Here is a 144,179-nt window from a genome sequence, read left to right as displayed (position 1 = left end):
TGTTTTATATTCTAGTTTCTTCAAAATAGCCACCCTTTGCTCTGATTACTGCTTTGCACACTCTTGGCATTCTCTCCATGAGCTTCAAGAGGTAGTCACCTGAAATGGTTTCCACTTCACAGGTGTGCCTTATCAGGGTTAATTAGTGGAATTTCTTGCTTTATCAATGGGGTTGGGACCATCAGTTGTGTTGTGCAGAAGTCACGTTAATACACAGCCGACAGCCCTATTGGACAACTGTTAAAATTCATATTATGGCAAGAACCAATCAGCTAACTAAAGAAAAACCAGTGGCCATCATTACTTTAAGAAATGAAGGTCAGTCAGTCCGGAAAAAATTGCAAAAACTTTAAATGTGTCCCCAAGTGGAGTCGCAAAAACCATCAAGCGCTACAACGAAACTGGCACACATGAGGACCGACCCAGGAAAGGAAGACCAAGAGTCACCTCTGCTTCTGAGGATAAGTTCATCCGAGTCACCAGCCTCAGAAATCGCAAGTTAACAGCAGCTCAGATCAGAGACCAGATGAATGCCACACAGAGTTCTAGCAGCAGACCCATCTCTAGAACAACTGTTAAGAGGAGACTGCGCGAATCAGGCCTTCATGGTCAAATAGCTGCTAGGAAACCACTGCTAAGGAGAGGCAACAAGCAGAAGAGATTTGTTTGGGCCAAGAAACACAAGGAATGGACATTAGACCAGTGGAAATCTGTGCTTTGGTCTGATGAGTCCAAATTTGAGATCTTTGGTTCCAACCGCCGTGTCTTTGTGAGACGCAGAAAAGGTGAACGGATGGATTCCACATGCCTGGTTCCCACTGTGAAGCATGGAGGAGGAGGTGTGATGGTGTGGGGGTGTTTTGCTGGTGACACTGTTGGGGATTTATTCAAAATTGAAGGCACACTGAACCAGCATGGCTACCACAGCATCCTGCAGCGACATGCCATCCCATCCGGTTTGCGTTTAGTTGGACGATCATTTATTTTTCAACAGGACAATGACCCCAAACACACCTCCAGGCTGTGTAAGGGCTATTTGACCAAGAAGGAGAGTGATGGAGTGCTGCGGCAGATGACCTGGCTTCCACAGTCACCAGACCTGAACCCAATCGAGATGGTTTGGGGTGAGCTGGACCGCAGAGTGAAGGCAAAGGGGCCAACAAATGCTAAACACCTCTGGGAACTCCTTCAAGACTGTTGGAAAACCATTTCAGGTGACTACCTCTTGAAGCTCATCGAGAGAATGCCAAGAGTGTGCAAAGCAGTAATCAGAGCAAAGGGTGGCTATTTTGAAGAAACTAGAATATAAAACATGTTTTCAGTTATTTCACCTTTTTTTGTTAAGTACATAACTCCACATGTGTTCATTCATAGTTTTGATGCCTTCAGTTAGAATCTACAATGTAAATAGTCATGAAAATAAAGAAAACGCATTGAATGAGAAGGTGTGTCCAAACTTTTGGCCTGTACTGTATATATGTGTTGTGTGGGATATAACAATATGTCAATATGTGTGCTACGGCTGCCTCTAAGGGTGGAGTCATTCCAGTAAAAGAAAAGGGCAAAATGCATTGAAGTTAAAATAATAGCCTGTGGCAACCTGCCCAACTTGTGTTAAAGAAAGATCATTACTGTAACAAATAGTCTCTATGATTTAACTCTAGCCTGATTTTTTTTTTACACTACTCTGTAATGACATTTGTGTCAATAATGCGACTGATGGAGAACTTTGATTTGCTCTTCTTTAATCACAGCTTCTGAGCAAGCCCCTTTCATCTCTTTATCTTTATTTCTTCTGTCTGGGCTCCTGTTAATGTCCTGGCTGCAGCAGACCCATTGATGCACCAGGCAGTGACTGATTGCCTTCCTGTATTTTCAAAACCTATATCTATTAATATGTGTGCCAAATTTGCTGGATGTGGAAAATCCATCAGTTGTACTGCACAGAAGCGTGCACAACATTTGGTTACAGATTTTTTAAAATAGATTTTTCTTGCAACTACAATCAAAGCACAAAATCACAATTTGTCTCCCTGCCATGCCCAACGCCGTTGCGTGGCGTTCCAATCGCTGCATTGTTGAACTGACAAATTTCTAGTGCTATTCTTTTTATGTCATTTTGAGTTTTTAATGGCATAATTACTCTAGTCTTGAGGCTTTAGGGAGGGCACAAATGTTTGTTTCCTGACAGTCGTCAAAGTGTTTTTATTCAAAAGTATAAAATGCCTCCATGCACTTTATCCTTAACAGGTCTTTTGATGGTCGTGTAAAGAGTGTAAGTGCACATCAGTCAGCTTTCCAGATATAAACAAAATTCAAACAGCTTATTTTCACCTCGAAGATGTAAAGAAAAATCTGTATGCCGTATTGATCCTGCTGTGCCCAGTGGGCTTGATGAATTAGTCTTCACCATCTCCACAGCGAGAGCTCTCACCTCTCTGTAGCATCTGGGGATTCATACAGTGTCTGTGGGGTTTCAGCATTATCAGTATGCAGCACACATGCCCGCAGGTCTGCAAATAACTCTGTGACATGCCCCCCACCCACCAACCCCTCCCCTTTGTTGATCTATACTTTATTGCTATAGTTATGAGTAATACACAGCCTCCAACACAGTCGTTCCAATCAACCAGGGCTTGTGCAAATTTTTTCCCCACTGGCCATAAAATTTGATGAATAATTTGAATAGGTGCTGATGCAGATGGAGCTGGTGGTCAAGTGGGTTTATCTGATTAGTTTTTAAATATACTGTGCTGAAGTTACATGCTTGCAGACACCGCACTTGAATCTCTTGAACAAAAGGATCAGCTCTTGTTCACCTGCAGCGGCCCAAATGTCAGCTTGTGAGATTGAAAAAATCAACATGTCAAACAGAATGTCATTTACGATAACATCTCCTTCTTTAAAGAAGTACATACTGTGTCAGTGCAAATGGTCACAAGCAGATTGACCTGCAGCCAACCTTAAACATAATCCTCTGTGGACGTCAATGATTTCACCATGGAGATACGGTCAAGCTCTAAGCCTGTAGAGACGTGGGAATCAATATATATATGTATATATACTTCTTTTTTACCAGAGAGGAATGCTTTATGCCTGAGAATTGACAGCCTTTGTTCTATTAGACATTATTCCACCTCAAAATGTGACTCAGGCCAAATTTTAGAAGTGTGAGGCGTAGCAGATGCAGGAGCCGGCAGGAACAAAGGAGTTCTTCTGTGATATCCAGTCCACCAGATATAATATGATTATAGCATGGTCCTGTGGATCAAAAATCCATCAGGTCTGGTTTTGTTTTATCATTCTGAGTGAAGGTCCGTTGTTCAGCTTTGTCATTCAAGTATTCTTGTGTTGTTCTCTGTGCTGAAATAAGAAGGAAAGTGCAACATCCATCTCTGAAGTTTCCTCATCCGGTATATTTATCCCAGTGTGACAGTATGTGTTTGATTTGATTTATAGCACATGAAAACATGCCAGTATAATCCTTCTAACAAGTAAGTAACATGCATAACAAACAAGCATAAATTAGCAGTGCCAAAAAAGTCCAAAAAGTCATGTTAAAGGTCTAATGTGTAAGATATAGTGGCATCTAGTGGCAAGCTTTCAGATTGCAGCCAACTGAAACTTCTCCTGTGTGTCAAGCGTAAAGGAGAACTACGACGACTGACATATCAACACAAATGGCCCTGTCTTGAGCCAGTGTTTGGTTTGTCCCCTCTGGGCTACTTTAGAGACAACATGGTAAACCATGTGGAAGAGGAGCCACTCTGTATGTAGTTATAAACAGCTCATTCTAACATAACGAAAACACAACAATTCTTAGTTTCAAGCTGTAGCGACTAGTGATCACAAGCGTAGTGCTAGCTTTACCTTCAGCATCAGCGCGTGATGTAAAGTCTGCATTGTTGTTGTATGCTACAGTGGGAAGCTAGCCATTGGTGTCAAGAGGAGGAATATTGCTGATGATATTTATTTCCCTGTCAAAGTTTTTCCAAGGGTTGCATTCTTGAAATAGTTAAGACTGACGCTGCAAACCCTACTGGTCAGTTATGTATATATATATACAGCAGTAATATGTGTAACAAAGTGAAATGTTAATTTTTAACGCTTAGGCCTCCATAGTTAATATGTAGATCATCTGATACTCAGTTTCTGTACGCTTACGTTCACCTTTGAGGGCGCCCCACCTATAAAGGGTGTCTCCTGCCTTGCTTCTTCCCTTTTGCTGTTGTACTCTGTGGGAGAAGTAAGCGACATTGCTCTCATAGCAATTTCTGTGTTTTAGCACTGCTAAGCTACGTCTATAAATTAATTTTATGCTAGCATAATCTTGTGTCACTTAATTTGTGTAGGGGCTCGAGTTTGTATGGTTGTGTTTGACGGAGGATTTTGTTTTTGCCACTTCCTGTCAGCTGTCAGGAATACCAGTAACAGCTAAACACTGTACCTTTAAGAGCGCTATTTGATATGGTTGAAAGCTCCAGAACAAGCAAATGAGTGGACCTTGAGTGGAGTATTTTTGTTTTTTTGTTCGCTGCCGTTTCCAAGGGTAAGCTCACTTTTTTCCTTTTTTTTTGCAGGTACCTACATCATGGAAAGTTTTAACATTTCCATTTCCATGGCAACTGAACAAACTCTACTGGTGTTGAGAAAGCTCCATAGCATGTGAGTAAGTGGACCTTGAGAGGAGATTGTTTTGTTATGTAATGTTAAGATTCATTTTATGCTCCTTATAAAATAATGGCACCATTGCCTAAAACTTACAGCAGAACCCCTGAGTCATGTTTAACAGACAAGACTTGTGTTTTCAGTGGTATAGCGAATATATTTTGTGTATCAATAGTTCATATATATCATACTGTTCTAAGTCAATACCTGTTTTTAATAATTTACATTGGTTGTAATAAAAAGTATAAGTGTGCCTCCAAACTTTAAAGGTTCCTCTCCCTGCTCCTGGCACTGCAGTAAAAGCTCTTTGGCACTGACTCAGCCACTTAATATGCATGTATTTCCACCTGCTGGTCAAGTGGTAACACTGCACATCTTCCTTGTCCCTTTCATTCTCCAACTTGTGATACAAATCTAAATTACTGCTGCAAAATAGAGATTTAGGCAGATAGAAGACATGCATGTAAAAAAATTTAGCATATTTATATAATAGATTGCAGTCAGTGGAGCCTATCACTGGCAGCCTCTGGGGTTTATAGCTGTTATCAAAACAGGCTGAGACAGGCCTGCGTTGATTTGTGCCTCTGTTCTCAGGTGCATATAATTTGTCCGGTGCATCTCTATTTGTGATCCATGCTGCAAATTTCCTCTTAAATAGGGCGACAGTATGCAAGCTGTTCTTGTGGTGCATTTTACATTAAGCCTGTCATCCTGCTCTGATGTTCAGCTATTGGGAATAAAAAAATAGGTGGTGCCTCCCCCTCTTGTGGTTTGATGCAATATTACATTGGTTTGAAGTTGCAGCTCTTAACTGTGCCAGGTCATTAGAGCTTTTGATAACCATATTGGGGCTGAAACTGAGATTGAGCTGCACGTCGCAATCTGCAATTCATGAGAGAAAATGTAAGTGCACAGACAGCACCGCGTGTTTCATTCCCGGGCGAAATATCATAGACAGTCATTTCCGTGAGTGTAATGTGGAGTTATGTGACTGTCTGTGACCATGAAGACAATGTTTGAGAGGAAAGAGAAAGAAATCAATGTCAGGATTGAAGTGGTTGCCTTATTTCCTTTGGAGTGCAGTGTATTGCTGATTGAGCGTTCAGACCCATTCAGAACCAAGATTGCCTCTCCTCTTTATAGGCAGCTCCAGCTTGGATTGACTCTCAGTCTCATGATGCTGGTAAAAATAGCTTTATTCTCAACAGGCTAGATTTAATTTAGCAAGCCCGTGTCTTTGCAGTGATAGCTGATGGAAATAAGTGTATTCATAACATGGGGAGTGGACGGATCAGATTTTTATTATTTTTCATGAAAGAACCCTGCATTTTTCAACCTTGGTGATCACCATGGCAGAAAACAACACAACAGCTAACGTAGGGTTTTTTTGCATTGTGTGCATTTGTGTGCATGTGAACAATTCCCTCTACCTTCATATGTCATTGTGCATGTGTTTCTCCTTTGACAGTGAAGACAAGTGTTCAGCGTACCGAATGTTTCTCCATGCGTTCCAAATTTTCTTCTTTAATCTCCTCCGAGGAAGCTCCTGGGCTTGGCTGCAAAGCATGGGTGGCTCTGTGAGTTATGGCATTCAAGCTCTTCAGGAGGGTTTAGGAGAAAGAAAGGATTTCACCCAATACTGAAAACTTATCACAGTGCAGAGCAAGAGCAGTCCTCCCAGATACTTACCAGATATGAAAAAGCTACAATATAGGACAGACAGTATCGCGCACAAGGGAGCGCTGGTCCCTCGGGGTGACAGTAAAAAAGCCACAGGAAAGTGTGCTTTCTCTGGCAATGAAATGGTGAGCAAGGAGGCCTGGATTCATTCGTCTTCACCCTCCTAAGGGCACTGAATTCATGTCTATCTTTCTTTTTCTCTTCCTCCTCCTGTGTGTTTATGTGATCGTGCGTGCTGCACTATTGTGTGTGTGTGTTTGTGTGTGTATAGGGTGAGTGTGCCGGGGCATCATTGGGTTGAAGCTATGTGGAATGGAATTTATCAAAGTCAGTGATGCATTGTGATGAAAGCTTTGTGAGGGAATTTCAACCATGACTATAGCCAGGGTCCATGCAAAGTGGTTAGCTTTCTCTTGCTTTTTAATGAAAATTCTCCCCAGCTATTTTGGTTCACAGGGTCTCAATATAGCTTTAACCTTTGCTGTTTATACTGTCAGCTGAATTGGCCGCTGCCATCCGTTGGGCGGGCTGCGAGAATTATAATCATCCAAAAGTTGTTTAGCATGCTGAGAATCTGACCAGGCACCTATCTATCTGCTGTGTCCCTCGAGACAGATTCTCCATATTCAATTTGTATTTGTTCCATCCAGTTTCCATTTGGAAACTGATTGACTCAGAGCCTCCCCATCCACCATAATCACCAAATAATTTACCTTGTTGTTATCAAGAGGCAGATAATGGAAAAGAAAATAAATCCCAATCTCGACTTTGTTAGGCCAGAACATTACAATCAAATGCTTGAGTTGTTTGTTAGGGAGCAAGAAAGGGAAAAAGGGAAGAAAATATTCTCGGTGTGATACTTATTCGTGTGATTGCTTTTGTGGTTTCTTACCTGTGCTCTGTGACTTTGTGCCCAAATGGCTTCCCATACCTAAGGCCAGTCATTTATTTACAATAACCCAGCACATTACTGTAAATGGCCCGGCTGAGACCAGCTATGATGTCCTCTGCTCCTCGCAGAATGAACACAGCCCATTGCCTATGCATTTACAACCTCCAGGTAGAGCACATGATATACAATTGACACCAACCCACTACCACTGTAAATGGACCACGGTAAACACGTTCATGATTGCAGCACAATAGCCCTGCGTCGGGGCATGATGGATGATTGATGACAGATTTGCTCTAACAGTTTTTATGCTGCAGGTGTGACATTGTTTGGAGGCAGACAGCAGCTCGAATTAAAAAAAATAAAAAAGTATGCATTAGTACTGCACTATTAGCATCCATGTGTCAGTTAACATCATTTAGATCCATTTTTAAGGCAATGTTGGATCTGCCGCTGACACTCTGCGGTGCCTTGTGTACGCTGATGTGGAATTTCATTTTCAACTGTGAAAAAGTCTCAACAGTATATAATTATGTTCAAATAATAAAATCCACGCCGTCACTGCAGATACAATATGATTAGGTGTAATATAACCGCAGTTTCATCAGGTGCGCAGGTGAGCGTGCGGAGACAGAAAAATAGCGTGCCGAGAAATCCTCCTTTCTTCAACACACGCGCACACACACACACACACACACACACACACACACACACACACACACACAAATCAGAACAGCAGCATTTTCTTGCCACATTCTTAGGTTTAATATAGCACATTCATGCCAGGTTCCAGACAGATTTCACAAGACATCATTGACTGCTGTCTAAAAACCCCAGTGATATATTTTCACGTTTATATAAGACTTGCATAACATTTAAAAAAATAATAAAATATTCCACATCATTACTCTTTTATTCGAGTAGAAAATGCCAATCACTTACCAATTACCAAACAGATTGCTGCAATCCATTAGCAGAAATACTTGTTCTAACACCATTAGCTTACAAGCACTGACAATAGCACTGCTTTCTCCCACTCACGCCCCTGGCTATCGTATCTGTATTTGAACTCTGGTCCTCTGCTTCTCAACATTCCTGACCACTCTGCCATTGACAACTTTGCATTTCAGTGCAGTGTAGGGAGGAAGGTCAGAGGAAGAACATACTGTAAGCCTATCAATGAGCAAACCAGTGTCAAAGATATTTCTTTAGCTCCTTATGCACATCTGTCTTATAGTTAGGATGGATTTGGTCCAATTTTTGCAACAAATGTTCAAAGTGCAAAATGCAAAAAAAGAATCTGAAATGCAAAGACATAAACTGAACAGTTAACAGAGCTTAGACACAGCACGGATTCACAATTCTGAACAGTAGGCATATCTTAAGGTGGAATAACATTTTATGCTGTTAAGAGTATATATATATATATAATGTTTTCCAAGGCTTATTACAAGCCTGAATGCTTATTACCTCAGCTTACTCAATCAGTACAACATGTATTTTTAATCACGCCTTGTTCCCCACAACACTGGCCAACTTAATAGCACTGCAACATAATTAATACATGATGAGTTTGTAGACACACACAGAGAGAATGTGCACTTAGCCTCATGCTTTACCCTCAGTCACACTAAAAGACATGTATAAATTTTAATCAACAGAAAAACACAGAACTGGAAAACAGAGAAGGCAAAATCAATTCCAATCAGCAGGAACCTGACCTAATGCTAACTATGAGGTACTGAGTCACTTGCGGTAACTGTGTAAAGCCGAGGTTGAACACATTAAGGGGAAAATAAATAACATTTTCAGCCCGGCTCTAAGGAGATCTGCAGAGTTTGCTTCCCCAGTCTCAGCAGACACACCATTCTAATGCAAGGGAGTATCGTTCAAGCCACTTGGTGGCATTGATTGATAGCTATGACCCTGCATGGCAGTGATGAATCAACAAGATCAGATAAACAGGATGATGTCAATCATAGTAATATGTCAAATGCTAACTGCACCAAAACGTTTTTGGACTGCGAGAGTGAAGTAAAGCATCTTGAGGAAAACCAACACAGATATTGGGAGAAAATGCAAACTTTCCCTCTTGCTGAAAGATGTTAGTGTTAACAACTAAGAGACTATACAGGGAATCTTGCTAGTCTTAAAATAAGTATGCAAATTGTCAGTTTTGATATGACTGACAGCACATTGACACACATCTGTAGTTTGAATTTAGTGTGTCTCGAAGATGAGAGGTGGCAAAAAAAATCTGTTCTGTATAATGTTTAGATAAAGTTGAGAGTCATCGGCATAGCAGTGTAAAAAAAGCCGAAAAATACAAATGAGTGGTGAAACTGAGAGGATACACCCTTTTTCAACTAAATTTAGCCTAAACAAGAGTATACTCACTAAAAATAGGCGATAGACTTCTTTCCCATCGCCATTAGACGAGTAAGCCTTTCTGTTCCAAACCTGGTACGTTTAAACAATGTTAGAGCACTTCTTGGACGGAGACAGATGGAGTTTGTGGCTGAGATAATAAAGAATTGCAGAAGTCAGTGTGTCCTGCCAAGTGTCATGTTTCCATCACTGCCAGTAGGAGCTGGATTAGATAAATACAGTGACTGCTGTGGTCATTTGTCCCAGGAATGAATGAAGACTGTAGACTTTTCCACTAAAAACTGATGATAGTTTTTTTTCAAACAGCAAGAAAGGGGCTAAAGAAAACAGAAGTTAGCCCTGAACTGAGGTTTGCTGGGCTTTGAGATAACACATTTTTAGAATTAAAGTGGAAACAGACAACTTTTTAACCTTCCCCCCAGTGTTTCCGAGTGGTCTTACTGTTGGCGCCACTGTTGCAAAAACAACCAAATCGCTTTCTGTTGTCCTCAGAGCTTAGCAACTACTACAATTTTCACAGACACTTAAGGTGCTCCAGTGTCTACCATTTCCAATAGGCTACTGGGTAATGGTGGACTGCAAAGAACATACAGTGATGCTCTTTGGTAACTGGGGATAGCTACCGATAGCGACTAGGGAAAACAAAGGGGCTATCCTCTTCCTGTTTTGGTTGGGCAGTGATCGACACACTTCCTTTGTGTTGTAAACCGAGCCTTCATTTTTGCTGGAGATCGTACTCAATGGCAAACAGAATTGCAATGTGAAAGCGAGGTTTAAAGGAAACCAGTCTAAAAGCTGATGGTGTCATTATACTAGAGCCACTACATTGTGAAATCAACATTTACCTCTTAATGATAATTTAAAGCTAAAAAACTTGTCTATTTCCAATTTAAAACCTGCACTGCCTTCCTATTTCTTTACTTTCACTCTTCAACATTTCAACATTGTGTGCCGGTCCCTGTGGGGCTATTCAGATGAACCTGTCAGCCATGCATTAAAAGCAACACTTAGATGTTTAGTTGTCATAATATGGATACCTTTCCTTGCTGTGGCATAGAATTAGCCCTACAGTCCACAGCTTGCTTTTAGTTACAGTGACCAAAGATTTTAAATAACATGTTAGAAATGAAGATTAAGCAAGTGCTCAGTTTAGGTCAATTCAAGTTTTATGGTATGCCAAAAAGTTTAAAGAGTGCGGAAGGACAAAAATGCTGTAATAATTAAATAACAGTGAAATCTGTCAAGAGTATTAACTGTCCTTCTACTTTTTTCATAAAGAGATTAGGAAGTGGCTCATCTTTCTGTATAGAAAGGCATCTGCTGATGAGTGAAGGGCACTTATTATGAAAAATGTGTTGACTCAATCTATACGTAATCATAACACACACACACACACACACACACACACTGGCGTCGTCATTGAAGCTGGTAATCTTTTTAAACAATAAGTGAGGAAGTGTCAGTATTTGTACTTGTACTCCATATGTACTTCATAGCACACAACCTTCTAATTAAATTGAAGCGACTCATGCTACTATGCCATAAATCTTTTTAAACTCAAGTCATGCTGTTTGTGTCCAGTAGGGGGCGAAAAACCTGTGACAGGGAGGCAGTCACTACCACAGCCTATTACGGCAAGTAGTAATGTCTAATATATTAGCAAACAGCACATTAGGCAGACATAGGGCAACATTAGCTGTCATTTGGAGATATTTTCCTTGATAACTGATGCATTTGAGATCAATATTCACTCTCTTTTAGCTCTCTCTCTTGGAGGCCATCAACTCCTGAGAGGAAATATCTGGGTTTTTAGCTGCTAGGTGTTCATTTTTTTCCTCACCAGCCAGTAGCTAATCTCTCTCTTTGTTTGATGAGAATGGCTCCCACTCAACCCTACAGTAAACGTGTGGGCTGCCTGCAAAACCAAAATAATGAGCAAAAACAGCCCAAAAGATCTGTAGAGCTGAGGAGCTGAGTTTTTATTCTCTATAACTTTGGCACACATGAGCAGCATCTTTCATATCACACATATTTTTGTTTAAAGTAAATATCAGGAGCATTGATGATGTGTTTAGAAGAAATAACTTCATTCTACATGATTTAGAATACCATGTATACCACAACTTTTCCACAAATCTGAACAATCATCATAGTTTTCTGTGAGTTTCACGAATAACAGCAATCCCATACATAACGTCAAACTCACTTCCTCGTTTCTGGTTGTGAAGATGCATGTGCAACACAAGTCTCGTTTTAATCATAAATTACTGCTACAGGTCGTACAAGGCAATTCCCTGATGAGAAAGGTGTTTCAAACACTTTTCAGCTGCAAAACACACGCATGGACAACAGATAAGACAATGACAGAGGCTGTAGCATCCAGATCTATTGCATGTGCTAACAGAATAAAGGTGAGTTAGATGAAATATGCAGGGGTAGTGGTAGTGTCAGTGTGGTATAAATCACAAACTCAGAAGAGTGCGGTTTTATCCTCACTGGAAGTTGCCTTTGATTTTTAATGAGTTATACAAAAAACATGGGCAACTAGTTTTGCTATTTTCACTTGCTCCTGCAATTTCGATGCAAAAATATGCCTAAAAACATCACAACATGCATCGCCGGTTTTCAGAAAAGCTGCTATGAAATCAGGCATTTTAGGCCGCATCAACCCCCCAAAAAAAGCTGCCGAAATCCTGGAGGGACAGACGTATGCATTATTCCAGCCCAATTTATGATTTTGCAACTTAGTGGCTCTGTAACTTTAATATTACTGATTTGCAATTATGTTCTACAAATGCAACTGAATTCAAGGCAGCATTTGAAGAGTTTGTGTTCACAGTGAGAATAGATAGCTTTCTAATCAATTCTCTGTTGGCTTAGACGAGCGTTACGTGGCAGGGGAGGCAGACCTAGACATCTGTTGGGATAAATTTTTCATAAGGAAGCTCTCCTTGTGGGCATACCCTCTCCAATAGTGTATGAAACATTTACCACAATCAGTGAAATGAAGCTGAGCAATCAGCAAGAAATGAGTCGAAGGTGCAGACTGTGGTCGCGCATGTGAGAAAGGGGCCAACCAAAGCTCTTTGACATGCACGCAATGGGGGACCTGATGCTGCAACACCCGGGCCGGCCTCAGATTCTTTACATATTCCTGTGCTTTGATCACTGCCTCTCCTTAACTAGGATCATCCCTTACTTTGCGTTCTCCTTTTATTCAGCCCCTTCAAACCCATTTCCCCCACTCCAATTCTGGAAAAACACAGCTGGGTCATTCTTCTCCTTCCACTTGTTATTCTCATCTTTTCATGCTTCATGCTTAATGGTTTCATTATACTTAAGAGTGGACACATTTTTGGATAAGTTGCATTATATTTGTCACAGTATTTTTTCAGGCTTGTCTCCTGTCACTAGATAACCTTGGTATGTTAAATGGAGCTACAATAGTTCTTTCCCCAATGAAATTGCAATGTGACAGTTTCTTTTATTATCACTTTGTCTTGTCTTTGTCGGTCTTCAAAGAAATGTCAGTGCTACAGTCAACCGTAGTTTAACCCTGGGATTAGTTTTCGCTGCCATGTACTTTATCCTACTGTGGATGTTCTGCCACGGAGTGGATGTCAGCTCTGTCACACAAAATGTAAACTGACAGGGTGTGATCTTTTTTTTCTGGACATTAATCTTTGTCTTTCAGTTTAGGTCGTTTGTACACATCCAAGTGTAATTAAAGGACTTTACAATAAAAGGTCACTAAATGAAATGTCATTTTGCAACACCCCTAATTACCAGACAAATTATTACAGTTTATCAGTGTTAGGACCTTGGCATTTAACCTATGCTAGACATCTGAATTATGTTCAGATTTGCACACTGAGCTAAATATTAGTAGATGTGACATTAATGCAGATGGTGTCTTTCAACATTTGACTTTTTGTGTTTTGTATAACAAATATGGTCTTACAGATAATACAATACTGGTTTTGCTTTGCTATATTTTCAACTGTTGACAAGTGTTTGTATTTGCTGTATTCATTTTCCTCTTCATCTTAGACCATGGAGTGAACATTAAATTACAAGTTGTGAACACAACACTGACATGTTTTTTAAGTTGTTGTTGTAAACCTGGAGTCCTGTTTCTGGCAAGCTGATGAATGTAAGTCTAATTTTCACTCTCTTTTAGCTCTGGGTTTGGTCCCTACCAGCTACTGAGGGAAATGTCTGGCTCTTGAGCTGCTAAACAATAATAATAATTATGATAATGCTTTTTATTTTTATAGCGCTTTTTAAGATACTCAAAGGCACTTTACATGGTAACAAAAACGATTCATGTGTTTACCAGGTGGTTGCTAACTGTCTGTCTGCAGGTTGATCCTGAGCCAAGACGCTTAACAGGAGAAGTCATGGCATCCTATCATTTCATATCATTGGGGTGCAACACACGCACAGTAAAGTCTGGTCTGCACTTGCTGAAAGGCTCAATAGCTGGATCACGTTCACAGAATATGGGGATGATTGATTCGTTTCACTATGGCGTCTGCAGTCGTGGGTGGGTCGAAGTATTTTTCATGTGGAAAATAAAATATGGGTGAGAATTACAATTCTGCAATTACTGAATAGATCTTTAATAAAGAACCATAAACAAATGTTTACTGTTTGAAAATGTTCTATTGTGTATCAGCTGCCAACTATTCAAGCACATACCTAAAAAGTTCTGTCAGGGCACCGAAAGAGCACCTGAGAGGACACTTATTTCTAGCGCCGTCAGCTGTAACCTTCCACTATCACAGCTCCAACTACGTTGTGTATGTGTGAAGCCCGGTCTCACACCGAACTCATCGAAATCCGGCACTTGGGCTGGTTTAACAGCGTTCGGCTGCGTCAGGGGTAAACACGGTGGGACAAGGACAAAAGTTAAGGCAACAAAAATCCATGTGAGGCAGGTGGGAGGGTGGTGGATGAGTCCAACAAGCACGGACTTTCACCCAAGAGAGTAACGTTCGCCTCCCATAAGATTCTAAAGCAAAACCCTGTTCTTTTTTCCTAAGCCTAACCACCAGTTTTTGTTGCCTAAATCTAACCATGTGTGTTTGTTGTTGATGGAAAAAAAAAAATCAATTCGCAGTGTTGTTTATTTTGAAAGAGACTGTACGTTAACGGTAAAGTCCCTATGAAAACGGAAGTATATCTTGACATGGTGTCCCAGAAGGTCAACTACCAACGCACCCAGGGTACCTTGTGCATTGTATGTGGACATGGAAAGTCCATGACCAAAATGTCAATATGTGACGAGGTCGGAGTGAGAATGTGTTGATGTGTCATACCACATAGATCCCATTGCCATTGGGTAAGAGACTGTGTCCCAGTCTTCATTTAATAGCCTTGATTCTGAGCAGAAAGTATACAGCCAGTTTAAGAGCTTTGTGTTGAAAAAAAGCTGCTGCGACTGTAAGCAACGTCATGAGAGCAGTGACAGTGAACCGAAACAGTAAAGCAGCAGGCCGAACAGCTAAACAATGAGCTGAAAGTCATTATAAAACTCTATAAAGCTGAGAGGAGCTGCACATTCAGGTGATAATTCCCTGCAGATTCATCACTATGAACAACCCCTCTCACAATGAAGCATTGTTTTCACATTTCATTTGATACATTGTTAGCATTAAAAATATCAATTATTTAAAGTGTCTCTGTAAATTACTGACGCCACCGTGACTCCATAGCTGTGTGCTGTGTACAGTTTGCCGTAGAGCTGAGTCAATTAGTCGACAAATCTGCAACTTTGATAACAAATTAATCATTAAAGTTTAAGTAAATTCACAGAATCCAGCTTCTCAATTTTTGCTCTTTTGTTTTTTTGGTCTCTTTTTCTTTGTCTTCTGTGATAGTAAACTGAATAGCTTTAGGATTTGCTTTTTGCTGCCTATACCAAATGTTTAATTAAGATAGTAGTACAAGTACATTAATTAACAATGAAAATAAGTGTTGAATGAACAAACTCCTATTCACTTGCATGCTTGGATGAGGCAATCTGGTGTTCAACATTAGTGAATTAAAATTGTCCAGTCGAAGAAATCTGCCCATTGATTTTATGACAGAATTTATCTCCTCATATGAAATATCATGAAATTTTGATAATAGACGCATGGGATTCCCTGTTATTGGCAACATTGACGTGTCAAAATAGAAATCCATAAACCTCCCTTGACAGTGCATTAAAGTGGACACATCCCCATGATTGATTAGACATCCAGCTGACAGATACCCAGCGATTGTTTACTGTGGTGGACCCTGGCAACGACTGGGCGTTTATTGCTGTCTGGTCCAGCAGTATTTCAACATTGCATCTCACTCCTCAGAGCCATCAGCAAGCAGGTTCACAGCAACCACACACTCCCAAGTAAGCAGTGTTGGTTTGTTAGCAAACTGCAGCACAGACCTGCTGTGTTTATGTGTGCCGCTGCTTCTCCAAACTGATGTTTTCACTTGCAGGTATATTGAATTTACAGGGAGAGTAAGGAATATCAATCTGGATAATTTATGGGTAATTATGCATCTCGCTGTGACGATGACTGAATTCCCTTCAGGTTTGTAAGTACACTTGGAGAAATAAAAACTGCTGTTTACCATGTTGGTATTGGAAAATGTTAGGCGTGTTAAACATTCAATGGATAATCACTTCAGTTGCATTTGTACTTTGTGTATTTTTTATTTCGTACAAGATTTTTGCATATGAGTGGCTCAGCTCTTCTTCAATCTCCTATTCATTATTCAAAACACAGCTATCTTTGCAAGAAAAGAATCTTGAATTTTAAAGCCCTGAATGTGGGGAGAGATGCCTTTTGCTGCTCTCAGGTGCTGCTAAAAACTTCTACAGCTCATTATCCATTCAAATCACAGTAGCACATCAGGTGAGAGTGACTGACAACAGCTCAAGATGGGAGCCACGAATATACGATGATACTGTTGACATCCTCCCCACCAGGAGTCCTTACATTGGAAAGAATCAATGTCAGACCGACAGAGCATCGCTTTCCCTTGCTGCATTTTCTGTGATGTGTGAGAATTTTATGCTTTCAATGACCCATGCTTTGCACTGTATCAAAAACAAGGCTCGGCCGAGTACACAGAAAGAGCAACATTACTTCCCCCCTTTTTCCGCTGTTTTGTCGACTGAAAAAACAAACAAAAAATGGATGTGGTTCTGTGAAGGTGATTGCATTTGTTATGTCTGGAAAATTCTGTACATTGTGTGAGGTATATTTTCTAACAAAGCCAGTAAACAAACTCATGTTTAGGGGCATCAGTTCTGCTTGAGATGGAGAAAAGAAGAAAAAAAATACTGCATTTCAACAAGACATCATCAGCTGTGTGGAGAGTGGGAGGATGTGCTCATTGAATTACTACACTTCTGCTGCTGCATTCAATAAAGAGTGACTCAAGCCTAGAGCGTGGTAGTTGGTTTGATACGTTTTTATTAAAGTAAATATGGCGTAAATGGGGCTGTGGGTGAGCTGGTACTTTCATACAGTCTCATCTATTCATTTCCTTTGAATCACATGGACCCAAACAGGTCCTGATGATGTCATGGTTCTCTGCATCATTAATATTGAAAGGTCATTTCCCCCTCTTGGAAGTCGTGTCTATCACTTGCTGAGTTCAATTTCCAATTTGCCACAAGACTGCCTGGGTCATTCCTACTATTTATCTGGGAAAAGACTACCTAGTAGTGTTGTAAAATTCCTCTGGAAATTAGCTGACGACTTCTTTTATTGTTTCCTGTGGAGCCTTTGATATGGACAGGCAGCACCATGTACCATTTAGTGTTCTCCTACTATAGTCTGACTCAAGTCACATTATTTTCAGTGAGGTAGAATATATTCAAAAACTGATCAAAAAGATTCTGATGCTCAAAATACTGACAATGTCACACACATGATAAACATAGACTTAAATGTCTAATGTGTAAGAGTTAGTGACATCTAGGGGTGAGGTTGCAGATTGCAAACAATGAGTGTTTATAAAGATGGACGTCTCCACTATCTCCCACTGTAAAAAACAATGAAGCGAAAATACATCCCAGATATTCACTGGTGACGTAATTTGGAGCCAGAGTTTGCACAGTAGCAATCTCTAAGGTATCAAGTTCCTGCCCGTACAACTGTTGGACCAATTACGAGGAACGTCATTGATCAGGAGCACATTGATTGACACATTGCTAGCCTTTATACAGTGTCGAATAACTAATTAAAACCAAACTTATGACAGACAAAGGAACACTTGAACATACATTAGTTTGATAAGAACAACCTGAAATGACTGAAACCAAAAAATATTTGTGAATAAATTTCGGAAAAATACATGACGTATACTTTGATTTTTTTTAGTTTGGCCCATGTTGAAGGCTGAAGACCTGTACTGCAGCCAGTCACCAGGGGGTGATTGAGATGTTTTGGCTTCACTTTTGAGGAGCTGTCATGCCGTCCATCTTTATTATACAGTATGTGATTGACATCACACCACCACACCAACTCAAATTTCTAGAGCCAGTAGTTTGTCTCTTCTGGGTTACTGCAGAGCAACATGGCAGACTCATTGGAAGAGTACGTAGATATAAACAACTCATTTTAAGGTAACAAAAACACCACAATTCTTATTTTCAGGTGATTACTAATGATTACTAAATTTACTAAATTTTAATTAAGTATATTAGTAAGCAAGAGCTATAATTTATGATGTGTGAATTAAACCAACTCAACTGCAACATGAAAAAATCATAAAATATGCTTTGCATAATCCATGCACTGCTATGTGCACGTGTCAGCGGCCAGGCAGCAAGGCAAAAGTCAGGTTCATTTATGGGACTGGAGTGTTGAGCTCCATTGAAACAATGCATTCTTTTCTTGGGCCGCTGTTTCTCAGAAGACACAAACTAATCAGTTGAGTATAGTGTGAGCAGTCGCCCAATGTCAGCTGGTAAAGGCTCCAGCACACTCGCAAGATAAGCGGTTACAGAAAGGACAGCACGATGGTACAGTGGTTAGCATTGTTGCCTCGCAGCAAGAAGGCTCCTAGTTTGAACCCGGGGTGTGGTTTGCATGTTCTCCCCATGTGAGCATGGGTTTTCCCCAGCTACTCCGGCTTTTTTGCGCAGTCCAATCTAAATTGGCTGTAGGTGTGATTGGTTGTTTGTCTCCATGTGTCAGCACTGGCAACATGTCTAGGGTGTACCCCGCCTCTTGCCCAATGACAGCTGGTATAGGGTGAGACCCATGACCCTTAACAGGATAGGTAAAATGAATGAATGAGTATAATTGTGGTTTGAATCCACCAACCGTCTGGGATCAAGAGTTAATATTACTCACTTTTTGTGAGTAATCAGTTGTTTAATGTGTTGAAAAATGTTAGGTATTCTTCTATCTTTACCTAATAAGTTTTAGTGTCTCATAGCTGTAAAATTTAGGTACTCAAGACATGAGATAAAATCTAAATCTACTTAATTGTTACCTCATATTTATTGTGTGGATTCTATAGGTTTGTTTTAACTGTGCAATAGATACACCGAAATCCTACACGCTGGACCCAAAGGAAGAAACATGCTTTGATTCAACGTATAAAAAAACCCCTCCATATATGCTGTAAAATGTTATTTTCAGGCTGCAGTAGTATTTGAATCATGAACACAGATTTGTTACAAGTCTCGAGATCAACAACTCACTGATTTTTTTTTCCCCCAAATCCAAAACTATCTCCAAAATTATATTTTCTTCTTTAGGCTGGTTTGTAGTGCTGTAATTAGGAACCTAAGGCTACAGTGGTTCTTTTATAGGCATAATTAGTTTTGAAACCTCAAAGAAGTCTTACTTTCTAAATCCTTCTATGCATTTTATTTTATTCTATTTCCATACCAATTATTTCACTTAAAGATGTGTCCTTGGTATAGGATATATAATGATATAATATTTTCTTTAACAAATAAAAGCCCAGCCGTGACATTTATATCTACATGTGTAGATTCTGTGTATAGAAATTGCACTTAGCTATCAAAAATTACAGATTTTTTTTAAAGCCTATGTGGCACTCAGGTGTCCTCGGAGCTCCTTGTTTAAAAAATGAAAGCCATACAGTAATGCACCATCTGATGTTACATATGCTTTCTTCAGGTCTTCAATATGAGTAATTTTGTGGCCTTGTGCATGTTTAGTGCTTGCAACAACAAAGCGTACACTGTATACTGTATATCTAAAGCATGCAGCCATTTGGTTTAAAAGCTTTTGATGGTGTCTGAACCTGTAACTCATTACAGCTTTGAAATGCATTATGTTTCATTTTGTGGCTTCCTCCACATTCTTCACCTTCCTTTTAGCTTGAATCCCATTTGGAAAGCACCAAATTAGGGCAGTCGCTCCCTGGAGAAGATTGGAATAAAACAAGGTTTCTGGAATAGTGTGTGCACTGTGAGTGACGAGTGTGTTTTCAGCCAGTGGTTTGCTGGTAATTGTGTTTTCAGTCAGTAATCATTGATTGTGTAAAAATGATTATGAACATGCTATTGTCTCCCCATCTGTGAAACATATCCAGGAACAAAGGTAATGTGATCACAAAAAAAAGCTGCAGGGAGAGCAGTAAAAGCAAATCACTTGTTTTAATACTGTCAACAGTTTCCCAGAGAAGTCAACATCACCTCCTCAAGTGGAGCTCTTGCTCTGCAACAAACACTTGTTTGACTTTGAGGGCCCCTCTCAGACTAAATACAAAGCTTCAGATGGGCACTTAAGATCTAAGTTTCAAAGGTAAAAGCAGACCATCTGAGGGAAATGGTTTGCTATCGAATGTGTCTCAGTGGTCCCACAACAAGCACAGAAGCATGTCATTCCTTCACTTCCTGCCCCTTCTAAAGCTGAGGAGAGGCACTACACCAGAGCAGAAGGCAACAGCCCAGTACCACACTCTAAACCAGCAGGTGGAGCTCAACAGACTGGTGATGACGGGTTAGTAGCAGTTGAGTCATGAGAGCTGCGACCTTCTCAATGCTCCAATCAGATAGCAAGGCTGCCTTCTGAGACCATGACATCACTGTCCCAACATCTACCTCTAGACATGTCTGATACGTCCTCCTGTGGGACTTTTTGTTAATTCAATGCGATAATGTATGTTTCTTTTCACCTCTGCCAGAAAGTCACAGTGAACGACTGCCATTGAGGATAATCATTAGCGCTACTGTTGACTCTCCTCTCCACCCCTTGGGCATTGCAGTGGGAGAGTGACGCCTACATTGCACCACACTCATTGCTAATCACGGAGGTACAAGGTCTTACTCGGGGAAGGGAGAGCCTGCAGATGACATCATGCAGCTCCATGGACAGCTGTCAGGATGAGTCAGGTGAATGTGGGCAGACTGAAAGTCGCTGTGTTCGTTATGTCAGGAAACAAAATCCTCCGTCGGTGAGGGAGCTTCCGATTCAGTCAATGTCAAAGTATGAGTAGCTGCACTGACAGGAAGCTATGATGTACAGTAATTTCCATGTCTGCAAAACAATAGATAACACAATTATGAAGAAGCTCACCTGTGGCTGCAATCACGAGTGTTTCTCTTATCAGCATGGAGCAGTGCCAGGACTGCCATTTGATAAGACATTGTCTCTCCTGAATAGAAATGTAAAACTAATCTATGGTATTGCTAAGCACAGAGCTCAGAAAAAAACATTAATAACATAAAACATATTCTTTCTATATTCTGGAGCATAATATCGTCATTACAAATATAAAAATTCCTTTTCTACTTTTTCAATCCACCATCGTGCCACAGTAGTGCTACAGATTTGCATGTGCTCAATTATACATTCAGTGTGTGACAAACATGTGCACTTCCTCTTAATGAGAAGGAATTATTTATAGCATGCTGTGCTCTTATCATTTGTCGGGCCCAACAGGTACAAAAAGATTGAAGTTCAAGGACACCCCAAACTTGTCCTCCCAGCAAGCTGTTACTTGGACAAACATTCATCATTCAAGCACGCAACTGCACCACATCTAATCCCTCTGCACAACCGAGTATTAATTGGATAAACAAATCTTTGCCACACTATGTAAGTGGCAGGTCCTCCTGTGTCTGACTGAAATTAATATCACACACAAGATAGTTCACTGATATATCTCAGTTTGCAGGAATTTATTATGCCTATTTAATGCATGACCCTTCAGTTTCGGCATGGTCAAAACTCTATGGAGAAAACAATTACTTGGCAAATTATTATTGCGCACACACAAAAAAAAAATATTCAGGAGTGTCTTTCCAGAAGATAATTATATTCTGAGGCCTTTATTAAGAGCTTTGTGAGTACATTTGTAAGCTCATTCTCTTCAGGACTGTAATTCATGCTGCACTGGTGGAGCTTCTTAATTAACACCTACTCCAGCCAACAAATAGAAGCGTGTTAGTTGTACTTGCCTGCAGAACAAAACACCATTGTTGTTTGTAATGTTCTTTGTGGCCACCTCCTTGAATTGCAGATGACTGTCTCCTCTTTTTCTTTGTATTTTTCCCTACATATATAAGTGGAGTTATCAGTTTGCATTGCTTTGGTATATTTGATTATATATTTTCTTTTGTAAATACACTTATCTCAAGCCAATGAGGTTTACCGAGCACACACACACACACACACACACACACACACTAATGGAAAGGTGCTAAAAGGATGCAGGCTGAAAAAACTTAATTACTAAATTACCAACTGGCAGACTCCTTCCAGTTACTCTATACAACCATGAGGTAAAATCTATTAGCATGCTACCACAGTTTAAAGGGACAGGGTATCCAATGTGTGTGTGTGTGTGTGTGTGTGTGTGTGTGTGTGTGTGTGTAAGGTGGAAAAGTGAGGCGGGAGGGGTGGCACCTGGTCTCTTTAGATAATCTATTTATGGCTTTCACACTTCATTAGGCCTGAACCAAAATACTTGGCTCTTGAATATGTTTATCAAATATCTCAATGTTATCAGTCACAGCTGCAACAAACCATAAAAGTGTGACATCTGCATACTGATCATAGCTTATATAGTTTTTCTTGACCTTGAAATTGTAAAATGTGTGCCATCTGCATGCCATCTCGGGCGATCTGAATAAAAGTCGCATCCGGAATGTCAGTGCTGCAGTAGATGGGTGTTTATTATATATTAATAAAATATGAGAAAACCAAGGTACAACCTGCTCATTGTGTGTGTGCACCTGATGCTGTGTCAGGTGACATGACACCGTCTTCCTCTGGGGTCTTCAGCTGAATTTGTTTATCCAACATGTGAACCCAGTGACTTTAAAAACAAATCTTTAAATTAATGATAGGCATGGGGTGTGTGCAGTAGTATATTATTTCAGAGAAGCTGCTCTGATTTTTTTTTTTTTTGACAAACCAAAAGAGAGCAAACAAAGGGAACACACAATATGACAGCAATAAAAACAGACTATGCACTACTAAATAGTTTTAAATCTGACACATCTGACACCTTAAAAGACGTGGCTTTGACTTTGAATAGACAAACAAGAAAATAAGGTGACAGGTCTACCATTTACAAAATATGTCACCTATTCTGCCAAATAAGTGTACGTGGAGGAAAAACACTTTGAGGATTACTGTTGCATTTGATTTGAGAAGATTTAGTAATAGACAAAAAGTAATATTCTCCCCAAGTGGATAGACAACATATCACTTGAGAATGAAACCCTGCACCTAAATCATTTTTATTGTAGTGAACAAAAAAATAGTGTGCTATGGGGGTTAGAGCATATTATGAATGATCCCATTATTCCAAGGGTGGAATAATGGGATCAGTTTTTGATTAATTTGGGTCGCGGGTTTTGACATGCTACAGCTGGACAGTATTAGAAAACTGAAGAGAAGTGACAAAGGCGCAATTAAATTCCCTACAACAGAGAAGAATTAAAATCCCTAACCATGAAATGATTTACAAGACGGAAATATGGTACTTTGTGTGTTGCCTTGTTAAAATTACCTAAGAAGAGTCCTGGATCAAACACCAGTTTCCTCTGTCATGAATAAGTAGCTAGAAACCATGTTAATTGCTGCCATTAGGAATTAAATGAGCTAGCCAACTCACTAGGGACCAGAAGTGTAGAAAAAAATATTTCAAAACTTTTATGTTAAATTTGCATGGACATATTCCAAAAATAACCTGATCACAAGGGGTGTCGTAGTGGGGAGAAGAGAGGGACTGATTACCTAGGACACCAATGGGAGGAGGAGCCTCAAAAAGGCTGGAATGAAAAGTTTTTTTTTTTTTTTTAATGTCTAAGTAATTAGTGCCATAACTACATTAAAATCGGTTGAATAATAAGTCAAAAGACTGAACTTTGTATAAATTAGTGGAAGCTGTCTGAGGCCCTGATCACACAGAAAGTGTTTTAGCAGCTGGAGGCAGCTTTTTGTAATTGTTTTAATGAGAATGAAGCTTTTTGCTTGCCGTTTTTTTCGTTGCAACAAGCCTTGTGTTTCTGCATTCTAGGCGCCTGGTGTTTGTGCCGGAGAACTCTGAAGTCCTTGAGTTGAAAAAATTTCAACTCAGAGCAGAAAAGAGGCCCATGTAATCTCTTTTTTTCATCATGTTTTTTTCCCATTGTCCAATCAAATGATTTGAGAGGTGGGCCTTCTGTGGTGGTCACAACAACAAATTTACAGTTGAGAAACAATGGAGGAGAAACTACCCAGCAAGCAATAGTCATGATTTAAACGTATTGGCCGACTTAATTTTGAAATTGATATAATGTAATTTTCGCCATTGCAGATGGCGTGCAGTATGATATTCAATCACGTATGGAGAGTCAACAGTAATTAAAATATGTTTATCTCCATTTTTTGGACATGGTCTCTACATAGCTGTATAATTGATGACGTCTACACTTTGGCTATGGTTAGACGTCTACCAAATTTTCACTGACAGCCCAAATTCAGCCGTGATTTAGCCTAGACCTCAGGTCTTCATGTAGACGGCTATTAGACGTTTTTTAAAACCAAAAAATGCTTGCTGGGTAGGGGTAGCAGTTGCAGGATACCCAGAGCTATACAGCCTGACGATAGACAGCAGGTTGTCAAACTGTCCCTGAGTCATCCTAAAATATGCCTGGAAACGGCAATCATCAAGGCGAAGCTCCTGGACCTGTGGTACTCCCCTCGATCCACCCTCTTTTTTAGGGTGTCTGTTTCCCTATGCCCAACAAAGTATTTGCTGACAGCCTCTAGAGCCAGTACCCTCTGCATATGAAAAGCAAACAAACAAACAAACAAACAAACAAAAACAGATTTATTACATGGGAAGGTAAGTATAAGGGGATGTGATGGGGTCATAGGCGGAAATCCCGAGGGGGACAGCTTCTTTGAAAAAACGGGGAATTGTCTGCCCCCAGTATATCATTTGAGGAAACTATACAATTTTAAACTATATAATGATAAAAAAGGGCGGTACGGTGGTGTGGTGGTTAGCACTGTTGCCTCACAGCAAGAGGGTTCCCGGTTCGATCCCGGGTGTGGGAGCCCTTCTGTACGGAGTTTGCATGTTCTCCCCATGTCAGCGTGGGTTCTCTCCGGGCACTCCGGCTTCCTCCCACAGTCCAAAGACATACAGATTGGGGACTAGGTTAATTGGTGACTCTAAATTGTCCGTAGGTGTGAATGTGAGCGTGAATGGTTGTCTGTCTCTATGTGTCAGCCCTGCGATAGTCTGGCGACCTGTCCAGGGTGTACCCTGCCTCTCGCCCGATGTCAGCTGGGATAGGCTCCAGCCCCCCCCCCGCGACCCTCAAGAGGATGAAGCGGTTAGAAGATGAATGAATGAATGAATAATGATAAAAAACTGAAAGCACTTATGCCAACTATATACGCACCAGGATGCATTTAGAACTATAAAAACATTGCATCCTTCCCCCACATCTGCCTCACAATGGTTTGATCCATGAGCGCCAATAAGTAACTACTTTGCAAAAGTTCACTTAAAACAAGAGACATGTCGGACACCTTTATTTACTTCTACTGTTCAACAGAATAAAACATGTTACCAGTTGTAACCAGACAGCGTTTTGTTCACTTCATTCCCTTGCAGTTGAATCTTCAGTGTGAATGTAGCAGTCATACAAACAGCATATTTAAGTTGTCCTACATTCAGAACCATAATTACTCAACTTGTTTTGAGAGAAGCCACACAAAAAATACACGTTTTGTGTAAATTATTTTTGTTTGATTTAGTGGGGTTGTTCACTGAAGGATTTATTCTGCCTATAAACTTGCATTTATTTAGAGATTTATATTCTTGTGAAGCATTGTAGCAGAGATAAAATGAGTGACACTTATTTAATGACCACATAAACAATGATGACAAGATAAATTCAAGCTGAAACTATCTTTATTGTGATTTTCAGTCTTTGTTATAAGAAAAAAGACACCCATATTTGATGTACATTGCCATTTACTCGTCATTCTTGGTAATGCAGGTTGAACATATTAAAAACCTTGATATATGGGCTACAGTATTGATAAGGGATGCTGTTCTAAACATTAACCATGCTGGTTCCATTTATATGTGTTACAACAGTAAATTTGACTGCAACTTTGTTGGTCCCCCCCAAATATTTCTGGTTATTGTCCCCCCCAACAATGAAATGTAATTTCCGCCCTTGGATGTGGTAGTTGCCTTGCAACAATAAAAAGACGCAGCAAGCATTTTTTTACTAGTGGGATTTCATTTTTTATTTCTTTTTAAAAGGCAGTGCGGTGCACCTCACGTTTTGCACCCTGCAAAATGCTTGCTGTGTGATTGCGGCCTGAGGCCCTTCTCACTCCTTAAGGGCGAAAAGGATTCACTAGGATTTGTCTCTAACTGCAGCTAGAGCTGACTGAATGACTGCTTACATGCTGCTGGAGCACCAACATACACTGTTGTGTCTTTCCCCAAGAAAGGGAAATTGGACAAAGAAAAAAGGACAAAGAAAGAAAGCATACTGACTTTGGGGAAAAAAAAGGTGCGTGGGTGAGACATGGATCAAGAGAAAAAGAGGAAGCAGCCCATGAAGACTCCTGATGCATAGACTTTGGTGCTACGCCCCTGCTGATCATAAAAAAGCTGCTACAATTTTATATTCAGGTCCCTCATTATCTCACCCCAGGGCCCGTCATTCCCAGTGACTACTTTATTCTTCAGACTGAGAAGGTGAAACTTGTGTCCCACAGCCTGGCCTGGGAGAAGCTGCACTAGATTTATGGAAGCAGTAATTAATCCATATATGGACACATACAGTCAGTGCCACGCCCAAAACACCTCCTTGTTTTGCGGACTTGCTGTGTCCTGTGGTTGCCCTGCCCCGCTGCCAGGAAGTTCAGGAACTCGGTCACCGCCCCAGCCCCCCTCTGCCTCATCCATTGTTGGGCAATAGTCTGCGACATCGAAACAATCTTAACCGAAACTTCTCAGGTAACTAAACCGCTAAAGATCATTTGAAGCCGCTCTTGTGCTTAGTTTTCGATAGCTTTCGAGGGGAAGTACATTGTGAGGTCAGGAGTACAACTATTCTGAGTCAGCGAGGGGAGGAAAAGGGAGGAAAACTTTTGAGGCAAAGGAACTCCGTAATTCCCATTCCTCCATTTTGAACTTTTAAACTCCGGTTTTTCTGGTGGATTGTTTTCGGTAAGTTTAGAGCGTTTCCTAACTACTGTATTTATTACGTGGAGTAGTTAATTGTACTGACAGTAAAAGTTTCACGGTAAGTTTGGCACTGTTAAAGTAGCCTGATGGAGCTAACGCTTAACGTTTGTTGTGTCGGTTAGCATTAGCATTAGCAAGGTGCAGTGTTTGGCACACTGTACGTTAGCAGGTAACGTTAACTCACCGCCAGTTAAGCTAAACTGGCTCAAGTGTTGACATGACCGGTTTATGAGACAACGCTGCTTGAAAATAGGTTAATTTTGCTAATACCGGTTCTATAGCCGGCATAGTCGCTTCATTTAATTGTTATAGTGTCAATTGTCGTTACTTTGGCCTGGTGAAACCAACGTTAATTTAGGTAAAGTTAGCTAACACACAACAGGTGCAACCTAAGCTACTTAATGCCGGTATTAGCGCCTAGTTAACGATAGGTGTCCGACCCACCCTTTTGCTCTTCTACTAGTAATTAGTGTTAGTTTAAACGTGTTGTTACTGTATTGAGGACGTTTATAGTTACGACAAGGTAATTCACATTGTCACAACATACCATCTTGGCGGTGTTTCTTAGGCTAAATAGTCAAACTGTAACTTGAGGTGAGTTAAGGCTTTACTCCATCTAAATCACAGGCGGGTACCCCCTGTGGGATCTAGCTTTGTAGTTAGTTTTGTTTGCATCTGATCAGATTTTGAGATATCTCTGAGAGTTGTGCCACACCCATACAGAGGGGGGTGAGGTCATTTTCACATGCCCTGCCTCAGTTACTTGGAATAATACATAAAACAGTATTAAATACAACTGTTTCTCAGGTAGAGGTTTAAATAGACATGGTCCACACCTCAGCAAAGGACAGCAAAACTATCTGCATGTTCAGATGCTTCTAGGGAAATTAAAAAAATGTGATAAAGTGACCCTCTTGATTCATATTGGATGAAAAACTTGCAGTGGCTGAAGTTATTGTAGATTAAAGCCTCTGTGAGTAGTTGGGAAATATTTTTGTCCTTGATAGAATGAGTAACAACTGTGTTAGGCAATATGCATCCATCCACACTGCCTGGATTTTTTTTTGATTAAAAGTTAAAACTGGCTGTAGATCATAACAAATATACCACCCATCCAAATGCAAACATTAGTTAGGATTTTTAAGGTAAAATCGAAAGCACACCCACCCAGTAAATAACGGTTCAATATAACATAGTCATCATTCAGACGCTTTCCGGTGTTTTTAATATTTTGGCCTCATTGTTGAAATAGTAGGCTAATGGCTATGAATGGTATTCTTCTCATAATGCAGCTGACCAACTTTTCAGTTGAGGTCCCTCAGCCCTCAGGGCTTGCTGATTATCCGTGCCCCTTTATGTTAGATAGCTAATCAATGGAGTTGCAGTCGCTGCCTGAAAAGAGAAATCGAAAGTGGGCCACAGTGTTACTGTGCTCTGTCTTTGGCAGTCATTCTGCGAGGGATGGAGCATTGCTGGCTCAAAGAAAGACCTTAATATTTTGATTATTGTACAAACTTTTAGAGACTAGACCAACAATCTTAAAGGAAGCTTCATTTAGCAAGAAAACTTTTTTTTCTTAGCAAACTAAAAGTTGTCCTTTTATAATATACAGTCAAAGACATCTCAGATCGATATAGATATTCAGTGTCTTCAAAGACAATAATGTTCATGTTTGTTGCAGTCTATATTGTGTTTGATCATTGGATCTAAAGAGTGAAATTCTTCTGTTTTTTCTGTCCGTTTTTATCCCCAGAATTCCAGACACCATGACAAACATCAACACAGCTAACATCAACTTTAAATGGGACCCAAAGAGTCTAGAAATCCGTACTCTTGCAGTCGAGAGGCTGCTGGAGCCCCTGGTCACCCAGGTAATGTAAACACAGTGTACATTCTTATTAATAATAATAGGGCAGGGTCAGATAGCTTATAAGTAGAATGGGCTCAGGGTTTTGGTTAGAAAAATACTTTAAATACAATCATTTAAATATTATGCTAAGGCAGAGTTAATATTAATTGAATAGAAAAGGAGCTCCTCACAGCTTTACTTTTGCAAGTGATGTACTATGTTTATTCATTCATTTTCGCTTGCAGTACCTATTTAAGATTGTCATATTTTATGTCAACACATTATTGCATTATTACTTAAAAATGTTGTAGGTTGATGGCTATTGGAAGACAAGTAATTACTAGCGTTTGCTGTCAAGATAATACAGCATTACTTAAGATTTTTATGTCAGAAATGCTGCTGGCATATCTTTAGTCTGCCAAATGCATCTGAGATCCCAAAGCTGCAGTGTCTGTCGTTCAACCATTTTATAACCCCGCCATAGGTCACCACTTTGGTAAACTCCAGCAACAAAGGCCCGTCTAACAAGAAGAAAGGACGCTCCAAGAAGGCTCATGTTTTGGCAGCATCTGTGGAGACTGCCACCCAGAACTTCCTGGAGAAAGGAGAAAAGATTGCAAAGGAAAGTCAGTTCCTTAAGGATGAGCTGACTGCTGCTGTGGAAGATGTCCGCAAGCAAGGTATATTGAAAATACATATTGCAACAGTGTGTGGTTTCCAGCTTGTACAGAGTGCTTCTTAAGATAGGAGGGATGATAAATAAATCATAAGCTATGTACATATCATCTGCCCCAGTGGAAGACCTTGAAATAAGAATATGCTTCGAGCCTGATAGATTTCCTTTTGCTATGGGGTATTCAGAGAAGCCAGTTAATAGAGAGCATGCAGACAGTTCACATTCGCATCAGGCTGTACACTGTCATTACCTCGTCTTCTACCAGGATCCAATTTAACTGTGTTTCCCCTCTGTCCTGCGTTTGTTCTTGTTGCCCAGGTTAAGGTTGCTCAGGCAGTATTGGGACTTGAGCATCACAAACCTTGTTCTTTGTAGTAGCTGTGTAATATTTCCCCTCTTGTTTTGTGTTCTTCTGTAACGAAAAGGGAGCAATAGCTCAACAAAGACCATGTTCAGACCATTAGAGAGAAATAAGACCATTATGGTGAATACTGATTTATCATATGTGTTGCTTTCTATGTGCCTTATTGAGCGATCTAACATCATCTACCGCTGATGCAGCATTGGAGACTGTATATAGAACTAAATTAAAATTTAGATTGCAAGTCCATGTCAGCCAAAGCAATATGATTGTGTAATTCTTTTAAACAAATCTGTTGTTTAATCAAGGATTCCTAAGGATTGAAAAAAGGTGGTTTTTGTTATGTGTTTAACAGTCCAGTTAAGACCAAAGATTTGCATCGAGACGAGTTGAAACTTGCAACTACTTGCAATGCGCCGTTCTTCAGTCTTCTGAAAACCTGCCAGTTTGCACCAATGCAACTAGACAAGACTGCATCGTCTCCCTTGCAACAACTTTCTGAACCTTGGATCTGATTATGATCTGTAACGTCTTAAAATATGAATGAGAATAGTGAAAGTGAGATACTTGCTACAGTTGCATTTTTTTGTAGTGATGAAATGGCAAAAAAACATTTACAGAACAACCTATACTTTGGATGGACCGGTTTTATAATAAATTTGCAACCACAATTTAAATAACATGTATTTTCATCAGTCATTGTGAATGTGTGTATGACATGGGCACATAAAGTGAGCAGCAGCAATGAGCCAGCATCCAAGACCAACATACTGTGAGGACAGAGACCAACATATGTGTGTCCAGCCGCGGTGATCTAAATAAGTTGGACTTGGGCTCAGTGGGGTTGGAAGGCTGTTTTCAGAGAACGCCACAGCAAGTTAACATGTTGTCGGCAGTGAGTTTTATACTGACTTGGCCAGAACACTTTGCTACAGGTTGATTAGCTGTTGAAACAGGTGAGGTGCCTTGAGGTTCTAAAACCAGTCGCCGGCGACTTGGCAGGCTGAGTCGCAGGTGAACACATGAGCTGTTTACGCGACTGCAGCTTTTCTCTGTAATGCTCTAAAACGGTTTCGTTCTTGTAGAGAATTGTTGATCTGAACTGAGCTTAATAGTTTCTTTTGGATGTCGTGTACTGTATATGATGTTCAACATCAAAAAGATCAGTTGTGATTTACATCTGTAATAGGAACATTTTCCTTATGTCCAACCATATTATGCAGCCTTACCCTGTATCACTCAGCCCTGCAGTATAATTATACTATAATCATCATATTATTATATGAACTTGCCATCAAGTTTTTTTGTTTGAGCGGTATCTGACCTTTGAGAGACACTTGTCAGGAGCAGAAGCATATAGTCAGCTTGATTAACTTCTGTCATCCCAAACGAGTGGCAAAAATGCGCCCTTCCTGGATCTTTGTGTCAGCCTGTAAGACTTAGTAGTTTGTAGTTTCTGCAAGCTATTAGTTATTTGTCCTGATGATGACAAACTCAAAAGTGAATCATTATACACTATGGGGTTTGTCTCATCCATTTAGATTATTGAATGAACGTGATGGTGGTGGAGATTTGTCTGGCATTCTGTGTGTAACATTATCTGCTGGTTTGCTCAGTGGAGTACCAGTTCATTGTGTGACAGAATGAACAACTTGCGCATCTCACGACCAGAATCTACCATCAAATCATCAGCCAATTACCCAATTAAATAACCATTTGGCCTGCGATAGCGGATTCCATCATTTAACAACCTGGAAGTCTCATTTATTCCTCTCTGCTTTAGATATCTGACTGTCTTTTGACACACTAGCAGACCACTGAGACCAGGGAGCTATGACTTAAGGGTGGCTGTTATCACCTTGTGAAGCGACATCTGTGTCACTGTGTCTTTTCTCCCCAGATGCCCAGCGAGTTAGATGTCCCCCGCTCCAGCTATGCTCTGAGTAGTTGGGAGGTAGATGACATGTAGCTAGATAGCCTGCGCAGTGCTCAGTGCCCAGGAATGTTACTGTAGTTGTGGTAAGCTGTCACTGGGCTGGAATTCACAGACTGTTGTTAGCTGGTGCCTAGGCCTGGCTGTCAGCTATGCCATGCTGCTCAGCGAAGCGTGCCTAGACTGATAATACGGCTATTGAGTAGAGTAACACCCCCCACCCCCTGGATTCAGAGAGCATTTTCCTCCCAGCTGTGGCTTACCAGCTGTTTAAAATGGGAGAAAAAGTATCTGACATGATCATTAAGAATGACTGCGTTTACAATGCATGTTCAAGTGGCAAGTGGACCAAGTTTTTCTACTTGGATAATTTGAAATTAGTGGATGTTTTTCCTCAGTTAACATATTTTCTGAATATTTTAAATCCTACTTTAATCACCATATACATCACTAAAACTAGTTGACATTTCTAAACCCCTTTTAAAAGACTTTTTCTTTACGCAGCTCTCTCTGTCTGCTCTTGTCCTTGTTCTCCCTATCTTGCCCTTCCCTCCCTGTCTGTGTCTTTGTTGTCCTGCTGTTTGGCAGGCTTATTGTGTGATATACATTTTAATCATTTCATCATGCACTTGGTGGGCCGCAGGTAAGCGGTAGATGGATGGAAGTTTATTAAAGGAGCACTGATCACTATCTGCCCCCTGAAAATGGCCTTATTGATTTTGCTCACAGTGGGGAATAACAGCCTGAGGGTGCGGACTGTGTTTGAGGTCCGTGTTGTCGAACATTTTGGCAAACTGCTCTAGGTCTTTGTTAGAGTAAAATGATCAGAATCAGTGTAAGATCTCTGCTCTACGGGTTTGATAGTGTGACTTTTTTTCGAGTTCAAATCTTCACTGAATTTGTAAATGAATTGCAAAATGCCCATTTAAAACTGCAGTTTCTTTACTGGAAGAGTGACGGAACAAATGGCTGATTAGTTAATCAACAAAAAGTAAATGACAGTTCTTTATAATTAATTCGTCACTGAAGTAATTTTCTAGTAAAAGTACAAAACAACACTTGAATCTTAAGAATTTGGTGGTTTACTCTCTTTCATATCACTGAAATTGAAACACCATTAGCACTTTTGACTATATTTCGGATCTCATGGGGGAAGTTGCTTGATTGATTAGAAGATTGGCAAAAAAATAATCCACAACTATTTTAATTGGTGATGAAATGGTTCAGTAATTTTTCAGACAAACTCACCAGACATTTCCAGGTTCAGGCTTCAAATGTGAGGATTTAAGATGTTTGTTCTTTACCTACAGTAATAATATCTTTTGGATTTTGGACTGTGATTGAATATATCAAGATATGTGACATAAGGAATAAGGCAAGTGGTTTATTTGAAGGAACCGCATTTTAAAATGTGATGGACAATGTAATTGTCATCATTTTAAAATCTGAAATACTTCAGACATTTTTCCAAATTGTTGTGTACTGGATAGGGTTTTTTTTTTTTTACATCCAATGTGTGATGATGACAGTTGCTGCTAATGGGGAACTGCTGAAGGCACAGTCACCTCTGCCTCACCCATTTTACAGCTGTGTTTTTCAGTTTGTCTGACACACTAGACATGTTCAAACGTAACTTAATGTAGCTGTCTGCACTGGCTCCGTAACAAAGTGTCTGTTTAAGCTTCATGTAGGGCTGGACAGTATATCAGTATCATATTGATATTGTGATATGAGGCTGGATATCATCTGAGATTTTGGATATTGTTATATTTTGATGTCATTTTCTGGTTTTAAAGGCTGCATTACAGTAAACTAATGTTATTTTCTGAACTTATCAGACTGCTTTAGCTGTTCTATTATTTGCCTTTACTCACTTAATTATTATATCCAGATCACTGATTATTATTATTTTTTAAATGTCACTGTGTAAATATTTTGTGAAAGCACCAATAGTCAACTGTACAGTTTTCTGTCAATATCTACATTGAGGTATTTGGTCAAAAATATCATGACATTTAATTTTCTCCATATTGCCCATACTCTCTACTATGGAGAGTATATTCTCTTTATACATGCACAGGTAAATACATTGATTTTTGTACTGCTCTGTGCACAGTGTCAGAACTCACCTGAGCATGCTGCACAGCAGTATTTTGGCTGAACAGATCCACCGTAGACAGCAGCAGAGATCAATCTTTGTTTGCTTATTTGTTCTTTCTTGTGTGAGCATTTCAGTTCAGGTGTCTACAAAATACTTAATATGCATTGATGTGCTGACAAGCTCAAATAGATATTTGAAGCATACATTCCAGGGGTACGATAAGGGAGATTGTTATACTGTGCCATCAGTGAGGATTCAGGATGGCACCATGAAAAGTTTCCTATCAAATGTTTTTAAATCATTGCTGAAAATTGTATTTTACTAGGTAACTGCTAAGCATTCCAAAAGCTGACGAGTTATTCGTTTTCATAACACTGTGATGTCCTGAGCTTTCAAATCTTGTCATCCATAGATGATAGGAACTGCAACACTGCAATTACACATGTTTTTCTCTGGTTGGTATGACTGCTTGAACACATCCAAACCTCTGATTGTTGAGTAAGTGGCTTTAGAGTTTCAGTAGGTAATTGATGAAATGTGCAGTCATTGAACTAAAAGGGCTAGTGGGCATACATGATGCTGGTGTTAGCGGAGGTTGGTTGATGTGTGTACTAGCACAGCAAGCAACATTTATCAGGGTTTCTCACAGGTTGTCAGTTTACTTACCCCAAGGAGGGGGGCTGCTGATGGCTTGTTATTGATGTTTGATTTACTGAGTAGATTATATTTTTTTCTGACACTGAAGTCTCTCAGTCCAGTCAAGCCTGTAACATTGGGACTTGTTAGCTTGCACTTATACTGATCAGGGGGTTGCAATTTATACAGTCTCAGCTACTGATTCAGGGTGACTTGAAGGGGCACATATTTGATGTGTTGTCAAACAATAAATCTTGATTGTAATTGAAGGCTTTATTACCAGTAACCATCTTAATGTAACGTAGTGCTAATAATTCATACAGAAGGAGTTAAAAACTATTATCATATTTCTTAACCATTAAGAATTATTATTCATTATGTTAATATGTCCACTGTTGGATGCACAAAATAAGTCATGATATTCTTACTTGACAAACAATGCTTACATTAAAGTCCATAGTACTACTACAGTGGTTGCAAGTTGATTATTCAACATAACATTTTTTTGTTAAGTTCAGTCTTTTTTTTCTTTTTGAGAGTTTGATACGAAGATTTATACCACTCTGCACATTTGGCATAAAGGTTAGAAGCAGGGGGAAATGGCTAGCTTGGCTAAATCCGGATGTTCCCATGAAAGTTACAGGACTGCTTCAGCTGTGAAGCGACCATTTGTAAATCAGTGACTCACTGCATGTTACCTTGAATTTGTGAAGTAAACCTTGTTTTTCTCCCATGCCTCCACAGTGAACGAAAAATCCAAAAAATGTGAACATTCATCATGCACCGGAGGCCATAGGGGGCTGTGTTAAACAACAGCAAAACCTCTGTTTACAAACTCTCACACAACTCGTGGTATAATTCAAGTCTCATTTATACAGTAGTATGCTCAGTAGTTCCCAAACGTGCATTTTTGTGAAAACATCATTTACATTATTAAAAGAATGTTTTGATACAGTTTTACTGCCGTTAAAGGCAGCCTCTAATTACCTCAGTTGCATGAAGAATGCAAATGTACAAACTTGGTTGCAATACTATTATTTAAATACAGTGGTTAATTGACAAATCCCAATTTCCAAAGCAAATGCTGATGCTTAGATAGACTTCACATTGTTTGCGAGTTAGCATCAATGCAAGTCGACAGATCGATTTGAACATGGACAAACAAAGGTAGATGTGCTTTAGAATCTGCAAATTATGTCTGCTCAAGTTGACCATGTTTCTTCAGTGCAAATATCTTATTCTAAATTCCATGACTCAATGAATGTTAAGACACGGGGGCAGAAGGGAGATGGTCCAGAGGAAAATAACAAGCTGAAGTACCTGATAAATTTAGAAATCAGTCTTTCTGAGCTTTCACACATACAGTTGCCTTTGTTCTCACAGCAAACATCAGCTGTGGGAATTGTCCATTGACTGCTTGTGGCCCAGAACACACAGAAAACATTCCAGAGGTCAAAGCCAAGAAGTCACTTAACGTTGTATCTAAATACAGCTTCCTCGTTATCTTGGAGTGACAGAGTACAGTGACACTTTGACATCGAATGAGAAAACACTCTACAACACTCAGCTTAGTCTGCATCGTTCACATAGCCAGTTTATAAGATTGAGTTTATATTGCCATCCATTTTTCAGTGTTGCCTCTTTGGTTTATGAGATATTGTGCTGCAATATTTTGTTGCATCCGTACTTATAACATATAGTTCCTTTGAAAGCACCCATAATTGTCTAAACTGTCTACCCTGTTTAGTTCCGTGGTGGCTGGAGTCAATCCCAGCACACATTTGGTAAAAGGGGAAGTACACCCTCTATCATAACACAACTTTGTAAGCAGTGTTGTCAAAAGAGTAGAGCTGCTCTACACACGATTGTCATAGAAACAGTATTAAGCTAGATGGTAACAACTGATGAGAATGAATGAACCTTGAATTCGTTTTCAGTTGTCTTACTTTTTCCAGTGCCCACCTCATCGCTGTAAGAAAATGATTCATGTTACAGCTTGTCATCTTTTTTTGCTCAGGTCTCTAAAGAGCTGTACCAAATCATAGGAGAGTGGACAAGATAAGTACTTGTCTCTTTTTGGCTTTGGATCTCCAATACAGACATAGCTGTTATAAGGCATTTTTTGGAGTTTGAGTTTGGCTGTGTCTTCACAGAAAAAAAACTACTTACGGATTTACTGTCTTGTTCATAATGTGAGCTTACAAAGTCTATTTGTGTGCCCAGTCAACTGTGCAGGCCCATCCAATGTAGGACAAAGCACGGTGCTGGACAAACCAGACAGTGAGCCTTTTGTCGTGGCTTTGACCTCTTTTTTTTCCAGAGGGCTGTGTGTGCATGTCTGTGTGCAAGCACAAATCATTACTGGACATTGAAGAGAGGTGTGTGTCTTTGTAGTTCTGTGTGACACTTGCTGACCCTAAGCAGACAGGGGAAATGCGTCAGTCCGTTGCTTCCCTCCCGCACACTCCTCTTTGTTTCAAATGAAGGCTTCTGACGCACTTAACTTGTAGCCTGGAACAGGGTGACTACTCTCAGATGTCTGCTGTCAGTCCCTGTAGACAACTACTACTACGACTACTACTACTACTACTACTACTACCAGCACGAGCAATAAAAGTGTTCTATATGTAAAGACTTTTGTTTGATTTAATGGATAACAAAGAAAAGAAGCTCACTGTATTGAAAAACACTTTCTTTGTCACTTTGTTGAACATTAATATATGTATTTCTTTATCACAACTTGTTGGGGAGGCACATGCCCACATAATTAAAATATTAACAGCTTCATAGTAGGTAAAGCTGGGTGATATGCCTATAAATAATATGCAATATTTTTAGGCTACATAGCCATACATGATATATATTGAGATATTTTAAAATCTCTAAACTACTATAGAATACCAAAACACTAAACTACCAAATAAACCCCAGTTACAGTGAAGTTAAAAAAGTAGCTGCTGTTATATCATAAAACTAAAGCACTGTTAGAATAAGTTAAATGAAATACTGTAAAAGGGTTAAAGAGTACTGTTATAATAAAGTTAAATTAAGTATTGAATGAATTTGTGGTGTTGTTAAAATGGAATAAATCAGAGCAGAACAACTGATGCTTTTATTCTGAAGCAGCTGAATTGACTTTGCAAATGTTGATTTTTTTTTTGTTTGCTGTGAACTTGAAGCTTCTGGTATAGTTGTTGTTCGCAGTTGGTGGAAAGTTGCTGCTGTTAATATGATGATTTATTCATTCTGAGCAGGAAGCAAACTCAGAGGTCTCAGGTTTATATATTGATTGTATTGGTAAGTTGCACTGGTGCTCCATGGTTGCAACTAAATAGAAGAAGTTGCGGTCAGGAGTCCTGCAAATACAAAAACACATACCTCACCTTCTCACACTATTGCCCAGAAGAGAGAGGTCTGGATGGGCTAGAAGACTGCGTGTGACATATTATGTTTGTTAGTCTTTTTTTGTGTGTGTGTGTCTGTGGGAGAGAGAGAGCCAAGGGAAGCTAGATGTTCTCGGTATAGTCATTTTATACATCCTATATGGAATAAGCTGCATTACATGGAGTATAACCAATAAATTGCCAGTCCCTAATAGTAGGATATTTGTTCTTCAATTATCGCAAAGGTGGTAACACTACTTTTTACAGCCAACCATGGATTAAGTTCACATTTTAGCACTCTGAAAGCTAGTTCACAGTGCGGTTTCAAACTGTTTTTGAACCAGTTTTCATTAGAAGTTTGAGTGAAAACCTCGGAGTCACAGCAGATGTTTTGTTTTGTCGCTCATCCTCAGGAGAGTCAATGCGTCAGGCTTCTGGAGAATTTGCAGAAGACCCCTGCTCATCTGTGAAGAGGGGCAATATGGTTCGTGCTGCAAGAGCCCTCCTGTCAGCAGTCACACATCTGTTGGTGCTGGCAGACATGTCTGATGTCTACAAACTTCTGCTGCAGCTTAAACTGGTGAGATAGAGTCTTTCGCACATTATACATTCATTTTAGAGAATAAAATTTCTTCACTTGATAACCAGTGCTGAACGTTAACACGAGCTGTCTGATAATGTCTAGAAAGGTCTCTGGTAATGTATTTTTGGGTATAGCCTGATTTGTAAGATGATTGTAAGAATCTTTAACCAAATGGGTCAGATTTTTGGACTAGCTCTTCCATGTCACAATGTCATCAGCAGTCATCCCAAATTTTAATGCTTGTTTGGACAGAAGAAGTAGGTTGTATTAGTCTGAATTAATGTTATTGAATTTCTTTTAAATGTATAAAAAAATGGTCTTCTGTTGGTCTGTTTCAAATGAGTTCACTTAAAATTTATATTTTTTCAGCTGGTTTTACTCATCTTGAACCCTAAAATGACAAGCCAGAGCAAATTAAAATCATAGCTTGATTGCTTGGCTTGATTTGAGTGCATGTTTTTTAGCCTTAGCTCACACCTGGACATTATAAAACTGTGTAAATGTTTTGCTTTTGAGTTATATTTTGTAAGTTATAGGTTGATATTGTCCAAACTAATGATTCAGTATGTTTCAATTTGCTGACATACAGTAAAGAACTGTGTTTTCTCCCAACTTTTTCCACCTACCCTGCTCAGGTGGAGGAAAATCTTGTGAAAGTGCGTAACGCAGGAACAGAGCAGGACCTTGGGATCCAATATAAGGCCTTGAAACCTGAGGTCGACAAGCTGAACATCATGGCGGCCAAGAGACAGCAGGTAATGTACAGTAAGCAAAAAAAGAGAGACAAGGTCAGATCGTGGGAGCAGAGGAGTCCAGTAGATTTAATTGGGTTGGGAGGTTATTGGATACCTGAATGGGTGTTAGTGGTCATGGCACTTAAAACAAAACATGCTCTCCAACCCACAGAGCAAACAGTAAGTAAAACAATGACAGAGAGTAAGCCAGGAGAGTGCCTCACGCTTTTGCTGGACGATTAGATGCAGTAAGCATGAACAATCTTCTTATTACCAATTGCAGTGAAGTGGGCCGGGAGTGCAAGAAAGGAGCATAAAGGCTTGACTCTAAATGTGACAAAACCCATTTCCTTGTGATGAGAAATGGCACATCGTTTATCTCCACTATGCTATAAGTGGCAGTCAACAGTAAAGTACATTTCATGATGCATTTTCCAGATGAAACTGCTTCATAAGATTCTTGGTGCAGATCCAGGAGATGCACACACCTGCTAATTACTGGAAATGAAGAGAGCTTCGTGAAAGGAGCTTTTATATCGAAATACTTGTACTTATCACCATTATTTGTCAAGATTATCATCAAGTTAACAGCAAAGGATGCAGTCTATATTTTAGTAATATTTTTAAGCCAGCCCTCATGCTGGCCTTTGGTATACGTCATGTGTGGATGTTTTAGGTTTTTCTGGCTTAGCATAGGACTACTGCAGTGAATGGTGGTAGGACTTAAATGTTTAACGCCACTAGTTTTACACAATACTGCCATCAAAACAATGAACTTGGATTCATTATGGCTTTTTCTTTATGGTATGCACATTTTTAAATCATCAAAAACATTAAAACTGGAGCCTTGTTTGGAAATGAAAATGAATGTGAGAGTTTAAAATGTTCTCAGTCAAACTCTGACCTACTACGCATTGACAAGCTGTGTTATAATACAACTTAGTGGTGGGAATTTTTCAGACAGCGCTCTGGAGTGCACTGTAAAGCACTGTGTCACTGAGAACAATATTAATGTTTAATATGCAAACAAAAGCCAACACTAACTTTCACTGCTGAACTCCTTCCAGTTTATAAACTCCATCCAGACAATTTCTTAGAGATGGATAATAAATATGAGGAGTTTTCTCCCAGTTGTTACGTCATACTGAAAAATTTATTGAATTATGTAATTGCATCGAGTCAAAAAAGTTGAAGCAGTGATAAGTAGCTAATACTCATTATGCACTTAAATAGTATCTGCAACTGCAAAATCCACCCTGAGACTAGACAGTTGTTGTTCTCAACACCACCCCCTCCCCTTAAATGGAAAACTTGCCAGAATGATCACTGATTATCTTGTGAGGAAATTGCTTTTACTTGTAATTGCGCTTTTTTATGGATTGCAAATATGTTTAACCAAAGTGAATGCAGAAAGTAATGGGGCTTAAAGGCTGTTTTTTTTTCTTAGAGCATGTCTCAAGCAATAGTGGAAAAAAGCCCTGGGAGTGTTCCATTTGGAGGGGAGGCTTTCGTTTTGTGTATGCAAGCTGGTTTTTTTATGCCATAAATCTATGCCAGTGATCACTATCTCCTCTCCTCTCTTCTGTGAAGATGTATTTGCAATATAATGCTGAGGTCTGAAAAGCAACGCATTAATTTGCAAAGGCATATTATAATGGCCTGATTATGACTGTGTTGTTACCGCAGGGGACAGAAATAAATCTGGGTCATCCAGAACAAACTCTGTCACACTTAGTGTCTCCATAAGGGCATGACAGGCCCATTTTGAATTTAAAGTACATTACCACCCAGCCCCTTGTAAGTATTCCATCCTCCAGTTTAACCCTTTATCAATTTTTATCCTTTTTATTTAACTTTCCTTTTCATCTCATTCTGCTAGGAGCTGAAGGATGTCCACCACAAAGACCAAATGGCTGCTGCTCGCGGGGTTCTACAGAGGAACATCCCCATGCTGTACACAGCGTCTCGTGCCTGCCTGCAGCACCCTGATGTGGCAGCCTACAAGGCTAACCGTGACCTGATCTACAAGCAGCTGCAGCATGCAGTCTCCGGCATCTCCAACGCCGCGCAGGCCACCGCCACTGAAGACTCAGCACTCAGTCAGCCAGCAGGGGGTGGAGAGCTTGCCTATGCCCTCAACAATTTTGATGTAAGTCTGATGAATGGCTAACAAGTCACAACCCTTTTGCCTTTTTTTTTCACATGTCCAGCCAGACTTCCAGGTATATGCCAGACTTTAATTAACACATGGATGAGGCCTTATTCAGAAAGGTTATAGTTTGGTCAGTTTTTTTAGTTTCCAGAACTTACCCAACTGAATCATAAAATGACCAAAACCCTGGAAGGGCTCAGGGTTAAAGTGGAAAATTAGGATGAGATATGTGGACAAATTGGGACATGGCTTTGGGGTACACTGAATGTTCTTGAGTCACTACTACTTCATTCCTTGATTTGCTTCTATGTCAAATGAAGGAGATTTAGGCAGCTCTAGTGCTCAGAAAAAAATGGACTGTACTTATAAACACATCTTATAAATACCTTGATTAAACCACTTGTCAGCTGGTAGCTATTGAGCTTTGCTTCACTGTTGCTAGGTCGGTTGGCTCTAAAGAATACAGCTGAAGTATATTTTAGTCTTCATTATTAGAGTAGCATAGCAAACTGAAACTTAATATCTGCATTTAGGGAAGCGGTGAGTGCATACAAGGAACTGTCCTTATGCTCCAAACAAAAGTGGACTTCATTTTGACGTTTAGCACAGGGAAGAATTACAGTATACTAAAACACCTTGCATGTTGCTGTCTAGTCCCTCTTATATTCATGCTTAAAACTTTTAATACTCTGAAAGTCAGTGAGTGTTATCCAGTGTTGACTCAAACTATATCCAGCGCTTTCCCTAAAATCCACAGTTGATTCAGATGAAATAGTTCTTAGCTTTTTTTGTTTTATTTTGTTTGATTTCTTTTCTCTATTTTCCTGCACTTGCTCGCTAATCGTTCATGTAGTTGTTATTGGATTAAAACTGCCTTTAGCTTCAGCATCTAACTTAATTTTTAAGATCATAGTCAGTAAAGGAGGGCTTAATATTAATAAGAATATGAAACTAAAAAGGTATATGAAATGTACGACTAGTCATCATAATATTGACATGAAACAGCATCAAGATAGCAGCTGGATAAAACATTGAGCTAATCACCTTAATGCTGCCTGGGGTGATAAATGCAAAGATGATTAACCTGATATTATTTATTTCTAAGTGCCACTGACTTCCATCAGATTGCCAGACATCTTTTTGTTTACAGGAGATTTGTTAATATTCAGACAGCTTCCAAAGACTTCAAACAAATCCACAATGAGAAATTGGCATCGGAGTACAGTTTTTTCAATTGTGCCCTCTCTTTCTCTGGATGCATATGACATCTTGCGCTGATCAGCTATTTAGTCATTTATTAAGTAGCAAAGTGTAACTTGATGTGTTAATCCTGCAGTGACATTGTTTGCCATGTGACTGATGCAATCTGCATGCTCATGATTTACATGCCCATAGCCATATGATGCACTATTTAATTACTCATGGCCTTTTGTAGACATCTTAATGGTAGTTATTGCAAACCAAGGATTTTCTGTTGGTGGAGGTTGGGGTAAAAGCTTGTATTTGTTTGGTGTCAACAAGAGGAGAAACAACCTTTGTAGTTAATGAATGTTTATAATAGTTACTTAATGATAGGATCTCAAGCAATTAACCTAATGCCTTGTTTGAGACATGTAATTTGCATTTACATGCGTAATTCCTCTTTGGACGTTGACAACATGACTGCTGTGATTGCATCTATGTGATGTCATGTTCCACGCAATGCTGCTCCCAAAGTGATAACATGGGCAATCATAACATGTATTGGACAAGTTAAATTTGTATAGTATACCTACATAAATTTATAGCTGGGGGAGGCAGAAATCTGGAAAAGCCAAAAACAAAACAAAATACGTCAGATTTAAAAACATCCCCTTCTCCCGCGCCTCTTATTTATCCTTAGCCCCTACCACCAGATGACCAGGGGCATAATTGCACTCTTCATACAGTAACCCACTGTTTCCCATACACTGATTTATGTAATCAGCCCTTCCGTGCCCCACTCTGTCTCTCTCTGTTTATCAGACCACAAATGAGACAAGAATTAGCTAGCTAGCCACCCCTGCTTGCTCCCTGCCACTGTAGATTATTCCCCTGGGAGGAGAACAGGCAGCAGGTTTGTAATGGGTACCAAACCAAAAGCCATGTACTAAATGGTTCAATACGAATACATGTATTGTTACACTCCTAATGTGCACGCACATCTGCATTAGTAGAATAGCGCTCTCTCTGTAATGACCTGTGATTGGCCAGAGTATTGTCAGAGCCTGAAACCAGCGCCAAGAGGAGGTGCAGAAGTCGAGTGTTCTCTCGGTCCACTTGAATTACATTATGTTCCAAGTTAATTATCTGATATTTGCCAAATAAAGCCAAAATTATACTGCCTATACAAGCTTTAAATATTGATAAAGTATTCTATGGTATTCTTGCCTCCGACTTTGAAGTGTTTTAGCATGTATTAATGGGTATAACATAGTTAAAATCTTAAGTCACACACCAATATGCTTTGCCCTGTTTCTTTCAGTAACAATGCTTTGGCCCACTTTTTGGATTCTCCATTTTAAGTCAGTAGCTTTAAGCAAGACTAATAAAAAATTTCCTTAAGCTAAGCTTTTCAAGTATAAAATGTGGACTATTAGGCAGTACTCGTAAGGCGCCCTTCATCAAGTGAGCATTTCTTTACAAAGTAGTCTCAGTACTGAGTGTTTACAAACATGTCTTTCAGCAAATTTATATTTTTAGTGCATTGGTAACCTGATGGCCGGAGGAAGGCAAAGTTTGTGTACTCGATATTGCTGTTTGCTTCACTCACTGGACCTTCCTGTTTCAAGTTTTTGTATTCAGGAGTGGACTGATGGCTGGCCACTTAGGCTTAGTGGATTACAGTCCAGGAAATTTATGTCACACTGTTAAAAACTACAAAAGCATTTCACTCTGACAGATGGCACGCCAAATGATTAATCTACATAAAACAAGTGTCACCAATGCAGTCTGTCAGAGCTGTTGCATCAGTGAGTATTTTACAGGTAGTCATGCAGAAACTCACTCCCCCCCAAAAACTCAGACGCAGGCCTTTTCCACACTCGCTCCTTTCTGATGCCCAATTCCAAGTGCAAAGCAAAAATTAGCAAATGAGTCAACCCCCCCTCCCCAATTCTCTTTCTCTCTCCCTCTGTCTCCCTCTCTTTCCTCCTCCGTGTCTCTCTCGTGTGCCTGTTGCCATGGTGATATGACACGCAAGCAGAGGAGGTCAGATGAGACGGAATGGAGGGGGCTGGAGGTGGCTGTGATAGAGGGCGGCCTGCCTAATAAACCACAATTCTAACAGATGAATTGTTGAATATTTTTGTAGCAATAAGGCATCTGCAAAGGCTCAGAGTTTGTTTGTCATTGGGGAATTGGCTTCCTTTCTTTGGCTGTCACAAGTGTCATTTTGATACCTTAACCCTCTGCAGCACCTCTCCAGCATGTCAACTAGTTGCCTCTCTCAGCAGGCTTGCCCCTGTGAAATCAGACATTTAAGTGTTCTCTCTCATCCTGCAGATATACAAGAGAGGACAGTGCTTTACTACAGCACTTCTGTGACTCAAAAGAAAGGCAGCAAAGGCCATAAAATCAAATTCTTTCACAAAAGGGAATATATATATTCATAAATATATAATTACATATTCATAGGCACATCTGTTGTTTTGAAATGGATCTTGTAGTCTACACTCCAGACATGGCACTACTGCTTTCTTTTGTGATTCATTTATCAGGTCTTATAGAAGAACTTTCTGTCGCTGTGTTATCATTCCAAAAGATTGGTTTGATTTTTTGACTTGTTTTCTCTTGTCTTGGCACGGAAAGAGTACCTTTTGAAGCTGTGTTCATCTGCAGTAAGTCAAAAAAATGATTATCAGCAGAGCAGAGGAGCCTGCGTAGTCTTACAAAGGATAGGGGAAAAACAGTTCTTCACCACTGCTAATTTTGTTCTTTGTGAAATAGACTGTTTCTGACTAAAGTTTTTGGATAAGCCATTTTCTTTTCCTCTGTGTGGCACAGATGAAAAAGAGGACAGTCCTGAGTTTAATTTGGAGAAGCTAGTTATGTTTTTCCACAAGCCAATAAAGTAGTTTCTCAGCTAAGTGTGTGCATTGCATTAAAACAGCGTAATCTTGGAAGGCTAAAGTATTTCAGAGCTGTGTTATTTATGCTCCTCTGACGACAGACTTTGTGCTCAGAAGTGTTTGTTTCCTGTTTTCATGCTTTTGTTTATCAGGGTTATGTTTGGATAAAGGACATGTTGCCTTGGTTATGAATTTTTTGTTAGCTGTTTCTTTTTTTGGTCCAACATTGTGCTGTGTTACAGAAAACACTGAAAAACTGTTGATACTGTTTTTTGACAAGACTTGTTAGAATAAGAGCAAGTGGGTTTGTCATTTAGCTTTTTCATTTGCATTAATTTATTTGTTTAAATCTGTTATCTTTTGTTCTCTGCGTGTTAATGTTTGAGCGCTTTATGACAGACATTCAGCTCTTAGTATTAAAATCCTTACATTTCTTTATTACCCAGAGGTGACATCAGTCTCTGTCAGTTGTGGGGCAGTTTCATTGAACTGAAGGCAACTCTGTGACCGATTGTACCTTGATTCCCTGGTCACCATACCATAATTAGTCAAGAAGTGGTACATTATTTCACCACTACTAGAACTGAAAGTCATTGTCGTCTGGCCTATAGACATAAAAGAGTCTAACACACTCTTCCCTTCAGATTTTCCAGCAACGCTGTCAGTCTTGCAAATTATCCCTCCCCTCACCTGCCACATTTCTCCCTTTGTCTTGATCAGTGTACTGTGGTGACTTTCAGCATTTTTGTCCATGTGTAATTTCCCCTTTGACCCTTTCCTTACAGAAACAAATCATCGTGGACCCCCTGGCGTTTAGTGAAGAGCGCTTCCGTCCCTCCCTGGAGGAGCGCCTGGAGAGCATTATCAGCGGTGCTGCCCTCATGGCCGACTCATCTTGCACACGTGATGACCGCAGGGAGCGCATAGTGGCCGAATGCAATTCTGTGCGCCAGGCTCTTCAGGACCTTCTGTCTGAATATATGGGCAATGTAAGTGTTTTATCTTTTCTACCTGTTGCCACACTCCACCCACATCTGTATCTTACACACAACAACAATCTTAATAAAATTTTAGATGTGCATTTTGCCTTAATGCGACTGTTGGACAGCAAAATTTGTGAGTTAAAAAACAAACAAAACTCTAAAAAATAAACCACGAGGTTTCAAATTCAGCTTACAAAAAATAGAAAATACAGTTAAGTACAACTTTAATGTTGAACCCAATAAATAAGCACTTTGTGATGAAGTTAACTTCCTTCACAAATACTGTCATACTTCTGCAAAGAGAAATCCAAGTAAATCGTAGCACTTGTTTGTAAAAAATCCCTGTGAAAAAAATCATGATTAGATTTGTCATACACCTAATCACGTATCTCGCTTTATGTCCCAAAAAAGGTCATCTAATTCGAAACCAATTCTGTTTCTGCCCAATAATTACATGTGCAGTTACACCTATTAGGCTTGTCAGGATAGTTACGTTATTAACTTATCTAGGTCAGCAAATATGATCGCAGTCATGTCCATATATTGTACGATGTTGCCCTTGTGTTTACATGTGTGATTACTTACACAAGAATGTCATTAACATGATGCAACGCCTTAGCTGAATGAACAAAAAAACTATGCTAAGACACATTATGTTGTCATTTTTGGTTGCGCTGCTTCCTCGTCTGCTTTCAGTGTTAGAGTTTCACCATGGGCAGGGCTCAAGCATCTTCTTCACACACACACACACACACACACACACACACACACTTACGATTAAAATGGCATTAAAGTACTTACCGTGACCAGCCTAACACTCAGAACTATGTACTTATCCTACCTTTATTTAACCTGTGTTGAGAGAGTTAGAGTTGTTTTAGAACAAATGAAAGTCCCGCTCTCAGGTCATTGTCATGATAATGGCACCATCCTGCCTATTACATGATTAATCTATGGAAATTAACATTGTCACTGTGCCCAGAAAAAATTAAATGAACAGGGCCGCAATCAACAGTGTCTCTTGGTAATCAGGTCTTTGTAGTTTACATATGAATTGACTCAGTGAAATTTAACTTTTGTCATTGTTAGGTTGTATAATGCTCAAAAAGTAATGAGCTAAATTTAAAAAAAGGCTCGGGTATGAAATATATGGTGTTGAGTATCGAGAGCAAGTATTTATTGTAAGTCAAATCATAAATTGGCCCCACATGTTGGGCTCCCTGGCACACTCTATCGCCCTTGTGTCAGTTTTACAGGGCAAGAAAATGGTTGTGGGTACCCTTGGGCACACAAAAACAAGACCTTTTTTTAGTAAGTGTTACTATTAAGCAATTAATATCTAAATTTCAATGATTTGTTCATTACAGTGCGTACTTTGTAATATTCTTGATTCTGTTTACAGACACTTGTACTTCTCAGGGCCTGTGCTGCCTCCAACAAGCTGCACCTATCGAATGCTTTAGGCTATAGTTTGTCAGGTTAGGGCCATAGCTAGGGTTAGGCACTACAAATTCCTGAGTAAAGACATGGGGGTTCTATACTGAAGAACACAGAAGAAAGTCTACTTGTGAGTCTCAACCCAGGGCCCAGAATTCCCCCAGGCAACCTCTAAGGGAAACAAAAACCCTGGGCACATGTCTTAATTGCCTCTGTGACTGGTAGGCTATGTGTTGCTTGTGATCTGTGATTGTGTTTTTAACTGGGGTAGGAGTTTGCTGGTTTTGCTATGGACTGCTGGAGTGTTTGATCTGGTTGGATTTTAAGCTGCTATGTGTTGGCACTTTAATTGGGTGGCTGCTGTTGCTGCTGCTGTTGTTGTAGTTTCAGTAAGTTAATAATTCTCCTCTGAAAGTACAAGACCAGCTAGAAACAGCATTTTAAACGGCAAGTCAGAGGCCCCATTTACCCTCATTTAATTCTATCTATGAACTACGAGTGAGACAAAAGTGTTCCCATCCTCAACGGCTCACACCTCTCCCATACAGTGGTTGAACTGATCAGGGATCAGATGAATAGCAGCTTGTATCACCTTGTATTTCATTATATATGTAGAAATGGCTGGACCTCTTTTTTTTCATTGCTTTTATGAGACAGAGTGATGGCTAACTTTTAAGTATAATTTTAGTATAACTTAAGCTGCCATTATGGCAAGGACAGAGCAGACATAGCATGGATGTATTAAATTAAATAAAAATCAGACAGTGAGTGGCTATATCCTCAGACTGCTTACTGATGGAGTTACAGTATAGGAGGATAAAAGATGACATTAGTCTTAGAGAGGTGAATGCATTTACAGCTTTTCAGCATCTGGCTAAACTGTTTTAGAGTGCCCTGGATTTCAGTCTTTCATGAGTGCTTCTCGTATACATTTACACTTCACCTAACTTTTTTGAGATTGGATAGCTATCCAATCCCTATGAAGTGACTAGGGTTAATGGGGTTGGTGTGGCTCTGGGAAATGCAGATGGTCTAAAGAATTTATTTTTGTGTTTAGGTCACTGTAATCGTCATCAGTTTTCTAATTGGGGAGAAAGCACTGTTTATTATATTTTTTTGTATATATTTTTATTTAACCAGAAAGTCTGAAGAAAGGCTGAAATGGAAACATTTCTTCCGAGGGAGATCTGGCCAAGATGGCACACAAGTTACAGTTTAAATAGAAATGATAAAACAAAACCGACCGGAATTACAATCACCAAACACATAACGAAGAGACTAAAGCCAGCACAAATAAAGCAGTTGCATTTCTTGTTTCATGGATTCTTAACAAGGCTTTGATTTTTTTTTTAAGGGTGCTAGATCTCAAAGATGTATTATGCTTAGCAGATTATTTTAAGTCTAGGATGCAAAGTAGAAGAAGGATTCTTTCCCCCAGCTCAGTACAAACCCTTGGAACCTGGTTAGAAAGCCACCTGGTGGAACGAAGCTGAAAACTGCTGGAGGTCTGTGTTATGAGATTGCATATATATGAGGGGAGTTTATCCAGCATGGCCTTGTTACTCAAATTATACAAATGAAGTTGTCTACGTAGACTTAGTGACAGCCAGTCTACCATATCATAAAGTGTAAAGCACTGTGGTACACAGAATCTAAACGATGGAGTGTCCAAGATGCAGCATGCATGGAGACAACATCACTATAGTCCAAAATACTTAAAACAGTGGCCTGCACAAGTTTTTGCTTGCTACCAAAATATTTCTATGATGACACTTCTTCAATTGAGTCCCTGTTTAGAGTGTAAATTTTTGTTATCTTGGGATCGGCCATAGACGAAGTCATAAATTTAGTTTTCTTAGCATTACGTGTTAACTTGACCCTATGTTTTTCCATGGAACTAGAGATAACACCAGTCAAGTGTGTTATATAACTGGTGAGCTTTACCATAGTTAATAGCGCCGAGGTCTGTGAGCAGCGCCGGTGTGCAAACCATGACAGCAAAGCACACCCTCTTGTGTAATAATGCTTAATTGTGTGTGCGCCACAAGATAATTTTTGAATCCTTTTATAGCCTTATTCCAATATCGTTGAATCTGTTTAGCAATAGCTCATGGTCTACAGAGTGAAATGTTTTTGACAGATCAACAAATAAAGCAGCACAGTGTGGTTTTGTTCCAAGTATCGTTTAATACCAGCCTATTTGCTGTAACAGTGCTGCACCCTGCTCTAAAACCTGACAGTGTATCTGCTGAAATGTTGTGATATGCCAGAAAGTTGACAGTTTACTTGGGCTTCCAATATTTTAGCACAAAATTTATTTTTGAGTATTTAAATAATGATTGGTTTGGACTGCATCTGTTACTAGAACTTCCCCAAGAGATCATTTCAGCAGAGCATCTTGTGGTGAGGACTTGTGTTAAAGAAGTACCAATGAAACAAAAAAAAAATTCTTGTCTTTTTTGTCATGCTGTCCTCCTGCTGACCTAGTTTTCTTTTCCATGTGCCCATTTCTTGGTCAGATTTTCTTTTCTCTGGTTGGAAACAGTTCTGTTTAAACACTCCCTGAATGTCCCTGCTGCAACAGCAGAGTTTCAGAGTGAGTCAGTCACCCAGAGAAATTTCATTGCTGTGGTGATGCCTTATTTATTACTATCTATGAGCTTGAACTTTATCTGTTTTCTGCTGTTCTTGCTGTCTTTTAGAGGTAAAATCAGAGAGTGCACTGCTTTCCCATTTCATTAGTGAAGTGTTACAGTGGTCCTGTGGCTGTAATGGATGCCTGGCCAGGCAGGGTGTGATAGTCATACAGATTCCAACTCTTATCCACACACGCAGTGATAGTTCTGCCAGAGCACAAATATCTTAACGATGCAAATGTTGCAAATTGATTTCCAATTTGTCCAAGTACCTGCTACTAGCTTAAATGGCAGCTGCTAATTTTAGCATGCCTGGCTGACTTGCTCACCACCTACAGTAATAACTTTTCCAAGCCAAGAGGTAACCTATCTAAATACAGTATTTTTTTAGAGCTGTAGGTTATATCATTACTAGGTCAATTTAGGACTGGCACATCTGCTGCATTGTTGCCATGCACTGTTATTGACTATAGCAGAGAGCTGGGCAGTGTCCTAAGCATACCTGCTCATATGTGGGCAGATTTGCACTCAAAGTAATGTGTGTCTTCTTGATCTAACTCTCCATGTAACGTCTTTGAGTTCTTTTAAGTATGTCTTTAGGGTCGCTGCAAAGTAACAGACAAACACACAGGACAAATACACATCCTCGTTGGCTGATATGATAACTGTGTATTAAGGTGGTACTTAAATATTTATGACAGTCGCAGTAACTGCAGTCTGGACAAAGTGGCTTTGTTTCAGTATGGTAAAGTAGTACTTTGTAGTAGTACAGTAGTAGTTTGGCTCACCTCGATAGTCTTTCCATGGCTAAATCTTTGTTTTGTTTTTCTTTTTTGCTCCATATGGAAAATGTTTACCCTTCCCCTCTGTATTGATGTCTTGTGATCAAATTTCATTGGATGAATTGTGCATGAGAAATAGAATACAGACTTTTGAATGTCTGTCTTCTATTGTCTTCTGTTCTAAAAAGGTTTTTTGAAAATGATCACATAAACCCGCTTGGAGGTACAGTTTTTAAACCACTAAGGAGCTGGTGGATGTAACATTTGTAACCTGATAATTGTAACTGAGTCAGTGACTGTGAACAAAAATGTTTGATTTGATAACGACTCAGTTACAAAACCCTTTTTATGTGTGTGTTTTCACTGGATATCGACAGACAAAATGACAAGCAGTCAGATGTCAGCTAAGTTTACATGTAATTTCCTCTCAATACTGTCCTGTCCATGCTCGGGCATCACAGCCATGGTTTGCTCTCATTGCTCATCCACAACACTGCCAGTTTATTTTAAGGTTCAGGCCATTCATGCAGCATCTCTGGTTTGCTTCAAAACAAGTTTTCCCCTTGACTGGACTTACCCATGCCACTCATGTAGCCCTGTATGACTTAAGAACTTAGATTTACAGGGGACCACATCTCATCACCGCAGTAATGATGAGTAGACATGACAGGAATTTGGCCACTCATTTGGCCAGATGAAAGAATCTGATGAGGAGCATAATCTGTCTTTGTAGTTAGCATAGTGTAGATAGCTGGTGTCTCAACCTTGTGCCTTAAACTAATAGTAGGCAGTGTGACAGGTAAACTGACTGTATCTGTGATTAAGCTTGGCAGACTAAACAAACCTCAGATAGACTTGATGAGGATGTGTGTGCTCTCATTCTACAGCTGAGCTGCAGAGGTGTGATGAAATATCTAATTCATGCAGGAAAAGCAAAGGCCTTCTTGAACAGAATATAGACTGTAGGGCCATACTTAGCTCAGATGTGACTGTATGTGTTTTGATGGACATGACTGTCAACATGTTGTGATTGTAGACGGGGCAGTGCAGGTCATGGAACAGTATGTTGCCATTACAGCATATGGGTTTACACTCACAGCTGAGGCTGTTGGAAGGACTCCTAACTCATTCTCTTTCTTGCTCCCATCCCTTCTGCTTCTTCATGCCCTCCAGCTACAAGTTGTGTTTACCCCCCTCTCAATGTTTCTTCCTCTCCTTCAGACTGACAAACATTCTGTTGGACATCCTTACCTCACCGTTTTTTTAGTAAGGAATTTCAAGTATTCTTTAAATCATTCACAAACTACTGGTCTGATGTTTAGTGTGTATGTCATAACTTAGTCAAAACATTTTTTACATGTAAAAATAATCTATGTAGTGAACTTAAAGTATCTTTCAGTGAAATTTAAAAAGTATTGAGAAGGCAGTGGTCACTAATCAAGAGTTGCTTACCGTCATGTGTTATGATCTGAATAGTGTCACATACAGCTTTTGGACTCTGACAAAGGGAACGAGTATGGAACCAGCCTTTGTGATTCTGACACACATTTTGATGCACTCCAGTAAGGATACACAATCTATTATTAGATCAGAGCTCCCAGTAGACCCCATGTATCATATTTTTCCAAGCCGTTATTAATAATTTCCAAGCATTACATACAGTGATTCATCTCATCTTTAATTGTACAGGACAGGACAACAGGAACCCCCGCCAGGCCAAAATAAATATTTTTTTAATGCCAAAAATACACCAAATAGCCATTACAGTGTTTTCCCTATATTCACTCTGTCATGAACTGTAGAAGCGCACCACCATGAGTCAACAAACGAGGCAAGTGTCTGTGGTTAGTTCAAATGTCTAAATGTATAGAACATATTATGTTATATTACTGGGATAATGCCAAGTGTTTTTTCTCTGGTCCTGGAGTTGAAATTGTGTACTGTGTTGTGATGATCATTTAACAAGACTAGAGCTTGTCTACTCATCCAGTGAAGGGGAAAGGCGGGTGGGGGTAATGTAGCCCCAGCACTGCCACATCGCGTGGCCTCAATTATTCTATATTGTCATGACAGTTTGGCGTGGCACGTGTTGAGTGTAACTGTTTCTGCCGCTTTTTATTAATAATGCATCTCTAGTTCTCAGCATCTGTAAGGGTTTTGTTTCACAGGAGAGAGTGATGCTTGGTTGCTTTGACATATTAAGCTACTGACATTTAAATTCCTTCAACTTGAAGTGATACATGATCATTTAGACATGCATTAAAAAGACTTGCCAGGCCACTGCAGTGAGACCTCTGTGTCTCCTTTCACTGGCCCTTTTCCTGTTTATCTCAATATAGTCCTCCCACTCTGAGCTCTTTAGCATTTCCCTTACACTTGCTTTCTCCTCGCTGTATCCTCTTTTCTATTTTCTCCATCTTTGCCATCTTTCTCTTCCCGTTTGTGTCCCTTTCTCTTTCGACAGCTCACTCTTTTTATGACTCGTGCTGTCTTTTTGCCTTGGGCATCTACAGTGAGTGGCAAAAAATTTGCTTTATCCTTATTTCTCTGTGGCTGCATAGTTGCTGCTCATTTTAAACACATTTTAGGTTGACTGGATCCTGGACCATCTACCCTGCCTACCTGAGCTATTTGTAACTTAACAAAGAAAATGATTGGTTTCAATTTAAAAACAACTGCGCACCAAGTTATCTCTAATGGGAATGGCAGTGGGCTTTTTACATGCCCTTTTATTCTTGCTGACACAAGTTTATAAATTGTTAAGTATGATGTCAGTTCCAAAGGGTGAGAATATAGTGTTTATCCGGGGTTAGAAAATTAACAGACAATAAGTGAAATGGTCCAAAGTGTTTTTTTTAACTCATTCTTTTGAAAAAAAGTTGAGGAAGAGTCAAAGGGGGGCAAGACCTAATGCAAGACCAGCGTGAAAGCAGTTCAATTTATCTAGTTGTAATCTCATCTAAATGCATAATTAAAACAAATTACACTCCACACAATGTAACAGGGAAAAGATTTAGTGTCCCCAAGGCTTTTCCTATATTTACAGCCTCCATAAAACACTGGTCTGTCAGTAACAGCCTGTCAGGCAACATTTCCCAGACCTGGCCCTTGATCTTTTGCTGTTGAGTTCTAAGCTTTTTGATTGGCTTTGCTGGCAGGTAGATAAGATGCACCCTTTTACCCTGCAGCAGTTAAACTGTAGAAAGAATGCCATGGCTTCACAAATGGAAATTTTGTGATGCTGTGACTAAAGTCTACTTCACAGTTGCGTGGGTGAATGAACTTAACCCATAGGAAACATGCTTGCTGTTCTTATAAGCTTGTCTGCTGCTTTTGGAGCTGCATGATTTTACTGGCAAATAGAGCAGCCTTTGTCTGTGTAGGTTAATACATATGTATATCTTCAGATTAATATTTAATTGTTTGTCTGTCTGATCTTTTCCCCCTTTGCTGTACAGTCTGAGGCACAATGTGTTGTCACCACGTAAAGCTGCAGGACTGATTTAAGTATGCAATTTGCCTTCCATCCTTAAAAGCTCTCTGTTTTCGCCCTTGGGATTACTTAATTCCTCCAAATATCCCTTTTGTGCACACATGGCAGATGTGGTGCTGCAGAGCAGTCTAATTCATCTTGGATTCTTGTTTTGAGTTGGAGTTTTATTATTCCTAAGGAGTGAGGAAAAGTAGTTTTGAAGGTTAAAAGGGAACCCAATGATTTCTATCAATATTTTAACAGTTGTTTAACACCTGCTGCTGTTATAGCATGTGCTAACTGGGCAGGCGTTGACTAGGGGGACATTCTTTAGTGCTGTGTCTAACCTGTGTTACGGAGCAAAAAAAGTTTGCTTATCCGGGAGGAGGTTGGATAAACAAGAACGTTAGCTGATTAGGCAGTTCTTCGGTGTGGCCCAGGACACATTATCATACGCACTGCTGAAAGAATGTGGCAAAAGTAGCCCAGCCTACATCCGAATGTGTGCTGAGCAATCGGATCATAAGACGCATTGAGGATGCATTGGGGGCATTTTACACCCGTACATAGAACTGTTGACTTGTGATCCCATCACCCAAGACGCACATTAACACCACGTGTAAACAGGGCCATTGACACAAGGAACCCTGATGACACAGGTGTATACAAATTTTTTTTACAGCATCTTTTGCATTTATTTACATTTTAGCATGAAAATGCAGACTTTTTAGAATTTCATTGCATTTAGGGCTGCAGTACTGTAGGAAAGGAGTCTTAAATGGATTTCATTTTATCGTACAGCTGTATTAGACCAAAAAAAGACCTGTTTTAACTGCGTTGTTTATTGTTTCGCAGAAATAATTCTGATTGAAAGCTGATTGGAGGTGCCCATGCTTAATTGTCGAAGTTGCTGAACAAGTAGAAAATACCTTATAATTAGCAAATCGTGTAATTTGTGACCTTAGGTGGTATTATTTACTTACTAGTAGTCATATTTGTGCGTGGGCTTTAGCTCAGGGTAATGGTGTTGGTAGAAATACCTTAACAAGGTGGCAGCTTATCAACCAAGAAAAAACAGTAGTCTCATGGAGTCAATTAAAAACTACAACAAATCCAATGCATAATGCTGTGTCTTCTGTTGTTAGTATTTTTTTGGTTTGTAAATATTGGATTGATCTCATTGAATTATGATCAAAACCTAATTTCGTATCTTCTGTGAGACCAATGTGTACCAAGGTACAGCCAAAATGTTAAAATGTTAAAATTCCTGTGTACTTTACTGCATAATAATGCTGAAAATTTCACATCGGTCATGTGTAAATAAACCATGTCACTGTTTCATAAAGATGCCTTGGCCATTTTGCTAGGTTTGAAGATTGCTTTTAACATTTCCATAACAATTAGCACATAGATGAAGTCTTAATGGAACACTTTCACATAACATAAAGGCTGCAGCACGCTCAAGATTAAACCTGTAATGACTTTTTTTGTTTGTATTTTTGGCCACTTAGGAGCAGCGGAAATGAGCTGGAAACACAAGACTGACGTATTATCACATTTAACTTTGTATTGTAAACTTGTTAGCAATAGCTGAAGATAAAGAGAGTTTTAAATATAGAGAGAGACATTAAATGTGCTGTTGGTCTGCCTTTTAGGGAAACTGAAATGCATTTATGAATCACATGCACAAGTCAAACAAATACATCAGGAGTATTTATATGCCCAATATTACTACACTTTCTGAGTCTAGTTTGTAGTCAGATAAGTCTGATAAGCAGTTGTCCTCCAGCCAGTGGCACAAATGTTGTTAAAAATGATAATAAAACCAGAGCTGGAATGTGCTGTTTGCAGGTGTGTTTAGCCAGAGAATTACATTGGCTTTGTGGTGGAATGAATTGAGGTGAATTAACCCGTGACAAATATCTCTGAATGGGAGGCAAACCACTTATACGCATGTTTGGACCACGTGCACACACATTCGCACAGATACTCAGCTGTAGCAAGTTCCTTTGTTTTCATCAGCCAACAGGAAATTACTGTTCACAACTCTGGTATTAAATTAGTGATGTTATGTTAAATGAGAAAGGAGAATGGGGATTTCTTTGCTTTATTATATTAACCAAATGACTCCTTAATTAAAAAGCACTTTTATTTTTCCATTTTTAACACATACTAAAGATGTTGAATATTACATATGAAATTTACCAGAATTCATCCATCCATTACCTGTATCTTGTTCAGGGCCCAGGGGACTGGAGCCCAAGCAAGCACACATTCAGCGAGGTGTACGCCATAGACAGGTCACCATGTTGTCACAGGGCTAAATACAGAAAAACATTTTCAGAATCACGTTCATGCCGAGGGGAAGTTGGTGTTTCCATTTCACCTGACCTGCATTTCTCTGTACTGAAGCACCTGGAGGAGACCCCAGCAGACATGAAGAGAACATGGAGATTCCATGTAGAAAAGTCCCTGTCTGCATTCGAACAAAGTACTTTCTAACTGTGGGAACACAATGCTAACCACTCGTGTTTGTAATCTGGCAGGGGGAGGTATTCAGGGTAATGTATCAATATTTGCTGGTATCCATTTATTTTGTACAGATAACAAGGATTGTCAAGACTTGAGCTCGAGCTGTCAGAGCTGTTACTTAACAAGTGCTTTCAGCAGTGTATTTTATTTAATGATGTATCACATTTCAAACCATTTGCCTGTAACTTACGAGCATTGCTTTCTGGGTAGGAGGCAACGATGGCTGACTTGTCATTTGGAGTGCCAGGATTGTTTTTATTTAGCCTCTTTTTAATTGAGCCAATGCATCACAAAATGAGAAACAAAAACCAGAACATATCTAAATAACCAGGGTCTGTGACAGCTGACGCGAGTGAGTGAGCCACTGGCTGATGCCATCAGTCATGGATGCCGTCAGTATGGACACAGTCCTGTGGGTGATGGCAGTGCTTCTCTAAAATTGGCTCATTAGTTTTTGCTTTCCGGTGTTTGTGCTCGGATGTTTGTTGGTGTAAAATCTACTCTCTTGCACATTGTAGCATTAAACTTTAAAGACAAGAGATTGCAGATATTGCTTTTGTTAGTCCTAAGTTTATTAACAGAATTTGCATCAACACCTTTTGCATTGCTCGTCTTAAATGCCTTTAAATTCTATATAGTTGCTTTTAATTCTGACTTTACTTTTACCCCTGACATTGGTGTCCTCAGCAGGAAAGTTCAGCTGTTTGAAGTTAGTTGGTTTGCTCATCCCTCTGTTGTTCGCACTTAAATCCCCCAGTGATATAGCTGAGGAACGGCTTTAAATGTGTTAAGCAATAAATATATTAGGGAGGTATTTTCTGATGAGAGTTCAGATCAATATGTCCCTCCTAGTAAGCATTTTCCGGATTTATTGGAGGCCTCATAATGAGTATGTGAAGTATACATGGGCTCCGAGTCCTTGAACCCTGCAGACTACTGATGCCATGTAGTCAGACTCATCAGTTTAGTGCCTCCCCCACCTGGGTACACTCTGCAGGTTAATTACTGAAGCTTGCTTTCTGTAGGCCTCATCAAAAAAAGAGCAGGTAAAATTGAAGTGGCTCTTACAGTTGGATAGCCATGTCAGCCTATATTCTTTTTACAATGTTTGCATCTTTCCAAACTCGACACTGCCCGGTATACAGTGAAAATATACATATTGGTATAACTTGTCTACTTGAAACTACCAGAAGTCTTAAATGGAAACTGTTCATCTCTTTGTTTTGAGCATATTAGGCTTGTTGTATGGACTTTCTGTCTTGGCAGCACTTGGCAGTGCTGGATACAGTAAACATAAACAGTACTCAAGCAAAAGTATTGTTACTTTATGATTATATAGACTCAAGTAGATGTGAAAGTACTGATAATAATAACTACTTGGGTAAGAGCATAAAAGTATCTTGTAAAAAAGTACTCAATTAGTGAATTTTTTAGATCAATGTATTATATCAAACAGGCCCTCAACAGGTAATAACATAAATCAAATTCAGAACCAGACTAATGGCAGAATACATGCTGCCTAATGCCATTTAATCTCCTAAAATAAAACAATCAAAAAACCTTGATGTCACTAGCAGAGCAGAGAGTTGCTTCTTGGACACTTCTATAACAGTCTGCAGTGTTTCTGGTGAAATCACAAGCACTCCCGAGCTCTGGTGGCCGCATCACAGCTGTGCCTGGTGGAATTCAGTAGGTAACTGAATCCTCAAAGGAAAGGCGTGGACACAGTCTGCGTGGTGTGTGTGCATGTACAAGCTATCTTATCACTCGCTGTCGGACAGTCGTAGTTGTGCATGTGAGCTCAGCTGAACATAAAAATTATTTATAGCTTTATGTAGGCCTATCACAATAACTACTTTTGTTGGACATTATATTGTCCAAGAAATAATAGCGATTATGGTCATTTTAAGACCTGATATAATGATAATATAATAGCATAAGAATGCAAGTACACCCTTTGAAAGAGCAATGAACTTTTAATTCCACCAGAATTAGCAATAAAATATGTTTAAAAAATACACACTAAGGCGCTACATCTAGGTCTTATAATATTCAGGAAAACCCTGCTGATTATTCTGGCATTGTGTTGGCTTAAATGTTGGCGACATTCTTAAGTAAACAAACACGCATGTAAACACAAGGTTGATGTTGTCAGTATATGGATATGATTTCAATCGTTTTTACTGACCTCAATAAGTCAGTAATGTAATTATTGTGATTAACCATAGCTAGATGTATCAGTAAAAGTAGTGAGCAATGTATGTATATAACGTAACAGAGTAGAAGTATATTTTATCGCACATGCGCTTAAGTAAAAGATATTCTGCAAAACAACTACTCTTAGAAGTACAGTTGATTTAAAAAATTTCTCAAATACATGTAGCGGACTAAATGTAATGAGATACCACCCACCACTGCAAATTGGGAAAGCTTGTATCAGTGATTTCTCGTTAGAGCTGTTGTGTTTTGGCCCCTAGTCTGATTAGAGTTGACAGAAGAATGGCTGTGCTATCAGAAGATAAACGCTGGATCACAGTTCTAAAAGGTTTGTTGCTAAATTTTGTATAATGTCCTTTAGGAGGTCTCGAAAATACTGCAGCATAACATATTTCTTAATACAACACTGACTACATGGGTACTGATTGTTATCAGTTGTCTATGTAAGTGGTGCGTATACTCTTAGTTAACTAATATTGAAAGGTTGTCAGGTGAGCATCAAAATTCAGACTCGTTCATGGAATGGCACATAAGAAGCTCTTGGTCTCCATAAGTTGTCATATCAATGGATTGTCTCGTCCTAAAAAAAATATGTCTCTCCTGGCAAAAACATATCTGTTTGAAGAGTTACATTGACTTACCAGATGACACGTGGGTGTTGTTTCCCTTCTCACAATGTATCTATGTAAACATAGAATATGGAGGAAATTAATTCTCTCTACAAATGGGTGATGCGATTTTTACTTAGTCCCCTTAATTGGCCTATGGAGAGATGACTTTAATCTACACATTGTAACAAACAATTCACATTGTGTCTGGGTAAGATAAAATTCATGCTGTGGTCAAATGTGCTGGGCTTCTGCTACATCCCTGATGATATATCATGCAGCTTCAGTTTGTAAAACTGCTACATGGCAGAATACGTAGCCTTGTCTTGATTAACATTCATACAGTCTGCTCAGTTGGAAACCCAGTGTTGCGTCTGTGCAGGTAGTTTCAGCCACGAGTATAAAGCCAGCTTTTTAAAAATTCTTTCATATCTACTTGTTGTGAAAACCCAACAGCAATGAACGTGTTATCTGTTGCTCTGAGTCATTTTTGGTTTCACTGCATTGCTGAGATTATTTGCTAATCTACTGCACTTACATTTGCCTCATTATTTAAATCTAGTTTTGTTAAAACGTTTAGTCCGTCAAAGTAAAAAGATGGTCAGGTTTGTCTAAGATGCTGCAGTTATTATTATTCCTTCACACTTTGACATTTATAACCAAAGCTTATACAAGGGAGGAAATATAAGTTTGGTTATCATTGTTAATTTTGTATTGATTTTTCCCAAATTTATATAAAAAACAAGGTATTACCACATTGCAGTACACCAGTAAAAAGCGTACTTCACTGGAGCATTAACTGACAACTGGCAGGAAACACTGTGATGACTAATAGACACTAAATTCAGAATCTGAATTCATCTGAAGGTTGATGTGTCTCTGGCATTACTCAGAGTTTATATTTAACTTAACTATTGAAGTTTTGCTGATTTGGAGAGTCAGTTAATTGATTATTCAATACATGTATTTCTCTACCAAAAATGCCTAAAGCATTTGCTGCTTCCATCATCTCAAATCTGTGGATTTAATCCTTCTCTCTGTTTAAATATCATTATAAATTAATACATTTGAGTTTTGGACAACACTTGCAATTCCAAGGCATTACCTCTGTTGGACATTTGTTGCCACTTTCTGACATTTAATAGGCTAGACAGTTAACCTGTTGTTATTATTGGAAACAGAAAGAAAGTAATTGATCAGTAAAACAATCAATAGTTGCAGTCTTCTGTTGAAGCTTCTTTGACCCCTTCCTGTAGGATGTTTACCAGTAGACATACACTGGTAAACAAACAGCACTTTTTTTTTGCATTACCCATTATTCAATTTTAATTCCCACGTTCACAATTTACAACACAGCATCACTCTGCCATAAAGCAGGGCTTTTAAAGCCTCTTCACTTTGCTGACTCCAGAATCATGGATTTTGCCTAACAACATTATTCCTTTTTTACTTATTGACCTGTAAAGTAGATGAACTAATCATTACGTTGATATGCATCGGCAGAAGGGAATTGGAATCGACCCCTCAACCTTTGGTGCGTTGAACGGTGGCTAGCAAAAATAATATTAGAAATTGATGTTGTGTTTAATTTGACACATACTTTCAGAATGTTCACAGTCAACTTCATCAAGGGTTAGGTTGAATTTGGTTTGCTAAAGATTTAAACATTAAATCAAAATGTAATGAAAGACCAAACCAGGTTGTGAGCATCCATCAGTTAGCAAACACTCCGCAAATTATAACCATTTTATTTAAAAAATATATGTTTTGAGGGGAAAATGTTTTTTTTTTTTTTTTTTTCAGTTTGGCACATCTTATCCACTATACAGATATGAAATTGTACATATTACAATACAAAAGGAAAATGGGAAGAGAAAAGCATTCATTTTGCACAAAGAGGTTGGGTAAGAGAGAGAGGATTGGTTCACTTGTTTTTTTTTTTTCTTTTTCCTTTTTTATTTTTAGGCAGGGTAGGGACCAGGGCTAGAGGATGACAAGAGGAAACAAAAACAGTTTACAAAGAGCCAGAGTGCAAAGGGATGCATATTTCTACAAATTTTGTGGATTTTCAGTCACTTAGTACAACTGTAGTCTTAAACAGTGAAATGTCAAATGATTGACAGAACTTTATAGGAATTCCACACACACACCCATTCCTGGTGTTGTCATTAATGAGGTCCCTCCATGTTTGCTGAATGACATTAAGAAATATTCAACTTAATTGACTTTTGAACATGCAAGACAGATTAGAAGGGCAGTTGTCAAAGCAGTGCGAAGCTGGAAGAAAAAAATAGAAACAAAGTGGAGGTGCTTGACTTTGGAAATCAGTAGGATCAGTGTATGCAATGTTTTTCATTGAATTCAAATGTGAAGTGTAACAGTTTTTGGTTTGCACAACCACTTTCTTAGAAGTTGTTTTAGGCATCCTATGACCATGTGCACAGAGACATTGACAAAAGCATCCATTTAGACTGAAGCCAAATTTTGAAAGCCTCAAGAAAGAGACAAAGTCACAAATGGCACCTCCTGGCTACCTATAGGGGGCACCAGCCAACGAATTGCATTCTGCTTAAAACCACATATCTCGTTTCCAGGTGTGCTACCAGAAGCATCTTGCCATCTTAGTCACTGACTTAGTTAAACATAGCCAAAAGTTAAATTGTAGAGAAATGCCATATCCTTATTTCCAGAGTTAAGAATTCAAGAAAATGCCATATTTTGATTTCAAGTGTTAAGAATTGCACTTGATATTGTTGCACTTGTTGTACTTACAAACACTTGATAGCTCATCAGTTAACATGAAGTGAAATTGTTGCTGCTGTGCAATCAGTGTCCCTTTCAAGCCCAATGTGCCATCAGTCAGTATTTATCATCTCATTCTCTGCTCCCTTTACTTGGCACAAAGATTAGTTGGTTGGTTTTAATAAAGTAAGACATTACCCCATCGTTGCCCCTCTCCATCGTCCTATCAATTCTTCTCAATCCCTCTCTCTTTCACCCTGCCCCCACCACCAAACTGAACACAAAGAAGTGCGGAGCTGCGGCAGCAGCTTTAGTCTGATGCTAATGCACATCCTCTCCCTGCTGCATACAAATGTGTCCTGACCCAGGCTTGCTGTTTGCTTATCACAGGATCTCCATTTGCTTTCAGGCTATTGACCGCAGTTTAACTTGACACTTGTGACTGCTAACGAAGGAACTGTTGTATTTATTATTCACCGTAATCCCTTTTTAATACTGTAAATGACAACCCCGTATCCCTAACAAGAACAAAGTCTTCAAGTAAAAGGTTCAATGATGTTTTTATGTGGTACAGAGGATGATTCTACTTGAACTATTTTTGAGTGGCTGAACAAGCTAAATGTTGCTGGATCACTGGTGTGGGTGACAGAATATTAGATTCTTTTTGCCTTGCCTTAATTGGTTCAATCTTGAGGCTGTCAGACCTGATTAGTGTGTAAGCAGTAAAGAGCCTGGGCTTCTGAGGAAAGGTTTTATTTTCAGAATGAAATGCTCTCCTATCTGGCATTTGAGCTGGTCATTACCCTTTCACTTGCGACCCTCACACCTCTCACTAACTTGTCTGTATATTGATCCTAGCATATCTTGGCAAATCAGCAAACTGTATTTACCAGGTTAAGCTGTCGGGAATATAATGGTCACAGTGTGTATGGCATTTGGGAGCTAGAAAAATCACGTACAGGTAATTGTACATGTAAAGGTGGGATAATTTGTTCTTAGATTTCCAGGATGAGGAGGATATCCATGTGTTTTTGCTAAGCAGTGTAGTATGTTGTAGATTAACCACAGATGAACAATGCTTAGTGTTTCCCACAGGTTGAGAATTTATTTGTGGCGGTTGGCCCTCGTGGGCGGGAGCTCCAACATCCAACAAGCTGCAAAACAGCATTGCATTTACGAGCTAACATCTGATTAAAGAGGGCATTTTTCCAATATATATAACTGAACATAAATTCACCATTTCGGCGGTCTCTTCAATCAGTACACACTTGTAGTTGCATTTCCACTCATAGTAAAATTTTGGAAGAAATCCAAATTTAAACAAAAGAATCCCTTTTTGGCTAAGTACAGTTTTTAGGGGGGCGGGGTAGGGGGGCACCCAAATAAATTCTGTAAACAGGAAACACTGAGAGGCCTTTGATCTGATGGAAGATTATAGACTTGCCTATTTGACTCATGTCTGATTTGGTAAATGTAATACCATTTGTATAAAGTGAATAGAATTTCAGGGTCCTTCTCTCCTCACAAGAGGATTTATTTTCATTTGTAACATAGCAGTAATAACATTTATTTTTCAGTTATAATTCAGAATTTGATGTCGGTCTTAGTGGCCTTTAAGGTATAATACTTCTCTTAAAACAAAACTACAAAACAAAAACATTCTGGTAACTGATCCAATTCATTTGCCCCAGTGATTGAGTGATTGGCTTACAGTGCCTGTGGTGCAGTAAGAAACATGATTTCAAATATTTACTTTTTAAAAGAAATAAGACATAAATCACATTTCTCCACTTAATGTATTCCGTTAGCAGAGGGCCATTTGGCTAAGTATTTTCTCTGTGCTGCAGAATATAGAGACAATGTGGAGACAGATCTCACAGTTTACAATTTTCTTGTTTAAAATGATTGCCCCTGCCTGATATGAACAACCTCGCATTCATAGAAAAATAAATTTGTGACTATCTCTACATCATCCCTAAACTGTCATGTCCAACCTCTGTCATTGTAGCATTCAGCATTTCTCACATATTCTCAAATCTCACTTGTAGAAATTATGCTTTTTACATAAACTGGAAAAAAAATAAAAAAAGCAAACCCTGTATCATCTGAAATGGTCAAATGGCAAACCATATGCTCTAGGAATAAATAAGAGTTCATACTTCACACTCTTTGTAAGGCAGTTGCTGACACTTGCACTGCCCATAGCCATTTATGATCACCAGTGCCCCTTCTTCATGGCTGGGCTCATACTCATTATAGGGTACCTGTGTAGCTAGATCTGCCATAGGCTGCCGCTGCTGGGTCCTCATCTGTCTGCGGTTCTGAATAGCCGAACAGTGACGTATCCGGCGCAGGGTGGGAGGGCAGCACTTCCGTGAGATATACACAACGAAAATGATGAAAAAGAATGAAAATAGAAGGGCCATAGTTCCAATGATGACCCTATGAGTCATAACAGTGTTGTCCATTGCAGAGAAGTCCTCCGTTACAGCTGCCTCGTCTAATGTAGCGGTAGTTGCTTGAGCAGTGCGTGGTGTTGTTGTTGTGGTTGTTGTGGTAGTGACTGTGGTAAAGCTCCCAAAATCCTCTGCATAGTCCTGCGTGGGGGTCGGCTGCATAATTCCAAACAAAGAGCTTGTGAACTCTGCAACTACAGTAGCGTCTGTGGTTGTACTGATGGTCTGAACAACTGGCGCTGAAAAATTCTGGCAAAGCTGGAATCCATAGACAGCATCCAGTATCTCCTCACCTTGGGCATATTCTGGACTATGGCAGAGAATGGAATGTTCCCACCTTCCCTTAAAGGTGCTTAGCCAAGTGGCCAGAGAGCAAATCCTTTTGGTACATTCCCAAAGGTTGCTAGACAGCCCAATGGTACCCAGAGACTGCCACATATCCATGACTTGAGGATCCAGGCTGCTCAGTTTGTTGTTATCCAGCAGCAAAATCTTTAAATTTGGCAGCGTTTGAAACACATCAGATGTCAGGACACGAATTTCATTTCCTGTGAGGTCCAGCTTCTCTAAAGTGGTCCAGGTCCACTCCATGCCACACGTTAAGTTGCTGATTTTATTCCACTGCAGATAAAGAAACTGGAGGGCAACAAGGCGAGGGAAATGGGCCAAATTGATCTTGGTCAGCTGATTGTGCTCCAAGTGGAGCTCTTTAAGCTTAATGAGCCCAGCAAATCCATTCCGGGCCAGGCTCCGTAGACGGTTGCTGCTCAGGCCCAGATATTCCAGGCTGCGACAGTCCCAGAATGCCCGAACAGGTGTGGTGCGAAGTAAATTGGAGCGGAGGTGGAGTATCTGGAGTTTCCTCAGTCCATGAAACAGTTCTGGTTCCAATGCAGTCATCTGATTGAAGGACAGGTCCAGTATCTGGAGGTTGATGAGGTGGATGAAGGTTGTGTTGGGCAACTTGGTGATACGATTGGAGCTCAGATTGAGGTCCTTCAGCTTGTAGAGCCCTTGAAAGGCATCCTCTTGTACTGTTGTAATCTGGTTGTGGTCTAGATGTAGCCAGGTGAGCTGGCTGAAGCCATAGAATTGATCAGGGCTGAGCTCAGTGATGCTGTTGTGGCGTAGTGACAACCCCAGGGCCCCCTTGTCTACACCATCTGGGGGTGCCTGAAGCCCCTGGGTGTCGCAGTAGAACTGCAGGTCCTCACAGCGGCATTTTTGAGGGCAGGTTGTGCACGATGCAGGAGGCAGCAGGCACACTAGGAGCATGCTGATCACACACAGACACAGAGCCGCTGGTGCAGGTCCCACCAATGGCCACCTTGAATGGAAACCTGGGTGGGTTCAAAGATAACAAAATGAACTGTGGGGCGGGAAAGCTTATCTCTGCAGAGCACTTATTACTAATTCATGGTGACGATTGTGCTTTTTGTGTATGCTCTCGTTCTTTCTCATACATGTATCAGATTAGATATTACATTGACAACTTTCACAGTGTTCGTAAATATGATTTCTTTGAGCTTCTGTTTAATGGGGATGTAAATTACTTTGGCATTTAATGGTCCATTACAGAAATGAGCTGGACTTTGTTTGCACTCCCTTGCTATTTATATTTAGCCTATTCTCGTTTTGTGCTCTGTAATTTGGCTTAAATGCTAATCTTCTGCTGATGATTGTCATCCATCTATTATTGCAGTATGTTTTCTTTTCTTTTTTAGCAGCTCAGATGCTGTTGTGCTTTTGAAATCTGAGATTTTTTAATTAATTGAGGTTTTTTTTTTTTACTCTTTTCCATCACTTAAGAGGTCTGCTGCGCAGTACAGATGGTATTTAAAATGTATGTGCTCCCAACTCGTGTGTCGGTGAAGAAGGAAAAATGAAGGACAATTGCAGTAAATAGAGTCAGCTGAAGAGCTTTTAGTCCTTAGCCTCCCTCGCTCTTACTCGTATTCCCTATTCATGTCCAGACCTGCCATATAAAGGGACTAACTTACCCATTCTTTTGTGCACATCGGAGGCTGCATTCAACTGTCCTTTTCCGCAGACTCTTGGAGCAACCAGATGGAAGAAAAATCCAAAGGGAAAAAACCCTTTTGAGTGAGCACAAAAGGAATCAGCCTCTTTGGAAATAAAGCAATTCTGAGCCCACCCAGTTGAAACAAAATATGAAATTCCATGTCCCAAGATGACGTTTATTCCGATTATTTTGCTTAGAGTCCTTTAAAATCCAAGCTTAATGAAAGGGTTGAATCTTCCTTCATCCCCAAAATCCTTGAAATAAATATTTATATATATATTTTTTTAAGTTGATCAGTTGCATCCAGAGCGACTCCGGTGAACAGACCCCCCCTCCTCTCCTTTTTTCTTTTTCTTTTTTTTACCCTTTTGTTTCCCTTCCACCGCAATGATGTCAGCTCAGATGGTTAATTGAAGATCAAGCATTCCTCTTTCATGGCTGTGGTCTCCCAACCCTAACTTGTTGATGGCAGCCAGAGATCCTGCTTCCGACGCCGGCTCAGTCTCAGCATAGCCTCTGCAGAGCTGTGAGCGAAGCCCTCGTCTGCTAGCTGAGACGCAGGGAGAGAGAAAAAAGCAGAGCAGGGAGTCAGGGATGTTATTCTGTGCTTTTTGTTGCAGCCACTCACTGCTACAGAGTGGTGGCAGCCTGGCGTCGATCATCACTACTGTTTCTCTCTCTCTTTTTCTCTCCCACACTCACAAACACCCTCTCACTCTCTTGCTCAGTCACTTGCTCTCTGCCTCATACACACTGCTTGTGCACCTCAGTCTTCCTCCACCTCCCTCTTGCATCCCCACTTCCCTCCCACTGGCTCGTCACCATCAGAATATTGATATCTTGAACGTGTTGCGGCAGCTTGCTGTTGAAATTAACCACAGCTGTAAATCTCTGCCTCGCCTTGCTGTTGTTCTGCATGCGCTATGTATGAATGTATATTGGAGACATAAACAAAATAACAACAAAGCAAAATATAGTTTGTAACATGTGGCTCTAGACAACATAAACATGAGCATGGATGAGCAAAAATGTGCTGCATCCCAACATCTCTGTACAGGAGCAAGTATGCTATAGCAATGCTAACATAGGATGTCTGGCTTATATTCATAATTTACATATCCTGAGTGCAGTGCTGGCATGTGATGTATGGCCAGCTGCTCTGAAGTTAAATTAAGCTAGCTTTTAACATGTAATAGACAAGGCTGAATACTTGCTTGATGAGGTGAACCACAGGGTGATAAAAAGAAACTAAATGCTGTTGATTTTTTTCTTACATTTAGTAAATGGATTCTATTTGTGGTTTTGTACAAAGAAGGCTACATTTCAGCACCATTTAGAGTGCTAAACAGAATGAGCTGTCTGTAGTTCAATGCATAAAAGTGCTGACTTTTCCTTAATTATTTAATGTGGGTGGAGATGGGTGTGAGTCTAATTCCAATGAGCTAGATCTGAAGCAGCTGAAGACCAGATCTTAGAGATGATATGAAGCACCAATACTTTTGTCTTTGGAGCTTAAACACCTGCTATTTCACTCAAGCATCTTTAACTTAAACTTGACCTCAGCTAACTGGAGCCCGCCACACCCTGCCCTGCTTTATACTGAGATGTTACTTTGATTACCTCACTGTGGTATATTTGATATGGATTTTAACCCTTGTTGCAGCTGTTACAGGCAATATATTGTACTTAATGAAAGCAACAAATTACATTTCCGCTCTGTGCTTTGGCAGTAGATGATAGTGAAAGAGTAACTGAAACAATTTTTCAATAATTCAAATTTGAATGTGTACCGAGAACTCGATGCTTCCTAATTAATTTCATTCCATAATTTTCAGGTCTGAATACAAAGCATGCATCTGTCTGTGACTTTCCAGGTCACTTGACCAGCATGCTGCTGTCATTCTCCACATTTATTGTGGTAGACTACATCTCCCGCTGGGACTTTTCCGAAGAATGTGAGAGTAGAAAACATGGGGGGAAAACTCTCAAATCACAAGGGCATGATGGATATTTGTTTGATTTGTGCTAGCTTCCCATTCTGAATTCAAGATGTTTAAAAAGCTTTTTCTAAAGGAAAAACATGAAATTATACCATACGACGTTCAATCAAATCAACTTCCTGAAATATCAAAAAACAACATCATAGAACTCTGTGATCATTTGACACTTGAAGCATACTTTATTTCCATTGAATTTTTCCATAATCTAGCGGACTAGTGGTTTTGTAGAAAGGGGATGTTCCTAAATCTGTCCTAAAGGAGATGGATAGAGACTCGCTTGAGTATCATAAAAGATGCCGCAGAGAAACTGCCTCCATAATAAGCACCTGAAGAAGTGCTTTAGAACCCTCTGGCGTGGAAATGAAATATAGGCTAGGCTTGAATGAAATAGGATTGAGAGAGTAGGGGCAGAGCAGACTAAAGCCCTACCACAGCACTGCATCCAACCAGCACAAAATCACAGGGGATTAGTGCCGTTGGAGCTCCCCAGCCCCTAACTATGTACACAACCCCCCAATGGGCAAAGGGCAGTGGGGGATGGGGCAGGTCAATGCCACCACCCTCCATGGTGTTATGTCGCAGTTGATTTGAGCATTATAAAGGGGATGAACAGCCCAGAGTCCAACTGGTTCTTTGCCTTTCCCCTGTTGCCCTTTCCTGCTCATCTAATTTTGCTCTAATTTTATTATTCTCCACTTTCTGTCCATCTGTCTGTCTATCCGTCTCTCACACCCCCTCTCTCCATCTCTCTCCATCTCTACGTCTTTCCTGAAAGTTTACGATTTTCCACTTTTCGCTTGAGCAGTTTGCAGAATGGGATTGAACATCTCTGCTCTCAGTGGGGACCAGTAGTTAGGGGCTTTTACTGCTGCGTAGTGCTTAGCTGTGTCACTACTACCAGTGGAGTTGCAATATTACTATATATAATTTACATAGTTAGCCATGTGTAGTATATTGTAACCTTTCATCAACACAAATTTCTCACTGAATATAGAAAAAAATGCACCTGTTGGGGAAGAGATTGTGATATTTTAATTAACGATTTTTAAAGCTGCTTTTTATTTTTGAACAAAAAATAGACCCAGAAATTGAGATCTGTGGGAAATATCAATCTCAAGGTGCACCATTGATGGATAGAGCAGAGTGTTGTGGAAATGCTGACATGATTGTCAGCATTTAAACCTTTCCCAAACATGGTCAAAGTGCTTTTGGTAAGTAGCAATGTTAGGATCAAGGATTAGGTCAAGTCTTTCACAGGTCAAGTCTTTCACACAAGCCAAGCCAGTCCTTGCTTGTTGAGAACATTGTTTCCAGGGTTACTACAGTTGGTAGCCATCACTGATGTTAGCCTGTTAAGCCCCAAAAGACATAAATATATGTGGTACTAGTAAGAGAATAAAAGTTATACAAATAGTTTCTTCCAGCACGGCTTGATTTTGACAATAGTGGATTAACAATGAATAGAAATCACAAAGACAGATCTATTAAACTTTTCGCTTATTAATGCGGCCACAGAGTGTGATAATAGACAGCATGCCGGCATCCCAAAAAGCAAAAGAAGGTGACGGGTGTGACATGTAACACAGCAGCATAGACGTTGTCAGCGCTTTGTAAACAATAACAATGGCATAATATGGCAATAACAGTAATTGACTGTCCCTGGTATCTGGTGGCTGATCTCGTCCTCTGCTCGGAGGGTAAGGAGCTCCCAGTACTCACTGTTTTCCCAATTTTTTTGGACATTTGACTTATCTGCTAACTACTGCCAGCTGCTTTTCTGGTGGTGGGTCACACACATAACACATCGTCAAAACATCACACCTGTCCCGTCCATGGACCTGGCTGTCCCTTTCGCCAGACATAGATTCAGGGCTGTTACTACCTCTGATCCTGGCTTAAAGGCAAGACAACTCTGTTTCGACTGATTGCGAGATTTTACCTTTTTATAAAGATTGGTAAGGTGGAAAAACGGCGTGACATTCCTGCCTTAAACATGCAATGTAAAAGGGGTTTTTCTCTCTTTCTCTATCTCTCTGAGCTCAGTATCTATCTCATTAAGAAACTAAGGTATAGGTGTATAGGTTATAGGTTTACTATTATATATTTTGCACTGAGCTGTACAATATTCATGTAAAGAGCTGTGGTGGCAGGACAGCTTGGACAGGATTTGGATAGCCTCTTTTGATCCCTGCATGAATAAAAATTTGAATTAAATGCAGTTTGCAATAGCAGCACTTAAGAGGGTGTGGCGCCCATGAATTATAGCACTGATATAGATGCAAATCAGCTGTTTTTTAACGCAAAGCAGCTGTGCCTTTTACTGATGCACACTTTCAGTGTGTGTATATTATTAATTGAAACTGCTGGCCACTGTTTCTTTGTGTGCTCCACAGTTCACTTGCAATGCTATCAGTTAGGAAATGGTTCCAGTGTTTCAACAGAGGACAATGTGGCACTTTTGACAGCTGGTCCATCACAATGGTTTACAATAAATACAAGGATCCAAAGTGGATCAGGCTGGGTATCTGCAAAACATTAGCTGCACTAAACTGTGAAGATCTCTTTTACCCTTACTTGGACTTTTTACATACAAATAAATGGATTAATGGATGTCTGGTCATTTACACAACTCAATGCATCCCTCATGACGCATTCTTAAATAACAAACCAAAAGTTCTGATCTATATACCCCCCAGCATCTAGCTACACTGTAAGTATGTTGACCTCGTGCAGAAAGTTTTTGAAATAATCTTTTTTCATGGCTGACTTTTAATTTTCAAATTTATTTTAATTTCTTACAAAATAAACACAAACACGGCCTCAAATAGCTGTGCTTCTTAGGGTGACTTCAATAACTTGTAATTTTAGGAAGCAAACACAAACAAAGATCCTCGACGGACTGCTTATTGACATGTAACATTTTAGGTTGTCCAACTACTCTAGTAGTCTTATCGCTAAAAACAAAGAGGAAGAACACAAGAGAGATACTCGACTTAAAACTATGAACATTTTTTTAACTGTAAATTCTGAAGCTGTGTTATGTCCGCAGAATTGTTCCTGTAAATTCACTCTGATCTTTTGGGTTATTACAGTGCATGTTTTATGAGTAGCCATCCACATCAAATATGTTGGAAAAAAGCTCTCACCTCACCAAACTACTGGCTAATACCTCTCCCATGTTCTTGTTTCAGGCTGGAAGGAAGGACAGGAGTGATGCTCTGAACACAGCCATTGACAGGATGACAAAGAAGACCAGAGACCTTCGCAGACAGGTTTGTTTTTTTTCCGTCTTGAATTTTTTCTCCTCTCACTGTGTCTTCAGCACTTAGCTTGCTCACGGAGCTTTTAATGTAATCTATCTATCGATCTATCTATCTATCTATATATGTGTGTATATATATATATATGTGTGTGTGTATATGTATGAATATGGAAGTAAGGTGTGCTATGTAGTGAGTTAAACAAGCTGTACTGGAAATGTCAGTGCATATGCAAAGGGGGATATAATGCCTTTTCTTTTCTTTTTTAATTTTTTACTTCACAGCTGCGTAAAGCTGTAATGGACCATGTCTCTGACTCTTTCCTGGAGACCAACGTTCCCCTCCTGGTCCTGATTGAGGCTGCCAAGAATGGCAACGAGAAAGAAGTCAAGGAATATGCACAGGTGTTCCGTGAGCACGCCAACAAGCTGATCGAGGTAATGTAAGATTTTGGATGCTTTCATAGTCAAAACCTGATGTGACCCAAATACAGAGCATTCATATTTTCCCTGCCCATCCCATCGGTTACATTCGAGCTTAGCTCATAGTAAACATCAGTCGTTATCCAGCTTGTCTGTTCTGTCTCTGACTCTGTTCTCAGAGATTCCCTTGTGATACAATTTCAGGATTATAGCGCCTCAGAAAACAACAATCTGGGATCTTTCTTTCCCCTAATGAAAACAAAGACGTAAACATTGAAGTTATTTTCTGTGGTTGCTGTCTTTGTCTGGCACTGTGTGCGTGTGTGTCTCTCTCTTTCTCTCACTCTCCGTCTCTCATGCACACACACGCACACATTTGCAAATAGAAGGTGATTCTAATCTGCTGTGAAGCTATAGTAAGCAGACAGGCAGAGCATTGCTATGTGTGGTTGTATCAACAGATTACATTTTTAAGCAGAACCAAAAGAATGAAACAACCACAACTCAAGAATAAGTGCTACCTCTTGAAAAATGTTGTCCTTGCTACAACAGATTGATGTAGTGCTTCTTATTGGCCGACTCCACATGTGTGCCACAGTGATCCTTACAAAGATAAATATCTTAAAAGGGGCCTTGTGCATTCTGCTTCTTAGCCCTTCTCTGTGGTTGGTCTTATGTCTTAACAGAGGTGCATGTTTTGGGGATGACTGGGATTATTGCCACTCCAGTGCTGTATACATAGCAACAAGAATACAGATACAAGGGGGAATGCAAAGTGTTAGGCATGGATGGGCAACAAGCTAACAGAAACCCAGGCTATCCTCAGTAATATTTCCTTCAATTTCTTGAATACCTGCGTCCGTCCATCATATGCTGACATTTGAAAGGAACTTCTTCCCAGGGGCAGATGACAATGAGTGTAGCTGGATGGGTTGGCCCAGTATAAACAGGGCAATATCAGCATTCACTGGGGAAATCGCTGAAGCATCAGAGGGAAAAGGGGACCACACCGGGGAGTAGACTCGAAGGCCTGAGTGTCAGAAGTGGCATTAAAGCATGACACTGGTGGACTCCCCTAATGCTTGGGCACTACATGTGCTTTTAACACTTGGGTGGGATACACGAAGGAGCACTGCTTTGATTAGATATTACTGATGAATGGCAGTAAAGAGGAAAATGCTTGTTTTAGTTCTTAAAGGCAGTAGGATGTGATGGAGTTATCTCACAATGAACTAGAATACATTAGCATTGAAGTAGGCAGTGTGTGGTGTCAAATTAAGCACAGAATATAAAGGCTGTAAAAGTATATTTTAGCTGCGTGAGTGACAAAAAGAACAAACTGTCCTCAATAGACTGATAAAACGTCAACAGTGACTGAAGAAAAAAAATGTGCTGTAGATAAACTACTGTACATTTAGTCTATACAACTATACTAGTGGATGATGGTGGCAGTTTTCACTGTCATGTATTTTAATACCTGCCCAGTCTCCAGGTCTGTAAAGTGGCACTAAACTGCTAGCTCAGTCTAATTCTTACTAAAATATTTATCAGCAAAAGTATCTTTTGTCACACATAAATTAGGAATGGTAGTGAAATATCAGAGGAGCACTACTGAATAGCACATAGGTGCCGTGCTGTTTTATTAGAACTGGCCAAGCTTGAATTCTGATATCTAAATATAATGCATTAAAATGTTTTGCGAGCCCAGTTTAGTTATAAATAAAACTAGAAGGGAAAAGACATTTTCTCCCACGCTGATATGAAAACAGTCAACGGACACAGATGATAGAAGAATCACCTACATAATGCTATTAGTAACGTTTAAAGCAAACTTGGCTTATATTTTCCCCTTACATAAAAAAATCTTAGTGTCAAAATCTAATCACACATCTCTGTTTTGCATTAAGGCAAATTTTATGAACACATTGTAATGACATTTCAAGATAATGACGGTGCACACACAAGAAAGGACACGAATGTAGACAGCTGAATTCATCTTAAGGTATGTTCAGATGCTAAGTGAATTGTGGAGGCGCCGTGATTGTATCCAGAGGCAATAAAGAGACAGGAGCAGATGTATCCATGCAGTGATTCATTCTCGTTGTGGTAATTTGAGGCAAAGATGCCTCTGCGTGACTTGAGTGTTGTGATGATGTCATCAGCTAAATTGACAAATGCATGTTTTGTGTAAGCATTGCAGTAACAAATTTCAAGTTCGCGACCTGTTCAGTAACTACCACGGTGGTCTTAGTAGTCGCCAGTGTTGCTTTTTATCATTTTATATCGAATGTTAGCTTTTTTTGGTAGCGCTAGCTGATATAATTGCCAAAGTACACAGTCAAGCATTGTATCATTTTCAGGGAAAGATTGCTGCGGAGCAAGCCAACATTAATACAGTTATCTGAGCAACAGGGAAGCCACAGTAAGACTTTTGATCTTTACCTCTGACTGACATTTCCCTGCACATGCATCAAGAGTCGGTATTGAACGGTGCTGTAAGTTGCTCATGAAAAGAGCCTCTGCCAAATGCTAGAGATGCAAATGAATGGAGTCACAATGTCCAGAGCGAGGAGCGACAAAATGTTTGGTTCTTCATCACATAAGGGAATGAATATATTTTAAATGCAGCTGCAGCATGTCCCTGATTCAGAGGAAGAAACAGCTCTGTTTGAATGACATCATGAGTTGTGCATGTGTAGGCTGCCTCAAGGCAAATGGTCCATTAGGTCATACACACATTTGTTTGAAAGCAGCACCATGACTGACCCACATTCACCATTTCTCTGAAACCTAGTATTTATATGATAAAATAAAGCATAATTACAGGTTTGACTGTATTGGACTCATTTGCTTGAAGTGTCAAATCCTGCTGATGCTCTTTTTGTGTAAGCTATCAAACAACACCCTGTAATTGTAATGATGACAAAGTTCACTTCATCTCTAAATGAATTAAATTAAGATTATTTGACCTGGCAACAGCCATTGCCACTACTATAGCCTTTTGCTCTTGGGACTTGAGCTGAAATATTCCACATTGCGTTCATAATCTATTCACTTTGTGTTCAAATACAATGAAATGCATCATTTTAAGAGTGGGGAAAAAATAGAGTTTAGTTTTGCCTTAAGGCCATGTTTTTATAGGTTCTAGGGTGCTCAGGACGATGTGAAGATTTTAGCACTGAGTTATCAGAGAAACGATGTAGCCTAGAAAACAATCCAATATATACAGCATTTATAATGTCATCATGTAATGTCTTCTTTGATGCTCTCAACCAGGAAAAGGGATTAGAAATGTTAGTTTGTGTTATTTAGATGAGTTGATGTTGGTTTTGTCTGCACATTCTGCTTTGATTATGAGCTTTGGAGTGAAAAGACGCTATAAGTCTGAGAGATTTGCAACATGACAAGTGAAGATGCAGAGATGGCTCCATTGAGGTGTGACCAGTGATCCAGTGGAATAGTGTAATCAGCAGTGGAAACTGTCAGAATATACCAGGGGGAACCCTCCTCTGAATTTTAACAGTAAATACCCTTACATAACTCTCATATAATTAGATGTTTTTACATTTCTTTATTTAATAGTATGATAAATATCTCACTGTTGAAGTCTAATTCCTTTCCTCCACTGATAATAAAAATAACGGAATATATATATATATATGTTTTTGTTAAAAATAAAATTACATTAGCATAAGCTGAATCCTTCTCAGTTTTCAGGCGTGACTTTTGTCAACCTTTTTATTAAGAGTTGCTAAAAAAAAGAATTACAGCTACAGATTTTTACCTCTGATTTCATTTAACACAATGATGACATTGCATATTTAGCTTCCAAAACACATTCTCCTCTTTCCCCCGCCTCTCCTCCTGTCCTCTCTCCTCTCCTGGCAGCCAAGGGGAAATATTTACGATCCGGTATCTAACCCTGTGTGGCTATACCTTCTCAAGCTTTCTGTCTGCATTTTCTTAGCATTTCACAGTTGCCTCATTAAGACGGATACATATTATTTTGCATGATATTCGTGACACACTGATTCATTGAACCTGCTTTTATTGCACAATGTTGGAATAATGAGATGGTAGTGGTGCGCGTGTATGTCATCTCATCTATTGAAATGGACATAATATCCATCATGTTACACATAGACTCACACAGAAAGCATTCCTACAATGCAAGTGTGCGATGACGGTAGTTAAAGAGATGGTGTGGTAAAACGGTACACAGTGATAAAGCCGTAAGTATAAAGTTTATAGGACTGTCCTTCCTTCTTGTATCTGCCTCAGCAGCATAATTGAATTACTGGCCCTTATTCATTTCAAGTGATGTGACATGTTCATTGTCGTTGAGTGATATACATACTGGTGCAGGAGTATAGGTTGGTTTAACTTTGTAGCTGATAAAGCTGTTATTATGTTTTTTCTTTGGAATGAAAGTAAGAATTAAAACTTCAGCATTTTGATAATTGTTTGCACAGACTTGGTAAACTGTGACTCCCCTGACACTTTAAATGGTATGGTTACACCATGACAAGTGGAATAGCATTACTTGACTTGAGGGAAGAAATTTTTTTGTCTGGCTTCCCCCACAGTCCCTTTGTGCTGAAATGGCTGTGCTCCCAGTGGTATCATAGTAAGAGTAAGAGAAAGCTTATGTGAAAGATCATGAAAGTGAAAACACAGGTCTCTCCATAAAGTGCCAGTTTTTCTTTATGTAACCGCTCTCTCACCCCTCCTCTCGGGTTACTGAATGCTCTCCCTGTGGTCCCCGCATGTGTTTGCATAGTGATGTAGGATGTGTTTATATCAATGTTTCAGTGCTTCACCGGTGCAGTGGAATAAGTGCTTCTCATCAGCAAAATTGCTTAGGAATTTTTGAGGTGGGGGGTGGGCATCTTCTTGTAGAATTGAAGAGACTGAGGAGGAGGAGGAGGAGGAGGAGGAGGAGGAGAGGATCTTTCACACTCTCATTCACTCTGCCACTCTTGCAGCCAGTGATGCATTCCACCACCAGTGCTTTAATGGAAAATTCTTTTCATTTATTTATTTATTTTTATACAACCTGGGTCTGATTTTCAAGAATATGCCCCACATTTCTGTGCTTTCATAATAGCATTTTATCTACCAGTTTAAATCTTAAGATGCCAGACCCCAGTGGAGTTCATTAGGGCAAACATAAGCAAGTTTCCCTTCTTATTTTGAAGAGAAAATGATGACAAATATTAAAATGAATACCCCTGCTGTGCATTGTTAACATCCATTTGATCAAAGGCAACTCTCTATTTAAGCTTTGTCCAGTTGAACTTGCATAGTTGTGAATGCATGTGGTGTTTAAATACAGTGTATGATCAAATCTGACAATTCTTTTGCACTCACATTTATAGTATTATGGTAAAACTAAGGTGATGTTTTCAACCTATATGATATTCTTTAGGGGTGTACTGAATTATCAGCCACACATCAGTATCGGACCATATTTGCCTCGCTGACTGCCACCGCCTATCGTCAAATAAGATAGCAATCACCGATGGCAGTGGCTGGTGTTATATCTGTTGTGTCACATCAGTTTTGTGCAGGCTAAAAAGCAGGGCTTGTGACTAATGGCGTCCCAGCATCCTGGTGACAGTAAAAACATTTGGGACGAACAGAAATCTTCTTTGGTACGCCTTCACGATGAAAGGACACAGTAAACTCACCATTGACGCATCAAGGGACACACCCTATTGTTGCCCTGATAATGCTGCATTGTAAGCATCCAGAACAATCTGTGTTGAATTCAGCAGGAGAAGCGCTAGTAAATGTTAGCTGTTAGCAGCCTGTGACCTCAACTAACAGCTTATGAAGGTTGCAGTGAGTTACATTATGATGCGTTAAAGCTCTACTCGGTAAAATGAGTATTTGCCAAAGATAAATTAGAATGTTATCATGATGATTTTTAATGTAATCTTTTGACGAGAAACTTCACTAAATACAGTTGTTTGAAAGGGAAATTTGTTGATGTTCTCACAACAATATAAAATAGATATTAGAGAGGGAATTATGACAGCGTATGTATGGTAAAAAGGCGGTTCTATTAAAGGTTGTTTCATAAATGTGTATGATTTTGTGCTCATTCAAAGAAAAGTGCCTTGACTGACTTTAAAACTTTTAAGCTATTTCATTCATAATGAAGAGTTCTTAGTTTTCCTGAAACAAAAAGGGGAATAAATACAAAAATCATCAGTGTCCATATGGGCCATATTGTTATTTTAAACATCGCTATCGGCCCAGAATTTTACATTCGGTGCATCCCTAATACTCTTGCAGATTATTTTGTTGCGTGGCCCAGATCTCAGTGGTTAAATTAGTGATTAAAATTGATCAGATTGATGGCCAAAGCTACGGAAATAAGATCCAGGTTGTTAAAAAAACCCTTTTCAGTCCTTGTTCCTGCTGTAGTGCAATCAAGAGTTGTTTTTGCCTTTGTAATTGATTATGTTTCAGCACATTTTCTGTCCATTGGATAATCCCACTCTGGCACAGTTTCTCACATCACAGGCATTCTGTTTCAGCATTGTTGCCAACACATCCCAACCAACAAATGGGAATCTTTAAAGTCTCTGACCTAAATTTTTGTGAATATGAGTAGATGCATAATGTTACTCGGGGAGATGCAAGAATATTTAGAAATAATTGTGGGGGAGCTTGATTTGTTGGTCAATACAAGGAAATATACTCACAAACCATAAATGTTGGCAGCCGCAGGGAAGACTTGCTTCGCTCAGCACTCCAGTTCTCACTCGTTTTGAAAGTGTCAGGAATATTTGCCTCTCTGATCCAGGAGCGTAATGGCAATCTGGCAGCCTTGTGATTTAGTCACAGAATAACCAAGTCCTTGAGTCACCAGCTACAACTTACATTTACATTTGGAGAAATTGTCTATTTTTTGGGAAACAAATCCAAAAGTTGTATTTTATCTACCGGTATTCTTCCACCAGCTTAGCTTTTGTTTTCCCTCTCGCTTCTCCTTCCCCCCCTCTGTGCTCTCATATTGTATCATTTTAGCAGCTTTATAAATTAATCCTCAGCAGTGGGTTTGTATTCCACAGGGATTGGTTGTATTGCAGAGCTGCTCCATTTCTGATAGATAAGTTCATTATGGTAGCCTGGGTTAGGGATTCTCCTCTAAGTTTAATTATGCTTTCTTTGTTTTTCTCCAAATAAGACTGTGTCGGATTCCCTGTCTGCGGCTAAAATAGATGTGTGTGTGCTTTCTGTTTAGGTGGCCAACCTGGCATGCTCTATCTCCAACAATGAAGAGGGAGTGAAACTGGTCCGCATGGCAGCATCTCAACTGGAAACTCTTTGCCCCCAGGTACCTTGTTGTTTTTGCCTCCAACTTCCGCCCATCTCATTGATTGTGCACCTCTTTGAGAGGCTTCCACATTAGCTTTTAATACTCGCACTGGGAGCTGCCAGTATGAAAAATGGAGTTCATACACACAGTGGCTCGCTAATTGCAGACTAATTAAAATTGCAGCTCCAATGTTTCTTAAAAAAGAAAAAAATTAAGTTCATAATTTTGACATAAAGACTTCAACTAAGGCCTACTTACATGATGTTAAGTATTTCGTAACTAGATTAGGACAATATTTTACTTTTTGCAATTGTTACATCTTGACTGGGTTAACAAATTAATTCCAAAGTCAGAGTTGGCTAATGCAAATAATAGACCTTGCTTTCTTTTCTTTTAAATCAGGGTGGTGTGAATACACTGTAGTCGAATATCTTTCAGTGCTGTGATTCTGCATTTGTGCTAGAAGTGCTGGAGTGAACTGGACACAAAACTGTGTGTGGGTGTTGTCTTTCTTCCCACAGTGTATTCATTTTTAACAATAATAGAATTAAATAGAATATGGAAAATAGTCACAAACATGCCACACAAAAAGAGGCATATTTAGAGATAATGATAATGAGTTGCCAGCGCAGTGACATGGATGTGATCCCCCACTGGTTTCCCACCTGATTTTTGTTGTTTGTTGGAACATACAACCATGCCAAATGCAACACAACTTGGAATTGAATTCCAGGACTCTGTGCTTGCAAGGTAGAAATTTGCCCCTGCACAACCTGTTTACCCCCCCTCCCCCGATATCAAGAGGTTCTGCACACAACAGAGGAATAAAATACTGACAGAGTATGTCTCTAAAGGCCAATTAGAGTCATATGAATTAAATTACAAGAATAGTGCATGATACAAGTCAGGGCGCTCTGTTTACATGGAGCAGCTCACTTTGTTAGATTGTGAAACAAATACATTAGATAAAGACAATGGGAAAATTGAAACAAGTGAAGTACAATGGAAAGTTAAACTGTTGTGGTTCTTTATAGTGACAGTGTTTTTGTTTTTATGTGAGCGCATTGATTCACACACTTTCTGAGCCCCCACTTCAAATCTCTTCCATGTGCTGGACTCTTGGAACACCATTGGGTCTGTCATTTTACCCCAGCAATTGCTGAATGAGCTGTGCCTCTAGCTAGCTCCCAGCAGACCTGGGTAGTGCACGGTGCAGTAGCAAAATTAACCCGTGGACCGACATCTGTGACCGGTCAAACTGTTCTTGGCGGTTAACTGATCAATGGTTAACTGTTGACATCCCTAGTTTAGGAGCATAATTATACGTATCAGAGACAACTTTGTGATTTGAATTTCACATACACTACAGTGGGTGAAGGGGCGGATATAGGAAAAACTTCAATACCTCAAGTCTTGTTATCCATGTGTCCATCATTGAGCCCATCTTTTCATACCACTTACCATTTTAACTACCAGTCCCTCATCTGTACCTCTGAGTGTTGCCAGCTTGCCCCTCTATGCTGCCACCGCTCCTTTTAATCTCATCTAATGACTCCCATTCATCCTGAGCTTTGATATTCACAGATGTTTCTTCCCCAAAAACAAGCAGCTATTAGTTTTATTTCATTCAATCCTTCAAAACACTCAGTGTCTATAATCACTCCCAGGAATGAATTGGCTTCATGCTGCAGTCCCAACATTGGGGTGGGAGAGTAGGGGGCTTCGTGCAATCAACCTATGCTAATGTTGTGGCTGAGGGCTATGCTGTAATGGAGCTTTAATGGCTGTAATTGGGTGATTACAGGTGATTAATGCAGCGTTAGCCCTTGCTGCCAAGCCCAACAGTAAGGTGGCCCAGGACAATATGGATTTGTTCAAGGAGTCGTGGGAGAAGCAGGTCCGCGTCCTCACTGATGCTGTTGATGATATAACATCAATTGATGACTTCCTTTGTGTTTCTGGTGAGTGGCCGTCATTTGCATTTCATATCCATGCAGCAACAAAATAAATGTTTCATACTGTTGGAATGATCAATGATGGTTTGTGATTTTTTTTTTTCTTTTAATGTGAAAACAATGCACTGTTGATTGGCTGACAGCGCTTTTGGTTTGTATTAAGATAAATTTGCACGGAGCACTTAAGACCATTCTTAAGAGGAGGTAAAAACGGCTGTAAAGTATCTGTGGTATTAGTCTTTTCTGATGAGAGCCATACATACAGAGGCTGATTAGGCTCTACAGAGAAAAGCACTGAAGCATCAGCAGCACTACGTCTGAAATTGACATCCTGTCACGTGTGTTAAAGCGCACAAATGGTTTGTCGGGCATAGCCTTAAAGAGTTCTCGTTAAGCATTAAGTAGAGTGACTTCTCTCACCTCCAGCCAAGGACAGACTGTAATTTACACAGTGGACATTTGCATTTTACAGGCTCCCCATTAATAAGCAGACTGAGAATTTGTCTTCGGCCCTCCCCATCCTACACTAGAGTTTCCCAGTGGCCCTCTTAATTTGAGGTCTATGCAAACACAGAATGAAGGCTGAGGGTTCCCTGACTCTATGCATTTTCTTATTATTACTCATATAAACATGCTCCATCATTGAGTAAAGCATGTCTTGGATGGAAAAAAATTAAAATACTGTCCTAAGTTAAACTTCCTCTCTAACCACTTTGCATACAGGCAGGCTGATGGCATATTTGGATTAAAGTGTTTGAGTAATACAAAGTGTACACTACTAACTGCAACATTGTTTTATGTCCCCAGAGAACCACATCCTGGAGGATGTGAATAAGTGTGTCATCGCTCTGCAGGAGAAGGATGTTGATGGTTTGGATCGTACTGCTGGGGCTATTCGAGGCCGTGCTGCCAGAGTCGTCCATGTGGTCACTTCTGAAATGGACAATTATGAGCCTGGAATCTACACAGAGAAGGTTTTGGAGGCCACCAAGCTCCTCACTGACACAGGTATTGCAGAAACTGGATCATGTGATGAGCCAAAGAATAGTCAACAGCCAAAAGACTGCATTTACATACACGTAGATGATTTAATTATAACAGAGAATTCAGATGATTACAACTGTCAGACTCTCACACAGCAGGGTTACTCTGTGTCATTGTGGCATGTTTTGCCCTAGTCTTAGCTGTTTTGTTGTTTTGACTCTGCACATTAGCAAGAAAAGGAGACACTATGCTTTATATTAATATAACTTGTGTGATGAGAGACTTTCCTACCTTATTTCTTATCGATTCTGAAAGCGTCTCTGTCAGTAAGGCAGGCATAGTGAACATTGCCACCTTCCTTGACTTTTTTGCTAATTGTTGATTTCTCATTATGAATTCAGCATGTGTAAAATTATCTCAACCCATCTGTCTTTTGATGCGGGTGGTATTGTGTCCACTTTATGCCTAAAACAGTGCCTTATGTTAGTTTTTGTGTAGTCTGATTCATCCAAAGTAGACTGTGGGTATAAACCTGCCATCGCCCCACTATTCCAGCTGGCATCCTGACAGGGCTAGGTGGAGTTGATATGCCACATCTTTTGATCCTGGCAGCAGCATGCACCAGTGACAGTGACTTCACCAATATACTCATCAGTTCAACTTCAGATCAGCTTCTGTAATATCATTATAATAATGTTCTACAAGAGCCACATACAGCTAGCAAATCTTCTGTGGTTTAAACCAATTACTTGTCCAATTAGCTAAAAAAAAAAAAATATCAGTAAAGGTCTTTTGCAAAGAATTAGTGGTTTTTATGACATTGCTCGCCTCCCCAAATGTCCACCAAACCTAATTCCCCCCCGACACTATTCTGCAAAGGCATCATTGTTGCATCCTGGGTTTAGCCCTGCCCAAGACGATTGTGATTGGTTTAAAGAAATACAAACAAGCCAAGGCATTTCTGTGCCCAGTAGCATAATGATAATGTGTGCTTCTAGACCTTTCTCTAGGACTGGCGTATGGGATAGGTCTGGCTTCACGAGTCTGGTTTTGCTCTTTAAGCCTTAGTTACAGCTTTTGTCTTTCCTGTGACTGCTGTTTCAACTTTGAATGTTATTGGCATTTTAAAAAAAAAAGCAAAACATTTTTCTGATACCTCCAGAATTGTCTTGTAAAGTGCAATTTTCTGTTCAGAGAAGTTGAGGCTTGTTTTCTGCCCTTCCCTGTATTTATTATGAATGCTGCAATGTGAGATCCAACCGTCCTGACTCAACTGACACTACTAATCTGCACAGCCGGCACTGTTCAGTTGTCAGATAGCCCTGAATATCTTAACCCAAGTTATATCATAGAAGTTGTTTTTGCCTGCATTTTGTGCTATATCATTATCAGCCTGCTTGTGTGAGCTGTGTTAGCTTCCATCAGTACCAAGCTAACAAGATGGCAGAGCGATTTGTCGGTTGTCAGATTTGGAAACGGCTTGGTCCTCTCGAGGGTGGGCCCATTAAAAATCAGGAAATGCAGGCTGTAGCTCAAGCAGGATTTCTTCTGTGAGCTCTGGAGACAGACTGTTGTGAGACTTTTTGTCAGATTTTCTCATGTCGGCGCTACAATATAGTGATGGAATTCAGGTTCAAACCCAACAGAGGTGCTCTTTAATGTAGAATTTCTGCTCTGACATGCACTGTCTTCTGTGTGACAAATATAGGCAAGTATTTGTGCATGTAACCTTGCAAGAATTTTACATCTTTTATAGGTAGACTCGGGGTCAAGTTTCAGAGACTTGCATCAAAAGAATATCAAAAGAATTTGGATTTCATAAGTCAGTGTGTCATTTTTTAGGTTTGAATGCTTTCTGACTCAACGTCAAAATAGATTTTCCTTTCATTTGTCATTAATTTGAAAATAAAAATAACAGGTATGTCTGGGTATGTATTGTGCATTTATTAAGAATCCTAGTTGTAAGAAGAAAACTACATTGACGTGATCCAAAGCATGACTGTATTTCACCACACACTAGAATAATAAAAAACCTAATCTTTGTCTCAATTAGGTGGCTGACTGAGTAAAAAATATTAAACACAGTGAAAAACTCCCCAAGTTGTCTACAGGTTATCTCTTTGAAAAACATTATGTGAGCTAATGTTTTATATTTAATGGATTTAGTAGAAGGATTGTGCCACTGAGAAAAAAGATGCGACTGAGAGTTGGCGGAGATCATTAGCTGTATGTTTGACACAAATGACAGTGCATTGTTTCTGCTTTTTGTCTTTGAATGTGATGTGAATTGAAAGACCCATCAGTAATAGGTTGAGGGAAGTGATCGCTGCCACTGTTATAATCACAGTACTACCAGATTCTCAGCTCTCTCTTTGACATCATTTCCACCCAGAAGCCTGCAGGTTATGAACGTTCTGCAAGCACAAAACCAAATCCTCTTTCTTATTTCTTGCTCCTGCTGCTCTCGGCCTCCACATCTGCATCCTTACATGCACGACTCTCCCATGAAGGCCCAGCTGAATCCTAAATACTGTATTTGAAATACTATTAATGCAGATGTGCTGGAGAGCCCTCTGGAGCTGTTATTATATCGTCAATGGGGCAAAGTACAAGCCTGCTGGGAGAGCTTTGTGAAACCTTCTGTTGGAAAACTCTTTTATGCTAAATCTGGAATCTATTCCCTTGAGCATTTTGTTCCCTATTTCTCATGCAACCCAAGAAGGCTGTAAGTAAGCAGACCAACAGTGCAAAATTCCATCTGTCAAAGCTGAATGTAATGACTACACTTTTTAATTAATCTTTCAGAGGCCACTATCTTCACTGGCACACTAAGAGAAACCTCTTAGTTTTTGTTTTTGTTTTTTTTTTTACAGAACAGAACCAGACCTTATTAGTATCTTTGAGGGGATCATTTATAGTAATCACAAATATAATTTCCTCAGAAGACTGATTGCATTGATGTTTTATGTCAAGTAGCTTTTGATAACCTGCAATCTTAGGAGAAATGTCATAGATATGGAGTGGTAAGGAAGCTGAGCAGAGGCACCGTGCACTGGGAAATTCTCACCTCTGTGCAAATGCTTTCACAAACCCACTGGCTCTGTATTTGTGTCGGAGATGGTGGCCAGACAGTTTTTTCCAACATGTAGCTTGCTCTGTGTTCATTTTTTTTTTTCAGCTATTCATGTGATAAAATACATGAATAGTCAAGGTTCGTGCTTGCTGTCTGCTCTGTTATGCCATGCTTACTTTAGTAATGTGCCTTCCTTCACTTTGTGCTTTTTGGAGTGGATCCTCATCAGTATTGTTTTTCTCCCTCCTTCCTCCCTCCCACCCTTCATCTCACCTTCAACAGTCATGCCACGGTTCACAGAGCAAGTGGAGTCTGCAGTGGAGGCCTTGAGTGCAAACCCCTCTCAACCTGTGGATGAGAATGAGTTCATTGACGCGTCCCGTCTGGTGTATGATGGCATTCGCGACATTCGCAAGGCTGTCCTCATGATCCGAGTAAGTCCCACTGTTTTTTGTTTTTTTTTCCTGCTCCTGCAGCATACTTGATTTTCACCGGGCCATGAGCTTAAAAACAAATATTTTTTGTTCTCCTCCCTGTTCTGTATTAAATCTAGACAGTGCGAGTGCAACCTTTTCCTCACTAGAGCATTGGACACGGTTGAAACTGTCAGGAGTAAATAAATGCTGTTCCACTTCAGCATGTTTTCTCATGTAAAGAAAGGTTTGCCTTTGGCCACATTAAAAAGCTGTAACCCCTTGAAAACCACACAAGCTCTGAGTAAAGGTGGAAATTCATTTACCATGGGAAGCATTCATTTGAGGAAGTTTAATTTAAAACATTTCAACAGAAGCCATCTAATCCACAGCTTTGTGAGAGTCCTTGGTTATTGTAGTGTAATGTAATGTAATTATATCTACTATATGGCCATTGGTGTGTGCACGAGATGGTGTTTTTAATGGTATGTGAGAAACTGTATATGCGTGCAGTCCAAGAAGCCAATGATTAACTTGTCTCATGCAAGAGCAGACCTAATTGACCAGACTTGCAATCTAGTGCAACAACAGCCCTAGTTGTCTGTGGGTTAATGGCCTTTGCTTGAGTAGAACTATAACTGAGACAGATGGTAGTTGGGTACCTAATTGACTGACAATGAGCTAACAACAAAACCCGCCCCAGTTATAAAAAGAAATGGATAGTTCTTAAGGCTTTATAGTATAACTAGTTTGACTACTCAACGCTGCCAAATTAGATTTTGTGTATATTAAGCAGTGGATTTGTTTAAACGGCATCTCATGTGTAGCAGTACCTAATTATGTATTTACTACGTGGAGATACAATGTGGTGGTTGGTTGTATTATGCCATCTTCCATTATTTTCAACACTTTAGTCTTTTGAATTGGAATCATTAGTCTTGACAGCACATTTTGTGTTGACAGTGGTGCTCCAAAACTGTGCCTGGGCTCCCATGAATAATGCTGCTCAGACAGACAAGAACCAAATGAGAGAGGGGCCATTATGCAGGATTTGCATTATAATAAGCAATTGATTTAAGACGGAGGTTTTAATTAGCATTCTTGAGTTGGACTGCGAGCCAGAGAACTACATTCACTTTCCATCTGCCCCAGCTCCACTCTTGTTATCCAGATTGATTAAGCTGTTAACATTGGGCCTGTGGGGCGGGCTGCGCGCTACCTGGTGGGTGTGTGGGTGTGTGCACGTGTGTTAAAAATAACAGAGGATTTATGAAAAATCTTGCTTATTTATAATTAATCTGTGAGATTTATTCTGCCATTCATAAAGGTAAATTATGCAGTTCCCCCTGGGTGATGCCAGAATTTTTTTGATCAGGTGCATGAGGTAATCATCACATTTATGGTGTTTATTCAGCAGGAAGTGCCTCAGCTGCTTAGCTGGGTAGTTATGGCATTTCCAGCAGCATCTGCACAGCAGTCTACTTAAGCCCACTCTTAATTGCTGTTGTTTGTAATAAGATTAGACAAGTGTATCAAAAACAATAATTTCTATCTAGAGGAACTGTTTGCTTGGCTGAACTGTCGTTCAGTAGCATAGTTTACATGTGAAACTGGGCATGTTCTACTCTGAGTCTAAAGAAATATGAAATATTACAGATCAGCTGAGTTGAGCACTATGAGACAACTTCTCTAGAGGGTATATCCAAACACACACGCACGTGTTTGCATGCTCGCTGCCCAGCCATCTTTCTAAAAACCCTCACGTGCATGCGCGGCACAGTGGCCCACTCTGTAAATCAGAACAGACAAGTGTGTGGCTGGGGCTGCTTAGGATAGACAAGTCTTTAACCTCAGTAAGTGGTGCACAGGCAGCCTATGTTGGACATCCCTCGGATATTTGACAAGCGGACAGAGCCTTCTCCTCACCTACAGCGACATAAGAGAATATGCCTCCCAGACATCAAACTGTCTCAAAGTCAGGGAGCTGCTGACAGCGAGATACAGGGGGCAGCTGTCGTTACCTTATGATTTGTGCAGTGCGTCACGGCCCAAGGTGATTTCGCTGGCTCTGTCCTTAAAAAAACCCTGCTCTATTCACAGACGCTATAAGAAAAATGTCACAAAGAGAATTGCAAAGGGCAATTTTACTGTTGGACTGTCTTGTCCACATCTACATCAGCAGACACAAATACCAGATAACACCAAAGCCTACTTTCTAGAGTTGTCACAATACTGTAATTTCAGCTCTCTCCCTGTCCTCTCCCAACTGTTACACTTCAAAAAGCATGCGGTCATATGTGCCATACAGAGACAATACACGTGGAACTAGATGTGTCAGTTTTCAGACTGTGTAGAGTGTGAACATTACAAAATTAAATATTGATTAACATATTTTACCACAGCATGAAAACCAGTATTAAAATTTCAGTTGCTGTGCCAGTAGTACCACCTCAACAAAACCCCTTTTAATTAAACTGCAGGCTATTGTTGTCACTTCTCTACAGTAGTGTCCCATTGGGTGCCCACCACGGGTTATCATTTCTGAGCCTCCCACATTCACAGGTTATCTGTTGCACAGGCCACAGCAGGTGATATCTCTGCCCCACTGAGCAGCATTGTCTGGGTTGAAAGAGATGCCTATGAGTCACTACAGCTTTGTATCTGAAACCATACCCCCATTCCCTTGAGAACAAGAGCATCTCTACATTTCATAAAGCAGTGTAAGGTTGTTCAGAGACCTTCAGCTATTTTTAGACATGAGGGCTCCAAATCCATTACAGAAGGGAGGTATTGAGACAGCTGGATAAGCACAAGTAGCGGCACAGGCGTGATAATGCACCTTTATCTGTCCACATCATCTCTCCTGTGCCCATATCGCCACCAAATACATTTTCCTGTCAATCAGTATTGTATTTTGCCTTAAGCGTGACCTGTTGAGATAGAAATTCTTTTGAATATTAATATTTACGGAAAAAAATACTTGCTTGTAGCTTGTTTTGCATTCAAAGCCAAGGCAGAGGTGAACGATCAGAGATGAAGTAGCAACACTCGTGAAGAGCACAAGTCATGCCTCACCCGCCTTTCTGCAGATAGCAGCGACAGATGGGACGCCGAAGCATTTTGCTCCCAATATGTTTCATACCAGCTTGTACCTTCATTTTCCCTCTCAAAATGCACAGGCAGCACATTACACTTGATTTACAAATTCATTTAGAGTTTACAGTTTCTTCTACCAAGCTATGGGGAGGAAGACATTTATCTGGTGCTGCCCTGGCTGGCAGCGTCAAGGCATTTCTCATAGATAGTAAGCAGGTTGGTTATTTGATAGTGTTCAAAAGGGTGTAGTATGCCAATATTATTTTTTGTTCTTCGCTTACACCTAATTGCCTCTCCTGACCTTTTTCCCTTGTCTCTTCTCCCCACCTTTCTTGTCTCCTCCTTTGCCCCGTTCTCCTTCTCTGTCGATCCATTACAGACTCCAGAGGAGCTGGACGACTCCGACTTTGAGACTGAAGACTTTGATGTTCGCAGCAGGACCAGTGTGCAGACAGAGGATGACCAGCTCATTGCTGGGCAGAGTGCACGGGTAAGATGTCCATCAATTTTTGTTGTATTTACAAACATTCCTGAGTCTCATCTTCTGCCTTTAAAACCCTTGGTTGTAAGATATGATGAGAAATATGAGATATGTGCGAAGGAAAAACGCATATACATATTAAAAGTACACACATTTATGTTTTTTGATAATGTCCATAGCAGATTGCAGTGACTAGTGCCCCACAGAACAGAAGCGTACTTGAAGATGATCACATGCTTCGGACATTGAGTTGAATAATGTTTGACAACGCATTAGAGAAAAAATGTCATCACTTGCCTTGTACAATACACGGTTCAGAATACTACATAATCAGAAGAGCAATTTGATATCTCATTCATAAGGCTGTAGCTTTTGAAATAACAAGATTAATCAATGGTCCTTTTGTAACAGTGCGCTCATGTTAATGTTGTCAGAGACACTGCTTTCTGAAACACTACTTGCATACTTACTGTTAACAGGTCACAGAAAGTTGGCTTAACGCCACCATAACTAACGTGACCCAAAGTTCTCCTCATACAAGTCTTGTTTACAACTGTGTCTCACTTTCTGTGTTAAACAGTTGTTAACCACAATTCAAAGATGTTAAGTAAGTTCTCGTCTTTAAAAGATACTTCAGCCTCTGGTCCTACAACAGACTGTGTATCTGTCCATGATGTCTTCATTCCCTCTGGCTTCAGCCCTTATGACTCTGATGAGAGAAGAAATGCAGCAAATTATTATTTTCAGTAATAAATGCTCAGAATTTCTCAAATTTCAATCATCTATGCCATCTGTTTTGTTTATTTTTAATTTTATATTCAAATATCAGGCCCCAGTCTGAACCAGTGGGTTTGCGTTGGTGGTTGATATATTGAAGGTTCAGAGACTCTCAGCAGATAATAAGTCAGCTATGTTTTGCCCTCGTCATAGAGGAGGGGAATTAAAATGTTTAAAAATACAGATTAATAAATGAATCTCAAATAGCCCTAATGGTGGAGTGATCCATTAGTACATTTACATGCTGTTTGTTTGTTTGTTTTTGTTTTGTTCACCAATGATTATGTGGCTGTTTCACTATGTAGGGGCTTTTTATCTTTGCACGGCCTTGAACTGCCTTATTCAAGCTTAGTTGACTCTAGAGAGAGAGTCCTATTTACCAGTAATGGAATGAACGCTCGTGCGATGATATTCGATTTCCTGCTTTTAAGCGTCTGCCCACTTTGGCCTCACAAGCTCATTCATTGAATGTCTGATTGCCTGTTTGGAAACTGCCCTTTAACCATCAAGCCCAGGAGGATAGCTAGAGATGGTGCTAAACACATTTGCACATGATATTAAGTACCGCTAAACAAATGCCCTTATATTGATCTTCGTCAGTGGCCGGAGGCACAGGGTTCAATAGATGTATATTTTTTCCGTAAGATGTCACATAATATTACTTAGCGGCCGTGAACCTCCTTTTGAACCCAGCTTTTGTAGTTGAAAAAAAGATTACAGTCCTCACTTAACCTGGGCCAATCAGCGAAATGTCCATCTTAGAGCACTGGTGGTGATGACATTTATTTACAGAGAGGACATGAAGCAATTCTTGTAGTCATTTTTCAGTCTTAAGACTTCATTTCTACATGCTTAGTATGCATTTTGATAGATAAAATTCAACACTATCAGTGAAAAAACAAGCGACTGTCCTAATAAATATATACTCAACTCTGTAAAATCTAATGCAACCCACTACAAGAGCTCAGCTATGAATTCTGCCATTACAAAAAAACACAATTCCATAGAACGCAGTTGAGTACAACACCACCAACTCCAACTTCAATAAGAAACATCACATGGAACACTTCTAGGAAGGTTTTAACAAAAACCCAACATTATAAGCTTTGTAAATGAAGGACTCTATGGCAGAGTTGTTGTACTGATTGCTTCAGACTCTCTAGGTGTACCTAATAAAGTGGTCTTTTAGCATGGTAAAAAAAACAAACAGGAAGAATGCGTGAAAGAAGTTAAAATAGGAGCACAGTAGTGTAGTGCATCATAGTACCACAGTGGTCCTCTGCCTTTATCTCAAACAACACTATGCTCGTGCCTGGCAAAACAACGTGTGCATCCAAGGAAACCATAGGAGATGATGTAAAACAAATTCCCCAGAGACAGAAGTAGCCTCTGTAACAGTATGTTGAGGTCTCGTGCGCTAACCCTCAACGCTTTCCATAATTCCTCCTTCAGGCCATCATGGCTCAGTTGCCCCAGGAGCAGAAGGCGAAGATTGCAGAACAGGTGGCTAGCTTCCAGGAGGAGAAGAGCAAGCTGGACGCTGAGGTGTCCAAGTGGGATGACAGTGGCAATGACATCATTGTGTTGGCTAAGCAGATGTGCATGATCATGATGGAGATGACAGACTTCACCAGGTGAGTTTGGACTAACAGCTTGGCTCACATCCAGAGCCATTTTTCTCCCCCAGCAAATGATGGCCAATTTTGTATTTGCAGATCATTTCCTGGCCTCAGAATGAATGGTTTGTAGCATGGCTGCCCATTTTAAGTTTGCAGTCCGTGTCACGGGGGCCGATATGCATATGTCATCTTGCAGTCCTCACATTAATATTCCAAAAGTTGTGCAATTCAAGCAAAATGCCTCCAAGACAGAATGCATGTTTAAGCTAAGCCAAATACAATCGCCCAATAAGCCCACATTTGTTTCCCAACATTTGCCCGTATCTGCACAATACTGTGCACCCAGTTTAACACCACTGTTCATGCATCAACGCTCTTCATTTTCCTTAAGCAGCACTGTAGGTAGGATTTTCTCCTTGATTATTTTTCCTTCCTCCCCTAATCTTAATATGCACAACCATAAGCAGTGCATCAAATCTCCTTCTCTCTGGTACACGAATAAAGCTGGGTGTGCACTGTAAATCTTAAATGGACAGTTTCACTCAGCAGAGCTGCTACAGGGATGCCACAGTCACCCTTGTCAGGGTTTTAGGACAATAAAGATGAAAGAGAAATGATTGAAACAAAGAAACAATGTTAGGACTCATGATGTGTGGTGGTATAGTATAAAACCTCTTTGCCGTAAATGTGGCTACAAAATATGTCTGTCCTAATAATCAGTGTCTGAAATCTGTGGTTACGAGCAGAGTATTTGATAAAAACTTGAAAACGTCTTTCATATTTCAGAAGTATTGATTCTGCAGAAAAGCTGTTGTTTGGTAAAATCTTGACGGTGTAAACAACTACTTGAGAGAGATGAAAAATGTATTTGGATTTAATTAAAAATTAAAACAGGATTGAAATCAATTTGTCGCTCCCAAGATAATCAACACTCTTGTCTGGACAATATTTACGTAATGATTTCTGATATCGTAAAATGTTTGTTTTTCTAAGTGCTGTTCGTAACACCTTAACAGAACATTGTGTAAGATTTATTATTCATTGTTCAGGAGGTTTTTACTGGGAGCCAAATTATCCACAGAGGTCTTCTCCTCTCCAAAACAAACAGACCTGTTGATTTAAACCAGTCAAAACATGAATTAAGCAGTTTCACATTACAAATCAGCATTTCACCGATGCTGCTTGGCGTGTCGGAGATGGCCATTAGCCAAGCACCTGGAATTCTTGAATGTCTTGCTCTGAATGTAGTTTTATCACCTCAGACTAAATTCAGTATTGTGATTTTGTATGACCCTCCATCACACAATGTTTCCTTTTACAAAGATTTGCAAGATGTCATGAAAAAGCTTGATTACAAATCAGAGACTATTATATATGGGGACTTTAACATCAATTGGCTGGACAAGAAAAGTAAACAAAAATTGAAAACAATCATGTCTAAATACAACTTTCAACAAATGGTCAACTCACCCACAAGAATAACTAGAAATAGTAAAACTTTGATTGATCTCATTTTCACTAATAGAGAGGAACGGATAACAAAAATATATAATTTAATAACGGGATTATCTGACCATAACATGATTTTGGCTGTAAGGAAACTATCAAAAAAACGCCTCCAGATATATCCCTGTAAAGTTCCCGAAAATACAAAAATGGGAATCCCCAAGACTAAAATCATACAGATGGAGAAGGATATTAAAGAAATTAACTGGGACAATACTCTGCAAATGGATGATGTTGATATATGTTGCAATTCATTGACTGATAGCTTGACCAGGGTGGCGGAGAAATACACTGTGAAAATGAAACATTCACAGAGGAAGACTTGCCTACCCTGGTTAAACAGTGAGATCTTCTTACTTATGAAAAAAAGAGATCTCGCTCTCAAAACAGCTCTGTCAAGTGGATTGTGCACTGATCTTCTTACTTACAAAGGACTTAGAAATAAAGTGACAATGGTTTTAAGAAAGCCAAAAGCTTCCTATTTTTCTCAATTAATAGAGGAGGCCAAAGGCAACTCTGCATCCCTTTGGAAGCATTTAAACAAAGTAACAAATAAAGAACCTAAGCACAATAAGATAAGAGAGTTGAAGATCGGTGGACAACCCACAACAGACAGTACGCTTATTGCAGCCGAGTTTAATCGTTTTTTAATTCAGTCAGCAGAGGAACTTGCTCAATGTTTTGATCCTCTATTACTAAATGACATTGTAAGGGAAGATTTACCCAATTCATTTTACATCAGAGAGGTCAATGAAACTAAAATCAGCAAAATATTAGACAAATTAACTAGCTCAAAATCCCAAGATGTCTCTAACTTGGACACAGCTTTTATTAAGCAGCATAGTTCCTCTATCATAAAACCATTAACTCATTTAATAAATATTTCTATAACATCAGGCAGGTTTCCAGATCAATGGAAAACAGCTGTTGTCTCTCCCATGTTTAAATCAGGGGACACAGACCAGCTATGCAATTATCGTCCAATCTCTATACTCCCTGCAATGTCAAAGATTTTGGAAAAAGTTGTGACAGAACAACTAGTTGATTATTTAGAGTCAAACCAACTTCTATATCCTGAGCAGTTTGGGTTTAGACATAAACACTCCACAGAAACAGCAATTTGCTCTTTTGTCGAAAATCTGAAGTGTTTTATGGATGGGGGTAATATCGTGGGTGCAGTGTTTCTCGACCTAAAGAAGCCGTTTGACACTGTCATCCACGACATCCTGCTATCAAAGTTATCTAAATTAAATTTTTTCAAACAAGCTCTTAGTTGGTTTGCTTCCTATTTACATTCAAGAAAGCAATGTGTGAGGATTGACCAAAAAAAGTCTGCTCCTCAACAAAATAAAATTGGCATTCCTCAAGGCTCAATCCTGGGGCCTCTGCTCTTTAGTCTTTACATTAATGACCTGCCTGAAAGCTGTCTGGGGGCTGGTTGTCGACACAGACATATACGCGTCAGCTAAGACATCCAGTGAGGCAGCGGAGATATTATCTTCATTTTTGAGCAGGGTATGTCATTGGCTTTATGATAACAAGCTCACCCTAAATAAGAAAAAGACAGTTTCCATGTGCTTCTCCATCAAAAACATACCACAATCAGAAAAATTTTGCATAACATTGCAGGGAGAGGAAATTGAGATGGTAAAGGATTTTAAATATTTGGGTGTAGTTCTGGATTCCAGACTCAAATTTGACAAACATGTCAAAAAGATATCAAAAACAATAAAAAACAATTTAAATTGCTTCAAACTAATTAGACATCATATACCAATCAAAGCGGCACAGCTTTATATGCATGCCATGATTTTTTCTCATATGTCGTATTGTGTTACAGTGTGGAGTCAGGTCTCTCCGACTACAATTAAGTTAATTGCATCTCTGTATAATCAAACCTTAAAAATAATGGCCAAGAAACCTATAAGGTGGCATCACTGTCACATTTTGAAGCAGTACAATTTGCTTAGTTTTGATAATTTCCTAAAATTTTCCTCTGTTAAACTGGTTTTTAAGTGTTTGCAGAACTCGGCACCAGATGTTCTGTGCAGTCTTTTTAGCAGACAAAATAGTGATAGGATCACCAGGGGTACAGCAAGTGGTAACTGTAAAATCTTGCGCCGTAAGACCTCCTTTGGGCAATCAGCCTTCTCTATAAAGGGCTCCCAGATGTGGAACTCACTACCAACCGAAATAAAATTAACCCGAGACATAAGGATTTTTAATAAAAATGTTAAAGTCTGGCTGAAACAAAATCAGAGCTGCATGCACTTTTAATGGGTCATGACTTGGTATGATTTCAGATGTACTGTACATTTTATTGTATTGGTATGTAATTTTGATGTCTTTTTTCTTATCTTTTTTCTTTTACTAAAAGCCTAAGTAGGGACGGGAGTTGGAAACTAGCATTAGCTATAATCTCTGTATGCAGAACATCAGTCACATTGACTTGTTTGTAACGAGTGGAAGTGTTACAATGTTAACCTGCATTGTCCCTGTCAAATAAACTAAATTAAATTAAATTAAATAATGTAATCACCAGGCCTTCCAGGCATTCAGGAGGTTTTTTAGTGATAGCCATTTTATTGGCAGAGGTCTCTTCCTCTTCAAGACAAACATATTCAAACTGGTAAAAACACTGAATAAAGCAGTTTCACATTGACAAATCCGTGTTTTTCCGGCGCTCATGTCATGCCAGGGCTGCTTACTACGATGGCCAATGCAAAGGGCCCACTGTATGGTTTGTCTGTCCTGGGCTACTGTAGAAACATTGCGGTGCAACATGGCCTATATAGACAAGGACCTGCTCCGAATGTAGATCTAAATGGCTCAATCTAAGGCAACGAAAACACAACAGTTCTAATTTTCAGGTGATTTTACACTGAAGACAAAATAGTTATTGTATTGTATTCCATTTCTACCAATACATCCCCCTAAATTCTACACTTTGGACCCTTAAAAACACAAGAGAGGAGAACAGACACACCTAATAGAATGTGTAGGATATTGTTTTTATAATCTATTTCTGTACATGTGCTCATGGTAGTGTGCATGCATGTGTCTACATGACAGTGGAGTTTGTCACTGGGTGCAGTAATATTGACACACTCTGATGAGGGCTGGACAGCATTTCTATCTCTGCATGATCGTCTAGCTCACACAGTGTGAGTGCCTTTGTGTTGGTGTGTGTGGAGGATGTGAGGAGACATTTCGACGAGCTGACTGTATTTGCGCCTGACTGTATTTGTATGACTGTGCCTTTTTAAAATTTCAAGTGAATTACTCAGAGGACATTTTGTGCCTAACTCTGAGTCACATCCGTAATGACGACGAAATGCTGCCTCTCTATCTTCATGTTCTGAATGGGTCAAAGATCCCGTCTCCTTGGCCAAAGCGGCACAATACTGCAAAGCTGTAGCAGAGTTTCAAATACTAACACAGCCAGGGATCCGACTGAGGTCACACAGAACCCTGCAATTTTTATTTGTTGCTTTTTCATTCCAAGTACCAAGAAGAAGAAAAAACCTGCTGAGTTTTGCACCACATTCACTGTAGACACGCATGTAAATGGAATGCAAATGATGCTGCTTCCAGCTCAGTGTGTCATCCATGTTTCTTTATTAGATGGCGTCAGCTGTGTGTGTATATTTTAAGAGATTATTGATTGCAGAGGCATCTTTATATCAACATAAAGCCTGCTTCTCTCTCAGTTTTACAATATATAGCAGACCCAAGGAATTCAAATGAAAAAGAACTCTCCAATAAGTAAAATAGCCCATTGAAGCTTTTTTCCTTCTGCACTTACTGGAAAACATTCCCTCCATTTACAACATAACAGGCCTACCATCACATGCTGAGCATCACGCTTTATCAAGTACATGTATTCATTTTGCACAATTCCAAATGTGGTTTAAAAATGGTTTTGTTGGTTATCCAATTTAAAAAACACAACATTCATTTTCATAAGTTTTTAAATACTGAGCTGACTGCATCAAACTTGACTGTTTGTACTAATCATAAAGGTATTTTGTTGGTACCCAACATTTGCTCACCTTGCACCCTGAAAGCATGAACACTATATCAGAGTTCAGTCTGTAGCTACTCAGGCTTAAAAGGACGGTCACTCCAAAATCAAAAATCTACATTTTTTTCCTCTTATCTGTAGTTCTATTTATCCGTCTAGATCCTTTTGGCCAGAGTTGCTGAGTGTTGTAGATATCGGCTGTAGAGATGTCTGCTGTCTCTTAAATATAATGGAACTAGATGGCACTCGACGTGGTGCTCAAAGCACCCAAAAAAATTACACACTGGGCAGAAGGTAGCATTATCTGCTGTAACTAGTGGGTGTAGTTCGGTAGAAAGAAAATGGTTCCTGCTTACACCAAGGTCTGTGGATTATCTTGAGTAACCAGGTCATGATTTTTGGAAAGAGACATTGCTCTTGAGTTTTTTCAAATGATTTTTTTTTATGCTTTGAGCACCAGAAACCAAGTGCCATCCAGTTCCATTGTATTGAAGAGAAGGCAGACAACTCTATGGCCAATATGTCCAACACTCGGCAACTCACACCAAAACAGTCTACGCTGATAAATAGCACCAAAGACAGAGGAAAGAACTGTCCCTTTAAGAGAGAGGTAACCTGTGGACTACTTTATGGTATGTTATGGTTGATGCTGTTTTCTATTGAATGACTGACCAGGCATTTTTGTAGACAGTGGCTGGATTTTAAACCATAAAAAACCCCCAAGCCTCTTATTTCCTGCGTATTTCATCAAGGATTTAATAACAAACCACCACTCTAAATCGTCTTGTAAAAATGGATGTTTTTAATTTGGACTGCCATTCCATAGTTGGACATCATCAGCTGAGGTTTTTTTCAAATGAAATGTGTATTGTTAATGCAGCATGGCTAACTTGCGACTGTCACCTAGCAACTGTAACTATGTGATGTCTTGAGCTTATGAGCATTATTCACGTGTTTCTCCTGGTTTCTTGTGCACAAAGAAGCCGGTCTTGCATCATATTTTACATCATTACTTTATTTGTTCTTTGAAAAAGTTTGCATCATTCACTTAATGCGTTTGATTATAGAATTCTAAAGGAAACATAATTTTTATCTCAGGTTTTTAAGACTTTGAAAACAATATTACTGAGTAATATTTATCCTGGGTTGCCAAGTTTTGAATACAGAGAGTATTTTAGGTCAAACTTTAATGTCTTTGTTCTTAGTGAAGCCAATATGGCCAGAATTCAGTATTGATTACTGTAATAGTTTTCAATGCTCAGTTATTGCCATTAGACACAGTTTACAAAAGAAAGCTGTGGAAAAAGGCTTTTGTGTTGTCAATAGTGCAGTTACTCTGAGAGTTTGATGATTTAATGGATGATAGTATTGTGACTTTTCTTATTTGGCACAGTGAGAGTTTAGATTTGCAGTCTGGACATGGCAGTGTGAGTGTCTGAGAGACCACACATGGATGTTTGTCAGGCTGAATATATATCTTCACATTATGCCTTGACTCACGCATGCGGCACTAGCACATGGAAGGTCAGTCACTGGCTAATTCAGCCGGGCCCAAATGATTGCCCCCCTTAACCTTGAGCTGGCACAAAGCCCTGCCAAGGTTAATGCTGCATGAGGTAATTGTTCTGGACCTCTCTCCTGACAAATCTGCAGCGAGTTAGAGAGATTCTTGTGGACTCCCGCATCGCTTATGGCTGTATGGCGGCACTCATGAATAAGGCATGTGTGGCTCGGAAACATGCAACATATTTGGACGCCACCTGTCTTTGAGCATTCTGTGCTTTGGAGTGCTCTGTCCGATGTGGCTTACACCCATCTGGAGGTCTGCAACTGTCACCGGATCTGAAGATCTGAATGTAATCCACTATGTAAATCTTACAAGGGTGTCCTTTTGTCAGGGGTTCCATTGTCTATCTCCGTGGGCTCTTTGTGCTTTCCCCTTATTCGGCCATCTAGGCAGAGGTGAAGGAATTTAGCAGCTGGCCCTTTATTTCTTGGGGCTAAGGCAAGGGATTTTTTTAGGAAGGAAATCAGTGGTTGCTGTATTTATGTAATGTGATGTGATGTTTGTTATTGAGGCAAACTAAACATTATACTAGCAACACTCTATTAAACACACTCCATGTAGCCCACAATGCCTCCAGCTCTGTCTCCAGGGGTTGACTTTTCCCCGGGGAGCTTCCAGTCTGTGCTTTGACGCGTGGCCTCCTCCACGAGGACCCTGACTTGGTTTACAGCAGAGCAGCAGAGGGAGAGCAAGAGAGGGGAAGGGTTGGAGATGGGAGGGGAGGGAAGAGGAAGCGAGAGAACAGAACACAAAATTCCATCTGTTCTGGGTTGGATGGCTCATTTTTTAGCCTGGAGAGAGCAGCTTTGAATCCAATTTGTGCCTCTTGCCAACTGTGTCCCAGAGTCCCTTGTGGGGGCAGGAAAAAAACCCCACAAATGGCTGACAAGCTTTACAGTGGGTCAGGTCAGGGCTAGACTGACCTGTGTTGGGACGGGCTTCGTTTGGCTCTAGAAGGGTCAAGGATGGATGTTTAACATTAGGACAGTGACCAAGTCTTTAAATTGAATTGCACTCTCAATTATCTCCTCTTTTCTTTGGCTCTCTGTCTTTGTCCCATACTTGGATGAACATGACTATTCCAATGACGAGCTGCTGTGCATGTGTAGCGTGTTTGAGGGCAAAAACATTTCTCTGCCATCAGACACGAAACCAGTCGGATTTGCGCCTCAGCCCTCTAATAAACCCCTCAAAGCTGCTTGAATAAAAGGGGCCAAGTAGATTGAATTGAGAATTTCTGTGGCGATAGAAGGCATATGGCACTGGTGACCACTATAATATGATGGCTCTGTGAATCAGGGTTTCCTTAGAATTCCTGATTTTGATAGTGTGTGTGTGTGTGAGTAGATATAGATAGAAATAACGTATGCTTAAATTACAGTAAAAAATCTAGTTAAACACACTTTTTTTGTAAGTGGGGTAATGGTGCTACAAAAGAATTGATAGTACAGCGCCATGGTCCCAATCTTTAAGGACAGCCTTGAGAGTGAATGCTGCCCCTTTGCATTTAATGGGTTATAAAACGTGCTCATCTCTGACTGAACAATATGGTGCCAGGCTGTTAGTGTTTTGTGTCTGTGTAATCATTTGTGCACCAGCGTACGCATGTATTTCTGTGACGCTTCCCTGAACTATTCCCATTAGTCAGGCTTCTCTATCCATACATGCCTCTGACCAAAAAGAACAACCCTCCAAAACAAACAGCTGCTTCATGACCGAGATGCTCCTTCTGCATATTGAATGAGGCTGCAGCAGATCAGAAACAGTGACTGATCTTTCCAACTTTTTTTCTCCCCAGGGGTAAAGGGCCACTGAAGAATACGTCTGATGTCATCAGTGCCGCCAAGAAGATTGCAGAGGCAGGATCACGAATGGACAAGCTGGGCCGCACCATCGCTGACAATGTAAGTTGTTAATGAACCTCCACCCCAAAGGGATTGATGTAGACTGCACCTTTGTGCTTCTGACCCTGATGTATAATTAGAAACACGTTGTACCACATCAATACTGTCGGGGCACAATGAATTAGCAACAAGTGCAGCAGAAAATTTGTAGCACAAACTTTTGGACATAACACTAATTGCAATAGGGATTAAACGGTTGCTGGTTTCAGGATAAACCATGATAAATTCCCAACAGTTAGTATTAACATTACAAATTTTAATTATCATTAAAACCGCGTTTGACTACTGCGCTTTGAAAAACTCTAAAGGCTAAATACTGTCCAGCATCAATCAAAGTTTGCAACAGTCTCCCAGATGCAGGCGCAGCATGCAGCGTGGATTTGTTTTGCGCCAATAAAAACATGGTGGAAGGCAGTGACAGAGCTCGGAAGATTTCCCAGCCTTGTTGTTTACAGAGTGGGCGTGCAGCAGGCAAACCCTGTGATGCTACTGGTCCCTTGTCCTCATGTACAGTGACACAGACACAGGGGCAAGCATTTCAAAGACAGGCTGCTTAACCACCAGGATAAAATAAAACTTGCTGAAACGATTTCAGAGTGTGTATCAGTACTTCTGAACATTTACAGCACATTTTAGAACATACTGCGATATTCCGAGAACTGCAATAATTTTGGTCACTAAAATTTTGACATGAAATTAATACTGTTTCAATACTAATTGCAAAATGGCATGTTTAGGCAGGTGGCCCAGAATGACCTCAGAATGTGCTCAAAGAATCAAACCTATGTGTAATTTCTTTGCTAGAAGACATGGACACACACATCACTAATCCTACTCCTTTCAGCACAAGTATGAGTTTTGTATCAACAAGGGGTGCGTGCATTGCATCACTGTGAGGATTGCTAATTCGCCTCAGACGTTACACTTAACATCTACTTAGTCATGAATGTTGTGACTATGGTACACAAGTTGACACCATGTGAAGGGTTGAGTAAAGTTTTTCATTACCCAAATGCACGACTCGCTCTCTGCTCTAGTGTTGCTGAAGGAACGGACATTGCTGCGTGCTGTTGTGCTCGGGCTGAGTTTGAAAAAAGCAAAGCTTTCATACTGATTGCATCTTGACACCCCTTCCTTTTGTTTTTAAATGTTGTCCCTAACAGCACTGTGTGTAAGCTGCATTTAAAGACTCGAAATAGAAGGCAAACTTTCCTTTTGCTTACTTTAGTAGCTGTATAGAAAAAGATAGAAACAGACCAACATCCAGTACATGTGATTAATTTGCCCACCTGTTTTTTTATTTCATTATTTATGTATTTTTTTTTTCCCTCATTTGTACGTTTCGGAGCATATCCAAGTGAAGGGCTAGCACAACAGATCACTTCAGATGTTAACAACTGCTCTGATTTGTGTTATTCATGAGCCACCCCTTCCCAGCCTTTGCCAATTTCCTTCAGGATCAAACAGTCCCTCCGTTACTCTGGTTCTTCCATCTCCCACTCCCCAATTCCCGATTCCATCATCCCTCCACATCTCTGCCGTACCCCAGAGACTATGGTCCTTGACATTGGGAAACACACATTCAATTATCCATGGCCTCATATTTCACTTAAATACTTGCACTGTACCATTCCTCAGGGAGACACTCTACATGATTTATCCCCCAACTTGTTCATTTGCCATCTCTTAGGCAGAGACTTATAGCCTCGGTGTCTGCAATATGTATACATTTTGTTGTTAAATCATGGAAGAGTTTACTTGTGATGTTTGCAACAAGACATGGTTGTCAGATTGAGGTCTTCTCCCATAAAGACGTCAGTTGCCTTTGTGGTTTCAGATGTAACAGCTGTGGATTTCTTCCATTTCTTACCAAGAACAGTCGCCCAGGAAGGCACACACTGGCTTTAGATGTTTGCTGTAAGATTTCAGTTTTGATAACATTGGAGGCATTGTCAGTCTCTTTTGCTTTGGTTTTGTTGACATCTCTACTGAGCTGTTGGCAAAACACTGGAACAGCATAAAGTCTCTTGAGTAATGAGTTAATTCAAGTCGAATGTTTCGTGGCTTACTACAACACAAGGATTGTGATGGTATGCATTGGTTAATAACAAATCTGTTTGATAGCACTAGAATTAAACATTTGTCTTTAAACAGTGCAGGTTTGCCCACACAAGGCAGTGGTGATAATTGATTTAAGTAAAGATAAATCTTTATTCTGCTAGTTGTTTGTGTCATGATCGGAGATGTGTTGGGGTGGCTGTATATTCTGTGTGTACAAATATTGGCACAGAAAGCCAAAGCTTAGAAAACATCTCTCAATAAATTGTACTCGCATTCAGAGGAGATGTTAGAGATATATTAAGTACTTTTGTCTCATTGGTGCATGACAAGGGGTTTCAATTACACCGATACATACTGGCAACATCTGCATTTAAATCTCTCCCTCATAGTCCTACATAATGAGCTGCTGGCCTTCAAGAGCCCCACACATCTGATATTTTATTTAAGGTGACCTCAGATCCATAATATTACATGCCCATGTCTATCACAAAGTAAAAATCTTATCTGTTCTGACCTAATTGCATCCGAATCATCTGAACAGGGAATAAGCCGTTCTGGAAAGTGACTTTTTTATGCCTCACTGCCGCTTTTGAAGATGCTTATTCACTTTAATGAAAACAGTGTTATCCCCCAAAGAAAACAGATGGGCAACTGTGCAGGTGTGTGATTGTGCGTATGTGTTTGTGTGCATGTGTGCGCCTCCATATGAACACGTCTGTTGACTGGCCTGCCTCTCTCACAAGCACATGTGTACGGATGTGTTAGATTTGTGTGAATGTTTTATTTTCCCGTCCTCAACTATTTGTAGGTACTTGTTTCTTTATCTCGTCCTCTGTGTATATGTATGTTTGTGTGTGTGTGCACACTATTAGGGGATTTTGGGGTTTGAAGCACTCAAAGTATGAATAAATGAAGAGCTTTGGCTGTTGGAACAGAAGTCTTTGCCAAGAGTGAGGACCCCTCCAGCCTCTGAACCCATCCAGCTGTCCCTCTTAGCCTTTCCCTCTCAGCAGAGACCAAAACACTAGCAGACCAGGCGACACTCACCCGTAACACATCAGCCATGGCTCCCAGGGATGGACACGGGGTGGGGAGGAGAATGATGGAGAGATAGCAGAGGTGGAAATAAGGGGGAGTGCATTTGAATGGAGAGAGGAACATCCCTCCTGAGAGATGAATCCATTAAGAGTGCTTCGCCTTTTAATTAGCAATATAATTGCCAGGTGGCAGTTTTTTTAAATTTATTTATTTACACAGGCAGTTTATATTTAGGCCATATATCTAACAAAGCAGGAGATGCCACAGGCCCACTTACAGCAAAGGCATGGCACATTGGGATGGTCTACATACTCCAGCAGCAGGATGCACACATACTGTCGGAGTCAGAGGAGCAAAGGCAATGCTGGGACTGCTCATTAACCTAGGCATATTAATCACTTGTGCTCTGTGCCTCTGGCCTGGAGGGCCTATGAGGGTTTACTCCTCATATAAAACACATCGGCAGATGGTCCCAGACAGATAGCACAGCATCTTATCACACATATTCCTTCGCAAGACTGTGTCACGGCGTGTTTTCTTACGTACACATATAGTGTTCTGCTGAGATGTTTAGGTGGACACAGTCTAGTTTGGGGTTTCTGCAAAACAGTTAAATATGTGTAATAGAGCCTCATTAAAGTTTAAAGAAATGAGTGTAGTGCAGAGATGAGCTGCAGGATTTAGGTCAGTGCCGTACAAAGGTCTGCACTGCAGTTTATTAAGAATTTATGACCCTTCTCTGCAGGGCACCTTATGAGAATTCCATCTGAGCAGGCTGGTAAACAAATAATGCTATGTAATTGAGATTTATAATGCAAATGTGTTAGCCACTGTGTAGTCCATAAATTTCTGCTGCTTGCCTGCTCACCACATAAACACTCGCATGTACACATACAAACACATGCACATAAAATAGGACTTGCATATTTAGAGAATGGGCATGTGCTTGCAGTGTGTGTGTGTGTGTGTGTGTGTGTGTGTGTGTGTGTGTGTGTGTGTGTGTGTTGTGCGAGCTTTATTCTCATGATGTATACTGACATACATAGTGTACTTTTCCAATTTGCATTCAATCAGTGGAGATTTATGGTGATCCATGGGCTCTGTTGCTGGTCACAGTCTAATCCCGGCTCTGGCCCCAGACGCTTTACAGCAGACAGGGTTGTAAATTACCTACTGCAGTGGAGAAGCAAAATCACCAAGAGAGCCCACAAATTTCAGCTCAGCAGTTCAAGGGTCAGCCCTCAGCCAACTGCGGTTCAGCCCAACCAAGTGAAGCCCACCTTATTTGCTGGCTGAGAAAATTTATCAACTCCCAATTGATTGTTTTGAAAGGCATTTACCCATGATAATTCAATATTTTAATGCTGTTTGTCAATCCTAAAGGCCTAAAGACAGCCACTGTCGGGAACCAAAGAGCTCCCAGAGGTGGATAATCATTTGGGGGGAACATAGAAAGAACGGCCAAACATTGTATTGATGTGGGTGTAGTGTTGTCAAGATAATAGAATTTTTAACTTTGATACATTACCTTGAAAAATGTCGATAAACAATCCCATTTTTGATGCCATGAGATAAAATTGACATTATTTTTTTAAATTAAAAGATAAATATAACAAGGCTTGTAGTTATTAACAATAAGAGAGAGTGAGAAAGTGCAATACCATGAAAAATTAAAATCATTGAAACAGTTTCAAATATTCACAATCGATATGAATACATTAATATTTTTGACTACACTAGATGGTTGTATAGCTTCGATTTGGACAGGCAAAATAGTGTATAGCTATTAAATATATCTTTTTGAAGGCCTTAGCTATAGTCCTTGACTTTCAACCTGCAATTGTAAATCTGGGGTTTTGGAGCCGTCTGGTATCAAGTGAGCCAAAAAGCAGCAAAGGACCCTTCAGGCCAAATAAAAGTCAAAGTCTGAATGTCAAAACGTTAATGTATAAATGTTTTAACATGCCTGTCGGTACTTACCGATTCTGTAGCAGCCGTGTTAAGTTATCAGTTTTGCTTACAAGCGCCAGAGTGAAATGCCGGACTGACAGGTGCAGCATGAACATTAAAAAGTGATGAGGGCTAGTTAATTGGTCCCTGTGGTTACCTCTAAAGTCGGCCTTTTTGGCTTGCCCCCAGCTTGATTTTCTCCTGTCATACCCAGACTCCCAGTCTGCCTCGGTGTCACATTAACATTCCCAGAGTGCCAGTGTGATTGAATTGGCCCCACGCAAATACGGAGCATCTTTTTAGCAGATGCAGTGAGGAGGGGAGATCTGGCCATCATCATTATGTCTGAAATGGATCCTGATTGATATTGGTAGACCATGGCAGATTTATATTTAGCCATCAACACTAACAGAATCAGCACCAGACTGACAAAATCTAATGTACAGCACATTAACTGTAAAGCCCATTAACTAGGCTGTGCACACAGAAAGCATCAGCATACTCAACTTCATCAGAGGTCTTCTCGTATATAGGACGTCTGCTCTGTTCAAGGTTGTTTCCAGCAGTCTTAATTTCAAGATTATTTAAAAAAAAAAAATCACTTTCCTCAGTGCTTTTGAAGCCATCTCATCTGTCTTCTTTTACACTTTTCAGTCATTTCTCACCTTTGTATTCACCACTGCTGTTTTAGACTTTTAAGTTATGTTTAATATATTAAACATGTTTTATGTTGCAGTGTATTTATTGTGAATTTAAGCTCCGACTCGATTATTTCCTATCCCTGTGTTGGCACATCTACTACTTCAGTTTCCACCTCGAGTAACAAAATGTTCTTTTCAGTGCTTTGGTTCCTGTATCTCCTTAAACTTTTCCATGGATCTCTGTCACACTTATTTTTTCCCATGGCAGTCAGCACACTGTAGCATATATATATATATATATATATATATATATATATATATATATATGTTTACTGTATATATCACTGCATCCCTGCATCCCCTGTGGCAGTGTTGAGGTGTAAAGGCAGATAAAGGTTTCCGGTGGCTTCTTGTCCTGAAGGTCCTTTCTCAGGTTAGGCGCAGTTAGTTATCCACAACCGTCTACCACACACAGGCACACAAATGTCAGATTTTTTTATCCCCCTCCCCCCGGTAGATGTTTTGTGTGTCAGACCAATAAAGCGGCATGGTGAAACATGTTGGCTGATCTAAGGTTTGGGATTTGTTTCCTTCCCTTTGAGCTATGAAAATCCAGCCACAACACCACACAGTGAAGCTTGCCTGAATGAAGGTTTTTGTGTTTGAGCTTGTCTTTTAACTGTGACAGGAGAACAAATTGGGCTGTCAGTACGTTATGATATGGAGTGATTTATATGGTTGAGGTGTAGTTATCAGTATAGTTTTGGAAATAGAAACGCATTCTTTTTAGCCTTTTTCGTTGTACTGTCTCCGGCTCTCCAATAACCAGGCCAAAGTCTCAAGGATAAAGCAACAGACAGAGAACCCCTTAATGAGAACACCAAGCAGAAACAGTCAAAATGACCCCACTGGGATCTGAGAACAGTGGAAGTATCAATTTTCTCATGACAGGAAGTGACTGAAAACAAAACATATCAGAAAATACCTCTGTGCTCACCGCCCTGTGGCACCCCCCAACAGGTTGCTGGCAGTTGCACATTAGAATGCTGCCTTGTCAGTAAATATTGGAAATTGGCATTTCCTCTGGGTGATGCGTCCTGAAAGGTCAGTCCTGGGCGGCAGCAGCACAGTGGCTCTGCCTCTGTATAATGGAATTCAGCAGAACTGCATGGCATTTCCAATGATGGGACCTGACCTTCCTGATCATCATTTATATCATGGACATTACCCAACACGTAGCACAGCGAATTCCTTTTGTTCAACATCCTGCTCTGTCACTGTTATTGCCTCATTTCCTTTTGCTTATTTCGTGGGCTGTATGTTGTTAAAGGGAGGAAGAGTTTTTGCTTTGGTTTAGACTGTGCTCTAAACCGTCTCTCGAGCAAAAGCTTAAATGCTAGGGAATGCAAAATAAAGTAAAAGCTACCCACACACTTAAGAAGTGAGACCCTCATGAATATGAAATGTACTAAAAGTCATGTAAGGCATTGTTATTCAAGAGATTCAATTAGCAAATTAGAATAATGATCTGCTGCCCTGTGACCAAACTTTGATGTTGTACCCGTATTTTTGTAAAAAAGGCACTTACAGCCAGCAGTGAGGAGACGGGGGCAACTCCACAAGAATCATTGACATTTCTACCTGTACTGCTGGCTCCTGTTTGAAAGATGGTGACTCACCTTTTCTATTAGTTTGCCTTGAAAAGATATCCAGAGTCCTGTGATGAAGTCTCTAGTGCCCCTCTCTCTGCCGTGCCATCTCTCAATAGTAGCTGACCAAGCAAGGTTAACTGTCCCAGACCATAACTGGACACACAGCATGTGCGAACTGCAAGAGGCTATATCATCAGGCTTGATGAACATTTTACAGCAGCACTCAGAGGAGACGAAAAAAAAAAAAGTACAATATTGGGCTCTAATGGTTGAAGTCACTATTAGAGGAGAGCATCACTCATATTCTTTTTCCACCAAATTAGCTCTGGATCTTAACGTTTAGGATTCTTGGAAAGTTGCTGCTATACAGAGAACCAGTCTGCCCTTTCACCAGTTTTGAGTGGAACTTTGTAATTAAGGATGTGTCATGAGCAGAGGGCATTGCACAATGCACAACCAAAGCAAACTGTAGTAGCAAAATGACACACTGCACTGATGACCTGTGAGTCTTTGTGAAATGTTTACCTACTGATACATCTGGTTAGTGGAAACATTGCAACGGCACAGTGCAGGTAGTCAGCGAGGCACTTAAGCCCCCGAAACAAAGATCGGCTTGTAAATACCACCCGAGTTAATCACACACACGGTGCTTATATTTGCATTACCAAAACAATCCAAGGTGTTCTTGTCTCTTCTCTGTGCAACTTCTGTATTCACATGTCACACTCAGAGCAGCCTTGCAGAGTTTCCTGAGTGCTGAGTGAAGCCAGCAGCTGAGCTGAGTATGAGCACAAGTGATGCTTTCACAGTGCCCTGCTCTCAGCCGTCTGAATACTTCCCCAAGCCCTCATTAGCATGGCTGCTGCATTCAGCCACATCCCAGGTCTTTGCTATTGCATGTGTGTGTCTGTGCACACACACACATTCTCTCTCTTACTTACTTAAACCCCCCTCCCAACTGCAGTTGAATCCTCCTGTCTACGTCCCGTTTCCCCAGTTGGATTTCTCCCCCTTATTTACTCCTCCATACCGTTCCCCCTCTGGCTCACATCCTCGTCTTTTCTCCAACTACTTATTTTTCTCTGGTTCTTTCCTCTTTTTTCAACCTTCCTCCCTCTCCCATTTTCTCCAGTCTCTCAGCCATGTATGATGATCATCCCCTCCAGCTCTCTTTCCCCTCATCTCCTCTTGCATACCTTTCTTTAATAGAATGTCAACTCTTACATTTTCCTTCTCCCTACTTAGCCCATCCTTGTATTAATCAGGAGTGGATGGTAGTGAGCGAAGACAATTTTATTAATATTGTCACAGGACATCTATAGAGCTCTCAATAAGGGCAGAAGTGCAATGGGTTTAGCTGCATTTATTTATTTCATTTGTGTTCATGTGCGTAGATGGGTTGGGTTTCTTTGAGTAAGGTGAAAGTATATGTTGCTTAAATGTTTCTGTGCTCTTCTTCTTCTATCCATCTGATAGATCTGATTCATGATGTGTATGAAGGAGCACAGTCGTGCTGGCTGTGGTGGTGTATAAATGCATGCGTGCATGGCTGTATGTCTGGGAGTGAGTTTACTGTATTTAGCGGAGCGCTCTATACTCCCACCAGGGATGGCGTTCTCAGCAGGATTAGAGGCATCATAAGTCCTAGTCTGTTTGAAGTGTCAAAAAATCTTGATACCAGAGATGTTTCTTTTTTGCATAGAGAGACGGAAACGGGGGTTTCCTCACTAAGGCTGTACCCAACTCAGAATTATGTCAGTTGAATCGGCTATGGTTGTTCAATATGAATATTGAATATTTTTGTGTGCTAACTACGCTAACGACCCATCGGGAATGTGCAGCAACATTTTTTTGCCAACACTAGATATCAAACAAAAAACAGAGACTTTAATTTTAAGTTTCTGTGAACTGTAAATTCATCACCTCTAAGCTGAAAGCGAAAGATAACATTCTCTGGGAGCCTTATTTGGCAGAGCCTCTCCTCGTCCAGGCAGCTGCCCCTGTCTTACTCATACTCACCCTGGGTCTGGGTCTGGGTCTGGGTCTGCAGCTGCCTGTAAGGGAGAGCAACCTGAAAGCGAAGAGTGCTTACTCTGCAGCCACGTCTGGCGACTGAAATGTCCCCAGACGTACGATTCACACTGAAAATTAAAACCAAAAAGAAATTGACTGCTTGAAGAATCTCAGTCGACTGAGGGGTCTCCAAACTGATGATTCAAATCTTCGACTTTAAGGGAGCAGCCTTATTCCTCACTCTCTGTGGATTTTCACTGCCCTTTAATAGTGGTAATGGCCATTATTGAGAGATGTTGAGTCTCTGTGTCATTTGCTCACTTATAGCCAGACAAAATGCCTCTCCAGTTTGTCTAGACACATGCAAACACTCTTTCACACTTCTATTCGTCAGCACTGACCTCACCGACTCCTTTCTGCAGAGATTCCATCAATTAAAAGATTGGCTGCTATTACCTCCCTTTCACCTTTTCCCTGCACTCAGAATTAACAGCTGCCAAAGGACTCCTCCTCCAGACTGCCAAGCACCTGCAAACACTGGTGTTTGAGCCAGTATTTTCTCTTGGCTTGCTCACTCACATGGTCACCCCGGTGCTTTTCACAGGTATAGTTAGTTTAGTAGGGGATGCGAAAAGCTGCCAGCCTCTGATTATCTGTAAGAGAGACTGTCTCGCCACGTCATGATCATCACTGACAAACCGTTAGTATGTCAGGTCACTCTGAGGAGATCTACAATCTGATGTAAAGCGTCAGAGCCCCATCAGGGTGTTTACATCTCTCACTTGATGAGCAGCTAATAAGAGTACTGTGGCCTAATTACTCTGCTGGCAGGGGGCTTGTTTAGCAAACTAGGAAAGAGATTGGAAATGGCGTTTCAAGGTAGAACCCGACTGTAATTATGATGAGATGAAATAATTCAAAAAGATTGCCAATGCTAAATGACATGCATTTGTGGAGCTCTTCCCATACTGCCACTTTCAAGTGGGTTTTATGATAATTTATTGGATTTCTTCAAGTTGATGGATTTTTTTATGGCTCCAATGTATTTTGCTTTGTGTTCCTAGTTGATGTTTGACAATACTGTAATGCCTTTTTGGAAACAAGAATAAGAAGCTTTTTCCACTTTATATTGGTCGCTGTTTTGCCACCATTTTAAGCTTCGTCTCATCCATTGCATGTTTCCTTTGAGAATTAAACATGTTTCAGTGCTTCTCCAGCCCCGAGCGGTGTATTGGCACCTTCTCCCTACAGTCATTGTTTAAATTGCTGGGATGGAGCATTCTCAAACTTGTTTTTCGCAAGAACTCAGATTACTGACAGGCAGGAATCAGAATGATGACTTTGTTAAAGTTTAAAAACATTTCTTATCTGCGGACACGGCTGCTGTTTACACTTTAGATCAAGTATTTTTGTTTCAAATAAGACTTCACACAAGATTATTACCACCTAAAAGTAGTTGATTGACAGCCGTGTTTGCCTCCTAATAGAATTTGCATTCTGTGTGACTTGATCGTGCTTAACCCTGTGAAGATGAGTTATCAATCTACCAGGTTGTGGGCGTGCGTTTGTCATTTTGGCTCTGAGCACGTCCCTAATGTGGGTGTCTACCTTACCTGTCACACTGCTACTAACTCATCTTGATAAAGTGTGAGATCATTGCGCCAGTAGAATCACATAAATATTCAGATTGAGCAGTACCAGCAAATGACTAAATTGATTCATTGTGCAACCTGTGTGCAGGTAGTATTAGAACCACAGACATTGTTTGTGCTTAGATACTAAATGATGTGCACAATAGTTGACATGTTTTGTTTTCCTCCCCCGCAGTGCCCAGACTCTACCTGTAAGCAGGACCTGCTCGCCTACCTGCAGCGTATCGCCTTGTATTGCCACCAGCTGAACATCTGCAGCAAAGTCAAGGCTGAGGTGCAGAATCTGGGAGGAGAGCTGGTTGTCTCTGGGGTAAGTTCAACATCATTTAAACCATGGACACATTGTCCAAGGTGGAAATGTACCAGGTGAAGAAGAGAGCAAGAAGACAGAAAGTTGATGCAGGTTTAAAAGCACTCACAAAGGAGGGTAAATGTGAAGTGAGGAAGGAAGTGCAGTCTTTTCTGAAGCCTTAAGGATACACACAGTGTATTTGGGTGAGAAACAATGACAGTTAAAAGAACTGTGTTTATTTACAATGAAATCTCTAGTTAGAAAGATAATTAAATCAATAAAACGCACTGGCTACTTTCTAAAGTTATATTATCTGGTGTTGCCCACATTAATTAAAAATACTAAGACTTAATGGCATTGGCTGTTGGTTGTGATTAGTTAGTGATTTATTCTGTGCACTGTAATCTGCAGCTTTTATTTTATATCGAATAAACAGATAACAGAAATAATGGCTTTCTCTGTGCTGGAAAGGGCTAATGTTGCCCAAATGTTTTCTAACCTTTTCCCTACTTAAGATAAGACTGTACAAGGCCAATGTTTACGGACCCTTTAAGCATTACTTAACTACTTAGTTGCCAGTCAAATTAATTAAAATAGGTTGTCCCTGTCCGTAGGAAATAATGAAGTCCTCCCTCCTTTCTGTAGGGCTGAAATGAGCCTGTGCTTCCAACACTTCCAGTCAAGTGTCACCGGTGTCTCTGAGGCTATTAAACTGTGGAGATTAAATTAGTGTGACCTTTTTCCATATTCTCAAATTTCTCACATCTGTTTGTATGCCAGACAAACTGTGAAAGGTCCTCCGTACAAACACTTGGCTTTCCCCAGGAAAACTTGTAGTACAATACTGGAAGACATTAGAAAGATAGGAATATTTTACTGTTACTCGACATGAATTCAAAACAGATGTAAATAAATAAATAAAAAACAGGCTCTGCTTTCACCACTTTACAAGGCTAACCGTTTCTTCTCCGGTGCTCTCTCCTGTCTCCTCCATTCACTCAGTTGGACAGCGCCATGTCCCTGATCCAGGCTGCAAAGAACCTGATGAACACAGTGGTGTCCACCGTCAAGGCCTCCTACGTGGCATCTACTAAGTACCAGAAGAGCAAAAACATGGAGTCCCTCAACATGCCAGCCATCTCCTGGAGGATGAAAGCTCCCGAGAAGAAGCCTCTGGTGAAGAGAGAGAAGCAGGACGACGGCCAAACCAACAGGGTCAAGAGATCCTCTCAGAAGAAGCACGTTAACCCCGTGCAGGCTCTGAGTGAGTTCAAAGCCATGGATAGCATCTAGACTGCCCTACTTTCCATTCAAGAGAACACAGAATATTGACCAATGAGTTTATATATAGATAGAGCTTGTCATTCTATCAAACAGAAAAAAGTTTTATTATGTTTGTTCCATTATTGCATAGACGGCTTGTCTGTTTGACCTATTATATTCCTACACTGCCTCATGTCTATTCCATAAGTTCAGTTTTGCCCTAGTCTGTAGCATTAACTGTCTCTTCTCTGGAAAATGCAGTTTGAGGGAAATCAACTGGACTATTGCATTTATTATACACATTTACTTTTTCCCTATGTGTTTGTGGGAGGAAGGGGAGCAGATTTCATAGATACTCTAAGAACTAATTCCAAGAGGCTTTTGATTGTTTTGTATTCTAACCAGTTTTATAATACCGTGGGGTCGCTGGTGTTTTCCACTCCAATGTTTGATTATGGCAAAATACCTTCTGTACTGCAAATATCAACTATGCAAATCTGTCTGCCTTATTTTAACTTGAGCAATAACTGTAGTTCATTTGGATTTGCTGGGCTAACTGGTAAGATTTTAAATATATTTTGGTTAAGGAACCAAAGTGGATATATTTCCATGTGTGCCTGTCTTTTTCTAACTTTATACAGACTTTGTTATGCCACTATAAACAGCTTTGAACTGACCTAAACACTATGATTTGTACCCCCTTAAACATTTGGACTGATAAATGTCATTATGATTTAAGCATCTCAAGTTATATTTTTTAATGTATTTTTTTATGTTCACATCATGCAGCAAACCAAAGGTGATTCTTTCCAGCCTTTTGTGTTGCGGCGTAACTGGTACATGTGCTTAATCCAACACTAAAGGCACTCCGATGATCCACCCAGTTCAGTCAAACTTTGTAAATAAGCCTCGACTCCTCAGAGTCTGGGAGAACCCAGTGGGCTAAACAATGAGTAGACCCCGTGTCGTTACTCTCCAAAGCCGACAAGCTTCATTAACTGTCAATGAGACCAAACGCCTCCACAATCTAAGAATGTGTCCAAATTGAGGGATCAATATGTTTTCTCTTCACAGATTAGAGGTAGGCGAGGAGATGAGGGGGATTTCTTTAAACTCTGCTTATTGTTTATTTTCCTTGTCCGTAAGCTTGAACACTAATCAAGATTTTATGTCGGGCACAATCTTTATAGAACACTAGAAACAAGTTTCCAGGAGTTGGAGCTTTAAAATTAAACAGGAAAGAGTTGTTTTTTCTTCTAACTTCAGGTAAGAACTGCGGGATGTTTTTCAGTCATACATAGTACTCTGCTGCACAGTACAGCTTCGGTGAACAGCGAGGCTTTGAAAGCTGGGTGCTTTGGTCTTGGGCTGAATCTTTGTTTTGCTCATTTGACATCTGTGAACTCTAGCAGGATGGGCATGTATGAATATCTGACAGGTGGGTTGATTTGTTTTTTACCGTAGAACCAGGCATTTTGACAGTTTGTCATTTGCTGTATTTGAGTTTGGATTTGACTCTTGAGTGATATCAAACTACTTTGCTGTGGATTTTTTTTTTTTTGTTATTGAGAGCTGACTTATTAGTGCACACGTTTCTTATATTCATGTGCCTGCTTTATATCTTAATAAACAATTAAAACAAAGCACTTGTTTGTTTCTTTCTCATCTGCAGACTGAAGTAATGTTTCCTCCCCTCCCCTTTGTTTTGCCATTATACCAGATTTGTGTTGTAACAAGGTTTAGCAGTGGAAAGTGTAAGCCCTTAAGAGTCATTCTTGCTCTCAAAGGCAAAATGAGTTTTAGCACCCCCCAAATATGCTGCTGTGCATAATTAAGGCATTATATTATGTATACATACCTCCCATACGGTCTGCATTACTGACTTGAGGGCTCTACCCAGAATGCTCTTGTAACTCCTATAATTGGGCTGCTCTGCTGTTGTGGGTTATTTTCCTCCTAAAAAGAAATAAGTGCAGCTTTTAACATCAAACATGTTCCTCAGTCTTCTGGTGGTGTCTCTTTAACAATAGCTTGTGAAGAAAATGCAGTGGGAGACCCACCAAAGTGCACAGTGTGAGGATAAATATATCTGAAGCAAGACAGTATTTGGAATGAATTGCCTATTCTTTCCAGACTGCTGTAGCAATCGCACATCAGAGTCAGTCTGACTCATCTCTGAGAGGACACCGAGAAGACAAATCCACTTTTTTATAGTCTTACACATGCAGGTCATGTTAAGTATCACTATGTTGGGGGTGGGTGGGGGTGTGATGATATTTCTTTATTGAGTTACCCTAACTCAACCACTTGGCCGCAAGATTTTTGATTTCTAAAGTTTCTCAGTATAACTTTGAACAACCCACAGACAGTAGATGTGAAGAAGCAGAGCGAAAAGATAGACATTCTCTGGCTTGATGACTTTGGTAATCAGACTTCTTGAACGCAGCCTTACTTTCAGATGTAATTCACAAATAAGGATTATTATCACAAAGCCAGAGGTTGGATCACACTTGGGAGGTATAGAACTTTATAAATAGAAACCTCGCTCCTGTCACATTGTATAAGGTGGGTGCTGTTGACTCATCGTCGTTGGCACATTTTTCCACATGGTTTGAGATTGCGCAATAATAAAAAGTCTTCTGGGAAAATGTTATAAAAATCCCTGGGTCATAACATCCCTTGTGACCTAGTGTTGTATTTAAACCACAAATAAGGCATTTCATCTAACTTCAACAAACAGTAACAACTGGCTGTGTAGCTCTGCAGAAAAACAAAAGTGAGCAATGAATTGGAACCGATGGAGAAGGACCCAACAAACACTGCTCCATACATTTTTGGATTTCAGACAGGCATTGTCACCTCACAGTAAGAGGGTTCCTGGTTCAAACTGGGGGTGGGGGAGCCCTTATGTGTGGAGTTCGTATGTTCTCCTTGTGTCAGCGTGGGTTTTCTCTGGGTACTCTGGCTTCCTCCCACAGTCCAAAGACATGCAGGTTAATTGGTGACTCTAAATTGTCCGTAGGTGTGAATGTGAGTGTGAATGGTTGTCTGTCTCTATGTGTCAGCCCTGTGATAGTCTGGTGACCTGTCAGGGTGTACCCTGCCTCTCACCCAATGTCAGCTGGGATAGGCTCAGCACATTCTTACCAGTAGAAATTGTATTTCATGATATCTACAGCTTCGATTGTACTTGTCAAAACTACATTTAAAATATCTTTATATCCTTAAAAAGTAAGTGGCCGTTTTAACATTTAATAGCTATACTGGATATATATTGACGATATCCATAATTCAATCCTTCCTGGTCAAAATGAACATTTCAGATATCAACAATGACATTTTTCCTATCCACAATTGCCATTTGAGATATCCGAAACATCATTCTAACTCGAACAAATTATGTTCCTTTTGCAATTTATGTGTGTTGGGCTGTCAATTTCAGATATTCACATCATTTTAGATAACCAGAGTGAACATTCTGGGTATCTTCAATAGAGTTCTTACTCAGAAAAAAAATCCTTTTCAGATTTCTATAACCCACTTGTTACTTGTCATAATTTTAGTTTGTTTTTTTTTTTATCCAAAACGATGGCTATTAGGCCAAAATATTCAAAAAGCTTCTTGTAACACATTTTAGAAAGATGTTTTTGGTCACATATTTCTGACTATCTACGACTATGCAATAAATGTGAAGACCTTTTGTAGGGTACTGACAAGTAGGGGAGACTGGGGATGGCTGCAACACGGGACAGCGCTTGCAACAGCTTTTATTCTTCCAGAGTGATGACACTCATACTGCTATATAATAACATTAATAACAATGGTTCCATTCCATTGAGCATTCCAGTGAGACCTATCAGTGAGCACCTGAACTGACCCCGCATTCATGGGTGTCAAAATAGTTGGAAAAATTAGGTTGCGACTGGAAAAATTCACGTGAATGCCCCCTCAAGTTGCCAAGGTGACGTCAGGCCTATGCAGGAACATGGCAAACAAAAGTAATTGTTTAGTCGATGGTAATTAACTTTTAAACTAACAATAAGCTATTAATTCACACATTGCATGTCAGTTTTTGCTCACGTAATTTTTAATATCGTTGTTATATCCCTTTGTTATATGATGACTTATCATCACCACTATCATAACAAGACTGTAAAGCCGTGCTCAGTGTGTTAATGTTCTGTAGTTTCATTAACCACTTGCTAGCAACCACCTTGTTCACGTGTGGGTTATGTACTCATGTTGTTGATGTTGATGTATTTGATGTTGAAAAACAAAACACTTAAGACTCTTATTCATTTTCTGTAACTGCTTAATCGTGGGTGTGCCGGAGCCTATCACAGCTAACACTGAGTGAGAGGTGGAGTACACCCTGGACCAGTCGACGGACTATCACAGGGCTAACACAGACAACCATTCACGACCACATTCACACCTATGAGCAATTTTAAGTCACCAATTAACCTGCATGTCTTTGGACTGTGGGAGGAAGCCGGAGTACCCAAGAAAGCCCATGCTGACATGGGGAGAACATGCGAACTCTGCACATAAGGGCTCCTTAAATGTAATTACAGATAGAAGCATGGTCGATTTAATGTTAAAATGGCTTGCCATAAATGTGGTTCAATCATCCCGCACTACGTTTGAACCAGAAACTCTCTTGCTGTGAGGCGACGATGCTAACCATTGCAACATCATGTCGCCTGAAAGTCTCCTAAACATGTGTTAACCACAGACCTTATTTCAAACATCTGACCAAAACCACATTAAAAAAAAATTGGCTTTGAGACAAAGGAACCGTGAATGGTTAAATGCTAACTCATTTGTGGAACACTCTTTTATAACAGTTTTATATTTGATTGTCACCTATTGCCTGCATTTTGTGTTTTTCTTCACATAAAGACATTTCAACCATATATTTGTGCATAAAACTTCACCAGAATGCAGGAAATTAAGTATTTGACCCCCAACCCTCCCCACCTTAATATGTGTCCCCACCAATGTTGAAATGAAAGCTACGCCCTTGGTAGCGTCCGTTTTTTCCACACTACACCAAAGGTCAGAAGGAAAACGCCCCAACTCGGGAAATGGGGATTATCCGAGGAGCACGTAAATGCAGCATGACTCACCTAATTAACGTCATTAATTTCACCTGTTAGCTGCTTTTAACAAGACAAAATGTCCGCCATGAAGCGAGTCGTCTTAAAATGACTGAGAAACTGCCAAAATTAGGTAACCTAGCTATGTGACATAAAAAATATAGGTCTTTCCCCCGGAGACTGAAAAGTTTTTAAACCAGCATGGAGGAAAGCTGCTGTTTCACCTGTGAGGAAAATTAGCATTAGCCGTTAGCATACCACATAACGGTTTCAGTTAAGCTAACGGCTCTGCGGCTAATGCTAGTCGGTGCAGACTGTCAACCTTCGGTCCCTCGCTCGTTTCTGCTGCTCTGTTGTGAGGTTTGGGACTAACAAGACAAACCAAGCCAAGTCTGCTTACACCTTTTTCATTTTTACAAAGATAAATTACCCCAAAGTGTATTGTATATGGACAGAGACTAGCTGGAACAACCGTTGGCTAGTGTTGTGTCCAGCTTTATTAATATACCGTTTTAAAGACCACGCATACCTGAATCCCTTCTGTTTCCTTCCCTGAACTTTTGTTTTACACTCGTGAAAACCTTTTCACTGAACATCAGCAAGTCATGCTTTACACACTGACGGACCAGTTAGTTGCATAACTAGGGGGTCCAGCTGACCTTTGAGAGAAACATTACCTGCAAGTGCTCTAATGACTGGAGGGAATGGATGTTATCATGAGATGGCTCGACACCTACACTCACTGCCCTCAGCTGTTTCAATGGTAAGTGAAACCTTATTTATTTTTTTACGAGTGGTATTAGTATTTTTACACACGAGCTGCAGCCTGATTTTGTATGTTCTTCATAGATTTTTTTGTGCTATTGATGGATGTAAGACATGGACACATTGGTTATGCCTCATCTTCAGTGTGCTGGTGCTTGATGTGGTTGTGTATTTGTATTTCTGGTTTGATGTCAAAACCCTTGATGGCCTTGAAGTTGTTTCTCTTTGTTGAGCAGCCTTGAAGCATACCTATACATCTTGTTTCTCATGCAGTTATACACAAAGCAGGATGCTCATGTCTGGTGCCTGTGTTAGGATGCAGCCTTTTGCAGTGCTATCTAAATGAAGGTTGTGATTCTACCAGATCTCCTTAAGCGTTTTAACAGACGAGTATTGTTAAAATGCAGCTTCAAGTAAAAGTTGGAGTGCAGGACTTGTAATCGACACTTTTTAGATTGTTGTGCTGCAGCATCTCTAAGTTTAGGATCTACTTGCACCACCACACAAAGTTGAAACTATCCTCCTCACTCCAGAAATGTCACTGACACCAGGCCTTGACATCTTCACTGAACTTGTGCTTTATAAAATGAATCAGTATGTGCTACCATGCACACACTGTTGACTGAAAAAAGAAAGAAAGAGAAGGAAAAGAAAAGCCTGGGCAGACCAAGTCAGCATGGGCCGTTCTTGTCTCAGTGGTATTTAGGCTTGTACCCTAAATTCATTGTAGGATTGGAGCTCCATAATGACCCATTCAATATTACCCATATTCATTATCATGAATAGAATTTTAAAATATAAATCTTCCACTTCATCTCTGTGTAAAGTGGGCCCCACTGACTATTATGAGTGGCCACGTAAGGAGAAAATCTGCTCCCTACAATGTTAATATATCCAGGGTGGTTTAAATTAGTCTGCCTGTAGGATAAAGCAGTAAAGTCTGAAACTGTAAAGGCCTCACACATCAGTTAATGGTCATAATAAATCTCCTGTGTATTTCAGTGAGTTCTGAGTGTTGATGTAGCCTTTAACTTGGGTTTTTTTAGTGCACAGGTAGACCCTAGTAGCAAACTACATAGGACAATGAAAATCGTAGGGACTGTATTTGTACAGAATGTGCAGACAACAATGTTGTCATGCAAACGTACCCAAAAATATGACTGATTTCTGTCAGGCTCACAAACATTCTTTGCTGTTGTGTTCTGCGCCACGAATTCCTGCTTAATCCACAAAGCCTGATACATTAGGCTAAGAACGTTTTCAACCCTTGGAGGTCACAGTGGGATTTTTTAATATGATTTTACATTTCATTGCAATAACTTTTGACTTTTCTTCATTACTGTTTGCATAGTTTTAATACTTTGCAATACCGTCCTTGTATTATGGAGTCCCTCAAGGGCCGTAAGAATTTTTTAAAGATAACTTTTGCAGTCCCTTGCAGTACTTTCAGTCTGCCCTCAAAAAACTTTGCATTCTTTTGCAGCCCATTTTCCCCACAGCTCTCTGGTGCTCCTGTCTTTGTGCAAAATTGTACAATTCCATACCAAGGCAAATCCAACCTTCAATGGTGCAATCACAGTAACCCTCATGTTTTCAATATAAACTTGTATCAGATTACTCACTGTAGGCTATTTCACATGTAGCATTAAACATGTTCGCGTAGGGCTGCCTTCAGTCCCAAATGATTAAAGCCCTGTCCTAGATTTATATGTTTGACACTGTTATTTCTATGTATACTCAGACTGATGGTGAACCTTGCTGTGCTTGAGGTGGAGCTGTCCAGGCTGCTGTGGTGCTGATTACTGTCTGGGCAGAGAGGCTAGTTTCCCTCTAAGTCAGAGCTAGTCAGAGTCTAATACACAGCTTCAGCTACAGCTGAAATGATCAGTGGGCTCAGTCACCTGTGAATCTGTGAATCATTAGACATAAAATCATTCATTGACTTTTTTGATAATCGGGAATTTGTTTAAGTAATTTTTAAGCATTAGATTACAAAGACAGACCTGCGAATATGAGTGTTTTCTGGCTTTTTTAGTCTTGTATGATAGTAGATTGAATGTCGTTGGGTTTTGGATTGTTGGAAGAACCAAACAAGCAATCTGAAAGTGTTAACTTGGGCTCTGGGAAACAACAAACATTTTTTTAAACTGATTTCTGACAGGCTGTTGACCAAATGATTAATAGATTTATTGAGAAAACAGTGGGTTGATTATGCTCGATCCAGGCCATATCATTCTAATTTGTGAATGTGCATTTTATAATTATTATTTCAGAGAAAGACAAACTGCTCAGTTATGCATGGCTTATGTATTGTCTCGTTAAACTTTTAGTTGAGTGAAATAGAATGGCAAATCTGCTGCTTTGTAATCATGAAAATATAAGTAGTGTTCACTATAGATGCACTTAGGGTTGGGCAATATGACTGCCATCAGAGATTTCTCCATACTGATTACACCATTGTAGTCATCCTTTTTATATCTCACGGTGTATTAGGTCATTGAGGACAATATTGCAAATCAATAAGAGGTACTTGTTTGCGAGCGAATTGGATTTTCATCCAATTTTTGTTGTATGGTGTTCAGTTAACTGGATTAGCTCAAGACAGACATTCCTGTCTGGTAACTATTTCTCAATTGATTTTCTAAAGAATGTACTTTATTACAATACGTATTGATATAGTAATACATACTGTGTTAGAGGATCTTGTATATTTGGCCCAACTCTAGCTGATTTTATGCAGAACAATCCTAAATATTTTATGTACCTCGCAGATGTCACCATGTAATCTGTTGTGAAAACAAAAAAAAACATCTGGCTTTCTCATTGCCATCAAGCAAGTGCGAAATCATACATCACCATGTCCATTTAGTAGGAACTGGATTAAATACTGGCGAGACCTGGTGTTACAGTCCGTTATTCAAATCAGTTTCTAATGATATGACACATTTACAGGGCATTGTCTCAGAGTGGTTTTTGCTTCGTTTCTCCCATCACAACAATTCAGGGAAATTCATGCCCTATTAGACAAGACTCCCAGTCTTGTTCACAAAATGAAGTCACACAAAACACGATTAACGTCAGAGTTGTCTGATGTATGTGAAAAATGTATGCACATTGGTATGTGGCTAGGCTTATAGATTCTAAACCTGGTTTAACATGTCATTGCTCCGGCATCGCCTCATGTTTAAGCCAGAACCCTCCACAGTTGTCCCCAGATGTATACATCTTTGTAAATATGTCTGGTCCCCAGAGAGTAGTTGAATCTTGACAGATAATAAGAGGACGGGTTCTCCTCTGCTGTGACACAGGAGACCTAAATCTTCCAAGGCCTTGTGGAGTGAAACAATACAGTGTAGCTGTAAGTTCGAGACATGTGAATGCAGATATGATGCAAAGGTGACAGCACAGGCCAGCCCCTCATGTCAGCCCCCCCACGCTGCCGGTTTCCTCCCATCTGTGTTTCGCTGTGTCACTCAAACTGCTGTCATCGCGTGACATTTTTGAATGAAGTTTTATCAATCACAGTGGTCAAGTGTGACAGTTTAATCAATAGAGTAAGTTTTCCCAGAGATTCCCATTATTTTGAAATTAGAGGACCTGGGCTGGGGGAGGCAGGGACAAATTGGAGCAGGTTGTGGAGGAAGGGATGGGGCAGGCTTATAGCTGTCGAGCTGCTGTACATAAACAGGAATAGAGAAGCTTCTGAAGTATTAGCCCTGAACCAAGTGAGAGAGAATTGGCAATAAACACAGGCTGCTGGACTGGCAAATCTGTCAGTGCCAAGGTGGACGTCTTAGATAGATAGACTTGGCTCTGGTGGAGTATAAATGTTAAATATGACTGGTTGAAAGGACCAGTGAACCACACCATACAGATGCCAGAGTGAAATCATGCCAAATAAGGTAGTTCTTACTAAAATGTCAATAGCTTTACACAGCATCAGAGAGTCCTGTGAGTTCAGCAGGACACCCAGGGAGGCTGAGCTTTAATACTCTCTAGTGCCCACAGACACATCAGAGCAGCTCTTTTATGCGTTGTGCTGAGCCTCTTTGTTGTAGAATCATTTGACAGGTGGAGGTTTCAGATGTACAATATCAATCCAGACAAGGTATTGGAGCATAGTCTGTTTATTCAGATGAGTTACTTAATAGTCACTGCACAGACAATGAAATGTCTCTTCTTTATTTAACAAACACTAGGGGCAACTTGCAGGAGTGGAAACTCTGAAGAAAATGGGATGTATTTAATCCAATTTGAAGGTCTTCCATCAGCTCCCCTGACCTTATGAGTTTAACCTTTCCAGGGCATCATTAATACTGACATCTTCACATTAATAAAAAAAATTGCCAGGAGCTGTCTGGAGGAAAAAGGTTCCAGAAGTCCCCGAAAGCCACAGCTTCAGGCTGAGAGCTGGGAATTTGGGAGAACATTAATTACCTGAGGGCCAGCAGGAAAAATGGTAACTATTGTAAGGTACTGCATTGTATATTGGTCTGCCTGTGTCAGGTTTATAGTGGCACAGTAACCCACTTATCATGTTTAATGGAAGTATTGTCCTTTGGGGGATTTCATTTTGCTTTTCTTGGTAGAAGTGTAATTAGTGATGTGGTATGGGGCTTTCAATCTCCTCAGTGTTCATCTCATAAAGTTTAAAAAACCTCCCCTGTTGGCTGGTCAGAGATTTTTATTGTGACTGCTGAGTCTTATGGCCAGTCTTTTTATAGGCATGAGTCTGCCAGTGGTGAGCCATGTTAGCCAAAGATGAGAAGCAGTTCAGTGTCACATGCAGCACTACCACTCAGCCTGTCGGCACTGGTCATGGTGATAAACCAGTGACTGAGTATAGGGATGAAATTAAATTTAAAATTAGACTTTTAATGGTGCATTGGAAAATGGATGTTTTTGATGATAATGAAAATTAAACATTGACTCCGGGTTGAAAATCATGGTTCAGTGTTTCCCCTATGTGGATTTAGCAGCAGTGTCGCTGATGAAAGCATACAGGGGGAAATGATTAGCGCCGTTGCTGTATAGAAAGCTTCCCATACACAATTAACTTGCTGTCTTTACTTTAAGCAAATGGAGTCAGGGATGAGCAGGGGTTATAAATTGAACACCTCCAGATAAGGGGGCTGCGATCAGTCTGGTCGATCTCAATTTGTTCTGAATAGTTTGAAAGCTGATCAGAAGAGTGATCAGATGACACAATAGTGATTGAAATGTCAAATGTTACATGTGCCCCCATGTGCCGGGGTGATGTAACAGCATGTGGGGTATGGAATGCATTTTATTAAACACAATTTGACATCTACTCCTGTGTACATATGTGTCTGAAGCCTTCCCTGTGTCAGCAGGCACGTTAAATATCTGCTGGCGGTGCAAAACCAGTGCTGGAAAAATCCTACTGGAGAAACTTTGGTTCTTAGGTAGATTACAGGCAAACTACCTATCTGAATCTATTGCTTTTTCCTCATAAAGAGCCCTCACCCACATGTTTGTCTCATGCATGGCTTCTGAGACCAGTTATATAAAATCTATATCCTAAAATCACCTCTTTCTAATGTGAGTGCATGCTCAAGGTACTGCTGAGAGTCTGAAAACATTGTAGAGTTGGATGCTATGTAATCCGGTGAAATGGTGCCAGCATTAAAAAGAGCACTATCTTTTCATTTAAAGTCACTTTTATAATCAGCTCCCAAGGAATCACAAAAAAAGGCAGTAAAAAGTAATAGAATCAGCAGTGGCACAGACATAGGTAATTATGTTAAAAACTCCTTTCACAACACAAGCTCAGAAAAAAGCTTATACTGTAAGCCTCGCAGTGAGGGCTGCTGTCATTGTATTGCAAATAAATGGCTGTGGTGAACATGTATGTGCTGTCTGAGACGATTTGTGTGATGTAATTAGATGTAAAATGCTTTTTAGCTGGCTCTTTAATTGACTTTTGGCTAGAGTGATTTGTGGCTATCAGGTTTTCCCCTGTGGTACGGTGTTGTCTCCAGTCAAGGCCAGTGGATTATTTGCAAACACCTAAATCCAGTTTCTTGAGCTGGACTTGTTCGATCAGCTCTTTAGCTCTCTCTTGTGTGGAGGTGATTTCTCTGACCTCAAGAAAGAGCTGCTTTAAAACATACAGTACATTCCTTATTCCTTATTCTAGGTGTTAAGATTTCCTCAATGATACACCCTGGTGCTTTAGTTGAAATACATCCTGACAGCTATTTAAACAGACCCAGGTATTAAACATTCAGTCGAACACCTTTGCATAAGGTAATCCAGTGGTGTCATACAGCATTGCTGACTACCAATCATCTCATATGTATTCCGGGTACCCTGCACTGTATTTTAATGGCTGACATCTCAGGGCTGCAATTCAAGTGTGATTTATATCTTCTCAAGTCATCAGTTACAATCGGATCCAAGGATCTGACTTTGTGCTCGCTGGACAAGCATAGCTAATACAGAGGGGAGGCAAAATAAAAAGAGCTGTGTCACATTACCAATTTTTTGTGAAAATTTGAATCAAAGGTGCCGCAGAAGGGGTGGAGAAGGTTAAATAGAGAGAGTAAGAGAGGGGTGACAGGGCTCTGCATTGGTACGCAAGCCTGTGTCGCATCCTTAAACCAATTTCCTTCCTCAATACTCTGGGGAGTGGTCTGGTTTGCACCGTTTCCTTTCTCCTAGTAAGTGTTTATCCTGCCTTTACAATTAGATCTCGCTCCCAGCTGCAGCATTAATCAAATAGCCAGACATATTCTCCGCATTTGAAGATTGAGGGAGTGTGTCCTACATGCCTTCCGCTGTGGTAACAGGCTGTGAAGCAGCACAGTTATTTGTTTAGTAAGCATCTCACACATACTGTACACAGATTTGACAGGTCAAGAGGATTGCAGGGAGCTTTGAAAGGGAGCCAGAGTGAAGGTTATTTAGATATATGGTGCGGGGAACGTGCTTGTGACCTCTTGATTGCATTAATATTGCTCTTATTTATCTTGGTTTGGTATTTTGCTGTGTGTTTTAGGCTGTACAGAAAAGCATAAAAATGATGTCCTGACATAATTCAAAAACAATTTACAAGAATAATATTTTGTCAAGCACACAGTCAGAGTGTTGAATGATGTCTTGTCCTTAGAGTGGAGATGTTTTCTGCACCTTGGAAAGTAAAAAGGAAGGCAGAATTATACTTTGAGGGTTGTTTTTGAGAGGCAGAGAGTCCCTGCACTACATAATAGAGTAATTTAGCAGAGAAACCATGGACCTCATAGTTCATGGTTGCAGAATTGTGTGGATGTGTGTGCATTCCTCTCTCTTCATAGCATAATGTCAATAGAAATCCACTACAATCACTTAATGTACTCTACTGCCCCACTCTACATATGGGCTTTAAATGCTTTAATCGAAGACCTGCTCATTTTTATTGGTGTTCTTTATAGGTAAGGTTAGTGATGATTTTCAAATGCACTCAGTGATTTGTGGCTAATTAGGGCGAGAGTTAGTTAGACCACAAAAATGTATGTTTGCCCGGGGGGGCAGCGAGTTGGCCGATGGTGAGAGCCACAGTACACAGCAGGGCCAGATCTCCTTTGAAAACTGGGGGGCGAAGGCTATCTAATATAATACAGAATGCAGATGAAAAGACCAGCATGTCGTGTAGTTATTGCTATACCAGAGGGGAGAGCAGCATTGTGACGTCTCTCAGAAAGAGATGATTTACCAATCGAGCATTTGCCTCTGTCACCATGGTTACCTGTGAAAGTTGTGACATTCAGCCAGGAACATGCATGACAACCAATTTATTAGTCTAGAATTATTTGCGATAGAGCCAGAATTAGGAGTGATACAGTAGGATAGTGAAGATATAAATCACTAATTGGTCTGTTGCTTTCCCTATGATGCTGTGTACCGCTGGTGTCACATATTAATTATCATGAGCAAGACCTGCAACAACAACAACTCCAGCAGCAAAGCACCCAGCTTATTATTCACTTAATAATCCCTCCTCAGTTCTCCACTTTATCTGCTGTGAAACCTGTCCCTCTACACTGGTAGAATTGTTTATTCTGTATTTTTCCCACCAAGAGTGCTTTCTCTGCCAACTATATAAGCAGCTATTTTGCTGTGTTGGCCTAAATCATCCGCATCCAAATGAAAGTGGCTAATGCAGCCCTCAGGTGGGGAGTTAACGCTTTATGTGTATTTCAATATTTAATGAGCTAAACACCAATGCTTCCAAAAGACTCTTATAAAACTCTGTAATGTAACTGTAATGCAAATTAGTTCTCACGGACAGGAATTATATGAAGGTGATGTTCCTCCACCATAGATTGGATTATGGCAAGAACTCAATTTGGACAAGTCATTTTCATCTGTGCATGGCGTGGAAGTGTAGCTTATGATCACATGTAGCCAACTAAAATAACTCGGGTTGTGGTGGCTGTTTGTTTTGTGCCACTAAAATTTAAAGAATAATTTATTTTAAAAATGTATTTATTTTTTGCACATTATGTTAGGTATAAGGTGGATGGTATTCTATAATTTTGTTATTGTCAACACGTCTTGTGAAAAGACTAAAACTAGCAATGTAGTGTTGTCACAATCCTGGAATTTCCAACTTCGATACCTTACCTTGGAAAAATACCAAAGGGGGAAATTTACACTGAGGGTGTAACATTTTAGATTTTTATTTAAAGATAAGATTAACAAGGCTATAACATGACAATGAAGACTTTTCTTGTCTTGGCTAGTAGTGGAGGCAAACAAAATTACTGTAGTAAACATTAACAATAATTACAATTAAATTAAAAATGAATGAAAACTAGGGCTGCCCCCCAACAGCTGATCAAACCTTTGTCAACCAGAAAGGTCATTAGTCAGTAAGCATTCATTGGTCACTTAGTCACAAAAAACAACAACAAAGAAACGTGGAACTCTATTAGGAGCTGCACCTTGTCAAAATAAATCAAAACCGATATGACTGGAACATGTGGGAATTTAACTTGGAAGAACAGACACAGGAAGAGGCCACCCTCAGCTGTGAGGCATAAGTCATGTTACAAACCAATCACAGTGACAGATATCTTTCCCTTCTTCTGTAAATATTCATTCTGTGATAAATATGGAAAAGTTGATCATGTTAGTGCAGGGCTACCCAGAGCTTTACATCTGTCCCACCGACGATAGGCCTACACACTTATAAACAGCACCTGGAAGAAGATCAGCTCTGCTCTCAGGATTTCAGGTAAATAGGCTATAGGATGCTTGTTAAGGTTGCTTAGCAACCTCAGACGCAACTTGCCCCACGCGCTTGAAAGCTGGCACAAAAAAGGCACAAGAGTAGCGCCCAGTCCCCGACCTTGGGTTTTCCAGGTGGTTTGAGACGCGGCATGATTACGGCCCCTAATTTACAGGGCTGGTACCTGCGGTTATTCCACAGGCTAGTTATGTCGGGCAGGAAATCCAAAGTGTGGGATCATTTTGAGAAGGTGAAGGACGAACCCAAGGTGATACATAAACTCATCTTCATTGGTTGACTACAAACATGACGTATCATCTGAAACATGTAAGTAGCTACGTGTCCATTAGCCACTTATCACAATCATTACTGCTTTGCCGACAGTGTCATGAACAGGTGGCTCGCTCAGTGTGTGACGTGCACTTGTAGATAAAATATAGGCCTATATTAATGAAGGTTCATTAGTACGGTTTGTATTTCTCTGTAATGTAGCACAGTGTTAACAATGTTACTGATACTATTCTTTCTCACATCTTGAACTCAAACCATTGTTGCCCTGCCCAAAATATATAATGTAATACTTAGATTAATATTGTAAACATGTGGGCGACTACTTGACTACTTGCCCTAAATGACGACTATTGGTCGACTAGCAAAATTCTTAGTCGGGGGCAGCCCTAATGAAAACTATAGTCTTCTTGAGGTAGGGCACATGTTCATTCGCCTCTGATTGTCACAGCAATAAAGTGCAAAGTATAAGCAAAACAAAACTGCAATCTTATTTTCTGTCTTTTTTTCGTATATAATCTTGTTTTCAAGTAACAAGTAAAAAAAAATCAAATGGAAGTGAATACTGTTTTTATAATCTATAATAAAAACACAATTATTCTATTTAATGACAGTGTCAGTTCTTGTAAATATTCCAGTTTTTCTTTTTACAATTGTCATAGCATTTTTTTTAATTGCCTGAGTCAATATAATTCAAATGTGGAGGTGGGAAGAAGTTGTTGTTTTCCTTCTCTATCCTTTTCATGGAAAACAAAGTTGAAGCAAGACAACAGACGGTGGCTGATGGGCCAAAGGCGGCCTTTCATCTGCTCCAATTAGGGCTGGGCAGTATGGCCTAAAATCGATATCAAGGTTTTATTTTTTTTTTTTTATCGTCAGAAGTAAAACGGTTGCTAATCCATCTATTACTGTGTATAAGACGGAAGAGGGAGGGCCGGCGGCTCCCGGGCCCCCTTCTCCTGCGGGCCTGGATTTGGGGCGGTTGGCCAGGCCACCTCTGTCACATAGCGAGGGAGGTGCATGAGGTAGGCCGGTATGAAGGTAACCACAAAAGCAGTGCCGCGGCTCATGTTTACTGTGGTACAGTATGTTACCATCACCGCGAATACCACCCAGCCCTAGCTCCAATAGCAACTTGAATTCAGCCAGCCCACCGCAAACACCCTGCCGAGTACGTTCTTGCTGTGGTTACGCAGATTAGACCCAGCCTGCTGGGAACCCTGACGCTGGGGTTTGTCCAGGCTGTTGCTACACCCACTACTGTGAGCTCCTCTCTGGAGCCAGCCACCCCTGCAAATAGTCTCCTTGCAGCGATGAGAGGCGGAGGAACTGTTGAGCTATCTAGCTAATCCTTGTCTTTTTTCTGGTCTGATAAACAAAGAGAGAGCAAAAGCGGGGTGAGGGGATGAGTGAATCAATGCGCTGCACGCAGCTCTACAATGGATTAAGATTTTACTCATTTTAAATAATACAAAAAAGCAGGGACATCTGAATGTAGCACTTTAACTTAATGTATTTTCTTTTCATTCTCTTGTACATGTAACATCCATTTTACTAGGCACCTAAATAATTTAGGTATATTTAATATGGCACCTTCCACAGAGCAAGGTCACAAACTACTTAACTGGAACAAAATGACTTAAAAATAAGACCGTTAAAACAGTTATTAGTTTATTTCCCACTTTTCTGTACAGTGATGCTGCTGAAAAAATATATCTCATGAAATACAGTCTCTAGAGATGTATGATTCAACTTTTTCCCATGATCATGTGTTAAAAAAGGAAACAAAAGTGGCAATAATTTGTAATATCAAAGCACTCAAATAAACTACATGCCATATTAAACATAATTACAGAACATGTTACCCAGTGCGACAGTGTGACTCAATGTGTTAATTATTTTTGGGCAACAATAGTGTTCTATGGCAACAGGGAGAATGCTTTATCAGGCTTTGGCTACACAGGCAATACTTGTTGTTTTTGGTTGTGATACACTAATGACAAGTAAAATATAAAATATCACCATACTTCATGGTTACTGAACTGAGGTGACCGCATAACTTCAAAATGAAGGCTCAGGTTAACCATATTCAGCATGATCCTTTATTGTTTAGTATTTTCACAAGCTTGGCGAAGGTGAATGTCATGTGTTGGTCAATGTTAAATAAGTAAATAAAAAATTCAGCCTCAGGCATAATAAAATAGTTATGGAACAAGCTGGGAGTTGAGCCCAGGTAGGGAAGCCGAGGAGGAAGTCATACACACGGTGATTCATCTCTAACCACAACACCCTTGTTTTGCACTTCTCTTCCAGTGTCAAACAACAGCACTAATCCTTTCATGCTGTGAAAAGTTTCTCACTTGTTGTGCATGGAGCACGTATCCTCCTTACTCAACAACATTTTTGGAGGACCAGACTGGTGCATTAAGAATGAATTAATTCCATGAAGGACGAGTTTAACCTTCAGGAAAATAATGCACGCACAAGATGCCTGCGCGGCCTTTACCTAGTATCTCTTTGGAGGTCATTTAGACATATGCATGGCAAAGACCAGTGCTATTCTTATGCTGCTGTCAGGTCCCATATTACTGCTGCCATGTATGTTGTAATGTTTTTAGGCCTGCAGTGACACCACTGAGCGTGGGGGTGAGCCTGAGCGGACGCAGACACAGGCATAAACGCCACTGAACTGAACTGAGCTTGAAATGCACTGAGTAAATCAGCCTTCCATTGTAATGAGCTGCTGTGTGGGCTGACTTAATTAAAAGTGATGTTAAATAATTTCTCTGTGGTGATGGTGCCGTGAACTCGGCTCAGCCTCACAGCGCGACCTGGTACTCTTCTCCACGCCTGATTTCAGTCATCATGCACACTTGAGAAGCTGTATTTATCAGAAAGAGAGTATTTATCTTGCCTAAGAAAACCACCCATAACATTAAATTTGGATTTGTACGTTTAACCCCCCACCACCACTTTCTAGTAGTGAATCAGGATGATTGTCCGACTGTATATCTGGTGAAGCGAGGTGCAGAACAACAGAAAAATGAGGCTCTGCTTTGGAGCTGTGCCTCAGGAGTGTCTGCTTTTTTGTCTTGATTGCTCCGTGTTCCTCGAAGGCTGTGTAATATGGACGACAGTTCAATATGAAAGTAGAGGGAGGGAGTACTATTAAACTCGTCTAAGGGTTGAATGAACTTGTCATGGCATCACTCACACACACACACACACACACACACACACACACACACACACACACACCAACAGTCCTTTCCTGTTTCTCCTGGAGATTGATTCCGTCGCACAGAAATAGGCTTAGGATGAAGTCATATATTACAACATGATTCAGCCTCATTAGAACTACTTCACACTGCGTCACGGACGATGCTGCAGACATATTTTCAATTTAAAAGCAACCAATGGGATTTTTTTAAGCATGATATGCCAGACATGATGATATCAAGTCTGTCTGTCATGCAGGAGGATCCGTAAATTCAAGCAGGGCTTTCCTAGCAGCGTCTCAGTCCTGTCAGAAATATGGATTATTTTTATTTTGGCCATCAACAGGAAAATGTAGAAAAAATACAACATTTCACATTCAGAAATGTTGTAATTACCATGTCAAATATAAAAGGAAAAAAGTACAAGTTGTCCCAAAAGAATCATTAGAAATTAACCAATATCTCTTAATACGTAGAGGCTTGATTTAAAATGTAATTATTGTTGAAAGTGTGTAATTTAATATTCTTTATCTTGTCATATCCTCAGTCAGCCAGTTCTCAAACAGCCCCCAGCCCCCATCAGCCTGTAGAACAGCAGAGTGCTGACAATGCAGCCGCCGTCACACTGCTTTTATAATAGCATACATCAAGCCTTAAACGCTTCGGAGAAACACTCAAACATCTGCGTGCGGGTAATTTTTGTTGCCCTATAGATTCTGCCCAGACAGACAGAGTGCAAAGTAATAGGTGTGCAGCAAAATGAAGAGCACACACTGTTTCTGGCGGCAGCAGTGATTTTTGGACTTTGGTAATCAGTGAGTCGGTGGCATCTGCAGAGGCCTCCTGCTTTTGCTCTTGCCCCAGGCGGTGCAACTAACTTGAAGTGCTCCAGTATGTGGAATGCTTTTCAAGGGGTCCTAATGTAAATACTTCATAGCATGCTGAGTGGCCCTATGAATATGTGATAAGGATACAGGCACCGATTTGAATTAAACGTTATACGAAGCACCATTTGCATTAATGTGTACTTTATTTTAGACATAAAGTCACACCCCTATGACAGTATGTGAATAACAGCAAACGGCTGGCTTCATCTTTGAATGCATTTACTTTTATGCCATCTGGTTTTATCTATTTTAAATTAGGTTTTAGTGAGGTGTGATAGTGTTGTTTGGAAAATGTAATGTTTTGTAGCAGTCAGCCATAGCCAGCCAGTGGCCACCTGAACTGCACTGGTGTTCAGTGTGACAGCTGCACTGGCAGCCATCACTGCACATCATCACTGATGTTGTTCTGAACTCAGTGCCCATGACTGCAAAAATCACTGGTTAATTGACCTGCAGTAACTCCGGTCAGCAGGCCATCTTTGCCTCCCTGCATGGTCAAACAAGTCCAAATATATTCTGAAGAGCTGGGGTTGAGTCCATTTATAAATAGACACACATGCATCATCCGGATCTTGCTTTTCTTTTCAACACACTTGTTCTGTTCCAGGCTAAAAAGCCTTAAAAACATGCCGCTACTGAGGAACAGTAATGCAGCACAACCCAAAAGCTTATTAGTTTGTCCCTCAATAAGTGTCGGTCTAAAAAGTGAAATGGATGAGTTCCTTTGAGTTCTGTCGGTTGACATGACAACTGTGCCCTGAAATAAGAGCACAACATCTGTTCAGTCAATAATTGTACCTGAGTTCCTTGTTAAAATGTCTCACAATGTTGAAGGTTGGTTGTTCCATCTCTGCAGCCAAACCTTTACATTTGTAGAATCCGCTAATTCAAATTTCCCACAAGACTGATCACTCAGAATTTAATTTGTGCCTGTTTTTTTGTTGTGTCAAGTAGGGATGTCAGTTTCCATTAATTTTGCTTTTAATAGCTTGACACCCATTAATGGTAGCTAACTAGTTAAAGCTCCAGTAGGCAACATTGTTTTGGTATAATTGAGTAAAAATTTTATAATATCCTCTAAGCATAAGGTAAATCAGGTGGTCTGAGACAAACAATATAATATAATAATTCTGCACCTCACCAGTATCGTGCCGGTGTGCATCAACCAATCAAAGGTCAGCTCAGACCACTGCGTTTCTATTGGCTGTTCTACTGCATATGCGTGTTCCGTGCCGCCGGCAGAAGGGGAGAGTAAGCGTCAATGGCGAACAGTGCACCAGGTAAAATAGCTATTCCAGCATTGGCTACAACTGCCTACATGGCTAAAGCCAAAAAAGGAAGACAGAACTCGGTTCCCTGGAGCCCCGGAGGGAGAGGAAGGGTGAGGTGGGGCTGGGCCCGGGCGGAGGGCGCGAGGGTCGGCCGAGGGAGAGCCGAGCCTCGGGGGTATGTGCGGGGCGGGCTGCTGCACGGTGAGGGAGAGCCGAGGCTCGGGAGTATGTGCGGGGCCGCGAGGGGGGGATGGGGCGGGCTGCTGCGCAGTGAGGGAGAGCTAGGCTCGCGAGTATGCGCGGGGCCGCGAGGGAAGGATGGGGAGGGCTGCTGCGCAGTGAGGGAGAGCCGAGGCTCCCAGAGAGGGAGAGCCGAGGCTCCCAGAGAGGGAGAAATAGAACCAAGTAGGATAAAATACTCGTGTGCTCGTCTGGTAGGAGGGGCTCAGGGCGGAGACGAATGAAACCTAACTTAGATGAGACTCAAAAATCAACCGTTTTCAGGCTTTCTGCCTACTGCAGCTTTAATTTTAAAGGGGAAAAAAAGCATAATGATATGAAATACAAGAGGCCGTTCCTTTTAGTCCAGTGCTCCATTGACTCAATGTGAGCTCTAGCACTGCATTTTAAAGTGCTGTCCATTTAGAGGTAGTGAAATTTCTATGTTTGTGATGCAAATGTTTCGCCTTTTATTTTAAATTCTCTTTGTTGGTACATTTTAAAGGTCCAGTGTGTATAATTTGGGGGCATCTATTGGGAGAAATGGTACATAATATTCATAACAGTTTCGTAAGGGTGCATGACATATATCGGGCCAATACAGTCGACTGATAATGGGAAATTTATATTATTTATATTATATCATATTATTTTATGCTTTTATGGATTATGCTAGACTTTTTTTTTTTTTTGGATGGCCAATATGGCCGTTAATATTGCCATATAGAAGAACTATCGGACATATGTTTTAAATAGCCATATAGTGGCTTACATTTAAATAGCAATAAAATCCTTCTAATTAAATAAATTGAAAATAAGCTAAATGAAGAAGCGGCCTATTGAACAAAGTGACTAATCACAGGTTTAGTGACAGTGGCACTGTAAATCACCAAGCCCGCTATCCACCATCTTGCTTACCATTGTGGAGTGAAGTGTATCTCCATTCTGTTCGCAGTGCCCCGCAGTGCATTGGAGGTCTTCCTGGAGAACGTGATCCGTGATGCTGTCATCTAACTACACCGAGCACACTCAAAGGAAGACAATGCTCACTGTGGCTGTGGCGTATGCTCTGGAAATTAAAATCCTAAAATCCGGCCTGCATATAGCCTGCATAAAAGTTTTTATTTAAGTTTTCTTGGCAACATATCTTATAGGTCATGCAATATTATTCTATTTAATTTGCTATTGATGAATTTATTTATTTATTTGGCATATTTCCCACTGGACATTTTGGCCATTGCTATTTTCATTTGCCGGACAATTATATGTGATACCAGCTAAAAACCAGCATATGCTGGCTAGGGCTGCAACGATTCGTCGACGTTGTCGACAAAAATCGATAATAGAAATAGTCGACAATGAATTCCATTGTTGACAATTGTCGCCAGACGTGTTTTTTCAACGGAGTGAAGCATCTCACTTCATTACAATCTCTGCCGAGAGTCGCACATGCGCAATAGCGTCTCTGCCGAGTGGTGACGTATACATAAATGGCGGCGTCCTACACAGCAACTACGCGTACCAAAACTTCTAAAGTTTGGGAGCATTTTAGCCTGGATACGGCGAATAAAAAGATTACTTGCAAGGTTTGCAAAGCAGACCTTTTGATGTACATTGTACATTTTATAAGCGTATTTTCGCTTTAAAAGAGAGCTTTAACGTTATGCCTGACTGTGCCTGACAAAAGTATTTTAAATTAAATGCATGCAGTCCGAAGAAGAGAGCCACCATGGACCCCTTTCTGCAAAAGAAGCAGACGTGCACCCCGCAACAGGCGACTGCCCTCACTGAGTCAGTATTGCAGATGCTGATCTATGATATGAGGCCGCTCTCCATGGTCGATGGTGCCAGATATTTGTTTTGTTTACTGTTTTACTGCTGCTAATGTGCCTGCCCTTGGTTTACAGGAAAAAATGTTTACTTGATTTTAATTTATTTTTTATTTTTTATAAAACACAGTTGCCTGTCCTTAAAAAATGGACAGAGGTTTATTTATTTATGGATTTATGTCTATACTGACCGAGCACTGTGCCTAATTGGTTTTAGATAGGACATTTTTATTTACTTTTTGTATGAACTGGCTTATCAGCAGCAAAGTTGAATAAAAGATGCATTTTTCATTGAAGTACCCATCTTTCTTGTGTTTATTATCATTTGCCACATAATTAAAGCAACCTCATGCTAAATTTAAGAAAAATTTAATAATTATCCGATTAGTCGACTAATCGTTTCAATAGTCTGCGACTAGTCGACTATTAAAATAGTCGTTAGTTGCAGCCCTAATGCTGGCTAACGTAAACCCAGATTATCATTTATTAATGTGATAATGAAATTAAAGCTGACCTAGATGCCCCTAAATCCTACACCCTAGACCTTTACAAGAGTGTATTACTTGACACCAGGGGTGCCAAAGGTTATCTGTTGACTGCTGAGAATATGTGTGACTGGTTATGCATGTTGGTCCATAGGTTTATTTTGTTGCTCTTCAGTTTACTGCGCACTACCTGGGTCTGCTGGGACATAGCAAGCAGTGCTGCTTATTTGTGTTTACTGCTGGTAAAGCAGTCCCGCCACTGAGATGGTGTTGCTGCGGGAACATGGTAGCCACCTTCCCCTGTACCCCAGGTAGCCCTGGCGGGTAAGTGGAGTCATTTTGAGCCACTAACACCACTAGCCATGCTGACACTGCTGTCGGTGCTAATAGAGCTAACAGTGATAAATTATACCTCTTTCTCACCAAAATTAGCGTGTGTACATTGTTTTTTTTAAACACAGGTAAACTCGCTAAAAATAGGCTATCCCATTGCCAGCACACCAGAGCTGTAACACGGCTCTGCAGCAGACCAGTATACCTTTGTGTGTGTATGGGTTTATCATGTTTGGCGTCATGGACAGGCTGGAAAACAGGGTAGGAAATAGTAGAAAGCAGCATGACCTGGGAGTGACTGCCTTTCCCATTACATTAAAAAGCCAGATGTTAGCAGGTGTTGGCTTGTTATTTGTGCAGTGGAAAAGGGGCTAGTTATCAATGCTAAAGGGGGTTTGTGGCTTGAAATTAAACTGCTTACTCACCAAGGCAACCTTGGGACAGACTGGAGGGACTGGACGATGTTACTAGCGGTAACACTGTCCATGGTGCTTGGAGAATGGTGGTTGAATTTGTGTCCTGCTATAGCACACAGTGTACTTCATCACTGTTTAATTCATAAATGAGGTCCATTGTGGGTAAGTGCATCATTTCCATGGACACTTTAGTTTTTGTTTTTTTCTAACTGCAGAAGATACATACAAGCAGGCTCCAATTAATGAAGGAGTTAAATCATAAGCAGACTAGCCTTAAAACACACCACTGGCCAATTAGCTTCTCCACCAGGGTGTGATCCGAAGCTTTGCACCACACTGCCTCTGGCAGTTCTCTCTCCAGTCCTGTTCAGAGAGTTTTGTGAAGTCCAGCGTCTCACCCCATGTGACCTGGAACTGGCTGAGTCTTACTCTTTTGTAGCCTTCCAGTTGCAGACTGACAGTGACGCATTGGTTGCTGCCGGCAGAATTAGATAGATAAATACGGAGAAATCCGTAACACCCCAACCTAGAGTCTGTGTCTCGCCTATTGATCGGGTCATGCACCAGTAGATCTCCATTTGCCTCTACTAAAGTACATTGTGCTTTTCTTGAGGATGGCCCTGAGGATTTACAGATATAATCAAAACTAACCCAAACTTCAGAGCTTATGTTGTTTACATGACAGGAACACAGAGGACAGATGCAACACAACTGTCAAATATCATCCCCCAGAAAATCTTTCATGAAACGTTGTTTATATATTTACAGTGCGTATTCATATTTATCCCTCTTGTGCTGAGCTCTCATAGAAAGACTATTGTAGGCAGGGAATCATGTGACAATGTGCAATGTCAGGTTGCTTTTATTGCAGCTTTGCTGCCAAAGCCTAGTAGTGTTTAAAGTGGATCATAGCAGAGCAGGGAGTGATGGATGTTTGGAGCTGCTTTTTTCACAGTGTGGTTATTACATAGCCCTAGCGTGAAAAATCCTTAAGGACATAAATTCTCACATACCATTAAGTGAAATGTAATGTTAGAGAGGATATTCGTCCTAAAATGAAAAGGGTAAATTACAGATGATGTAGCTTCGGAAATGAAGGTCTGGCTTCATATACATGACATATATTATGAGACTGTAATTCTCACCCTAAAGTGTGGAATAGAACAGCAGAGGGAAAGGTAAGAGAGAACCTTGACGTAGAGAAGTGCTGAATGAGTCATCTTTTCATGTTACCTGCCACTGTGTAGAATCGACTTGTCCTCTTTTAAATGAATTACACACTGAACCATACAAAATCACAAAACAGAAAGTATCTTTCAGCCATTTGTGTTGCTGTTGCATCACATGGTTCTTTAATCTCTGCTAAATATATCAACGCTGTGAACAGATCACTGCATTCTCACAGCTCAAAGCACAAACCTCTGCATCTTATCTGGAGGGTGTACTCACTTTTGCACAGATTTAGGGACTCCTGGACTCCTCATCTGCATTTATATAAGCAACCATAAAAGCTGGTTTCTGGTCTTTTTGCTTCCCTCTTCCTTGGACAGTCTTGAAGAACAGGAATAGAATTGAGATGCTGGCATAGGCTACTTACTCGACGGAGGCAGCAGCTGCATAAACAATGCTTTATTTCACATCCTCTTAATGTTTATTCACTGGCTGCCATTCGTACACTGATAGTGCTGAGTCACACCCTCATGTGCACGCTCTCTAATTATTCTGTACCATAGCAACCGTAACTTAGCAGTTGCTAAACCTCTTCCATTTGAGAGGTTTAGAAAAATGTCATTATTTCCTTCTCCATTTATCCTTTCAAACTCAGGAAAGTACGAAGTTAAACCAGCAGTGGCTACATTATTATGAGTCTCTATCAAGCCATCTCACCATGAAACCTAACCCACAAAATCCCTTTTGTGATATGCTGATTTAAGGTATTTAAGGATGAAGTTCAGTCATTAAAACTGACTTGACTGACTTGTAAATGACTTGTAATTTCATGCAAAATATGGGAAGAACATTGTTTTATTAAGGTGTAGGCTATTAAAATGTAGTAAGAGACTTATATCGGATGTCTTTTCTGCACAACCATGCAGCACTGTCTGGAGGAGAGCCACTATGAATTCTGGGCTCTCTGACAACTAGTGACACTCTCTCTCTCAGCTGATGTGTCTTATACCACTTTGACACACTAAAGTGTGTATCACACAGGATATTAGATACTCATTCATACCAAAATGATGGTAATAGGTAAACAGGATGTTGGGATCCTAGTCTTTACAACTGTAGTTCATTAATTTCAAATTATTTTACACGCCCTTGTGTAATGTGCCCAACCGTGTGTCATGTTGAGATGTTGGTAAAGAAAAAAAAAAAGGTGGTGTCATTTAATTTCTTTTCAGCTTTCAGAGTTCTGTGTGCCAATTTGCACTAAATAGCTCTGTTGTAGCTTTACAGCTGCGGGTGAAATCTCTGGCTGAGGGAGCTGGAAGTTGCTCAAACTATCTGCAATATTATATTTACTTTCGAGATGTGAATTTGTTTTAATATTACTGATGTTTACACAACTGGTACATAACCACAGCAGAACCAGAGACCAAACAGATGTGGCTTTGTTTGGTTAATTCTTTTTTGCAGCTACTTACTAAAGCATAATAAGCACCAGAAAAGCACTCTCAGTAGCACTGAAGTATTGGGCTCACACAGATAACACCGGCCCAGCTGCCATAGCTGGTGTTATTGATGGGCTGTCGCTTCCACTGCACAAGCCAATCATTGCTAACCTGGACACGGCTCACTTTCAAAGGGTGTTTTTTTTTTTTTTTTTTTTTGTAAGTTGACTCTCAGATGTTTTTAAACAACTTAGAAGCTGAAAGTTCCCATCTCTGAATCATAATACTGCAGTTGCTATTACTATTGAATCAAATGTCCATCCTTTATTAGCAATCTGACGTGTCCTGTGACGTGTGTAGGTGTAGTTAGATGTAAGTTTGCAGACCTGCTGTAGATCAAATGTGCTGACTTGTTCACATAGGAGTTGTTTAAAACAAATTATAACAGAAAGGTGAAAGGTTAACTTTGTTTAATTTTTATTTCATTAGTTTTCCATTTCCATTGACCCTGTCAGTAATCCAGGCTGTTTTCTTATGACGGGTTAACATGCAACTTGTGTTACAAACATGAACCCTTTCGTGTGTGTGTGTGTGTGTGTGTGTGTGTGTGTGTCAGTCATGAGTGGGAGTGGGAGCAATTTTCCCAGGACATAAAAGGGTATCATTCAGAAGAACTACTTATACAGAAGAATAGCATTCACAGTGAAATGTGGAATGTAGAGTGGATGTCTTCTCTTTGTCCTGCACTGCAAGCAAACCAAGAAGAGAAGTTACTGACAGCCCCTCCATTGGACTTGACCTCTAGGGACCTGTCAGACCATGACATGGGGCTGCACAAGTAATTGAATGATAGTCTTAACCACAATAAATGAAGATGATCACCTGCAATGATGATGTTTAAAATGTCGGCTCTGCTCATAGAAAACTCGGCTGCATACCTGCTTATAGAAAACCCTGCTGCATATCAAATCAAGCACTTCCTAAACTAACAGCCGCAGCTGTCATGCCGCTGTGCGCAGCAGCTCCCTTCAGCAGCAGCTTGTAAGAAACTTACACTGAATGTTGTGGCTGCAGTCCAGAGTAGAGTGGTAGAGTATTATATGGAGTTCGCACAGTCATGGAAAACCTGAAAAAGTCATGGAATATCACAGTTTTATCTTTCAGGCCTGAAAAAGTCATGGGATTAGTCAAATCTAAACTTTAAACTTTTGGAAAAGGCATTGGATATTGTTTTGTGAAATTAGATTGTTACACTGATTTGCCATGCATAATCCTCCATGTAATATAACGTAACGGCAAATTAATATTCTGCAGCTGTTTACATAATGTAGCATGTGACATTTTCTTTACCAATATGAATATTTCTTCATTGTCCCTGTGCGTTCCATCTCTCTCTCCATGTATGCCAGCTAGCTGGAATTATTCTTGCACAGAGTCTAAATGTGATACGTATAACACTGGGCAAGTTAATATAATTTACATTTGGAGCAAGCTATACTACACAGTTCTGTTCATGTTATATGTTGTAAATGGTGATGGATATTTTATTATGGGTCCTTGAAAAGTCATGGAAAAGTTTTGAAATTTTGTCCATGGCAATGTGTGGGAACCCTGATTATACAACAGAGAGCAGATGGGCAAAACAAAAACCAAATGTCTGGAGCAGAAGCCGGCGCTAGTCCCTCTATACGAATCATCATCTGCTGTTTGGAAGTATTTCAGATTCAGAGTGCATGAGACTTTTGTCTGCGCAGCAAAGCAACACAACTAACTTGTTCGACCATGTGAAACCACAAACTGCATACGATCAATGCATCAAGGCAAAGAAGAATAATGTTGCCTCACTGAATCCCACGCCGTGTCCGGCATCAACTCAATCACCCAGTGATGCTGTACAGTACATCACCATATCCATCCAGCCTTTTAAAGATGGACAGAAATAACCAGTGCTTCTCATTTAATTTGGCAAATGATGTGTGTTGAGTTAACACTTTTCGCCCATACTTTACTTGCATTTAGGAGAGGCACTGAATTAAGGTGAAGAAGAACCTTATTTTAAGTCTTATTTTGATGCACAGATTTGTTAATTAGCAGGAATGTAGCACAATGTGAAACTGAAAGCAGTGCTCTGTTGATTTATAGGTCCAGTGTGTAGGATTTAGTGGCATCTAACAGTGAGGTTGCAGAAACTTCCACTATCTGCCATCTGTAGGAAAACAATGGTAGCCAACAGGAATGGCCCGATCTAAAGCCAGTATTTGGTTTGTCTGTTCAGGGCTACCGTTGAACAACATCATGGACTCTGAGGAAGACTACCCCCTCTGTATGTAGATATAAATGGCTCATTCTAAGGCAGAGGTCTTCAACATTTTTCAGACCAACCACCCCTTCTCTCAAAGAGAGACAGAGCAGGGACCCCCTTCTACAAATATTGTATATAACTGAGTTGCACATGAATATTTATTATGAATTATGAATATTATATAGGCCTAAAATTTCTGCCGATAGTTGCCCCTAAATCCTACATACTGGACCTTTTTAATTTTGGGTAAAGTGTTTTGGTACATTTATTTGCTTCTAGGAGATGCACTGTGAATAAGTATGAGCCTTATTTTGACGTCAGTATTTGTGTTGCAGAAATGTAGCAAAACATGGAAGTGAAAGCAGTGCTCTGTTAGTTTAAATGTTAAAGTGCAATAAAAACATTGTCTATAAAATCAATGAATAATTGTGACAAATAATGATCTTATTACTGATCAAAAATAGTCGTGATTATCATTTTGGCCATAGTTGTGCAGCCCTATAACGACATTAGAGATTTATGTAGTGAAGGGTGAACT

The 144,179-nt window shown here is 40.1% G+C and overlaps 2 protein-coding genes across 3 annotated transcripts; one reads left to right on the top strand and one right to left on the bottom strand.

Annotated features, from left to right (window-relative positions):
- The first annotated feature begins 26,963 nt into the window (after positions 1 to 26,963).
- Positions 26,964 to 116,328, top strand: ctnna1 (catenin (cadherin-associated protein), alpha 1). Of its 2 annotated transcripts, none has more exons than XM_033632514.2 (18): positions 26,964 to 27,097; positions 29,082 to 29,199; positions 29,662 to 29,857; positions 38,681 to 38,847; positions 39,486 to 39,605; positions 41,464 to 41,733; positions 46,610 to 46,813; positions 72,904 to 72,984; positions 73,257 to 73,409; positions 80,650 to 80,742; positions 82,529 to 82,685; positions 83,487 to 83,687; positions 87,019 to 87,170; positions 90,625 to 90,735; positions 92,956 to 93,137; positions 102,018 to 102,123; positions 113,306 to 113,440; positions 114,425 to 116,328. In XM_033632514.2, exons 2-18 carry the CDS (start codon positions 29,095 to 29,097, stop codon positions 114,713 to 114,715), a joined length of 2,724 nt encoding a protein of 907 aa, XP_033488405.2. In that variant the 5' UTR covers positions 26,964 to 27,097; positions 29,082 to 29,094; the 3' UTR covers positions 114,716 to 116,328. The 2 variants fall into 2 exon arrangements, with proteins under 2 accessions (XP_033488405.2, XP_033488404.2); XM_033632513.2 differs by having other exon boundaries at positions 27,051 to 27,310.
- On the bottom strand, positions 64,603 to 68,169 carry lrrtm2 (leucine rich repeat transmembrane neuronal 2). Its single transcript, XM_033632515.2, has 2 exons — positions 67,690 to 68,169; positions 64,603 to 67,029 (listed from the first exon to the last, which is right to left on the bottom strand). The coding sequence occupies exons 1-2, from the start codon at positions 67,691 to 67,693 to the stop codon at positions 65,387 to 65,389; spliced, it is 1,647 nt and encodes a 548-aa protein (XP_033488406.2). The 5' UTR covers positions 67,694 to 68,169; the 3' UTR covers positions 64,603 to 65,386.
- Positions 116,329 to 144,179: the final 27,851 nt, after the last annotated feature.

The sequence above is a fragment of the Epinephelus lanceolatus genome, chromosome 7, assembly GCF_041903045.1.
Source record: "Epinephelus lanceolatus isolate andai-2023 chromosome 7, ASM4190304v1, whole genome shotgun sequence".
In the NCBI taxonomy this organism is placed as follows: domain Eukaryota; kingdom Metazoa; phylum Chordata; class Actinopteri; order Perciformes; family Serranidae; genus Epinephelus; species Epinephelus lanceolatus.
The sequence above is the reverse complement of the archived record's forward strand: the minus strand, read 5'-3'. Positions and strand labels throughout refer to the sequence as shown.

Excerpts from the sequence above, each read along its gene's own strand:
- ctnna1 (XM_033632514.2), top strand. The coding sequence starts at position 29,095 with ATGACAAACATCAACACAGCTAACATCAACTTTAAATGGGACCCAAAG. Across the intron at positions 73,410-80,649 it reads ACGCCAACAAGCTGATCGAG|GTGGCCAACCTGGCATGCTC; the intron begins GTAATGTAAGAT and ends CTTTCTGTTTAG. Across the intron at positions 102,124-113,305 it reads GCCGCACCATCGCTGACAAT|TGCCCAGACTCTACCTGTAA; the intron begins GTAAGTTGTTAA and ends CCTCCCCCGCAG.